The sequence below is a fragment of the Lynx canadensis genome, chromosome D2 (assembly GCF_007474595.2).
Source record: "Lynx canadensis isolate LIC74 chromosome D2, mLynCan4.pri.v2, whole genome shotgun sequence".
In the NCBI taxonomy this organism is placed as follows: Eukaryota; Metazoa; Chordata; class Mammalia; order Carnivora; family Felidae; genus Lynx; species Lynx canadensis.
The window spans coordinates 30125515-30268461 of record NC_044313.2 but is presented as its reverse complement, the minus strand read 5'-3'; the positions used below and the strand labels follow the sequence as shown (position 1 = coordinate 30268461).

Below are 142947 nucleotides of genomic sequence, written 5' to 3'. Positions count from 1 at the left end.
TCTGCAGGAAATGCAGAAACACTCTTCAGATGGTGGTTTATTATACTGACCCTGGATAAAAGCTGAGGTCTTAGTGATGAGCCCTTCTAGATTTCATGTAGCCCCTGCTAATGGCTTACAGATTGTTATAGAGGCAGGCCCAGAAGGCCAGGGTCAAGGCCAGAGGTCAAGGGCTTGAGGGAGATGTGTGGCTTTCCCCCTGGGAGTGGGCTAAGAAAGTGCTCCCCCATTGACGCTCTCTTGCCCTTGTACCCCTGAAAGCGTGAGAGACAAGCAAGGCCGTGTCCTGAGTGGCGTGAGGTAGGGAAAGCCCTTGGTAAAGGACAAAATATGACAACAGACCACAACACGGAATAAAACCAGTATTATTTCATTTACGCGGGTAAAACATACACGCAAAGGCAAACGACTGAAAGGAAATCTGCTGGAATGTTCTTGGTGCTAACCTTTGGGTGGTGGAAACTTGGAGGATTCTTTTGTGAATAATTTGCTTTACTCCCCAAATCTTTAGGATTGAGCTTGTGTAACTTTTGTAAACAGAAAAGGGAGGGAGGGGCGGGGGAGAAGGAGAAAGCTTGGTTTGTAAATCCTGATTCTGGAGGTCCTAGTGGTGGATGGGAACCACCAGCCACAGCCCACGTTTGCTTCAACAGTGCTCTTTCAAGCAGGCGGGCGTCCGCACTTTTAGGAAAAGCATGCTCTCCATCCCTGCTTCTACTTCTCTCACGAGCTACTAAACCTAACCCCGCTTTTCCAAGTTGTGTAAGCAAATCACATGCAGTAATTCTGCAATGAGGTAAAGAAAGCGATGGAAGACACTGGCAGCTTCAATGTTCTGCAAGTAAGAATGTGTTATTTCACTGGTACAACTTTTCGGGCAGGAAAACTGGCAGTACGTCGCAAAAGTTTTTAAAACGTGCATACTAGGGGTGCCCGGGTGGCTCAGTTGGTTAAGCGTCTGACTGGATTTTGGTTCAGGTCATGATCTCATGGTTCATGAGATTGAGCCCTGTGTTGGGCTGTGGGTGCAGAGTCTGCTTGGGATTCTCTCTGCCCCTCCCCCACTTGCTCTCTCTCTCTCTCTCTCAAAATAAATAGACATTTAAAAAATAAAATGTGCTTACTATTGCTATGCTAATTTTGTCTGTGGGAACTTATTCTAGTGAAATAATCATGGCTGCACGTGAAGACTGAGCTGTAAAAGTATTGCTTACAGCATTATCTATATAGTAAAATGTGGAAACAACCTAAATATTCACCATTAGAGATTTAGTTAAATACACTGCGTCCCTAAGGAACGTAGAACAACTACCACAAAGAAGCTTGGAAAGCTTGGAAAGGCTTTTAATGGCAGGGGATAATGCTTTGCAGGTTCTTGTTCAATGAAAAATGGAGGTTGTAAAAGATCAGGCACAGGACCATTCATTTTGGGGGAAAAAAGAAAAATGTTGATATCAGTAAGATTGTGGATTATTTTGCTTTCTTTTCCCTCCCCCTATTTTGGGCTTATCTATATTTACTAAAATTTCATGTATGTCTTTGGTAATGAGAACAAAGGGGGAGAAGAACTTTTAAAGAGCAGTCCTGTTTCATAGTTCTATACTCTGGAGGAAAACTAGAAGAATCTCCTTAGTGTCGGGATGCTCTTTAAGAAGCATATTTGGAAGAATTTCGCCACTTCAGGAGAGTAAGTGGGCTCTGAACAGAATCAGAGCATCTCTAGGCCATTTGTCTACACGGTCCTTTCCTCTCTGTCCCCCACTCGGTTTGAAGCAATTCGTGTGAGAGCCTGAAACCCCAGCGGGTCCATCCTTCTCTCCTGCCTCTCTCACCCCAACCGATGTGATGGTAAGGGATCGGCCACGAGATGGTTATGAGGCCCTGTCCCCACCCAGCAGCTTCTGAGCCATCCCCCTACGGTGCGTGAAAAACGATGAGAGGACAGACCAAGAGCAATTGCTGGGCCTGACATCAGGCTGGCTTTTAAAAGATGACACATTCTTTCCCAGATAAACCAGCCTCTAAGAGACAAGGACCCAAAGCACTGCCCTGGGTCTTGTGTATCCACTCCTTGAGATTTATTTGGCTTTTTGCTATTAAGTTCGGCCCTTTGAAGATTCATCTCAGTCCAATTTCTTATGGTGCTGCTCCTCTCTGCAGACAGGCTGCGATGGACAAACATTTTTCCTCTTGGTCTCCGTAGCTTATAAGCCATGAGGAGTGAAGGGAAATGTCTTCAAGGGAAAAGAATAAATTTGGGCATGTCAGAAGTGTTGCCTGGACTTTGTGCTGTGAGATGAAGGGATGTCTGGTTGAAATAAAGACAGGCAGAAAAAAATGTCATTCGGGTGAAGGCAAGCGATCACAGCCTACAGGAGTCCTGGCTGTGTGAGATGCAAATGAAGCTGACAGAGTGCCTCCTCTCTGTGGACGTGGTTCTCAAAGCATGGCCGAGGGATGCAGGTGGGCCTTGAAGTTTTTCTGTGTTTCACAGAAAGTGAGGAGACAGGCATTTAGTGAGGGTCTTTCAAATGCAGAATGCTTGGAATATGATGTCTCCTCAAGCCTCACCGTGACCGTAGGAAGCTGCTATTTTTATCCACACCCTACAGTCAGTTGAAGAGACCAAGGTACAGAAGGGTTGAGCAACCTGCCTGAAGACATACAGCTGAGAAGTGGAGTCTGAATTCGAGCCCAGCCACGTCTGACTCCCAAGCGTGAGGTTCTTATGTTCCGCCACGCTGTCTCCTTCGGTGTCAATGTTTGTAACAGGACGGAAGTAGATGAAAATATTAAGGACAATGACTTTGCTCGGCACTGATCAGCTCCAACTGTTGCAAGAGGCACTTTTTTTTTAATTTTTACATTTTAATTTTTTTAATATGAAATTTATTGTCAAATTGGTTTCCATACAACACCCAGTGCTCATCCCAAAAGGGAGGCACTTTTGTTTTTAATGTTGATCTATATTTGAGAGAGAGAGAAACAGACAGAGCACAAGCAGCAGAGGGACAGAGAGAGAAAGGGAGACACAGAATCCGAAGCAGGCTCCAGAGCCCGACGCGGGGCTTGAACTCACGAACCTGGGAGATCATAACCTGAGCCAAAGTCGGACACTTAACCAACGGAGTCACCTAGGCGCACCACAAGAGGCACTTGTAAAATTTTAAATGCTTTCTATTTTTGGCGTGCATCAGTTGTTTGCTTTTGAGTATGTAAACAAAGGGTTACTTCATACTGTCTTACCAAAGCCGGACCAGTTTCTCACTTATTCTCAGGAGAGATTTAAAAATTTATTTCAGTTTGCTTTTTGTTGTTGTTGTTGTTATTGTTGTCATTTTTTGCAGTGGTCAGCAGAAGAGGGGGATGTAGTCGCTTCACTGACGTGGATAATGGCTAGCACTTTTTAAGAGACTCTGCTCAGCTCAGTGAAGACGCATTCCCTTCCTTTTGTGAAGAGTCTTGGGGCAAGGATAGAAATTTTAGGCGCGGGTGCTTTTTTTTAAATTTTTTTTTTCAACGTTTATTTATTTTTGGGACAGAGAGAGACAGAGCATGAACGGGGGAGGGGCAGAGAGAGAGGGAGACACAGAATCGGAAACAGGCTCCAGGCTCTGAGCCATCAGCCCAGAGCCCGACGCGGGGCTCGAACTCACGGATCGCGAGATCGTGACCTAGCTGAAGTCGGACGCTTAACCGACTGCGCCACCCAGGCGCCCCCCGCGGTTGCTTTTTAAACACATTTTTATAATTTGCAGTACTTTCGAACTTCTAGGAACATTGCAAGAAGAGTACCAGGAATTCCCTTTAGATGCCTTCTCTGTATACTTTATATACCTGTAAATACATACTTCCTTTATTATGCCTTTACCCAGATTCCCCATCTGTTAGCGTGTTACCCCATTGCTCCACTACCGTCTCTGTCTCCATGTATCTACTCATTATCATCATTCTTTTCCTGAACTATTTGTGGACAAGTTGCAGACATGATCCCTCATACCCCTGAGTACTTCAGCGTGTACTTCCCTAAATCAAGGACACTCTCCTCGGTAACAGTCACAAATCCTCCAAATCGGGAGCTAACTGCTGCCACAGGCCCATCGGACTCATAGGTCTCATCCCGAATTTGCCACTGTTCCAGCAATGGTTCCTTTTCTTGTCTGGCTTAAGACCAATCCAAGATCACACGCTGCCTCTGTTTATCACATTTATTTCCTTTCAATATGCAACAGTTCTTCAGTCTTTTCCTCTCGTTCTTGACCTTGACTGTTTATAAAGAGTTTGGATTTCTCATTGGGGTTTTCCAATGTTTCCTCGTGCCCAGACTCAAGCCATGTGTTTTAACAGGGAAAGCACAGAAATGAAGGTGGGGGCGCATCTCATCAGGGGGCTTGTGGTCAATTCTTCACATCGCTGGGATGAATCCTCAGTCCTCTATCTGGTCAAGGTGGTGCCTGCCAGATTTCTCTACTGTCAACTCACCACTTCCCCCTCTGCGGTTGACAAGTAGTTTTCAATCACAAAATATGGTTGGGGAAATAGTCTAAGGTTATGCCAATATCTTATTCCTCAGGAAACCTCTACCCAGCCTTAGCATTTGTTCATGACTTTGCCAGGAACCCCTACAATCACTGCCAAACAGTGATAATTGCCATTGTCCCCTCTACTTTTGTCTGTTTGACATCTTAAGGTAAAGAAGAGCCACCCCTTCTGATTTACTTGCTTGCTTACCTATCTCTGTCCATCATCTCTTTCTCTCTGTCTCTGTCTCTCTCTTTCTCCCACCACAAGTTTACATCGACACTTCCAACCACAGCCCAGGATTCTTTCTGTCTTTCTCTGTTCCCTATTTGTAAATCCCTTCTCCAACAGTGAAAATCTGAGCTCTAATCAGCCTCAATATATTAACTTTTCCACTCACTGCCCCTTATGTCTCCCATCTCCCAACGAGGCCAGCAGCCTCTGAGTTTCCAGCCTTGCCTCCACCATCTCAGCCCATAGCAGCCTCCTTGCCCTTCGGCCATGCTCCACCCCCTTGGTCCTGCTGCCTCGCAGCCCCTGCTATACTGCCACCTCCAAGGGAAGACAAAGGAAAGAAAGAGAAAGAAGAGGAAGAAGACGAACTTGAAACTTTGATTATTTTCTTCAGGGTCTTTCGCTATAGGTTGCTTCTCACTGTGGTTAACACAATCTGGGGCTGTCTTCTCTGGGAATCCGCCTCACTCAAGGGCTATGCTAAAAGAACAGTTGGATTTTTATACCAGTGGATTCCCCTCCCCTACACTCTTCCAAGTGATTGGATGGGGGAGAGTCAAGGCATTGGTTGGCCAATAACTGGTGAGATCCTTTCTACCCAGGACTGAGCTAAAGGTAGCAGTAACTCCAGAAGAGGTACCCAGGCCTTGTACTGAATGGCACACAGAGTCTGGCCCCAGGCAGCCACCTCAGACACCACACACAGGTAGGTAGGCCAGAAGAGGAGGCCATTCTGCAGAGAACCAAAGCATGGAGCACAGGAACAGTCTGGCTTTTGTGGGGCCCGAAGCGTATGCAACTCTAAGAATATATTCTTTAAGAAAAAGAACATGGCTATTAGTATATAACACTGTGACCTTTAGATTCCCCTCACTCTTTCCATAACTATTTTATTTAAATTAGCCCAAGTGGCTTTCTGGGTTTTTTTTGTTTTTTTGTTTTTTTGTTTTTTTGTTTGTTTGTTTGTTTTTGTACCAGGAAGCCAACACTCTGAGTAGTAAGGCACTGACAATGAGCACACACTAGCTGTTTTTCCCTCTTTCAATTTTGAAGGCAAACTCAGTTCAACATTTTTGTCCCTGAGAAATGTTCCTCTTAACCAGACCACTGAACTGACAGATAAGGTTTGGGATTTTGCAGTAGTAAATAAAGAAGATTCAGAAGTTATAGCTTTGGCATTGCTATCCCAGATTTTTAGTCTGGTTCACAAAGATGCTTCTAAATCAAGTGTCTGAGTGTCCTTCAGGATTGCTGTTGATTCAAGATTACTGGGGATGCTTTACATCCGGTTCCAAATAGCTTCAGAGTTCAAATCAGAAGAAAGTTTTCAGACTCACTCACTGAAGATACTTTTGCAAGTGGAAAATTAACCTCTTTTGCTGGAGGCGGTGGACTGCACGTGAGCAGAAGGAAAGTGTTAACTAGGGAAGCTCCTGAGGTTTAGCTGACTTGCCAACAGGGGCGTTGGGGGTCCCTGCTGCCACTCTCACCTCCGCTTCCTGGCCAACAGGAGGTGATGTCCTACAGTGGGGATCCTTTTGCCCACTCTCTCTTCACCCCCCATGACAATCCAAGAGTTGTAAGTGGGATTTGGGAGACCCTGTAGGAAGGATATCACAGAACTAACATTGCTGGTGTCAAAAAGAAGAAGAATCACCTAATGCTAGAGTCGGTGGGGGGGTGGTGGTGGCCAATTCCAGGCTCAAGTTCTAGTTTTCATTCACTAACTAAGCAAGGTACTTAACTTTCTTGGATACTGGGTCCCTCCTCTGTAAACATGGGTACAAAATTAACACCTAAAGCTCTTTGTAATTGGCAGAGTAATGAATGTCATTACTACAATTCAGTCACAGCTTAACAGGTGTGTATTATGTATCGGGTTCTGTTCTGAGCACTTTACTTACAGTATTTCATTTAATGCTTATATAAGTCAAATGACTCTATGACACGAGACAACTATGTGTAGTCCCATTTCACAGATGAGAAAAATGAGGCACAGAGAGGTTAGATGATTTGCCTGATGTCTTTGAGTAATGAATTGTTATTTTTCTTGTAGCTGAAGGAACTGGTGCAGGGAAGAATGAAGTGACTTTCTCAAGGTCATGGCATTGTCTGATGAAGTGCTACTATTTTAGTTTTAGGGGGAAGTTAGCAGCGGGTTCTTTTCCTACTAACAGGGGAAAGCTGAGACTTGGGTATTTGCAGGCTTATGAGGTGTGGGCACAACAAGCCCAAGACCCAGTGAAGAGAAGGAAAAGCTTCTTACCTCCTCCAGGCAGGATGGAGCACCGGGATATGGAGAAGAGCTGAGAGCTCTAAGATTCTGTACTTTCTCCTCTGGTATGGACAAGGAGCAGCTCTTCCCTGTGTTTAGCATCAGCAGCACTGACCATGTGGGCAGCCCGTTACCTCAGCTGCCCTGACAGGTGGCTGTGAGAGACTGTCGCTCAGGGGCCCCAGTAACCCACCCATTTTTTTAAAAGTACGAAGTGGAAAGTCAAATGCATTTTTACATTTCAAAATAGTGACTCTTACATTCACATTGGCACTTATAGTTAAACGGCATCGGCTAGCTTTTTAAGACTTACAGGCAGGCTTTAACTAATTTTGGAAACAGTTTGGTGAATCCTCCCCCTCAAAGGGAAATATCTCTTATTATAAAGAGATTATAAAGAGATATGCTTAAGGGGTGTTCAGGCCCTCAAAAGGATATTTGCTTGGGGACCTTCCCAACTCAGTTATTTGGCTGTTTAGCGGCAAAGCCAGGACTAAATACTTCTTTGGACTTAAGAGATTAGGCTGTGGAGTCATTTTGACATGAGCCCAACTCCAGATCTATCGCTTATGCACTGAAGGAATTTGAGCAAACTACTCATTGTCTCTACATCTGCTTTTCCTCCTAAGGCTGTTATGAGGATTAAATGAGATAATGCATGTAAAGGCTTGGCACTGGTTATGCATGGTGCTGAAGATGAGCTATGCCTGTAGTCTGATGTTCTTCCTAAGGCTCAGGAGTAAAGAACAGCATAGCCTATCTAATTCTTTTGGAGAAGTCTTACTTTTTTCCATCTTTTTTGAAGTACGACTAATGTACAATAAACTGCACATACTTCAAGGGTACAATCTGATGAACTCTGACATATGTATCTACTCATGAAATCATCACCACAATGAAGATAATGAAAATATCCATCACCCCAAGAAGTTTCCTTGTGCCCTTTTCTAATCCCTACCCTCCTCCCTCCTTGTCCCCCAACAAATGAAGATCTGCTTTCTGTAACAATAGATTAGTTTTCACTTTCTAGGATTTTTGTAAATGGAATCCTACTATATACACTTATTTATTTATTTATTTATTTATTTATTTATTTATTTTTTGGTCTGGCTTCTCTTACTCAGCATAATTATTTTGAGATTCATCCATCTTATCTGTTACTGATTTGTTTTGGGGGGATGTCCTTTTCTTCCACACATAGTGGACAAAGTATTTCCCAGTGAGAGACGCAGGTCCATGGAGTGCTTCTTTAAGGTCTCTGTTAGGATTTCTAGGCACAGACTTGCCGTGGCCTGGGGTTTCTACCACTTGCATTTTGATTACTCAGATGTTCCCGGTGTCCCAGTAGCATGCAAGTGCAGATGGTTCCAAAGCAGTAGGACTGAAAAGGCTCAAACCAGGCCACCTTTTCACATTACACTTGCCCAGGCCCCATCCCCAGGGATTCCTAAGTCTGAGGTGTGGTGTGGTTGAAAACTACTGTTCTGAAAGCAATGCCACTAATTTCCAAAAGTCACATGCACGGTGAACACGAAAGCGAAAGGAATTCAGGTAGCACCTAGTGGTAAGAATCACGTTTGTAAAAGAAAATGGGATGTTCTGTGGTGTCTGAAGTACAGTGTAAGACATCCATGGGGCCATGATGAACGTCGCACCTACAGGTTTTCTGACCACGCGTGAAAATAAATCTGGTCCCTGGGTTTATTTCAACATCCCAAATGTAAGTGACCAGAGGGCCAACGTGTGTTGTGTGGACCAGGAAATAAACAAGGGTGGTGCCAGGACCTGCCTCCACCTGCGATTCCAGAAATCCACACTCGAGAGGGCACTGAAATCAATACCGAAAATGAGACACTCAAGTTTACCGCAAAGATCTATTTTCGCTCATTCCAAATTGCTCTGTTTCTCTAAGCGGTTATTTTTGTGGCAAAGCCAGCCTCTTCCCTGACTATGTATAGGGACAACTCAGCAACTTAAAAACAAGTGGGAAGAGAAAAGAAATCTGCAAATAGGCTCACACCCCTCGGATAAATCTGGGGCAATTCAAAAGGTGGTAGGAGTTGGTGATTTTCCCAAATATCCGGCCTCTTCAAACTCTGGCCTTGGGTTGGAAACCATCAAGAACTAAATATACGTACACGCTGGAAGGTCACTTTCTAGTAAGAGCTCAGTGTTTAAAAATAGGGATTTGAAAGGAAAAGTTTCCTCTGCGATGAGCAGTGGCCATTCCCCGCGCTATCGTTTGCTCTGCTGTCCAGGGACAGTGTTTAGATGGCAGGTGAGGGGAAGCTTGGATGTATTTTTAACGCTCTCTGGTTTTCTGACCGTTGCCAGGGAGAAGGTGGACAAAAGTGGAGCACCGCAAAAGGAAGGTCACCTCAAACATTGGTTCAGTGAGTCACTGAACAATTATTTACTGGTTCTACCTCCCCAAAATACACTGCATCTGCCCACTTGGCTCCACCCCCCTTGCTGCCCTATTTGCCGAGACAGCCATTATTTTCCACCTCGTCTTAGTGGGCTTCCTGTTTTTGCTCCTGGCTCCTCCAGGAGTCCATTCTCCACCCTGCAGCCAGAGAGAGCTTTTTAAAAGTGGAAAGCACACCCTTGATCAATGGAAATGCATAACAAGAGGTCTGGAAGCATACCTACCAAACTATTCATAGCAGCTATCCTAAGGGAAGGGGTGAAGGGAGAGTCTGTGGTTCGAATTTTATAGAGGGAGCTGTCTTTCTTTCATAATCGTACAAGGATCTCAAATGTTTAATTTGGTCCCTACAGTCTAGGAGCTCTTAATCTTACGTTAGATTCCCAGGCCCTGAAAAATGGAGGCGCTATGCTTGTTCTTTATGGCCCCGAGGGCCAGACACTATGATCACAGAGTGGAAGTCAGTTTGGAAATGAGCATTGAGAGACAGTGTGCAAATGGGCGCAGTAGCCCAACCACCTGCTGGTCGGCCAGCATGGGGAACGATGACCAGTGCTAAGTTTTGAGCTCAGTGCCCTCTTCTGGAAATGGTGTCGGGGACTTCAGTGTCCCATGTCCCTACAGTCCTATGACTTCGTGTGATGCCCTGAAGGCACATTTTTGTAGCCTGACTGCTAAGGGGGGTATTCTTCAGGGGCCTAGTCACCATCTGCTTTCTTTCATCTTTGTCTCCAATTTCGGTCAGTCAAGTACTACCCTAGGAGCTTTGAGTTAATCTCTGAGTTCTCGGTGCCAAGGTCTGGACAATGGTCCTTCCGTAAGGAAACAAACACATAAGATACACATGGAGCCAAATTGAGTACTAAAAGTGGAAAGGGGAAGGGACTCCTGGAAACTTGGCCAAGGAGAAGCAAACAGCGCAAGTGTTCCCAACTAAGCTTTGCCTTCAACCCTGGAAGCCACTTCACTGGGAGCTGCCCTCAGCCATGTGCCTGCCCGCGGCCACCTCCCTGGGCTGCCTTCTGATCACCTGGCTCGTTCCCCCAGGCACAGTGCCACTTTTTGATGTAGCTCGTTGTTTGGTTTCTGGAACAGAAGTCATACCGCTGTCCAAAGGGATGACATATCCTTCGAGATGTCATTATTCTTATTTTGGAATAAATAGAGATAGTCTGATTGGACAAGCACTTTACGGAGCCTACCTTGTTCCCTGTAGTCTCTCAGACATTTACAAATTGGTTGAACCATGTTTTTATTTTCTCCACCACCTCAAGGCTGTACCATTTTTCTTTTTAATATACAGACCATGCCTTGCACAGAGTAAGTGCTCAATAAATATTTGTTGAATTGATTTTCCTGTTCGGAGATGTGGCAGAAAGACCCTCTTGCTGTGTGTGCATAATTCTTTTGTGCGGTATCTTTGAATTCCTTTCTCATGGATACCAGTCACACCATTGCACACCAGGTCTGAGCTGAGTATTGCCCTGATCAACAAAAACAAACACAATCCGAGGCTAACTATGGATTGTGGTGACGAAGGGAGCCCAGAAGTGATAAAAAGAGAACAAGCCCAGTCCCACGTGGACAGAGGATGAATATGACCCACAGGTTGGGGTCAAGGTCGAACGTTGAGAGAGTGGGAGATGAGGAACAGATAAAGTGAACAAAGAGGGATGATGTGGCAGGTTCAAGCCCAGACAAGGAACAACAAGGGCGTCCAGGTCAGACAGCCTGGGTTTCCGTGCTGGTTCTTGGATGCACGTCACCTTGGTCAACTCAGTTAATTCCACGCACGGAGCCGTATCATCGTCGGTGGAGGGAGGCTGCGCGCAGCCTTCATGAGGACTTAACGAGGGAAACTGGGAAGTGCGATTATGAGAGCAGGCGAAATTAGCAAGACTTGAAAACCTCGAGCGTTTTTGAAGAATTCTTTGCAAGCATTCCTCAGCTTTCTCATTTCTCTTGCAGCTTCATCAGGGGAACACGGTATGTCTGAGCTCGGGGAGATCTCAGGGATCATTTGACCCCCTCCCGTCATGTTGCAGACGAGGAAATGGCCTCACAGGGATTCAGTCACGCGTGTCTAATTAAAGAACACATCAAATGCCATGAAACTAATCAAAGGTTGTCTGAATTGGACTCCTTGGATTTACATTTTTACTTTGTTCTTTACCCCCCTGGTTTACATTTTACTGTCATCCCACATGTCATTTTAAGGACAAATCAAGCTGCTCACGATAGAAAAAAGAGGTCTAACCGCGGAGAGTGTGGCTCAAGAGCTCACTCAGGGGCGAGCAGACGCTGTTGTCTTCCTAAGAGTACTAATTACCTTTGAGTCTCTGCCGTGGGGCGGGCAGGGGTGGGGGATGGGGGGCAAGCTGTTTCAGAAAGGATGACCTTCTACAGAGTCAGCAGCCCACTGCCAAGCCTGGGGGGGGGGGTGGGGAAGAAGATGAGGGGCTTCTGCTCCCTGGAGTCCAGCACCTGCATTCCCTCCTGCGCAAGTCAGGGTTTCCTTCGATTTTCTCTGGTTTCTTGTGCAGAGCCCCCTCCCCGCCACCCCTGTTTTATCCTATGTCTTTGATGGAGCCGTGCACCGTCTCTGTGGCAAGAGCTTCCCTGTCTGGGCCCTGGTCTAGCCGACTCCACGCAAGCACGAGGGGTTGGTGATATATATATCCATACTCGTGTGCATCTCAGAGAAGTTACACAGCAGAATGATTAAAGAAACAATCAGAGAATGAATAAAACATGTCCTGTGTAGGATTGTTGTTGTTGTTTGTTTGTTTGTTTTTAAGCCTAAAAGACTAACAATGAGAAATCTGAAGAAAGATGGGTGCACTGTGCTCGGAGTTGTCCGTGGTTAGTGGGTGCAAGGAGGAAGGAAGGGCTGAGAGTACCCGCTAAGGCGAAGGCGGAGACTCAGCCAAGGGAGCCAGAAGCACTTTTTGTCACCTCATTTAGCAAACTGCCAAATGCAGCCGCCTCCTCAATTGTTAGGAGACGTTTCATTCTGCTCCTCCCACAGCCCCTGTGGCTCAGCCTGACCCCCCCCCCCCGGGGCTCCCGCTGGCCCCAAAGTCCTGGCTGTCCAACAGTGGCCGCATGACCTCCCCAGATGTCTCACTCTGCACTTCCTGACCCTGCTCTGTGATGATGTCCCCCGATCCAGGCAAGCCTCTTCCTGGCTCCCCACATCAGTGTCCTTCCTACAAAGGCTGATTATGATGGCGCGATGCAAGAGACATCTTCTAAACCACGAAAGGCATCAAATAAATATATGAATGCATGCATTTGTCAAAAACTGACATCCAGTGCTGCTAATGCCCTAAGAAGAGCTAGCTTGGGAAGCCCTTGCCAGCTGCCAGGTTGCTGCTAAAACAAGCCTCAGTTTTCTCCTTTGCAAAATGGGCTTAATCCTCAAAATAGTGCACATCCTTGTTTACTTTACCAGGTTCTTGTGAGGCTCCAAAAGCATAAAGCTAGGGGAGCCTGGGTGGCTCAGTTGGTTAAGTGTCCCGCTTCAGCTCAGGTCATGATCTCACGGTTCAAGAGCTCGAGTCCTGCGAAGAGCTCTGTGCTGGGGCCTGCTTCAGATTCTGTGTCTCTATGTCTCCCCCTCTCTCTACCCCTCCCTGACTCGTGCTCTGTCTCTCTCTCTCTCTCTCTCTCAAAAATAAACAAACATTAAAACATTTTTAAAGAAAAATCATAAAGCTGTATGAAACCTATACCAAAAAAAAAAAAAAAAAGCCCTGTACTTGCACACAAGGTTACTTGTTTCATAATCAGCAAAGTGCCTTGCTCAAGATACGTGTTCACTAGACTGGAAAACTATAGTTTGACCATGAAGGAAAATGTTATTATTTTGTGGCATTTCCTACCTCACGTTCTTAGTTGTTGATCTGTCTCCTCTATTAGACACAAAGCTCTGGGAGAGCAGGAATTCTGACCATGTCACTCAGCTGTAGTCCTGATGTCTTGGGAAGTCTGGGCACATAGATGATGCTCATGAGGTAGTTTTCGAGTGTACGAACAGCAGCTCCCTGGTCCAGAAGGAAGCGATGGAAGGAGTAGTTAAAATGGGCTTAATTCCGGTGAACGTGTGCTTGTTTAATTAGAACTGGCTGCTGGTGTAGAAATAAAATATATTTTAGAAACTGGCTAGTTCATCTTAGGGGTGGAGATATGGGTAGAAACACTGGGCATGAAGAACACGTAGAGGAACCATGAATTTTGAGTAGAGAGATTTGTTCTGAATGTCGTCTAATGGGCTGACACCGTTTGTGTTGCCCCAGCAGGTAGAACCTGGGCCTGCAGGGAGATGGAGTTTGATTCAGTTACAAATATTTGAAAATGGGCTGGCTCAGGAGATGGTGAGTTTCTTGTCAGGGGAGGTACTCAAGAAGAGGTTGAATGAACTTGTGGCATTAATGTTATAGGTGAATGAGCTGCTATGATAGTAGACGAGGTAGAAGATGGTCTCCGTGGCCCCAATTAATCCCACATGTCAGACTCTGGAGGCAAAGACCAAAATAAATAAATCATATAAAATAATAGGGAAAAGGGAAAGAAAGGGAAAGGGGGAAGGGGAAGAAGGGAAAGAAAGAGGGACCTCTGCCATTTGCTTCTTTGAGAATCTCTTCCATGTCCAATCCCAAGTCCCCCCTGGGGAACCTCAGACCACCCACACCATCTCAGAGGGACCCACGGCTCACACGCTCCTTCTCCAGCCAGACTTATGCATCTCACTGGGATGCGTGGCCTGGGTCTAGCCTTCTACTCCAGTAACCCCAGTTCTCAGCCACCCCTCTCAGCAGACCCTCCCAGGTACAGTTCTCCACCTGTTCCCCTTAGAACAGGTATAAGCAAGACAGCTGGATATGGGGGCTTTTCATGCATGACCTCAACATACTCCCATCAAGCAGGGATTGATAGCCCTCTGTTATGAATTCACATGTTGAAGTCCTAACCCACAGTGTGGCTGTATTTGGAGATGGGGCCTATAAGGAAGTGACTGATGTTAAATGAGGTCATGGGGTGGGACCTTGATCCAACAGGATTAGTGTCCTTATAAGAAGAGACACCAGAGCATGTGCACACTCTTTCTCTCTCTCTCTTCCCCTCTTGCTCCTTCTCTCTCCCTTTCTCTCTCTCTCTCCCTCTTTCTCTTTCTCTCTCTCTATCTCTGTGGTATGAGGACACAGCAGGGAGGACAGAGCAGGGAGTCCTCTTTGCCAGCAAGAGGGGCTCCACCAGTAAATGAATTGGCTAGAACCTTGATATTGCACTGCCCATCTTCCAGAACTATGAGGAAATAAATCTCTGTTGTTTAAGCCATCTAGTCTATGATATTTTGTTATAGCAGACCAAGCAGATTAATGCATCCTTTTAGAGGTAAAGTAACTTCAAGAAGGATGGATGAATTGAAACTCTATTCTGCCACTTACTAGCTGAGGGGTCTTGGGCATAATCTTTTGTTTTCTACGAGCTTCACTGTAGCCATTGGTTATTTTTTTAAAAAATTTTTAACACTGTTATTCAATTTTTGAGACACCGAGAGAAACAGAGCATGAGCAGGGGAGGGGCAGAGAGAGAGAGGGAGACACAGAATCCAAAGCAGGCTCCAGTCTCTGAGCTGTCATGCTCCAGGCTCTGAGCTATCAGCACAGAGCCTGATGTGGGATTCGAACCCACGAACCACGAGATCATGACCTGAGCTAAAGTTGTCTGCTTAACCGACTGAGCCATCCAGACGCCCCTGTAGCCATTGGGAAACATGGATCACAACACCTGTGACAGAGGGCTATTATGAGGATTAAGTGAGAAGTCTTATGTAGGGTATCTGGGACACAGCAGAACTTTATCCTAGATGATGTTAGATTTAAAAGAAGATGCTCTTATCTTGAGACAAGAACATCTATGGTGTGATCACTCGGAAGCAAAAAACAACAGCCATAACAGAAACCACCTGTCCCCACCAGGGCCGCCTCCTCTGGACATTGAACTTGAGGTTCCCACTGTTTTATCAGTTGCCTTTTGGATTGGTGGAAGAGTGGTCCTCACCCATCAACACCAGCCTCTCCTAGGTCTCTTGACATTCACGTCCAAGAACTTCGCATGTTCTTCTCCATAGAATTTCTGGATCACAGCTAAACGAATCAACCCATCTGCTGGAACATTTAAGTTCTTCTGCCCTTCTGGGCCCCGCATAGGTAACAATTCCATGTGCAGAATTTCCAAGTAATGATCATGGCCCCGGGGCCATAATTCATTCCCTGAGGCCACCCTCTTGAAGGACGGCTGGGGGTACCCCACGGAGGGGCCAACCTACCTGCTTGTCCCATGAGTGTGGGTAGTTTGCGAGATCCAATCAGAGGCAGGGAGAGATTTATAGCCTATCTCAAAACACCCTGACCAACAATATCAATTCCAGACAAACGGCAGGAGAGGGTGTGTGGTGCCGAATTACAGGCCTTGCTTCTGAACAGCAGCTGCCCTGAGTGTTCACCTTGAACACTGCTCAGCGTGCTGTCTCTTCAGAGTGTGCACATCTGGACTCGCAACTAAGCAAGAACTATACATTTTTCTTGCTGTTGAAGTATGGCTCCCCGGGGACCCAGCAGGTCTGGCCAACACAGATACTTCCCGCATCCTGACCTCAAACAAGCCCACATTCTCCAGGATAACAGAGGGAAAGCTTCCAAGTCTGCAAGCTGCTGTCAGCTAAGAATTCAGGCATCCTTGCTTCGTGCTGAGAGGAGGCTCTTAAACATATCGCTGCCTGGGCTGAGCTTAGTGGAGAAGGGAGTAGAAAATGCGATTACCATGTAACTATAAAATGTTGGAGCCATAAAAAAAGAAGGGAAAGAGGTTACGTGTAAGTAATGGCTGCGTGGATGGCCACAACAAGCCACTTCCAAAAGCACCATCTCACTAAACAGCAGTGATCTGGCTTGCCAAGTGGAAACCACCTTAAGGCATTTCAAAATTAGTGACATTCTGCCAGCAGCCACACTGACTACACAGAGAATCTGACCACAGTTAACTTCCTAGAGTCTCAGACATCCTTGCATCTGACTTTAAAAAATGTGACGCATCCTGCAGGAAAAATGGTGGGGGTTGATTCATGCTCAACCACGTTGTCATGATCAGGCATGATATGTTACAACTCATTTCTTTCAGATGTAAAGAAACCACGCTGGGGGGAAGAAAGAAAGAAACCGTATTTGAGATTTCTCTGTAATACAAATCATCATCCCCCTTATATTCTGAAGTGATTGCCTGAGCAGGAGGGAAATACATTGTTAAAGGAGAAACAGAGGCCACAACAGTGACCAACTAAATGAGAGATAATCCGCTTGCTCTGTGAGGGAACTCACACAAGGGGAGAGATTCACAGAGTGGCTCCAGGGTGGAAAATGGTCTGGGGAGCTGATGTCCTAGAAAAGGGAGTTTCATTGTAGATATGCTAATGGAAGAATAAAGCTTACAGCCTGGATAGGGTGGAGTAAATCTACCCCGTAAGTCCATATGTGATAAACCCATGAATCCATACTATCAAATATATGATGATGAATCCATTAGTCTGTGCAAGATGAGTTAAAAGGAATCACTTTTCACGGTTGAGGAGGGTCTTCCTTTGCGCACAGCACACTGGGATTGCTCACAGTTCACAGTCCTTTTTCGGTTTTGTCTGGTTGGAACCAGTGGGGGTGAAACACAGCATCCAGTTTCAATATCTCCATGGCAAATGAAGCTGCAGGTGGAAAGTTCTTTTACAGGATGGAGTAGGAATGAGGCAGGAACTGAGGCAAGTACCCTGGAGTCTGCTCTGAACAGCATCACAGCTGCGGTGGTGGGGAAAAGAGGGAGATTTGCGGGACTGTGTATCTGTAGCCCCTGCCTGAGCACACCTTCCAGATGCTTCAGCTCTCCTACCCCTCTCCCAAGGAGTTTTGGCCGTGCCCTTCCAACCCGATGCTACATGACTCACCCTTCTTCTGTTTCGGCCTCCGGCTCCCACCTCTGCTTGCCCTTCCTGGCTAACCCGGAGAAGACATTCTTCTTACTTAATCCTGTCCTCTTACAAATCCATTCTTCCATTTAGGGTAGACTTCTCCTTAAATTATGTTGTCTCTCTATTTTCTGCCACAAACCATCTTCCCCACTAAATGTTTGCTGATGTGAACCAGAAGAGTGTCAAGTTCTGGCGATGAGATCAGACGAGGCAGATGCAAGGATGATATTCTCCTCAGTCCCTATGTTCAAAGTGTCCAGGCTAGCCTGGTACTCAACGGGTGTAGGCTAAAGGGCCTCCAGACCCATGCCCTGAGGTGGTACTGAATGGTTAGCTGCGCGATGGAGACGTGAAGACCCCGACTTGAGTCCGTTCTCCCTGCTACTTACTAGCGGTGAGACCCTCAGTAAGAAACGTGTTCATGTTGTGCTTCAGCTTTCTTTATCATAATTAATAATTCAGGAGACAGTTATAGGCTCTCTCTGGGTGTATAGGGTGTTAGAGGAAGTAGAGGAGATTCTGCTTAGCATAGCACCTGCAACATGTTTAGAACCCCATTAGAAGGGAAGCTCTATTTTTCATACAGATGGGATAGCTCTGTATCTTGATTGTGATGGTGTTTACACAAACCCACACATGAGAAATGGCATCAAACCATAGACACACACTGGCTCCGTGTCAGTTTCCTGGTTTGGAGATTGTGCAATAATTACGTAAGAATTTGGGGAAACTAGGTAAAGTTTTGTGCTTTCTTTTGAAATAAAGATCTGCAAAATGAAGTTTTGTACATCCTTGTACTATTTTGCAACTTCCCTGGGAATCTATAGTTATTTCAAGATAAAAAAAAAATACCAAACCAGAAAGGTAAAGAAGAGGTGGGGTGGGAATAGCTATGAATAGAGTTTTATTAGTTATTTGTCTGTCTGTTTTATTTTTTTCCCAGCTTTATTGAGGTAAAATTGGCAAATACAATTGTAAGATAACTGAAGTGTATGAAGTGATGATTTGATAGATGTATGCATTATGAAAAGATCCCCCCATGAAGTTAATTAACACATCCATCACCTCACATAGTTTCCTTTTTTTTTTTTTTTCCTGAGGCGAATCAGTTTTGCAATTTAATTTCCTGAACTACCTTACTCTGTGATTCCATAGCTCTGTCTTCTGACCCTGCTTTCCTTTTCTCCTTTGGCGGTCATCACCATGACCCTTGGTTGAGGGCACGTGACTGTCTCCCAGAGAGTTTTGCCTTCATCCTATCTCTGCGGGAGCTGTCTCCGAGCAATGCATCCACGGGCAGACCCCACCCCCGCCCCATGCCCACAAGACAGACACTCCATGTGTTCTGGCTTCTCAGGGAGGCCCCAGGACTGGGGGGAAGGTGATACAGAGAGAACCCTGTGCCAGGAAGGACTGTCTCGCTGTGTGAGCTGGGCGCTCCCCAGTCCCACAGAGGGTGGCACAGAGGGCCCCAGAGGGTAGCAAGGGTAGATTGCAGGTATTGCCAAGACTCAATGTCTGTGTGCCCCCCACATTCATATGTTGAGACCTAATCCCCAACGTGATGGTATTTGGACATGGAGTCTTTGGGAGGTGGTTAGGTCAGGGGGAGCCTTCATGACTGGAATTAGTGGCCTTATAAAAGAGACCCCCAGAGAGCTCCCTCTCCCCTTCTATCATGTGATGATATACAGTGAAAAGATGGCCTCTTATGAACCAGGAAGTGGGCCCTCACCTGACACCAAATCTTGATCTTGAACTTCCCAGGCTCCAAGACCGTGAGAGATAAATGTTTGTGTAAGCCTCCCGCTCTATGGTAATTTCTTACAGCAGCCAGAGCAGACTAAGACGGGTGCTGTTGTTGGCTGCCACAGGCTCTGGATTGTGGGGATGGACCAAGCTCATGACCTCAGCCCGGATGGAAATCCTGTCTCTGAAAGATGTGGTAGCTCAAGCCATGGAGTTCAGCTACAGCGAGGATGAGAAAATGTCCCGCGTCTGTTGCAGTCAAGAAGGAAAGCGTCAGTTAAGAAGAACCTAAAACCTGGGGCACCTGGGTGGCTCAGTTGGTTAAGCGTCCGACTTCAGCTCAGGACATGATCTTGCAGTTCGTGAGTTCAAGCCCCGTGTCGGGCTCTGTGCTGACAGCTCAGAGCCTGGAGCCCGCTTCGGATTCTATGTCTCCCTCTCTCTCTGCCCCTCCCCTGCTCTCTCTCTCAGCAATAAGTAAACATTAAAAGGAAAAAAAAGAAGAACTTAAAACATTGGTAAGTTCTACAGGTGTTAAGAGCTAGGGCTAAAGTCCGGAAATTACAGGCAATCAGGAAAGATGTAGAGGCTCAGGAGGGGAGGGGAGGTAGACAGGCAGGGGCAAGGGTATCGAGGATGTTCAGGTGCAAGTCACACGTGGTATAAAGTGTTTTAAAATGTTGGGGCGCCTGGGTGGCGCAGTCGGTTAAGCGTCCGACTTCAGCCAGGTCACGATCTCGCGGTCCGGGAGTTCGAGCCCCGCGTCAGGCTCTGGGCTGATGGCTCGGAGCCTGGAGCCTGTTTCCGATTCTGTGTCTCCCTCTCTCTCTGCCCCTCCCCCGTTCATGCTCTGTCCCTCTCTGTCCCAAAAATAAATAAACGTTGAAAAAAAAATAAATAAAATGTTCAGAAAGGAACACATAGACTCTATCTGTGGTAACCATAAAATGCAGAGGCTGATGCACTCTGCAGGGAAGACACCTCTAGATTTTGAGAAGGTGGGAAGGATGTGGGAGCGCTGCTGGACGAGGCCCCACTGGCGGTGGGGGGGGGGGGGGGAGGAAGGTTGGTGGCAGACAAGCATACGGAGGGGCTCTCACCTCCATTTTTTCCTCTCATTTGTCTCCCACAAAGCAGAAGAGACCTGAAGCCTAGAGACTTAAGACAAAGAAGGGCAGATAGCACCCAGGCTTTGCAGGAGTAACAAGCAGGCGACCCCAATTCTTCCCTTTCATGGTTGCTGAGCATATACAGAAACACTCACACGGTGCTTGGGTGGGCACGGAACAATGCTTTTGGACTTCAATCTGAGAAATCCACACATGTCCACAACTAGGTCTTTCCAGAGTAACAATGTATCTTACATTCCTGGGCTCTTGCTGGTCACAACTGATGAGGCAAAAGGAGCAGGCACTTCCAAAATGCAGGCACCACAGTGGCTCACATGGGGGCCAAGCAACCTTGGACAGTCTCTGAACCTGTTTCCCGGCTGTGAAATAGGCTTGGGGTTGCTGGGAGGGTCACCTGGGGCAGGGAGCGGGCTTTGAACGCTGGACACCTCCCACATTTTAGTTCAAATTGCTATCACAACAGATGGAGAAACACAGGTCCGCAGCCTGGGGGCATTTTCCTGGGGGAGAAGAAAGGAGCGATGCTCCAGATGCCTGGAATTGCTGGAGAGGAGTTAAAATCGCAACAGAGGGAATAACTGAAACCCACACAGGATGAGCTCTGGACAGAACAGCTTCAGGAGGCTCAGGAAGAGCCCAGGAAAGTCTTCAAAGAGCCAAGCGGAAACATGGCAAGTATGTGCATGGGGCCACGGAGGTCTGTGATTAAAGCAGAAAGGAGAGAACAAATAGTAAGAATTAACGACTTGCAGACAAGAAAGGAGGGGGAGGAAAGGCCTCTGCTCTCCCTGCAGCACTTCCTGCCTCAGGTCCCGGAGGAGGGAGGAGGCGAATGAGGCGAGGAGCTTTGAAGGAAGAAACGGGGCAAGTCACAACCACATCCTAATGACATAATGAGAAGGTAAGAAGAGCAATTTCCAGATCTGTCAGAGAATGTGGGCAGGACTGCGGCTGCAACACAATTTGGGGGTCCCCTCTAAGATGCTACTGACAGAAGGGGAAAGAAGGGATTTTCATATCAGAAACCTTGCCCAGGGACACAGGAGCCCTGGGCACAGAGGAAGGACTCTGGAACTTTATCCAGGCAACTGGTGTCTCAGCATCCAGAGGGGAGGGGAGCTGGAGAGAGAGCAAAGGCTGGCCAAGCCCACACTCACCTCCTGGGGTGAGCCTGGTAGTCACTTCCCTGCTCCATACCATGTCACATCTTCAAGAGCCTGTATTCGATGCCGGGACTGGTGTTCGAGCAGCACTACCATCAGTGGTGACGGCTGATAGAGGAAACTGAGGCACAAGCATGTTCCCTGAAGCAGACGGAGCCTCTAAGAGGATGGTCGTGACAGACCCTGGGCTTGTAAGCACATCAGACCTGGCTTCTGATCCCTACTAACCACGTTTCCTCCGAAACAGACTTGACCCCTCCGTTGCCTTGCCGAGTCTCAGTTTTCCCAACTATCAAATGGGAATGACATTACCTCCCTCAGAGGGTGACGGGGGAAAAGAGCCTGAGACAACAGGTGCGGTGCCCGGGATTATTCCCCAGTACTTCACTCAAGAAGGCCCTTCCTTTCCAGAGCAGGAAGGGCAACCAAGGTCCCTGGAAAGGCAGATAGAGTCTTAGTTCGCAGCTGCCCACAGACATCGATGCAGGCTCAGAAAAGTCACACGATTCCCTTTTGGCCCTCTCCTATCTTTCCAAGCCCGGGGTGCCTTTTAGAAAGTGGGAGAGGCTAAACCTCTTAAAAGAAATACCAAGAGCCGGTAAATGGTGGGCAGTGGGGGCTTAGCCCCTGGGGTCTACCTTTTGGCTTTGTCGTTGGCCCTGTCTGCTCCTGACCGAGCCCCTGGTTTGCTCCTCTGGGGCCTGGTGGCTTCTTTCCTACTTTTAACTAGTGAAACTAGTTTCACTAGTTTCTTAGAGTCTGCCCTAGACTTAACATTTGCCCACCTCTCCTGGTTGGGCCCTTCCCCTTCTGAGCTCTTTCTTCCATAGCGTCTGGCTTTCGCAGTTCCTGAAGCCTCGGGTCTCAGACTGTCTCTCAAATGTGCAAAGTTCCCCATCTCACTTCAGCAGAGTAGACTGCACTTATTTACCCTGAAGGGTGAATGAGGCTTAACTCGGGAATGTATTTGCAGCCGAGAAGTACAGGAGGGATGAGACCTGGAGGGTGGCAGGTGGTGTGAATGCACAGGCACCAGGCTTCTAGGCCAGCACACACCTTCCGTAGCAGCGTGATTGCCCCTTGTCCAGGAGGACCCCTTCCTCACCCCACAGACACATTCTTTCCAGGTTGTCCAGGGATAGAATGAAGTGCTAGCTATGGGACTCGGGCCCCCAGGCTTTGGCAGGCTTCACCTTTTAGCTGAGATCAAGAGTGGATTCCCTGTGGGCTGAGGCCTTGCTGGGTGCTGGACTGGGCCAAGTCCCCCTTCCACCCCTGCCACCCTGGGGCACAGACTTCTCACCTGACAAATGTGACCAAGACCTGCCGGCAATGAGCTCAGCGTTTTATTCATTCGCCTGCTTTGACACGTAGTATTGGAGCTAGTGAGATCCCATTAGCTCTCCCCTGACCCTGGGGCTTTAAATTTTCCATTGAATTCATTTTAACCAACATTTATTGGCTGTGTGCAAAGCTCTGGGCTTTCAGCATAGAAAAGAAAACGGTGAATTGGCCCCGGGGGAACTCGCCCTCACGGTATAACAGGAACAAACCTGTAAGTCCAGGCTTCTAGTACAGGGCTGGACATGGGGCTGGTGAGTGAGCTGCCCACTGGAGAGGGCAGGGGCCAGGGCAGTGGGTGTGCTGCTGGTCCAGAGAACTCCAGGGGAGGGGAGATTTGATGTGGGCCTTCTTAGGAAAGGGTCTTCTGCAGACAGAGGGGACCTCAGGAGTAGAGGCCTGGAGGAGCGAGTGTGGGCAATGCCTGGGGCAGGTGGTGGAGAGAAGCTGGAAAGGCAGTTGGAGCCAAGCTGAAGAGGTAGTTGGGGCCAGACCACAAAGGGCATTGGTTAATATACTTGATCCTGAAGTCCAGAAGTGTAAGCGGCATCACAGGGGTCTGTGGTCTCCCAAACTGTATGGACATATCTGAGTGTGCATGCATTTTTTTGAGTGGGAACTATACATTTCATCAGAGTCTCAATGAGATGCATCACTGCTGATATAGACCCTGGGAACCCATCAGAACATTGCTCCCATTTAAAAATATTATTTATTACAGGGGCGCCTGGGTGGCTCCGTCGGTTAAGCATTCGACTTCGGCTCAGGTCATGATCTCACAGTTTGTGAGTTCGAGTCCTGCGTCGGGCTCTGTGCTGACAGCTCTGAGCCTGGAGCCTACTTTGGATTCTGTGTCTCCCTTTCTCTCTGCTCCTCCCCTGCTCACACTCTGTCTCTCTCTCCTTCAGAAATAAACATTAAATTTTTTTAATTAAAAAATAAAAATATTATTTATTACAGAGGTTTTCCAAACCTACCAAAAGTAGAGGGAACAATATAAAGGACTCAATATCCTACCTTTAACAAGGTCCAGCTCGTGGTCAGTCTAGTTTCCACTGTACCTCCCTTTTCCCCCTCCTGAATTAATTTGATGCTAATTTCAGACATCACATTGTTTTGATTATAAATATTTAGTATGTGTCTCTAAAAGATAAACACTCTTTTTTTAAGTTTATTTATTTTGAGAGAGAGAGAGAGAATCCCAAGCAGGCTCTGCACTGTGAGTATGGAGCTGATGTGGGACTTGAACCCCACAAACCGTGAGATCATGACCTGAGCTGAAGTCAAGAGTCAGATCCTTAACTGACTGAGCCACCCAGACACCCCAAGACTCTTAAAAAAACCAAACACAACCACAATACTCTTAAGTCATCTAAAATGTTTAACAATATTTCTTTAATATCATCAAATATCCAGTCAGGTGTTCACATTTCTCCTCCCTTCCCTTTTTAAAATAGTTTACTTAATTCATATAAAATTTGTAGATAGCTTTTTAAAGTCCCTTTAATTCAAAGTTTCCCCTTTCATCTCTTTTTATTTCCCCTTGCAATTTTCTGTTGACGAAACCTGGTCATTTGTCCTGTAGAGTCTTCCATAATCTGGATTTTGTGGGCTGCAGGCCAATGGTGTCATGAAACATGTGCCTTTATCCGCATGCTTCCTGTAAATTGGGAGTTAGAGCTAGAGATGTTATCAGAGGTAAGTTTGATTCTTTGGTTTTTTTTCCAAGACTACTTCAGGAGGTTCAGAAAGCCTGGTTGTCTCCCTTCCTGCCATCAGTGAGGTTTTAAACCGGGAAAAGAAGAGCTAGGCATTTCAGAAAGGTCTCTCTGTGGAGTGCAGCCTGGGCAGAGGTAGGGAGATTGGAGGCAGGAAGGCCAGTTAGGAGCTTCCTAAACCAGTTGCTGCTTTCCAGCCTCACAGATTATCTCCTGCAAACAAGGGGGCCTTTGTGTTTGCATTTATAAGGCCTGCTGGAGCTGCAGGCATCCCTCTAAAGCTACAGACTTGTTTTTGTGACCTGGAGGGACTTGGGAGCCACCTGAGGGCTACGAAGCAACTAAATACAGCAAAATAAATGAGCCACTTTTATGGCGATGTTTGCTTTCTCTATGTCTGCCTGAAGTTTGCTAGGTGAATTAGATTTCCAATGTGTTGCCTGTCTCAGAAACATAAAATCCCCAGGGGTTAGGAGGTGGGATGGAAATGACTGGAGCACAGGGAGAACCCCCTGCCTGTGAGGTTTGGTGTGTGTGTTTTAAAGGAGAAAAACAGCAGCTGTTTTTTAACGGCAAATGCTTAAACAGTGAAAAAGCCCCAGATTGCAATATCTCATCTTCCCAAAAAGGTACAAGGAACTTAATGTTTGAGAGTGGTTTTAAATTTCTTCAGGGGCCAAAAATATTCTGTTGTCTCTATGCCCATCAGTTACGCTCAGACTCTCTTTGAAATGCAGGGGCAGGAGGTGGGGGTGGGGGGGGGAGGAAAGGAGGGAGGGAGGGAGAGAGGGAGAGAATCTTGTCCCACCTCCTTTTGGAATGGGAACACATAAAAGAATTCAGTAATGTAATTTTTGAATGTAACTAGGCTTATTTTCTGATAGTCTTGAGTCATAAAACCAGACATTAATTTTAGAAAACATTTGGATTCCAAGATGCAATAAAATCATATTGGATGCTGTGAAACATTTTAAAGTGTGCTTTTAAAGGAAAATACACTTTGGATAACTATTAAGGAGTTCAGCTATTCAGAATAAATTATAAAAGGCAAATAAAAATGTACTTCGATTATATTTTGAATTTTGGCACCACACCTTAGAGTTCTGCTGTTGCAACAAGAACTGCGGCTAAACAGAGCAGACCCCACAGGGCCCATCACCCCCCATTGCCCCCACTCCCCAAGTTCTGCAGCTCGATCTAGTACAAACTAATGTTGATGGCTCCTCAGTGTTCATTTCTGAGTGTTTCAAGGAGACCGATATTAAGAATGAACAGGTTATTGTGGAATGACCGTGTTGTGCATGGAGGGAGCAGAGAAATAGGGGAGGCCCGGCCCTGATGTGCATACCCAGGTGCTTTTTGGACAATGGTTGAGGAGGGGAAAGGAAGGACTCTGAAGTCTGATGAACCAAGGTTTTAGAACTCGACTACCACTTCCTGAGTGACCTGGGACATGTCACTTAACTCCTCTCTCTCCTTAGGTTTTTTTAAATCAATAAATATGTAAAATCAGCAAAAAAATCCTGTTTCTAATACCCAGCAATAAGTGGGGACTAGAAATAATGGCTAGGAAAATTGGCTGTGTGCAAGGGACCAAGTAATTTGTTCAAGAAATGATACATTTTATTACCAGGACATACAAGAAAGTAAATCAATAACAGAGGAATAAATAGCTATCAATTGTAGCTGAGGGACTATTTTGTAATCTTGTTCTGTTATTCAGTAAAGGTAATATAAGGGATTTCTCTGATTTATAAACATTAAAAGTCTGTAGTGTGGTAACTAGCTTCCAAGACGGTGCCCAATGATTCTCTTGGTCTTCATGACCAGAGGAGGAAATATAGCCTCTTTCTACATTGTAAACAGAACTGGCCTTTATGGCCAACAGAATATGGCAGAAAAAAAATGATAAGTCACTTCTGACATTGTCATAAAATACAATGTGTTTACATGCAAATGAATGAAGTTGGATCCTTACCTCACACCATATGCAAAAATTTACTCAAAATGAATCAAAGACCAAATGGAAGAGCTAGAACTATAAAACTCTTAAAACATACAGAAAATCTGTCTGATCTTGGATTAGGCAATGGTTTCTTAAATATGACACCAAAGCACAAAGAACAAAAGAAAAAATAGATAAATTGGATACCATCAAAATGAAAACTTTTTGTGCTTCAAGATCAAAGTCTGATCTGTTGAGATTAAGAAAATGAACACAAAACACACAGAATGGGAGAAGTTTTTATAAATTATATTTGAAAAGGATCTTGTAGGGGTGCCTGGGTGGCTCAATTGGTTAAGCGTCCAACTTCAGCTCAGGTCATAATCTCACAGTTCATGAGTTCGAGCACCACGTTGGGCTCTGTGCTGACAGCTCAGAGCCTGGAGCCTACTTCGGATTCTGTATCTCCACCTCTCTCTGCCCACCCCCCCCCCCCCACTCATGCTCTGTCTGTCTGTCTCTCTCTCTCAAAATAAATAAACTTAAAAAAAAGGATCTTGTACCTAGACTATATAAAGAGTTCTTAACAATTCAATAATAAAAAGTCAAACAACCCAACTAAAAAATGAACAAAGGATATGAGTAGACATTTCTCCAAAGAAAATATACATGCAGTCAATAAACTCATGAAGAGATGCTCAACACTAGTCATGAGGAAAATGCAAACGGAGAGTTACCATATGACCAAGGAATTCCACACTTAGACATATATCTAAGAGAAATGTAAATATATGTTGACATAAAAACTTGTACATGAATGTTCATAGCAGCATTATTCATTATAGTGAAAAAGTGGAAACAACCCAAATGTCTACCAATTGATAAATGGACACATAAAATGTGGTATATCCATACAATGAAATGTTATTCAGCAATAAAAAGGAACAAACTACTGATGCGCTGCCACAAGGATGACCTCTGAAATGTTATGCTGAGTGAAAGAAGCCAATCACAAAAGAACACATACTGCATGATTGCACTTAACGTGAAATGTCCAGAATAGGCAAATCCACATGATAGAAAGTAGATTACTGGTTGTCTAGAGCTGTGGGGCTTAGGGAGAAATGGGCTTTCTTTCGGAGGTGATGAAAATGTCCTAAAATTGTTTATGGTGATAGTTGCAAACTCAGTGAATATACAAAAAATATCCGCATACCATTCACTCAAGTACTTACAAGCCAGCTTTAAAAATAAAATATTACGAAGAATATTACTCTTGTATGCATTCCCCAATGGAATTCCCCTCTCTCCTCTTGACAGTAATTCTGAATTTTATGTTAATCATGCCCTCACTTTTCTTTCCATCCATTTTTTTCTGAGATTTCTGGCTGTTTGTTTGTCTGTTTATAGTGACCAGCATGTTTGCCATGGGGAAGATTCTAGACTAGACTAACCAATTTCTCAGATTTCTGGGTGAGAAATCTAGACAAGAAAAGTATAATCCCTGTCTCTGCCCTCCCATGACCACCCTAAGTATCAGGAATTCTCGGTGCCATGGCTGTATCTTAAAACACATGCCATTAGTCACGGACCATCAAAGATCAAAGGGGACTTTAAATATCATCTAGGTCAGAGATGGTAAATAGATGCCATTCCTGTGCTCATTCAGACTTCACTCATCAATCATGGCATTCTTTCACACTGTCCTGTCTTGATGGGAAGCCAAAAAGTTTATTTGTTGTTAAATTATAGCCATTCCTTACAGTCTAAATTAATCCTTTCTCCTTCAGAAATCAGTACAGAACAATTCAACTCCCACTTATTCCTGCACTCACTGTTCTAAATATACTTTTCTGGATCTGGTTGGCATGGCTTCCAAGGGACCTTGCAAAGCCATTTGAGGGCAGGGGCCTTAGCCTGCTCTTACATTCCTCAGAGTGCCTAGCCCAACCATGACATATGGTTGGTGCTTCATTAGTACCCACCCATTCACTAATCTGCTAAGATCATATTCAGCCAAGCCTTGAGGGGGGCCTCTGATAATTCAAAAACCAAAAGTCAACTGCTCCAAGATGATGAAATTGGGGAAGCCTCCAAATCATTCACAGTAAACATGGTTCTTATCCTAAAAACCATTTAATATGATCCTCTTGGCTCTTTACTTCCCAGGTATTTTGAATATTCCCAGACTGTGACCTTATGGCCCAACTGTCTGCTTCTGGCCTCCTTGCCCCATCAGCACTAGCAGAACCACTGTGACTGGGATGTGTGCCCTGAACCTACCTCTGGCCAGGGCTGCCCTGTCTGCCCTGTCTGCCCTGGGCAATGGCCTTGCTTGGCCCAGTCTAACTCTCCTGGGTTAGACCCTTACTGAGTTTGCCTGGCCAAATGGACATCAGGGCATTTTCCTCTCCATGGTCTATGGATTTGTCTGGATAGTGAATTTAGCTTAATTTTCAGAAAGTTTCTTTTCCAAAACTTTAATTTTTGCCATTTTTTTTTAGGCATCTGAGAAGCAAATCTACAAGATGCAAGACAGCTGAACAAAAATCCAAATATTAAGTCAATCATCTTGTCCAAAGAATTCCAACATGAGCTAAAGCTGTGGGACCAATAAGAGACTAACCCTAAAATACCACACATTTGGAGGATCAATGGTAGTTTGAAGTAAATTATCTAAAGACTTCTGTCTGTGCAAGCTAAAGCTGATAGCAAGTGGTGGGGCCACCTCAATCCCCTCCCTGTGGTCACTCCCCCTCCACTGGGCCAGCACAGCGTCGGTCACAGAGTTGTGGCAGAGGGCTTCCAGGAGCAGCAAGAAGGCAAGCCCCCCTATGCAAGCACCCTTCAAGTTTCTGTGTTCCATCTGCTACTGTCGCACTGGCTAAAGACAGTCACATGGCCAAGCCCAGACTGAGAAGGGGAGGGCACTTCCATGGGGACTGAAGTCAGGGAACAAAGTAGCTATTTCTACCATCAACCAACCACAGGAAGGGGATTAACATTTATTAAGCACCTACTGTATGTCATGGACTGTGCCAGATGCTTTACCTGTTGTCTTATTTAATCATCGTCGCTCTCTGAAGCACTGGCTCCCTCATTTAGGGAGGAGCAAGCTCACTCGGAGACACTGAATCACTTGCCCATGCAGTTAGCAAATGTGGGAGCAGAGATGTAAACATGTGTAGCCGGGGAGCTAGGTGGAACCTACCCCTCAGAGAGAAACATAAGTTAATCACAGTAAGAACATGCTTGAGACAACACTGAGGTCCACTCAAATCAAATATCTCAATGGAGCTACCAAGTAGATCCTGCTCCTTACCTAAGAGGGCACAGTCAGTCTCTGGGCAGACATTAGTCACTAGCAATGACATCCACTGGTGCCCGTGGTTCTTTATCCCTCACAATGGTAGATGAAGAGAAAAAGGAGGGATAAGGGAAGCAATGTGTTCTTTGGGACCAGTGTTCAGAGCTGATGGCCTCAGCAATGGGGGCATCAGAAGAATACCTCTTCTTTCTTGCCCTGTTCAACGTCAGGCTTTGCTCTCTGAGGACTCACTGGTCAGCACCAAAACCTCCGCGTTTTCACACACAGAATTTTAACAATTTTGAAAGTGCTAGGGTAAAAACGCGACTCGAGATGGGCCACACTCATGGCCAAATTCAGATAGTTCTCATCTGATCTAAAATCTCAGAAAGCCTATCGATGTAGGCCAATCTGTAGTGCTCACCTAGGCACACGCATCTAACCAGTAACAGATCAGAGGACAAAAGACCAGCAGGTCAGAACAAACCAGTGGAACTTCTGTCATTCCCACCTAAGAAGCTCCAGCCTTGAAGGCTGTCAGAAGCTGTGTGGGGCCAAGTCAATAGTTCATTACCATCTAAGACCAAAAAAAATTTTTAAATGCCGCTTTCAAGTTCAGTGGAAAGGAACTCAGATGGAAGAAGGCAGAGAAGAGCACAGAGCATGATGGTGGCCAGTGACCCAAACAGGCAGGGTCAAGTCCAGTATGTCCTGGGGCTTTGCCTGCACATTTCAAAAGTCTGAGTCAGGTCCTCCCTGATCTTTCAGCAGCCTGCTGACTCCCTGAAGGCTAATTACCACCCAGGGACCAATGCTTCCCTCTAGGTAACACAGGAGGCCTGCACACAGCCCCAGTGACCCCTCTTTCTACACACAGTGTGAGGCAGGAGACAAATGCACAACAGGAAAGGGTTGTTCGGTCCCAAACACAGCACCCGACTCGGAGCCAGCCCGACCTAGCTGGAGTTTCCGACTTCACCTGAACCCACCCTCAGTATGTTCACAAACTCAGTGCCCTCTATTATCCCCGGGAGAAAAGGGGTGGTTGTCTGGTTGGTGCCCAGGGTGCCAGCTTGTTTACTCTTCTTCATAGAGAATTATTTCTGGACCTGCCTTCTTTTTCTTGCAAAATGTCTAGGACAAAGATCCTCTTACAGATCAAGGCAGGACTGTGGATCCTGCTCTAGTTCCGTCTTCTTCCCTCAGGATAAACAGTTTTACCCTCAGCTTTTATGAATTCCTTCCTTATTCTTCCTTATTTTATGAATTCCTTCCTTATTCTTTTATGAATTCTTCCTTATCTTAGGAGCTATTTTTAATGGACCCGATGTTTCACGATCTATTGACAAAGACACCATTGATAGTGCCCTGTGCTCCTGTAACTCCCTTTTAACTTGCTGGTAAGTCAAAGTCTTGGCAGAGACTAGATTTGAACTCAGTTCTTGACTTTGATTCTAAGGCCCTTTCCTTTATATGATTCTACTTCCCCCAAGAGAGAGCTAGAGGAGAAAGAGGGCATGGGGAGTAGAAGGAAGATGGAGGCCATCAATTCTTCTCTGGTTGCAAGACACAGAGACTTAGGTGGGAAAGGTTTTTCTTGGAGGGCCACCGGATGGCTCAGAATCCTGTAGGATGTAGGAGAGCAGGGCTTCAAAAAGGACAAGAACCAGAGTGATCTAAGGTCTGGGCAGGAGAAACTAATTAATAGCTTCCTTGGGGCCCTGCCCCTGGAATAAATTTGCTCTAATTATTTCCCTTTTGCTCTGCAATTGTCAAAATCCCAGGAGAGAGCCTGATTGGTTGTCCTGGGACCTCATGTGTACCTGTAAGCCAGGAAGACAAGAGACCTGAGATGACACACATGAGGGAGAGACATCTAACTCCAAATGCAATTAGCAAATGAAAAAGAAAGATGCTGAGTGCCCAAACAGTGGATGACCACTACACTAGAATGTTCCAGGTATGGGGAGCTAAGATTCTAGCCACCCCAAACCGAGTTGGGGCTGGGGCAGGCTCTGCAGGTTGACTCTAAGTCATGCCATTGGGATGGCTACCATCTCCTTCTCTCTAGCAGAGATGGGCTGGGCCCCACATACTCCACACCTGGCTGCTGGGAGGGAGCATATCTCCTTCTCTCCAAAAAAAACTTACAAGATTCAACCACAAGGTTGAAGACCAATCAACAGCTTCTCATTGGTTGTGTAGATACACTGTCTCATAAAGACCACTCATACTGCAGGGGTCTTTATAGTCAAGCGACTCGGGCTGGAAGTCTTAGCACCATTCACCAGCTGTCAGGTGCTGAGAAAATACCCACCTATTCTCTGAGCCTCAATTTGTTCTGCTCTAAAATGGGGGAATAATATTGTGTACTCTGCGTTGTTCTCTCAAATGAGCCAAAAATTGTCAGAAGTTTGTAAGCTGTGAGCTATATCCAGATACAAGGAGGCATTGTTACAATTTTCATTGTTGTCAAGTGAGGCCAGGCTGCTTGGGATAAGCCCCCGGAAAAGCGGCTGCAAGCCATAGGACCTGAGTGGAGGTTTGAGGGTGGGGGATGGGAGTCTGGAGGATGCAATCTTTTGGACTTTCTGATCGCTCTCAACCTCGAACATTGGGAATAGCTGAGGCTCTGCTAGCCTCTGTCACACACCCCAAGGCCAAATGGCCTGAGGGTGGGGTTCTAGATTCCACCAGCAATTTTGCAGCTGATTAAGCTCCGTCTCCTTCACTGAGAATCCAACTGCTAAACCCTTTCTGGCAATTAGGATCCTGAGGCTGAGCATTAACAAAGGTGGGGTCCCTCCGGGCAGCCGTCTTTGCCTTCGCAGGTTGGGATGGCACAAGGATGGGACCCGATGGAGCGCTCCCTGCCTGCCTGCGTCTTGTTGGCTGTCCTTCTTGCAGTTGCGCTCCGAGATGGGCACTTCAATCGTGGCTGCTAATAAGCTCCACCTCCCCTGCCCGGGAGGATGCAAATTCCTGTCTTCACTCACATGCCCACTTCAAGCCATCTGCGCGCACTACAAGGGCTTGCCATCTGATGTCTTGATGTTCGAAACCATCCAAATCCTCCGGAACCTCACTATTTATGCTATTTATGCTCCCGGACCATGAAACAAAAAGAAATCCTTCTCATCTCTTTATTCTAAGTGTTAATACAGGTTCCAGGGATCTAGTCTGTCCCAGTATGGGCCTGGTCTTACATTAGGCCTTCTACTAATTTCTCACTGTCTTCCTCATCCGTGTCCCTTAGTGATTATTCCAGACCTTCTCTTCTTAAAACCCTATTCCCTCTCATCTCTTTATTGCTTATGCACTTCCAGGAGGCTTTTTGAGGTTATGGACTCTTTTATTTTGTGCTGTATTGCTGAAACCTAGTACAGCGCGTGCCCCATTGCAAGAGTCAGTAACTGCTTGTGAAATGAAAGAATGCCTACACACATGTGCTCTCCAAAGCTGCACCATGTAGCACCCCCAGCCAGAACTAAGCTTTATCAAAAGCAGCATTCGGGGGGGCACCTGGGTGGTTCAGTCAGTTGAGTGTCTGACTGTTGATTTTGGCTCAGGTCATGATCTCACAGCCATGAGATCGAGCCCCACGTCAGGCTCCATGCTGGGCACCTGCTTAAGATTCTGTCTCTCCCTCTCGCCCTGCCTCTCCCCTGCTTGTGTGCACCTGCATGCAAGCTCTCTCTCTCTCTCTCTCTCCTCTCTCAAATAAATAAATGAATCGATCGATCAAGCAAGCAAGCAATAAGAAGAGCAAAAGCAGCATTCTGGAAAGGGGTTTGTTAACCTGGTCCCCTCACTTTGGGAATTGGAATCTTGTTTGCCAGAGTCACTTAGGCCAACTTCCAGTAGAGATTTATAATTATAATGATATCCACTAAGGTTTTTATTGTAGAATTTCTAAAGACAACAAAAGAATTGTTTGTGACTGTCTGAACCTACACTATGGAATGAGTATTATAGACAGCTTACTGTTAAGTAAACTTAAGTATAATTACATACTGTGAACTACGGGTACACAGCGGGCTTCTGATATTAATTTCCAGTCACTCCTCACCAAGGATTGGTGAAAATCCTCAGCCAAGCGCGGTTAAGGAAGTGTTTCCATTTTCACCTGGTTTGGATTTATCATCTAGGCGCTGCTGATCCTCTTACTCGAGCTTCTAGGCTGTTCCTGACCCACACTGGTCAGTCCTGGGGGACTCCCTTCCTTGTACCAAGATTCCTCGCGTCAGGATCTGTACCTTCCGTTTGCAATTCTACACATTTCAGATTTTAAATTAAAAAGGTGAAAGTGGAGAGATTTGGGTCGGGTTCACAGAATATCAGCGCTAGAAGAGGCCCTAAACATTATTGGGTCCTGGCACGACATAGTTTTGTATCTCAGGCACCATGCCAATCAGTGCCATGGCCAGGCTTTGCTGGAAAGAATGTGGTGACCATTTGGTGATTTGGCCACAGGAGAGGAATGAGGAGTGATGTGACATGCCCTATATTTGCCTCCTTGCAGAAAGACAGGGATGCCACGTGAGTGAAGGGAGGGAAGGATTCAAGCTGAAAATATCACCAGTAGATTAGGAAAGTGGAGACCTGGTAGCAAAAATAATGTTTGTGACTCAGTATCAACTGATATCAAAAATCGCTTTCAGTCCCACAAGGTTAGTAGCAAAGTGAAAAATAGCAGGAGTGTCTGGTCACAACCTGGAGGGCACAAGGCAAAACAGACCTAAATCCAAAAATTGGCCAAACCTCAACCCAGTTCGGCTGATCTCCAACTCACGAGTGTTGGCAGGAGCACAGGAGGCAGGCGGTGGACAAGACCCCTCCTCCCTTGGGCCAGCGGTATGGGCCAGACATTTAGGAGAATCTTGGCTCTCAACCGATTTCTGCAAACTATCTCATCTTTAGCAGAAGGGAAGTTGCCATTCCATCATGGCAAATCAGACTGGATGAAGGTTCACACATACACAAGGAAACCCCAGGTAAATGAAGGTTTGTATATCTGATGCGACTATATGCACCTATTAGATATTATGATTATTGTGGATGGAAGGGTTTAGAACAACATGGGAAAATGCTTGTTATGACTTTAAGTGAAACCACAGTTTTGTAAACACAGGATGATCCCAACTAGGGAAAAAAGTGCTTCGCTGGAAAAAAAGCTCTCTTTATATCTTGCTGGAGGAAGAAAAGATTCGTGTTATATATCATATGCAGCTATGTTATTATAACTCTTGGAGTTTTCCTCTATCAGGCACCAGAATATTCATAGTATTTGTGCTCAAGAGCTGTAATCACGGATGAATTTTTCTTTGGCTAGTTTTCTTACATCATTCCTTGTTGTTTAATGTAGCAATATGAGAAAAGAAATAAAAGTCAAATAAAATAAAAACATTCATAATTCTATCCTGGATAGATAACATTTTGGTGTTTTCTTTCCAGATACTTTCATATGCAGATAGACATTTAAGTACATTTATTTTATAAAATTAGGATCATACTCTGCATCTGGTGACTATAGCTATCAGCCTCACTGGCTGGTGCCACCCCCACCCTGGGGAAGCTTACTCTCTTCTCTGGGTGGAAGTTTATGGGCACAGTAATTTGTAAACCAACCAAGTCTGCGTGTTGCATCTAAAAAAGATGTTAGGCAAAAAAGCGAGATAATGTGCAAACTTCTCAGTTTCCGAGGTGGCAGCCCTCCCCCCGTAATCTGATGAGCTCTTTGCTTTTGTCCTAGGAAAAACAGCGAAGGGCAGGATGGCTCATCAAATTTCTTGCCCTTGTCAAATGGCGTGTGAACAGGAAAATGTCAAGTGGTCACGCTGGAAGCACGTGGCCAGAACAGTGCCTTCATGGAGAAGGGAGGGGGTGCCCACCAGGGTTTCCTCACCCTCCTGGTGCCCAGATACAGGCACTGACATTATGCCACCCTCTCCGTGATTGAGATGTGTGCCCACTCAGTGGGTAGGGAGGCCCCAAGCTCTCTGATGCTGCTGTGGCAGGCAGGAAGGACACAATAAAGAGGCTGATGAGGACGGCCTCTTCTCTTTTGTTCCCAACCAGCTGCCAGGAGAGGTGCGAGAAGGGAGATACCCAGTCCCTGGGAGCTGGGAGCCACTTCGGGGTCCTGTAATGGTTTCCTGGGCTGCTGTCACAAAATTTCACAAATTAGACAGCTTAAAACAACAGAGATTTATTCTCTCATGGAATGGAGGCTCAAAGTCTGAAATCAAGGTGCCAGCAGGGCCATGAGTGCTCAGAGGCCGCTAGGGGAGGATCCTTCCAGGCCTCTTCTGGGGTCTGGTAGCCCCAGGTGCTCCTCGGTTTGTGGCTGCCTGACTCAGAGCTCCACCTCCCTCTTGCGTCCGCATCTTCTCATAGCACGGTCCCGTGTACGTGTGCGCGTGAGCGTGTGCATGTGTGTGTGAATTTCCCTCTTCTTATAAGGACGCCACTCATATTGGATTAGGGCCCAACCTAGTGACCTCATCTTCACCTGATGTGTCTGCAAAGACCCTCTATTCCAGGGAGGTTGCATTTACTGATACTGGGAGTGAGAGCTTCAACACATCCTTGTGGAGGCCAACTGAATTTATCTTTTCACTATTTCTGATACATCTGGAGAGATGACCATATATGACAGACTAAGTATCTAAAAATCCTACAATTCTGCCTTCCTTACACAGCTCAATAACATGCAGAAAATCTTTTTTGTGTGCCTTCATGACAATTATAGCTTTGGAAAAGTCATTTAACTTGTCTGGGCCTTGGTTTTCTCATTTATTAAGCAAGCTAAAGCAGTGACTTTCTTTTTCTTATTTTTTTTATGTTTATTCATTTTTTTGAGAGAGAGCACAAGCAGGGGAGGGGCAGAGAGAGAGAGAGGGAGACACAGAATCCGAAACAGGCTCCAGGCTCTGAGCTGTCAGCACAGAGCCCTATGTGGCACCCAAACTCATGAACCATGAGATCATGACCTGAGTCAGACGCTTAACCGGCTGAGCCACCCAGGCGCCTGAAGCAGCGACTTCCAAGGTGTTGGCCAAAATATCCTGGTAGAAATTACGTGTCATTCTGATAACTTTGAACTGATCCAAGAATGCAAATCTGTTCTGTTGTTCCTACAGGTGACTCACAGACATGTTTCGTGGACTTTCCTCCTCACATAGAACTAAAGGCTATTTGCCAGTAACCCACAAAAATTTGGTATTCGTAAACTAAAATTAGTGTTTGTACAGTTTACTAAGGACTCAAATTTGTTTTTCCTCCTCTACTTTGCATAGGAATTTCTCCAATTTTTGGGAGGATTCTTCTCAGTTGGTTTTTCAGCAGTTGTTATGAGCTGTTGTGGCTTTCAGTTGCTATTATTCATACTTTTTATTTATAAATTACTATTGATTTTGTGCCTTCATTATCCATTTTAGTCAGATGACAGGTTTTTGTTTGTCCTGAGTGGATATTTTTGGCCTATAAAATTGCCCACTATCTAGACATTGTATATAAATGAATTGCAAATCAGCAAGCCATGGCTCATATATCCGTATTGCTAACGGAGATATGTACATAATCCCTTACAGTTGGCTGGTGTGGTAGAGTGACCAGTCATCCCAATTTGCTCAGGACAGAGGGTTTTTCTGGGATGCAGATCTTTCAGTGCTAAAACCAGGAAAATCTAGGCAGGCTGGCATGATTGTTCCCCTATTATTTAGGGACACTTCATTGGTGTCTAGCTTGTCTGTGGATTTATGCTATTCTAACAATTTTTATCTTACACTCCAGGTTAGTAGAGTAAAATTAGTAGGGTTATTTTTGAGGCCAGAGGGCATTCATTTATAATCAAGTAGAAAATGTCAGGTTCTTCTCACATAAATAGGAAATGAGTCACAAATGTTGCATGTTCACCAAGTTCAGTACCACTGATTCATCTGGTTCCTCTGCAATTCTCATCTCCTTCCCCTGAACCCCATCCCCATAATTTACCAAATTCAGAAGAGACATGGAATAGGTGGGGTGTTGGTGATCTTTGGCTCCGTCCAAGTGGGTATAGTCAAAAAAGTTTACGAAGCTGTGTAAAGGACTCATGATAATGCCCCTCCCTGCTGCAGCCAACACTGGGAGTCCACTTTGACTTGGTTCAAGGTCCTAAACAAATGCAGAGAAAGAATCACAGCTTCATGAAACATTCCTAGAGGTCCTTACTGAGAATTACCTAAAGCATTGTTAATTCTCCCCTACCTTAGGAAGATTTCATCATTGATACAGTCTCCTTTGGATGGTGTCCAATATGGACTTTCTTATTTGGCTCTACTGTATCATGGGGAAAAAGAGGAAGGAGAGCTGCCACTTATTTACTCTTCCTCTTCAGCATGTCAGAACTAGGATTAGAGGCCTTTTGCTTTTGACTTAATGTAATTTAGACATCACAACAGCTCCATGAAGTATGACTGACCCTACCTTGTATATCAGGAGGCTGTGTTGAAATTCCAGCCCACCTGCCTTCGTCTGAATGAGCTCAAACCCTGGTGTCCACACCACAGCCCACAGACTCTGCGGTCCCCCAAACCCTGGCACTCCACTCACCTGAACAGAGGTCACTGTCAAATTATGAGAGGGCCAAGGCTTTAAAAAGCCCAAGCAAGCCATCGGGAGGTTGACAACTTAAAAATAAAACCAACAAGTTCTCAGCCTAGAACGGAAGCTCCTCATGGGTCCATCCGTAGACCTCATTGCCCCCAATTTACCCCAAATCCTGGGTGATCCCTCCCCCACTGCTCAGGTTGCATTTAGGTCTCTGATGACTCATGGGGCACCGGGGCCACCATGAGCGGTAGCTGAACCATCAATGGAGGCAGGTCACATCTCATCTTTTTTTAACTTGGAATGCTGTTCTAACACAAACATTTTTCTGCCTTACATTCCTAGAGGAGTTGTCCTTAAAAGTGGGTAGCGACCATGTTGTGACCTAATTCCTACTCAGCCATAAGGTTTCTGCCCCCTGGCAGAGGACAGACACTCAGCATTCCAGACGGGGTTAGTGGTGGGGCTGCTATTTATTTAACTGCTAATCCCACTTATGTGAAATTAATTTACTCTACTATTATAACTCACCCTGCTTCCTGCCCTGGCGGGCTCCTATAATTTACACCTGACTGCGCCATTATGCTCCTGCTTCCTGGACGAAGAGTTGGGTCTTGGGGTGACTCACATTAGGGGGTCGTTTATACAGCAGGGAGGTTTTCTCATTATAGACTGAGAAGAGTTACTATAAAAGCAGTGGTGTTGGTTTTTTTTTTTTTTCCCTCTTAATAACTAGTTCCCCTTTAGGCCATCCCTTCAAGGAAGTTTGTTTACTATTATTAACCTTCTTCCCAACTCCGAATATGGGCTGCTCCAGTTCATGCAGGGTGCAGATGAGTCTCTTCCCCTGCTCCAGGGGAAAGTCAGCCGTTGGGATTTCACCTGCCCCGAACCTTGACGAAATGCAGGTCAGCTGGGGGTCATTACTTACAAGATGTTACAAACACCTCTAACAAAAAATCAGGGGCTGCCAACTGAAGCTCCCCAAATCCGGGTCGCATAGACAGGATCTCACAGATTTCTTGTGGCAGGGGGTGAACAAGGAGGCTTTGGCACTGAGGCTGCTGGTGACAGGGCTTTCTACAGAGACCAGAAGAATCTCTGCTGGCTTCCTGCTGACACCCCCTATGCCAAGCTCCTGGCTGGGGCACACAGCCTGGTGTGATGGTCTGAAAAACTGGTTCTAGCCTCCTGGGATCAATGTTCCATTCCTGGTTCACTTCCATTTCTGAACAGGTCACGTGAGTGCTTCAGGAGAGAGCCAAGAGAAGGGGTGAGGGAAGCCCAAAACTTGCCTTGGATGGTCTTTGCCAACACTGTGAATGTGGCCACTTAAACAAGTTAAGGGACTGGCCATTCTCCAACTTGTGTAAAATCCCCAACATCTTCTCAAACTCCATGTTGTCTGTAGAACGAAGCCTGCCCTCAGCCAGACGTGAAGGTTCCCAATATCTTGAGCCTTCAGCCCCGCCTACTTTCCATCATTGCTCTTCACAGATCCTCTTCCCAGCCAACTGTGTGTTCCCCAGCTTGTTTACGTGGCTTCTCCAGTGGAAACACAGCCACTGTATCTGCCCATTCTCACCCCCCTGCCTTTGCCACACAGCACCCTGGAGGAAGCAGAATGCCCTCCTCATCCTTTTGGCTTAACCCTCCTCGCCCACCAAGTGTAGGGCAATCTCACTTCAGCTCAAGCCCCTCTGCTGGAGGAAACACTCCCTGAGCCTACCTGCTCACAGGCAGCTGTCTCTCTGTCACATTTCATTGGTGTGCTCTGTGCAGAATCACATCACTCTGGAGATGTTCATGATACTTTATATGTGTGTTCTTCGTCTCCCCCAACTAGAGTGTAAATGCTTTGAGACTAGGGATCATTGCTTCACATTCATGTACAGTCCTATACATAAATCAGTCAACAATTAGTGGGACTTGATTACAATATAACCAGTTGTCTACTAGTTGGATCCAGAGTGTAGTTTCTTGCTTAGAACATGACTTTTGGTGTGAGAAAGACCTCAGTTCAAATCATGACTGTGTCAACTCCCAGCTTTGTGACCTGAGGTAAGCATGTTAATGTCATTGGCTTGTGTCCTCAGTTATGAACGCAGACAGCTAGTGTAACTGACTCCTGGGTTTGTTGTGGCTTTAAGTGAAGTAATGCATGTGAGATGCATGGTTGGTGCAGTGCCTGACACATTCAGGACTCAATAAACAGCACCAGTTAGTATTTTCTGTTTTTGGGGGGACCGGTGCCCAGATGCTTCTGCTACAGCAAGATTCAACAAATTGCAAATTAATGGAGATGTTGGTTTTAGCGGAGGCATCCTAGACAGAATGTTGAAGTGAGTTTAGAAATAAAACAAGGAGAGAAATTGGAGGCTAACTCAATTCTATTTCTACCAAGTTTTCAACAGCTCACAGATGGACTCATTTTTAACTGATACTCCAGATAGAGCAGAGCTCTTCCCAGAGGCAGGTGAAGATTGACTGTGCCTGACTCTGAAAACCTGTACTTGTCACCTGACCTTGAACGTAACAAACAGCCCCTGAGGAAGGTAGTTCCAATTACAGTCATGGAGTCGGAGGAACTCTTTCAAGGCAGATTGATTTATTGGACCAGAAATACAGCTCAACAGCCCACACACCGATTCTGTCTTTGGCAATCTGCCCTGCCTGCTTCCTTCTCTCTTGCCCTGACATATTGATCTGTGTGTGTGAGTTGGTGTAGTTTATTGTAGAGGGGTGTGTGTGTGTGTGTGTGTGTGTGTGTGCTGTCTCAGAATGGAAGCTCTTAACTTGGGGGCCTTCTTTCTGAGGGATCTCCAAACCTGAAACCGAAGGAAATCTCGTTGCAATTCTCCATGTGGTAGCTTTAATTTCAGTCCTTTGCTTCAGGTGGGCCCAGGATGCTCCAGAATGCCTCTCATCCTGTCTGAACACTCTGCTTCTGAGTGAGGCAACATGTCATTTTGTAAGGAAGAAGGAAAACTAGTCATTGTTGTGTGCCTGTGCCATGCAAAATATCACAATCTGCATTCATCAAAAGAAACAGAGACTCAGAGGAGTAAAGAAACTTTCCCAAGTTCAAATGTCAGTAGAGTCAGGATCCAAACCCAGATGTGTCTGACTGTTGACCTCAGTGATGGCTGAGTCCAGGCTTAGCCCCATTGAGAGACTTCCATATCACAGGATCATTTTAAATGGAAATATTTTGAAAAAAATTTTTTTTTTCAACGTTTATTTTATTTTTGGGACAGAGAGAGACAGAGCATGAACGGGGGAGGGGCAGAGAGAGAGGGAGACACAGAATCGGAAACAGGCTCCAGGCTCTGAGCCATCAGCCCAGAGCCCGATGCGGGGCTTGAACTCACGGACCGCGAGATCGTGACCTGGCTGAAGTCGGACGCCTAACCGACTGCGCCACCCAGGCGCCCCTAAATGGAAATATTTTGAAATCGAGGTCCACAACTTAAGTTTGTATCATCACTTACATTTTGTACCCAGATCTGGCTGTTTGACCTCTCTTATATTATATGCTGCTGTGTAACGAACTACCACAAACTTAAAACAACACCCATTTATTATCTCACAATTTTTATAGGTCAGAACTCCAGGCAGGTTTAGTTGGATCCTCTGCTTATGGTCTCACAGGGCTGCCATCCAGGCATTGGCCAGGGCTGCACTGTCATCTGGAGACTCAACTGGGGAAGGATCCATTTCCCTGCTCACATGGCTGTTGGCAGCATTAAGTTCCTTCAGACTATAGGACTGAGAGCTTAAGGAGTTTGTTGTTGTTGTTGTTAGCTGTTGGCTGGAGGCTGCTCTCAGATCCTAGAGATCACCTCAGTTACTTGCCATGTAGGGATTCCCAATGTGGTCCCTGCTTCCCCACAGCCACCAAGGGAGAGAGAGCTTCCTGCAAGATGGGCATCATTATCTTTTGGTTAGGAGCAAGTCACAGGTCCTGCCCACACTTGGAGGGGTCGCACAAGGGCATGAACACCAGGAAGTAGGGAACGTGGGTGGAGGCAACTTGAGGATCTGTCCACCACATCATTCTTGTTCTTTCCCCTCTTTTTTTCCTTTCTTACCTTCTCATCCTAGTCTAGACTCAGAGCTAGGGCTTTGCCAGTTAGTAAGAGCTTTACAGTAATGATGCCAATAAGTAATATCATTTTGTTCCAGGAAAAAAAAAAGCTAGTTTCCTTTTTTTTAACTTTCTATTCAAGTATAACATACATACAGAAAACTGTAACATCCTAAGTGTAGAGCTCCATGAATTTTTTGGAGACAACATATGCATGTAACCATCACTCAAACCAAACAGCAGACTATTACCAGCACCCCAGAGCCCTCCTCAGTCTCCCTTCCAGTCCCTAACACTCCCAAAGGTGGATCTCTAACAGCACAGATTACTTTTTTTCCTTGTTTTTATACATTTAATAAACAGTATCCCACAGCCTGTATCATTTTGTGTCTGGTTTTCTTGACTCAACACAGTATTGTGGCATGTGGTTCTAGGTTGTTCATTTCTCATTGTTGAATAGGCTCCCATTGTGTGGATATAGCACAGTTTACTTATTCAATCTACTGTTGATGGGCATGTAGGTAGTTTCCAGTTTGGAGGTGTTACAAATAGTGCCACTGTGAGTGGCTTAGTGTGGGTCTTTAATGAACACACATACGCAGCACTTCTGTTGGATATATACCAGGACTGGATTGCTGGATTGGAGGGCACACATATTTTGGTGAGCTATGTTTATATATATAATCCTTCCCTCCCCTCCCCTCTATGAAGAAGGCATCTCTAGCCCCTTTACGCACAGCAGCATGTGACCAGACCTACACTTCCTGCAGAGGTGCTGGAAGATCAAAGAGGAGGAAAGGCCAACTGGCACTGTGGAGAAAGTGGAGGTCTGGCTCCGGCACTTTTTCACTATTGACAATGCTCTTTATTACTTTTTCTTAAGAGACCCATTGTTTTGGAAGATTTCTGCCTACCAAGCTACTAAGCAAATGTTGTTGGCTCAGTATCATTCAATTCATCTTCCAGTTCTCTAATTAGTCAAGGACATATCTAACCAGCTACTAAGCTGCTGATCTGACAACCTGCCTAACAGAGCTGATGTAATTTCAGATAAGGCCAAAGATAGTCCAGGTTTGGGTTCACCTCTGTAGTCTCCTTACAAGAACGCAGGGTTTCTGTTGGACTATTGAAACACTGACAACACGCTGCCCTTCCCCTTTGTGATGTTAATGGCACTTTAGGGGAGGGAGATCCCCACCCTCCCACTAAGAAAATCTCAGACCCTGACCATGTCTGAAATCCTGATTTATGATCAATAAATATACATCAATGTACAAGTAATTCACAAGGCATTGAGATCCGGCCTGGTTCATCATTTTAAACAAAATGTCAAAGCCCCATCCATTTATTCTGGGCTTGTTCTTAAGCTGAGATAGGTTGTATGAAGCTAATAAGAAACATTTTCCAAACTGCCACCAAGTGGCCAGAAAGACTTCAGGCTATTGCTAACATTTGGGTGTACTTGGTTCTTTCTCATCTGTCTCTCTGTTTTCTGTTCTTCTCCATCTTTCTTTTTTTCTTTTTAATTGTTTTTAAAAATTTTTAAATGTTTATTTTTGAGAGAGAGAGAGAGAGTCAGAGCGTGAGTGGGGGAGAGGCAGCGAGAGAGGGAGACACAGAATCTGAAGCAGGTTCCAGGCTCTGAGCTGTCAGCACAGAGCCCGACGTGGGGCCCCAACCCATGAACTGGGAGATCATGACCTGCGCTGAAGTCACTTAACCAACTGAGCCACTCAGGTGCCCCCCCACCCCCATCTCTGTCTTTCTATCTGCCAGTCTCTCTGTATCTCTGTCGGTATATGTATGATGTATATGTTATACATACATCTCTTATACATATACGTAGATGTTTACATACACATACATATGTATTAGGGATACCATCACATGCAATTATTATGACTCTTTTAACTAATTCTCTATTTTGGGACATATAAGCTGTTTCTGATATTTTGCCATTGCAAGTAACACTGCGTGAATGTGCTTACGCCTAAACCCTTATGGGCATCTCTGATACCTTCCTTAAGGTAGGTGACAAGAGGTTGAATAACCCACCAAATGGGTTGACTTCCAGATGCTCGGTTTTGAATCCAATTATCAAATACAAATTTATGCTGCTGCCAACAATTTATGAGAGTGTCTTCTCTGCCCACACTAGTAATTTTCTATTACAATAATTTTTCTCAATTTTATAGGTAAAACATGATAGTTTAGTTTTAATTGCATTTCATTGATTCCTGGTGAGGTTAAATATTTTTCAGATTTGCTGTCCATTTGAGTTTCTTCTCATTTGCATTTCATGTTCCTTTTTATTTCACATTACCCCACCGCCCACAGAATGCTGCCCTATGCTCCGACAAGTCTCATCTCTGCTTTTACCATGGAGGTAAGTAATATCTGCGTCCCACAGAAAACCCAGCATCGTCCAATGCTTTGCAGACAGAACATGTGTGAGAAAAATGCACATTCACTAGGCCCGCAGGTGGCTTGGCCAGCCACATCTGTCATCTCTCCGACGAGGACGCCTGAATTCCTCCCAGAGCTATAAACCTCACTTCTCACCCGGACTCCGGACACCATCACCCAGGGGCCATGAGAGCAGGAGGGGCTGGCATGTTACCTAATGACTTAACCAGGTGAGGTTCACATGCACTTTGGGTTTTTACACGATTGTGCCTCAGAGGAAGTGCTCCCTACTGCTCTGGGGAAACGGGCAACTGTAAATCAGGTAACGATATGGCACTGACTTATTTATCCTTGTAAGAGTTTTACGTTCTGAAGTCAACAAGGGGCCCATCGCCAGATCCACGGCCAATTTGCAGTCATCACTTAGGGGAAGCTTGATCCCCCTTGCTCAGCCGGAGGGCATGCTGGGGGCTTGTAGGAGCCAAGGTTACCTGTAGTGCTGAGCCAGATCAATCGATCCTGTATCTTGGTCTGGGCCAAATGTTATCTTCCACAGACACAAGGCAGAGATGGGAAGTCACTAAACGGTGGGGAACTTTCCCTCTTTGTGCTAAGATGCTCTTTCTCTCCTTTCCATTTGTCCCCTGAGTTCCTTCTCCTTGAGGGAATGTTTGCCTGGACAGCAGCTACACCCTGAGAGACGTGATGGTGACTCATTCATGTAGAAGTAGACATGGTAAAAGAGTATGTGCTAAAAGACATGAATAGACACTCTCCAAAGAAGACATCCAGATGGCCAACTGACACATGAAAAAATGCTCAACGTCATTCATCATCAGGGAAATACAAATCAAAACCACCATGAGATACCCCCTTACACCTGTCAGAATGGCTAATATTAACAACTCAGGCAACAACAGATGTCGGCGAGGATGTGGAGAGAGAGGAACCCTTTTGCACTGCTGGTGGGAATGCAAACTGGTGCAGCCACTCTGGAAAACAGTATGCAGGTTCCTCAAAAAAACTAAAAATAGAACTACCCTATGACCCAGCAATTGCATTACTAGGTACTTATCCAACGGATACAGGTGTGCTGTTTCGAAGGGACACATGCACCCCAATGTTTATAGCACACTATCAACAATAGCCAAAGTATGGAAAGAGCCCAAGTGTCCATCGACGGATAAATGGATAAAGAAGATGTGGTTTATATATACAATGGAGTATTACTCGGCAATCAAAAAGAATGAAATCTTGCCATTTGCAACTACGTGGATGGAGCTGGAGGGTATTAAGCTAAGTGAAATTTGTCAGAGAAAGACAAATATCATATGACTTCACTCATATGAGGACTTTAAGAGACAAAACAGATGAACATAGAGAAGGGAAGCAAAAAGAATATAAAAGCAGGGAGGGGGATGAAACATAAGAGACTCTTAAATATGGAGAATAAACAGAGGCTTACTGGAGGGGTTGTGGGGGGATGGGCTAAATGGGTAAGGGGCATTGAGGAATCTACTCCTGAAATCATTGTTGCACTATATGCTAACTAATTTGGATGCAAATTAAAAAAAGAAAAAAAAAGAGTATGTGCTAGCTAGCAATCAAGGCCAAAGCTGAACCCAATGTTCCATAATAAATCATGGTATATCTTTAAACGAGAATATTAGGCAGCTATTAAAAATAAAGTTTTCAGATAATTTTTATGGCTGAAAAGTGCTCATGATGTGAATTAAAAGGAAATAAAAATGGGGCACCTGGGTGGCTCAGTCAGTTAAGCGTCTAACTCTTGATTTCAGCTCAGGGCATGATCTTGTGGTTTGTGGGTTTGAGCCCCGCATCAGGCTCTGCACTGACAGCATACAGCCTGCTTGGGATTCTGTTTCCCTCTCTGTGCCCCTCCCCTGCTTGCTCTCTATCTCTCTATCTCAAAAATAAATAAACATCAAAAAACATTTTAAGAAAATAAAGATGTAAAACCCACATATTGAATACAGAATATGATCCCTATTTATCTAAAACACTATGTGGAAATACCGTAAATTTTTTTTTTACATTTATTTACTTTTGAGAGACTGAGAGAGACAGAGCACAAGTGGGGGAGGGGCAGAGAGAGAATGAGACACAGAATCTGAAGCAGGTTCCAGACCCTGAGCTGTCAGTGCAGAGCCCCATGTGGGGCCCGAACTCACAAACCATGAGATCATGACCTGAGCCCATGTCTGACACTTAACCGACTGAGCCACCCAGGCACCCCAAGAAAATACTGTAAATGGTAATGGCGATTTTCTCTGCAGGTAAGATTATTTTTGAGTTTTATGTTCTTACTGTATTTTTGAAATTTCCTACATTCCTACAAGCTTTTGTGACTTCTGTTCACCAAAAAATAAAAAACAAAACAATACCCCAATCATTGGTATTTTGAAACACCAAGCTAGATGTGATGTGCCCCAGGCCTCTGGGGATTTGGCAGGTTCCTATTTGTTATTCAGTTCTGCTCTCCTCATGCCTGCAGTTGGGAAGGGGCCAGTGTGCTGAGACTAGGTGAGAGGTAAACAAGGCAGCTGACTTTGCAGAAAATGAAGACGTGGTCTCACCAGAGATTTCAGCCAGCACTTGCCCTCAGCCCCACACGTTCCTTCTTCCTCACTTCCTTCCTTTTCTACCTCCCTCCCTTTCTTCCAAATGTTTTCCCCTGGGAAAAACATTTTTTGGGCCCTGGGATGAAGCACGTGGGGTTGAGGGCAAGTAAGAAACGGAAATTTCAGAACCCAGACCAGAATCAAATTTTCAACAAGCTCAGAAGTTCAGTTTGTCAACGCCGAACAGGGTGCTGTACTTAGTTTGGCGGCCGTTCTTGTGTGAAAAGCCCAGTGGACCCAAAGATCACTCTGCTCTGTCCTGGTCACACTGCTTCCAGCAGGCTGTTTTCAGTTCTAGGTGCTAGGTTAAACAAAGAACATTGAAGAGACGCCCTTCCTCAGAACACAAAGATGACAATAGGACCTTCATGGATAATATTAGCAGCTGGACCATCACCGTGCCCTGAATGTGTATGGTGTGTGCCAGATACTGGACTAAAGTATGACCTATTGTCCTACCTGATCTTTAGAGCCAATCCTTTACAGATGAAAAATCTGAGTTGAGCGAGATTAAGTAATGAGGTGGTTATATCTATATCTATCTATATTTGTGTCTATATCTCTGCATCTACTAAAACATACAAAATATATAGTAATGTATAGAAAAGACGCAAACCACTTATCTAAAACATTGTTTTTAATAACACAAACCTGGTTCACTCATGAAGACATGGGTACCAGGTTAACAAGTATCAAATATAACCTGTATGTTTCTCCTAAAATAGTGCCTTGAGCATGAGAGCTTGTCTGCCATATCCTGGGAAACTGACCCAATGGGGACTTAAAATCTCAAGGGTGGATTCTTTGTCCTGGGTCAGAGTCGGTTCAGGGTCACATGCTCTTGAGGTCTCTGAAGACGACATGGGCTGCATTGCGTCCCGCGGCTCCCATGACGCCTCCTCCTGGAAGGGAGTCTCCCGTGAACCTAAGCGGTGCTCACGACCGTCCCCAGGGAGCAGGCGGGGCCAGAGCTTGTGGGGAAGCCAGCAAGGAAGCAGAGCATGGGCACCTGCAGGGCGGTGCTGGGGACGTGAGCATCAGAACTGGGACGACTATTAAGACAGATTCTGGGCTCGCCTCCAGGCTTCCTGCTCAGAGCTCTGGGCAGGGGGCCCAGTGCACAGCCCAAGCACCTGCCCCCTCAGTCTGGAAAGCCAACGCGCTGGATGGAGACCCTCCGGGCGTGAAACTAAAGCGTCAGACTAAAGGTTCAAGGGGCAAGGGGTGGAAGCTCAGACCTCTCTGGGGCGTGTCCACAGGGGATGGGAGCCCTGGCAAGGTCAGCGAGGCTTGGAATGGACGCAGGCAAGAATTTTTAAATTAAGAAACGTAATGTTACCAATTCCCACTGGTCTGACATCTGGAGGGGGAATTCAGGGACACAGGTCTTCCACAACCAAAGTTGGCATTTGGAGAGCCGCCTCTGGGGCAAATTTTTAAACCTCGTTTGGAGGAGGTGGGAGCTACCCCGAGGGTGTGGCCAGCTGGCAGAGTCTCCTCCTCCCACCTGTTTCCTGTGCACTGAGAATCCCCAATATGGGGGATGGCCTGTTCTCATGGGAGTTCCTTGCTCCCCTCCATCTCTCCTTGCCCCCCTTCTCCCCCGTCAGTAAGCTTCTGCCGTCCAGCCAGCCCCCACAGCCCGCACAAGGGAAGAGGGCCCACGTCACTCACCAGGGTGGGCACCGCTGCCACAGAGATACAGGCCCCGGAGAGGACAGCGGTAGCTGGAGTGCAGGGGCACGGGGCGGGCGAAGTAGAGCTGGTCCAGGGTCATGGCACAGTGGAATATGTTCTGCGGGAGGCAGGGCCACAGTCGTTGACATAGGAGTGTTATGGTCTTTCCGGCCTTTGCAGGTTTCTTCCCCTCCCCTTCTCCAAGGAAGGTTCTTTTCCTTCCGGCATGTTTTCTTGGAAAGGGGAGGGGAGAGAGAGGACAGTTGCATGTCCTTGGGCTGGGGATGGAGTTTTCCAGAGGCATTTTTCAGGAGGAAAGAAAGGTGAGGAGCACCTTCAGAGTGTGAGAGGGAAAAGAAGAGGGAGATGTTAAGTGTTTGCCGAGGACTACAAATCCTCCTCAGTCTGTTTGAAAAATGGAGGATTTGACCTATTTTGGCAGCCGGCTCATGTTTCCTTGGCCGAGACACCCACCTGAGCCTGGGTCCCAGGGGTCCAAGCCCCAGCAGAGTCACAATGGATGGCAGACAGGGACAGGGTACTCAGGCTTGGTCCTGCTCCCCTGGCTGGGGTCCGAGCAGCTGGGAAGGTATGGGGGCAGGAGGAGCAAGGGGAAGGGGAAGGTCAGACTTGCAGGGCGGGTCTGGACAAGAAGATCACACCTGCTGGACGTCCCTCCAGCTAACCACGTCAGCATGTCCCAAGCTGGGCTCCTCCTCCCCTACCTCTTCCACCTTCCCCACCTCGGTGGGCGACATCACCTTCCCCGCCTGGGCCTCCAGGTGGACCCTTCACGTCACCTCCACCCTGACCACATTATACTGAGACTTCTCAGTTCAGCCTGCCCTATGCCTCCCATATCCATCCACTCTGTTCCCTTCCCACCGTCTGGCCTCCTGCACTCTTGATCTGGACCAGCGCTGTCCAATAAAAACATAACATGAGCCACATATGCAATTTTTATTTTCTAGGAGCCACATTAAAGTTTAAAAAGAAAATGGTGAAATGAATGTCAATAATATATTTTATTTGACCTAACAGAGCCAAAACATTATCACTTCAACATGTGACCAATACAAATATTATTAATGAGATGTGTTCCATTTTTTTTTGTCCTAAGCCTTTGCAGGCTGGTGGGTGTTTTATGTCTACAGCCCGCCTCAGTTTGGCCTCACCCACTGAAACCACGAAGAGCCACGTGAAGCTGGTGGCTGCAATATGGACCTGGCCTCCTAACTGGTCCCTTTGCCTCCAGTCTCAACAAGGCTTTGATAAATCAGAGAGGAAAGTCCAAGGACCTGCTACCTTAAGAGGGGAGCTCCCTCTGAAGAAAGCCAGATGGGAGAGGTGGCCATGGATGCCCAGACAGGGGACATCCTGGTGACCTTCTCAGCAGGCACTGCCTCTCCTGTCTGATCTTACTCCTCCCCACTCCCTAGGTCTGACCACTTCTCTGTCCCCTCTCCATCGTGGTCTCTGCACTGTCCTCCCTTCTCGATACGGGCTGGGTGTGGAGAGACAAGATAAAACCAAGTGGGCAGGCCAGGGAGTGGGGGTGTAGGGAGAAGAATGTGATGAGGGATGCCTTATACTCACCCCTCCAGGAAGCCCAAAAATTCTCTCCAGATCAGGCGGTGTGAGGATGTCCCTGCCCACCACGGAGCCCTTGAAGCCAGGGGCGTAGGCCTCGATGCAGTCAAACACTGATTACAGAACAGCAGAGAAATGAGATGGTGTGAGCAGGAAGAAGAGGAGAAGAGCCGGCTCATGTTTCCATGATTGTACAACTTGGCAAATGTATGAAAATTCATTAAACTACACACTTAAAATGGGTCTATTTTTATCATATGCAAATTATATCTCAATAAGCAAAAAATACATAAACAGTCCATGGGCAAGTAAATAATTCATTACAAAGGCCTCTGGGTCCACCCCACTTTCCCACCTGCTCATCCCACCCCTAAACACAAAGTTACTTGTCTCCCGTGTATATGCAAAGCTTTCTTCACCTCCTTGCTCTGCTCAAGTTGTTTCTTCGCTTGGAATGCCCATTGCTGCCTGGCCAACTCCCATTCTTCCTTTAAAACCCAGCTCAAATGTCTCTTCCTTATCTCTCTGGCACATACCTTCCTTCTTCGACTCACAGAGTAAGTTGTATTGTAAGACTGGTTTCTCTATTCATCCCCCCAAATCCCAACTGGACTGTGAGTAATGTTAAGGACAGGAATCGTGTCTTTCAGGCTTTCTTAGCCCAGTGCCAGACCCTAGCAGGCACTCCTTGTGTTGACTTGGGTTCCCTTGGATTCTTCTCTCCCTTTGGGGCAGGACCTGGCATTATTAATCCTGAATGCACAGATAGGAGGAGAGGGGTCCATTGGGGCTGCACGGCCACCGGTCACTCTGGAGACAGGACAGTCTGGCCCTCTTTACCTTTGTCTGCATAAGCGTTTCTCTCCTGCTCATCCCACACCTTGCCTCCAGCCAGTGTGTAGGGAGTGTACTGTGTGAAGAGCGAGACAACATGGCAGCCGGGGGGAGCCAGGGTAGGGTCCAGCGAGGAAGGGATGCAGAGCTCAATCATAGGCCTGCCACATGGGGGAGGAGAGAGGGTCAGGGGCAAAGAACAGCAGCTGCCCTGAAGGAAGGGCTGGGAGCTTCTCTGAGGTGCCAGGGACATAACGAAGGAAGGCCTGGGGTAACCTGGTGCCAAGGTCGCTGTCTCTTCGAGGCTGTGGTGGTTGCTTGCCTGCACAGGCTCCGTGTCCCTCAGGACAGTCCAGAATGCTCCAGAGGAGCTCCCAGTCCCTCACCAGCCTCCCCACCCCCCACCCCAGGGCCTCTGGTCCCCTTTAGCCTCCCTCCCCAATGGGTGCCTGTCCCCACCTTCCTCCACTACAGCCTGGGCTCTGCCAGGCCTCTCAGGTCTCCAGGGCCGAGCGGGCAGCACAAACAAATGAGGGAAGGGGCCAGGCCTAGGGCAGCAGGTGCTCAGGTAGCCAGACTTCATCCCCGGTCACCTTTCCCTGAGCAGGCTGGGGAAATCAGAGCGTCCGGGGCTGCGGCCAGCAGACAGAACCCTGAGCGGTTTCCCACCCCCTCCCCTGCTAACAATGCCCCGTCTCCTTGGGGCACGTTTTCCCTCTAATCTCCACATCTGACCACCTTCAGGCCACGTGAAATGGCCTTTTCCCTGCATCCCTCATTTACAATGTGTCTTCTGAACCTGGGTGTCCAGTAGGCAGCTCCAGAGTAACCTGTCCAAACCCGAATGCCTAAAGCCTGCTCCTCCCCAGCCAGACACACCAGATTCCCCTTCTTCGTAAAGACAAACACCATCTTTTAGTGGCTCCTCTTTCTTGCTCACACCTGACTTTTGTCCAACAGCAGATGCTGCCAGCTTCACCTTCAAATACCCAGTATCTGGCTACTTCTTTTGCTGTTGTTGTTTTTAAATTTTTTTTTAATGTTTTATTAATTTTTGAGAGAGAGACAGAGCATGAGTGGGGGAGGGGCAGAGAAAGAGGGAGACACAGAATCCGAACCAGGCTCCAGGCTCTGAGCTGTCAGCACAGAGCCCGATGCAGGGCTCAAACTCACGAACCATGAGATCATGACCTGAGCCAAAGTTGGACACTTAACTGACTGAGCCACCCAGGTACCCCTATCTGGCTACTTCTTGTCACTTCCACCACCCCTACCCTGGTCTGGGCCATAGTCCTCTGTCTCTTGGATTCTGCAATAGTAACCAATTGCAACAGATGCCTTTTTTTCTCCAAACAGTGGCCAGAGGGGTCTTTCCAAAATGTAAGTCAGGCTCTGCACAAACTTTCCTGGAGTAAAAGCCAGGAGTAGCTTCCAGGGCCCAGCAGGATACAGCAGCCGTAGCTCTGGGACCACCCCCCCCCCCCTTCACTCCCAGGTTCTCTTCCTCTGGCCTCTCTGGTCACATCCCTGTGCCTGCAACACACCACTCCATTCCTGCCCCAGGGCCTTTGCACCTGACTTGCCCTCTACCTGGGTGTTTTCCCTCAGATATTGATAAGATTTTTATTCTCAATTCTTTGGGTCTCTGGTGCCATGCTATCAGAGATGCCTTTCTTTCCTGACCTTCTTATAAAGGGTAGCAAATCCTCCCTTCCTCTGACCTATTTTTCTCCATATTATCAGTGCATGTTTGTTGATTGTCTTGTCTTCCACAACAGAAGGTCAGTGACCTGAGGGCAGAGGCCATGTTGACTTTGCTTGCTGCTTTGTGCCCAGGTTCCTGGACTAAGCCTGTTACAGAGTAGGGGCTCCAAAATATTTATGAGTGAATAAATGGGCATTGCCTTTTACCCTTCTCTCAGGGCACTTGTCCTCTTTACCTCATGCTATAAATATTTATGTGCCTGCCTTACGATAAGCTCTGTGTCCATTTCATGCCCCTGCCTGACCTCCAATTCCCCCAACCTGTACTCAATAGAGTCCCGCCCAGAAAAGGTTTTCAACAGGCTTTGGTGGAAGTTGACACTATGGAGAGATACTTGCTCCTATAAGGTCTCTGCCTGTTCCCAGAAGGATGGAGAGACAGCTGAGATGGGAGGTAGGAAATGCTTTTTAGAAGTTTTCTATGAAAGCATCTTATCAGAGACAAGAGAATATGGAGCAGGGGAATCGGGTGAGTGTGTGCCCATTGATGGGGCTGCCAAATCAGAGAAACCCCTTCTCTCCCAGAAAGCATTTTCTGCAATTCTTCTCCAAGGCCAGTGCCGTTTTCTCTGCAGTCCTTTGCTCTCCTGCTAATACGTGACACTTGGCTGAACCATGTCCTACTCTTTACTCCTTACCTGCCCTGGCCCACAGGCTTCTTGTCTAGATGTACTTCCTATCCTTGGACTTAAGTATGGGTTTAGGCAGATTCTGAGACACTGTGAATGTTTAACACCAGGAGGAAGAGGCAATCCTTGCCATGTCTAGACAGACCCCTCACCCACCCCTCACCTGGCCCATGCGTGTAAGATTGTAACAGGGGACACCGAAGCCCAGCGGCCACCCACCTGTGGGAAGGCAGGCCATCCATGGCATCTTCAAAGGCCCGGTGGAGGAGGAGGGTGTCTTCACAGTTCAGGTGGATGGAGCACTGGTGATGGGGCAGTGGCTGGCCCCCGGGAGCATTGGGGGCCGCCAGGAAGTCAGGCAGCCTGTCGACAGCCACTGATGGACCAAAGAGGAGGATGAGGGCCCAAAGGCCCATGTCCTCAGACCCCAGGATCCTCCTTTTCTACCCATCACCCTGCTCACCCAAGTGATGGACTGGAAAGAAAAAGTATGAAAGAGAGTTTCACCTTCAAACTAGGGGGCAGACTGGAGGGCAGAGAATAGAGGTGATGATGTAGGCCAGTTCTTCCCAGACTTGGAAATTTCTCACTCAGGTAATGTCAGAAGAGACAGCTCTGCAGTCTGGTGTGCCTCTTACCATTGATCTTGGTAACAGGTGACTGGGTGTCTAGTCGGGAGATCCTGTCCACGAACTCCTCAGGAAGCCATTCCTGGAAGAAGGTTCCATGAAAACGCCTGAGGATGGCTGAGGCCCCAAGGGGCTGCCTTCTTCCTTTGCTCAGGATGGTCCCTCAACCTCTACTGCCAGAAATCCTCTCCATCCTTCAGAGCTCAGCCAAAGCACCTCCTCTGTGAAGTCAGCCTGGATCCCCTCCAGCTTAACACTAACCACTTCTTCCTTTGAGCTCTGCCAGAGCAATGAATATGGCCCACACCAGCTCCTGCTTTGGATACGGCCAGTGGGCTACAGGCCCCTTTTCTCCTCTGGTCTCCAAGCTCTTGTAAATCTTGGTTATTTCAGAATTGTCTTGACAAGATGCTTTTGAACAGATGTTTGTTGAATTTTCTTAGTGGAATTACTCAGAAAAAGTGGTATCTTGTCCACCCCCCCCCCCAGGTAGTCCCAAGAATGGTTGGGACCTCCATACTCATATACATATTATCATATCTTCTGGTGACAGGTAAGGTGTGATCAATTGCAAAAATTTCCCCCAATCCTCACCCCTCCCTAGATGCACACACCTCTGTAACATCCTCCCACTGTGATTCTGCGCTTGTGACAAGTTCATGTTAGGAAGTAGGATGCAAACAGAAGCCTGAAAAGCACCTGCATGAATGAGTTTGCTCACTTTTGTCCTCTGCCAGACCCTGAGAACATGCCTGGACTTACATTGGAGGATGAAGTACACATGGAGCAGAGCTAGTCAACCTGGTCATTCCAGCGGAAATCGTCCTGGATTAGCCCCAGCCAGCCAACCTGGGCACATGAGCGAAGCCAGCCAAGGTGAACAGGACCCACTAGTTGACCCACAGCTGATGGAAGGTGCATGAGCAAGCCCAGATCGGCTAAACTCAGCCAAGTTCAACTGAATTCTCTAGTTCTGTGTGCTAAATCAGTATTCTTAATATATGCCCACAAGCTGAGCATCCATATGGCCATAGATAATTGACACAGATGCTGGAATTAGCATTGGCTAGAGGGGGAATCAGGGTAGTAGGGTAACTCTGGATTAAAAGTCAGACCCGGGTTCTAGCTCCGGTTCTGCCAATCGCCAGCTGCATGGCCTAGGTCATCTCATTCCTTCGGACCTTCCTTCCCACCCGTGAGGCTTCTTCCCTGTTTGCTACCTGCCTGTTGGGTAAGGAAGAGATGGCTTCCCCCAGTGCAGATACCTGGCACTTACATCTCCCGTCCTCATGCAGTCCTGGCTCCCTTGACCAACACCCCCCATGTTGGCAGACAGCTTGCCTCCACCCTCAGGCCTTACCTGTGGTGTCATCTTCAGGAAGGTGACCTGTGGAGATGCGTTGGACAGCACCACCTTACTCCTCACCTCTGAGCCGTCTTGCAGCACCACTCCTTGGACGCGCCCTTCGCTGCTCACCTGCACTTTGGCCACTGCCTGGAGCCCACCAGAGTGAGGCCCCAGAAACCCCCCAGGAAGAAAAATACAGTTGGATCTTGGAGGATTTCCATTGTCTGTGCTGCTCTGGGGCAATGCCAGCTTCCTCAGCCTGAAGCCACCCTGCTGGGCTCGGCAGCAAAGTGGTGAAGACTTAGCCCACTCACTCTAATGGAAAGGCTCAGCCCAAACGGGGTTAGGGGCCAGAAAATTCAAAGGAGGTGGTCCGAAGAACGGGGGCCTGGTTGACAGCTGCCCAGCCATTAACAGGCTACATAAATTCAGCCCCTTGATTCCAAGCCCCACGTTGTGCCTCAGTTAAAGGAGGGACCTTCTGAATTTGACATTTGGTTCTATACTGAGATCCTTGCAAATAATCAGGGTAAGGGGTAGGGGGACATTCACCTTTTCAGTGAAGACACTTGCTCCATGTGCAGTGGCTGAGCTGGTGATGGCATCAGAGAGGGCACCCATGCCACCCTGGACATAGCCCCAGGCCCCTTGCATCCCCTCGAGGCCCCCCATCACGTGATGTAGCAGCACATACCTGAGGACAGACCACTGGGATCAGTGGTTGGAGGTGGGATTTAATCCCAGAGCTTAGATGCAAATAGACCTTTCTTTCTGGTGCCATTAGCCTCTCCCTCCCCCTGTGCTGCCTTTCCCAACAACCTTTGAATGGGCACTGCCTCCATGCCATCAGGTGCCATCAACCCTGCCTCCCAAAGAACTTTCCAGTTCTTGCTCCCTGAGTCCTCTTCCCTGATCCAGGCCTCTCCTCTCATCCCTAAAGTGCTGCACTGATATTCTTCTAGTTGGACCACTTTCTCCCACCCTTTCTTTCCTGCAGGCTTGGAGCCCAATCTCAAAACCTAGCTGAGTCCTGTCACTTCTCTCTTTGATGCCTTCACTGGCTTGGTGTTGCTCTCAGGGTCATTGCCAGTCTCTGAAAATGACCTCCAGGGCTCCAGGCTCCTCCCTCACCATGCTCCCTGTTGCGGTCCGCACTCCTGCCAAAGCAAACCCCCGCATCATCTGTGCTCAGCCCCCAGCGTCTGCACATGCTGTTCTGGCAGCTTCAAGGCCCCTTCCTCCCTCGTGTTTGTTTACCTAATTCCTCCTGTCCTGAGAGTCTCAGATTAAACATGCCTTCCTCCTGGAGACCTTCTCTGACCCCGGACAGCATTGTTTCCCTGCTTTACCCCCATCCTAACCCTCACAGAACTCCGGTATCATCATCTGCTCTGTGTCTACCTCTCCTATTAGGATTTCAGCTCCATTCACTACCTGGCCCCAGGTCCTGGCAAAGGGAAGTGCTCCATCAATATTGACTGAAAGAATTAATGAAGAAACAAATTACTTAAAGGCACACTTCATAAACTGGGCAGTAGCTAGGCCTCCTGGAGACCTACAGAGAAAAGGACAGAAGGCACCAGCTGGAACATCCAAATTTGCTGGTGGATCACAGAGTTGGCCAAAGTATGGCAACCGCTGCCAACCGCCTTCTTCCATGGCCCTGGGGAATTCAGAGCTGGCTTAATGTGTGTTGAAAAACCACTTCCAAGGGTGGTTCTCATCTTTTGAGAGAAAAGCCACGTTGACAGCTTCTAGCTGCATCTTGTGATACACCAGAAATGGCCCAACACTTGGCAGTATCCTCTATCCCAAGACACATACATGCACACGCACACGCACACATACAAACGCACACACACACACACCCCACACACCCTCCGTTCCTGCTCCTACAAGTGGCCATTAACTCATCCCATAGGTACAGACTTCACTGTGTCTGCCTGCCCCCTCTTGGATCAGGCTGTCAACACAGCCCCCACCTATAGCGTTCCACCCTCACCAAGGGGTGTGTGTGTGTGTGTGTGTGTGTGTGTGTGCGCGCGCGTGTGTGTCTTGGAACCCAGGGAAAGGAACTTTGTGTGTGTGGGGGAGGGCTAATGGGACTTTGTGGGAGGAGAAGAGATAAAAAGAGGAGAGACAGAGAAGAAGGAGTGAAAGGGAGAGAGAGAGAAAAGAAGGAGGAAGTGGGGGAGGAGGAGGAGAGTGGGAAGTTGTTCATGTTGAGATATAACAGTGGGAGAGAGGCTTTTCTCGCTGAAACAGTAAGGAGTAGTGGCTAAGAAGGAGGATTTTGGAGGGTCAGACAACGTGGGCTGGAAATCAGTTCTGCAACCACTAGCTGTGTGACTTCAGGCAAGACCTGCCCCTTCTCTGAGCCACGGCTCTCAGATGTTGCTCTGAGGGTTAGATGGGAGCTTGGCTTCGTGCCCGGCTCACCCAGAGAGCTCGGTGAGCGGTAATAGCAGCTGTTAGCACTTGTGGGGGATTCACTCTGCTCTCGCTGCACCCCTCACCACCACACCCCACACTCACCCACTCCCCGGAGTGTGGGGACTTGTCATGGCTCCGATCACAGCATCCGTTGCCAGAGTGGCTTTTAGAGGCTCGGACTCAAACCACTGATCCAGCACCTAGGACAGCAAAATGTCAGGGAGAAGGCATAGGGACCTGGGGAGGACAGTCCCCCTCAATGTGGGGTCCAGCCTGAGGCTGGGGAGCCCCTCACCTTTGTAATTGGAGCTGTGAGGACCTGGTAATACTGGGGCAGCTGGGCTCCCAGCACGCGACCTAAAAGAGAAGACCCATAACACATAGGCTGAGATAGGCAAGAAAGAGTCAGTCCAATCTGTGATATCTCTGCTCCTACCTCTTTATCTGTAAAATGGGAGTAATATTTCATATCCCAGGAGCTACTGTGAGGACTGAGTGACATATGTAAAGCATTTGCAAGTTCATAGGCACTTAATACATTTTAGCTGTTAGAATTATTTTTGGAAAAATGTTAACTTGTACCTTATTCCCTTACTTCGAACTCTGTAAGGCCCATACCCTGGGAGGCAGCCAGCTTGGCCAGGCCATTGCTCTCAGGCTGATTCACACTCCGCCGGAGGCTCACGGAGCAGGAGGGCTCTGAGGACACGGATCGTGATCTTGAGCTGTTGTAGCCCCAGTGCCTAGCTTAGTGTCTGGCACACAGCACTTGCTTAATACATTTCGTCCCATGAAGCTTCTTGGACTGGTCGTCTGAGAGGCAGTGTCTACTTCTGGCATTTGTGATAGATTCTACTGGCTCTGATCGGTCCTTCACTCCTCCCCGAATCCACACACTTTGTCCATGCAACTCTGCAGCGTCTCCCGCTGGAAATCTTTCCAGTTGCACTCCGCCTTTCCTTGGGGTCACCCTTCAAAATGAACTATTTGCATATAAGCCTTTTCTCAGGCTCTGTTTCTAGGGCGGGCTGGGCGAAAACCTTCTCCCCAGAGTACTCGGACAGCCCCTATTAATTGGTGGCAGGTGGCAGGCTGAAGAAGGTTCAGGCTTTGGTCCAATCATCAGGAAAATGGGCTCGAGTCCCCAAAGGTCACTCATCATACCCAGATGCCTGCACTTTGGACTTACCTGCCTGCAGCAGGGGTTTGAGGGTGGAGAGCGACTTGAGCCTTTGCAGCAGGGAACCCCTCTGGAAGGCCTCCGCGTCCACTGGCGCTGCATCCAGCAGAGGGTCTATGGCTAATGCCAACCGATTCATGAATGCCTCATATTTGGGGAAGGCCTGGAACAGAGAGCCCTGAGTCAAGGCCCCATTGCTTAGAATCCCACAAGGACATTGCCCCACTGCTCTGCCCTCCATGCCGCCCCCATGTGGCCTGCTGCTCCTAGCCAGGCCTCCGTGACTCCTCAGGCAAATTACTCCCAGTTCTGGGTCTGTGAGCTAATGTCAGCACTAGGGGAGGTCGGAGAAATCCTGAGCAGTACATGAGCCAGTAGGGTGGTGGCAGGGACAAGGAGTTATGCTGGCCAAGACCAGTTGTCAGCCACAGAAAACTGGCAAGTATCCTAGGATGTGGTTTCTGTGATAAACCGTGAAACCACTTTAAAGTTTCTCTTCTCAGTCCTGTCTTCCCGTGTATTACTGGTAAAAGATCCCTTCCCCCGTATTCCAGCATGACGACTATTGTTTCCTGGCCTGCAAATCCCCTCCATCCTCTTGTCCTATGCAGAAACAGAAGCCTACTCCCCATCGCCCCACAAGCCCCCCGAGCCAAGTCCATTTCTCTCTTTCTCTTTTTCTTTTCAGAATCCATTTCAGCAGAGTGGTTAGGACACCCACACTTCCTTCACTGGGTGGGTGACAGGAGCTGGGATGGAGGCCTCTGCCACCAGGGCCCTGTCTCAATCCTCAGCTCTCACCTTTTAATTTTTTGGTTCATCTATACTCATGAATATATCCATGGAATTTTAATAAGGTTACAGAAGGAAAAGTTCTGTGTGGAAGTACATTTGAGAAGTCTTGATAAAAATGACCTTAGCAGCCTTCTCTACAGTAGGCCTTTAATGTGACAACATGAAAAGATAAAACCGGAATTCGGTTTCCTTACTTTCCACCCCGGGATGTGGCCTCTGCCTCCTGTTCCTGTGGTCACTAGCACGCAAGGCCTCAGCCACTGTCCTATAGGCCTGGGGACGTGGCCTTGTCCTGAATCCTCTCTGGTGCATCTGAGATGGTCAGGGTTTAGAGGAGAGGGTGGAGGCAGGCGTCCCCAACCCGCTGCACAAAAGAGAAGCACTTTGAAAAAGCAAGCTCCCCAGGTGATTCTGCTCATCGGCCAGGCTTAGAAACCACTGGCTGAAGAGAGATTCTGTGTGTCTGCAGTTCTCTTGGTTTTACTCAACAATAGAGTACAAAAAGCAACACACATGGATTGTATTGACCTAGGTTCTCCTTACTGTCCTCAATGAGATATGAGTTAATACTATGCCTCAGCTTGTGTCTACGCTTGGTACAAAAATATGTCCATTTAAGAATCTATATCAGCAACACCATTCACACCAGGCCCATAAGATTATTCAATGACTCAAGGGGCACCTGGGTGGCTTAGTCAGTTATAAGCATCTGACCTCAGCTCAGGTCATGATCTCACCGTTTGTGAGTTCGAGCCCTGCATTGGGATCTGTGTTCACAGCTCAGAGCCTGGAGCCTGCTTCGGATTCTGTCTCTCCCTCTCTCTCTGCCCCTCCCCTCCTCTCTCTCTCAACAATAAATAAACATTAAAAAAAAAAGATTATTCAATGACTCATATACATGAAGGTACCCAACAAATTCCTTATAATGCAATCCCAAGGGAAAGCTATGCATTCTCCATCAGACCTATGTCCTTCCTTCCAGCAGACCGGCATGCCATCCTGGACAATTTCTTGCCTTGGGCTGCCTGGGGATTAATGCCATATCGAATGAATATTACAAATCTCTTGTCCTAAATTCCTGATCCAATTCATTCTATCCATAATTGTCTCTGATCTTCCCTTCATTCCTCTTTTTTGGCTTTCATGGACTTTAATACTGATAACCACCTGGAGTTCTAGTTGTAAGCAGGAAAGATGGAAAGCACCGTAGTAGAAGTACATACCGGTGGATTCCCTTTTGAAATTCAGCCAGCAGAGACCACCTGAACAGTGGCCTCATAGTTTGAGGGTCTCCGGTCTCCACCAGCCTTAATCACTGTCTTCCATTCCCTTCTCTCTGAAGTGCTCGGATCAGAGGCTACCACAGACCGGAGCCCTCCTAGGGCAGGTGGGGTGGCCTGTCCAAGCCCTCGTGGCCTTTGGACAACATGCTCTAGGATGACTCCGACCAGGCCCAATTCCTTTCAGGAGCCACCTCCAGGCTGGCAAGGGAGGAGGAGACCCGTTGCCAGTCCCTTTCCCTACCTGCGCATCTGTCCGCGAGAACTGGGCAATCTGCTTCTGGTTTTCCGCCATGTCTGTGCCCAGAAGAAGGGACCTGGGGACCTTGTTCCCTGTGCCCTCTTCCAGCATTGGGGTGAAGGAGTAGGGGTTCCGAAGATGAAGCCTCAGCCCGTGTTTCTGCAGGACACACATAGCAAAGCAACATTTTAAGGGATCTGTGGCCTCTGCCCTTGACCCTTCTCTGATTGGGTTTGCAACAATTTAGGTCTCTGCAAACAGTTCCCCGAGGCACGTGGCACTGGTTCTTACATTTTCTAATGTAAGTGCATAAAAAGCGTGCTTGCCCAGGCACTCTTTGGCAGGCCACGCCATACCACAACATGTCATACCACACCATGCCACACTACACCAAAGCTACCCTGTGCCAAGGACTGTACTAAGGTTTACAATGGTCACCTCACAACAACTCTAAGTACATTGTCCTCATTTTACGAATACAACAACAGAGGCACAGGGCAGTGACATAACTTGTCCAAGGTCACCTTGGGAGGTGGATCTGGGTTTCAAAACCACATCTCTGTGACTCCAAAGCTCTGACTCTCAGCACTAGTCTATAACTGTCCCCACTTCAGAAACAAATAATTAAAATTTAGAAAGACACAATAAAGCAATGGTTATGTGAAAATCCATACTTACGAGGTAGATAAATTATTCACATCAAAAAATTTTATTTACTTTGCAGACTCATTTACTCCAGGGTCACTTTAAATGGAAGTTCCCTTGATGCATTTAAAATATGATTTGACTTACAAATATTTGACTGGCAAACAGAACTTTCTAAGAGCACATCTACTTCTTCAATGGAGGTACAGATAAAACACAAGGGGCCTGAGCTGGCCCCACAAATAAGACTTACTATTCCAACTAAAGACTTCTTTTTTTCTGAAACCACTTTATTGAGGTATGAGTGACATACCAAAAGCTGTATGTATTTAATGTGTTTAACCTGATGAATTCGGCACCTAGAGACTTCTTTCCCAGATCCTTGGCCAGCTCCCTCTCCATTCTGACTGCTCTGTTCACATGTCACCTGAGCAGCAAGGCCTCCCTTACCAGCCCAGCACTTTCTGCCCCCTCGTCTTGCTTTATTTGTCTTTGAAGCACTTACTGCCCCCTGGCTAACTGCATACTTAGTTACCCAGTCTCCCCCAAGTGGAATGTCAGCTCTATGAGCTCAAGGGCATAGTTTCTTTTCTCAGTGCTATATCCTTAGCACCTAGATATAGTGCAATCAATACGTATTCTGTTGACTGAATAAATTGAATGCCATGTTGCAGACCAGGTACATGTCCAGAGACAGAAACAAGATCTGAGTAGAAGTTCTGGAAAACACAAGGAAACCAAAAAAGCCCTCTCCAACAATTACAGCTGACATTTCCCTAAGCCAGAGATATTCCAGATGGTGGGACCGCCATGGGGAGAGCATTCTGTGGAGGTGAGTCCAAAGGTTTGGTAGGGGTTTGGGCTGGAAGACCTCCAGAGTCCTTTCTAACACCAACATGGGGAAATGTATTTGATCCAAGCTGGAGAAAATTTCAGGTTGGTTTCTCTCAGGTTAGTAAACTCTTTCTCACCCAGGAAGTATCCTTAGTTTCTCCTTTTCCTTTCCCCTCATCCCAACAGTCACCAAGTCTCACTGGCCGAGTCTCCAGAAGTTGTCCACTTCTCTCCATCTCCACTGCCCCTCAGCCCAAGCCACCGTCTTGTGAACTACCGCAGCCACCGCCTCACCCATCTCCTTGAGACCACAGCCGCTTCTACCACATTCCACACCACCCAGCAGGCGGACTGACCTTTCATGAAGTCATAAACTCCATCCCTCCACTACTTCTGCCCATGGCACTCAGAATAAAATGCAGTCCCTCCTTCACAGCCTACAAGGCCCTATGTCACCTGATCCGGACCCCCTCTCCCACACCCTCAGCTGCCCCTCTGCCATCACAGTCTACTTTCTTCTGCCTTGGGCCTGTCCACCTTTACTTCCCTCTGACTGGAACATTCTCTGCTCAGGTGACCACAAGGCTGGTGACTTCTTAGCATCCGCATGTCAGTTCAAATGTCACCTCCTCAGGGAAGTTTTCCTGGTTGCCAGTCCAGGCTGGACTTCTGGTCCTTCACTACCATATTGTCTTGTTTTCCTTTCTTTAGGCAACACCTACCTCTACTTGAAGTTCCCTTCCTAAGGCAGAAGCCTTGCTGCCCCCATTCACCACAGTGTCCCCAAGGGCTTCTCCCAGTGCAGGACACAGGGAAGGGGCTCAGAAACGTTTACTGAATGAATGAATCAATAACCCACCCCAGATAAGGGACCCAAGAGTTATTTCAAGTAGAACTAATTGAATATGATTTTTTTTTTTTTGTCTGACTCAGGACTTTCTCATCAATTGAACCTTTGCCATTCTTGATGGCTTTAATTATGTGGTGTCAGAATCAGAAGAGGGATGTTGAATCACCATTAGATTGGTTCAGACTGTGCAGTTCTCTTATAAAAACAAAGCCCTTCTTCTGATCTCCCCACAAGTGTTCTCAGCATGCATAGCATCCTGGGTGGAAATCACTAGGAAGGGACAAGGTGTATATGAGGGACCAGAGGTAAGGGAGATTCAAAGGGTGTGGTTCCGGGCCCCAGCATAGTCCTGCAGAATCAGCCCTCAAATCAAGGTCCCCCAGGGTCCCATCAGTTTCCCACATTGTTCTGACAGACCTGAAAGTTTGAGAGCCTTGCATCAGGTTTCCAGGGAGCAAAGTGGGAGCACACTGATCTGGTTAAGGCCCAGAAGAACAGAGAGGAAGGGGAGGGAGGACAAGGGGTTGCCACTTGAATGAGGTCAAGGCTGGCCCAGGAAGAGCAGGATAAGGCAGCCCCTGGCTGATGCGGGAGAAAAGACCCCCAGGGTAGAACTCTGCCCTCCCAGCCTGGATTCCACTGCTTAATGTGGGGTGGCTATCAAAGCAAACCAGGATAGTGGATAGACCCGGGAGGTGATGCAATCTGATGTTCTTGTTGACAGCTGGGGAAACTAAGATCCAGAACGCAGGCCCCATTGAGGCCCCGAGTGGGTGGGGTAAACCACCCTCTGGCTCAAGGATGGAAGAGACACAGTGGCACGAAAGGCTAGCCTCACACTTTAGGTGAGGGCTTAGACTAACCGGGGACAGGCCTGTAGTGGCCAGGTCTGATAGGCAGTGGCCGGCCCGGGTCCCCGGGTCGGCTGCCTTATCTTCCTGCGGCCTCAGTTTTCTCAGCTGCTACACGGGAGTTATAGTGCTAGCTGACAATTATTGAGTACTAACCATGGCCCAGGCACTGCACTAATGATGAGCGAACCTATTAAAACCACCACAATAGCCTCACCATGTAGGTACTATCACCATCCCCACCTTACAGATGAGAAAGACGGGGCGCTGGGAGGCAGCTGATAAAACCACCAAGCAGGGATTCGAAACTGTTAGGTCCCAGGGTGTGTAAGCTCAGCCCTGTCCTCTGCCCAGGCCCCACCTGGAGAGCTCCTGCCTATGACCTTGTCCATTGCAAACTGTAACGTGCAGGATCGCTATCAGGATGCCTGTGGCAGCACATTGGACCTCAAGAACAGGGAGCAGGAGGCAGGTAGACCTGATGCAAATTCTGTTATTTCCCAGTGTGTGAACTTAACCTCCCAGCACCTCGGTTCCCTCGTCATAAAACGGGAACACTAAAACAATTCTTGTCTCACAGGTGCAGCCCAACTGATAGAGCATTAGAGCTTGTAGCCCAGGTTGTGACACTGGTAATTAAACTGTTCTTTATTGTTGTCTGGAAAGAGGACATTCCTAGAACGACTTCAGTTGCCCTGTTGTAGACGCCTTCCAGGTTGCCAGTGTCCTGTTCAATAAGGTGCTCCAGGCTCCGCCCGGGATTAATTCTGTGCATCACGAAGCAGGACTGTTCTGTCCCATGATTTGGGCACCACGCTCCTATTAATGCAGCCTAAGGTTAGGGGTCAAGTCATACACTCAATTCGCTTGGGAGTTTCTAATCAAAGGAACCCTATGACAGAAAACATTTTCAAATGAGTAACTTCTATAAAGAGAACACTTGTGGAAATTTCCATTCTGTCATCCTGGGTTTTCAGAAGTTACATTTTTCAAAAGGAGGGTCTACTCACAGCCCCCATCCGCAGCCACATCTGCCACTATGTATAGTGCGTGCGTTTGCAGGTTGCCTTCAGCTCTAATCTGGTGTGGACTGCGGAGCAGAGACCCTTTCCCAGGCCTTGGCTAGATTTCATCCGGTCCTGCCTGGTTGGCCGTGATTTCTCTCTCTAAGTAGGCAATAGTGGTTGAAGATCTTATTAATTTCAAACTTTCAATTTAGAGCAAAGTTGATGCTAAAGTGCTCACAGCTTCTTGTATGGATGATACACAGGATCCTTTTCCCTGAGTAGTGGTGACCCAGGCACAAGCAGGGAGAAGCTAAGTGGGCTCCAGAAATGCGGGGACCGAGTTTACAAAAGAGGCAGTGATCTGCAAGGACAGGGGCAGAGCTGGGTCAGCCTGTGGCCCAAGGTTAAGCTGACTAAGAGGAGTCATGTAGGGGCCAGTCAGCGTTCTGAGGACCCCTCAAAGCAGCCCAGGAGCCAGAGGAACTGAAAATCCCTGGGGTCCAACTTCCTGCTCAAGAGACTGAATCAGGATCAAGAGAATGGTAACAGGATCTAAAGATTAATGAGGGAAGAAACCGGGCTCTTGTCAGAGGCCCAGGGGTTCAGGCAGGTACCCAGCGAGGGCCAGGTGACATGCCAGGAGGTGATGGGGCCGGGCAGAGCTGGAACCCCAGTCCCGTGCAAGGCACCAGCCAGTGTTGCATGCAGGTACATGGGCCTGGTGTTGACAAGGCTTGTTCTTTAAAAGATGTCCATGTTTTATGTGAAATTTCCCATTTTTAAGGCACTGGGTAGGCTTCACAAAACCCATCTGCAGGAATGCACCAAAGAGAGCATGTGGGTAGACAAAACCCTTGGATAGAAGAGAGAACCCAGGTGCAGGGAACCACGTGGGTACAAAATAGGGAGGCTTCACCCCAGGTGGGGAAGCTGGAACCGCCCCTCCCCCACCATCAGGCCATGGGTAGAACTGGGGGGGGGGCGCGCAGGGGGGGGGGGGGCAGTTCTACCTTCAGCTCCAGGTCGGTGTAAATCTGTGGCCTCAGCAGGCTGAGGAGGTAGGATGCTCGGGAGAACTTAAACCCTGAAATGGAATCCGATAAAGACAGTCACCGGTGGCCACCACTGGTCACCCTCTGCCACCCCCACACCACCTCTCAGGGCTCACCTGGGATGATCTCCTCAGTGACAGCTGCACCTCCAATCACTGGGCGTCTCTCGAAGACTGCCGTGTTCACCCCCAGTCTCTGCAGGTACGCCGCCTGGGGGGTACACAGGGTCTTCCCTTCATCGCTGGGGCCCACCTGCCAGCTCAGGGTCCTCGCTACAGGGCCAGCGTGCTAACCCTAGGCTCATGCTGTTCCCGCCTCTGGGGATGCCATTCCCCTTGCTTCCTCCGTAAATTCGCACTTTCCCAGATGTCTTGCAAGATGCAACATGACTGGTCCTGCCCCTCCATGTCCCAGCTGAAGGTGACCTTCCCTCCTGCATGGCCTGGGTGGCTCTGAGAAGTCACATTGCACCCTGCCCAGGCCCGCTCAGGGTGCCCATCTCCTCTAGGTGAGGGCAAGCCTCGTGCCTCCTCAGAAGCACAGAGGCAGCGCGTGAGCTTGCCCAGTGAGCACCAAGCTAGACCGCCAAGCTCTACTTCCTCTTTCTGCTGGATCGGCCTTAGCACCTAACCCATCTGGCCGGTTTCCTCCAGTGCAAACACAGGCCTGATGATGGTAACACCCCCTTGGCCTGCTTCACGCACTGATCCCTGACACACAGCACGTGCCCAAGAGAGGAAGCTACAGTTATAGCACAGCTTTATTTGGGGGGCGAGGGGACAAATATTGCAGGGATTTTATTAATTTTTCCTAGCACTTAGTGGGAAATCAATAAGTATCTGTTAAACCGAACTGGACCTGAGTCTACAGACCTGCAGTGCTGGTCCTCCCACTACCATCCCTGCCAAGGTAACAACAGAAACGGTGTAACTCAGAAAGCTTGTTTTTAAAAGTTTACTTGGCAATGACTCTGTGCCAGACCCTGTGAGTGCATCACCCCATTTAATCCACCTCACAACCCTAGGGGCAGGCGCTAGGATTCTCCCCATTTCACAGATGAGGAAACTGAGGCCCAAGGAGGTAGCTTGCCTCAGGCTCACAGAGTAGAGGTGTTGGGAATTGAACCCAGATGGTCTGGACTCAGGATCTATACTCCTGACACATCTCAGTGTGGAAGAAAAAAAGCCACTCTGGCATTGGGAAGCTGCCTGGCCTTTGGCTATAAACCATACTCTCCCATCACACTTGAGCAGCCTCACAGAATGACAACCTCAGACTGAGACCATGATAAATGGGACAGAACAAGCCCACCTCACAATTTTGTCTGAGTACAAACATAAAACAAGGGCTCTGGGTCACCCACAAGATACCCAACACCGCCTCCTCTCTTGGCCAAAATTAGTGGTTGCTGCTTCCTTACCAGTTATCCTCTCCTCCTACTGGTCCCTCTCCCCATAGATAAGATTTATTGAGATGCTAGTTGCAGGGGCATTCCTGCTCTGACAGTATCCAGTCTAGAGCAAACCCCTCTTTTGCCCCCCCCCCAGATCATCCAACCAGAGTTCATATCCTAGAATAGGCTCTTTTTAACCCCCTTCTCCTGAGCTGCACCCCCCCCCCCCCCCAAGCCAGTCATCACCCAACTCCCTGAATGGCAGGGCTGCGTCTGGGTGGGTCTTCGGCTGGAGGGCACTGACACCAACCTCCCTTGGGCTGGGAACCTCCAATAACAAGAGTCCCCATCTGTGAGGCTTTGTGTGGCTGGTCCTTAAGGCACGTCACTTGCTGGCTTTATGGCAACTCTGAGACTGGGCATTTTTATTCTTATACCGTGGTTGAGAGAGCCTAAATGACTTGCCTTGACCTTCACAGATAGAAAGTGGCAGAGCTGGGGGATGAGCCTGTGTTCATATTAACATAAAATCAATGTTTTAAATTACTGATCAGTTGAGTTACATAGCACTCCCTGTAAAATGTTCAAGTAAAACTAGTATGTCAGGGAAAAAGATTAAGATTTCACGCAAGTCTCACGGCCCCCTCTCCCCAGCATTGCGAAGTCCTCCTGTATGGATATTCTAGAGCAGCCTCTGCTTCAGGAGGATGTACCGTGCTTGTCTTGTGAACACCTCTAGCACACACTTTAGCTTTCTAGGGGTACAGGGACCAGAGTTTGACAAGCACAGCCTCAGGATAGCCCTGACCTGGCTCAGCTTTGGACCTAGAAGCCAGTGGTGTTGTAGCAGGGCCCTGCCTCCTCTGCTGGCCTGGCTTCCTCGCTGTCTCCAGGATATACCTGGGGCTGTGTGGCTGCTGGGTACTTCAGGGTGACACATGGCGGAGACCCAGCTGTGCAGCACAGGGACTATATACACAAGGACCGCCCCCTCATCTGTAGTCAGAGGGCCCCACCCACCAGGCCTCAGCTCCCCAGGCTCTGACATGTCTCCCAGCCTATGTCAGTTACATATGCTCCCACCTCTTCATCATCTTGTTTCTGAAAGCTCCCTGACTCTCCCAAAGTCATGGGGGAAATGCACATATGTTATGGAGAGGAGAGGAAAGAGAGCCTCTGATACTCTCCTTAACTACCAAAGAAATCCATTCGACAGCCACCGATCAGTGCCCTGGAGAGGAGGCTAGCCTGCCTCCCCATGTCTCCTGTGGCCCACACCCTGCCTGCTTCCTCACATTCCGGCAACAACCTCATGTCCAGGGGTCATGAAGTGGGGCAGAGGGGGAGGTACTCACAGCCACCAGCCCATTGTGTCCTGCAATGAGACAAGGGAAAGAGGAGGAGAGCAGCAGTGGTCAGCAAGCAGACAGACATATACCTGAGGAACGTGGTCACCCATCCCTGTCCCCATGCTCATGAAGATCCTGGGGAGGTAGCAGAGAGTTGGATGTTGGAACAGCATCTAGCTTGATGCCATAAAACACCTGGTCTGTGGGGAGTCAGAAAACCCTGGTTCTTGTCCTGGCTCGAAAAATGTCCCGTCACCCTGGCCTGGCCAGTGGCTCTACGCTGGAGTGATGGGTGAGGAGAAATCCACAGTCATCAGACAAAAGCTATCTCACGAAGCCTCGCACTGCTGGGCTTCCCAGCACCTGGGGATGAGCAAGTGACTGGTGAGGGAGAGTCACGGTTTCCGTGGCAGGGACAGAAGGGGAGCATGGCTGGTATGCTGCTAGGCAGACAAGCCCTCCTTGTCAGGTGTGGAATCACCAGCCGTCCAGGTGCGTGCTGGGCATGTGGACGGCTGCTGTCCAATGTGGCTTGTTCTCCCCAAGCGTGGTTCACTGTAGTGCCCCGGAAGGCTTTAGTCACATGACTTTGTCTTTGTCAACCACCAACATTCCTGGGGTAAGATGGGAACAGTTCAAAATGAAGTAACTGAACACAGACAGCTTAAGGAGTGCCAGCTGATTGGGTGAACTTTGCTATTTTACATGTTTAAGTTTCTTTCCAAAGACCTTAGGAGGGCGCCCCTGGGTTAGGAGCCCTAAACTTGACTTGGGATCCCATGTTGCACACCAGGCCCCCCTGGTAGCAAGTGCTTCTCCTGTTGCAAGAAGCTTCAGGACCACCCGAGAACCCCTCCCCAGAGTCAGCTCAGCAGGGTGAAGGCGGGGCCCTGGGACGGATTTCTCACAAGCCCCCAGGTCATTCTGATGTGGCCATCAGAGCCAAGCACAGCCAGTGGGGTGGGAGGGCCTCTTCTTCCCTCACTCTCAGGATAACTCGGAGCTGCTGATGAAGAATCCCTTGTCGGGCAGAGAACAGGCCCTGGTTGTTTTCAAGTAGTGGGGACAGGCCTTGTCTGGAACACTTGGCACACATTCCTCCTTGGTGACAGAAGGTCACTCTGAGTCTTCAGGGATGTCAGTAGAAGACTATGTTCTCTGAGCACCAACCTGAACCCGGCGTTCACTCAAATAAAACGTTCAGCCATTAATTTGACAAACATCCATAAATAGGAGGCAGCAATGACCCACATGATGGATTTCTTCATGGCTGAGCTGATTTTGTTTTACATTTTCCACACAGAGACTCCCAGAATTTGAGAAGTCACTGAGCCAACTTCTCTTCCATTAAAGGAATCTCTAAAACAGAGCTTTTCAACTCCCTTTGACCATGAGCCACAGGAGGAAGTGCGTTTTACACCGTGACTTGGTACACAACCCACCTAGAAATGTATTTAACAGACAAAAGCTTCATGAACAATATCAACTCATCCACGTGATAAGCATGTGAAGATCCATTTGATTATATTTCATTTGGAAAGATGAGTTAACCTACTGTTTTTATATATTTTGAAAAGTTTCTTAATAAGGTTTAAAAAATATGCTGGATGGGATTCATGAATGGGTTGCAACCTGCAGTTTGAAAAGTCCTGCTCTCTAATATATACATCAAATTAAAGGCAGACTGTCCTGGGCTCAACCTGGTTTCTGCTATTTACAGAACATGGCCCTCGGAGAGTCACTCTGACCTGCCATGAGCTTTGGGCTTCTTGCAGTGTTGGAGGGAGAAAAACCAATAATATATGTAAAGCACCTGACCCTGGGCAGGCCCACAATAAATGGTAGCTATTTGTCTCTTGAGTAGTGCTGATCATAAATCTCAGAAACTGAATAAAAGCTTCCAGGCAACTCGGTCCAGTTCAGTCATCACGCGTTAGCCCATAGGTGCACAAACAGACCTCAAATGACAAAGGTCAAGATTCCATCAGCCCAGGACCCTCTTTCCTCCACTAGTCCATCCCCAGTCCCGCCTGGGCCCTCCTGTGGCTTCTGGTGACCTCTCCTTCCCCTGTGAGGGGGTCTTAAGCTACAGGCTCTGATAACCTCCAGCCTGACTCCAGGGATCCATAGACAGCCAGGCACATGGGGCTCGTGAGGGAAGCTGCTCTGGACTCGGACTTTCAAATGTGGCCTGCAGCCGCCCGCGTCAGGCCCACTCCAAATTCTGGTCAGATGTGCTGACTTCCACTGAATCCTAATCACCAGGGGCAAGGCCCAGGAACTGCATTTTAACAAGCTCCTTGGGTCACTCTTAGGCATATTTAGTCAAGTGACTAATCAGGGTCATCTTCAAGGTGGCTCCCAGGTAGTAGTGTGACCTCAGGGAGCAGAGATAACCCTCTCTCGGAAGATGGCCACTCTGTTCCTTACTTGGTCCCCAAATGCCCTTAAACGGGGCTTCCCTTTATGTGTAGCAATTAAACAATGTCAAGCAAAAACTCACACCTGAGACTCACACACATGTGGGCTATTCACCCTGGCATCTGGTGACCTGGAGTCAACTGTCCCTGCCAGAAGGCAGCAGGGGTGTGCCGTCAACAAGGGCAGAAAGGGAGTTGGGGGGGGGGGTGCAGTGCCATTTACTGCACCCAGTTAGGTCTAGAGCTGGTTTCCCCCCAGCCAGGAGGTTTGTGACAGTTGTCAAACACAGCCATTGCTACAATTTAAATTATATAAACTTATGGTGAAATAAATTATAAACAAAGGTCATACATACTCAAAACTTGTCAACTTCCCACATCATATTACTATGTGTCACAATTACCTATGCTCTTGTGGTTTTTTACCTCTGAGCAGCCGTCAGCAGGCTGCACTGTGTCACAGTGGGCTGCTGCGACTCTTTTCCAAATTCACATGCAACTGCGTCACCGTGGTAACTTGAAGGCGGCCATGGTGGGAGTATTTGCACCATGAAAGTCAGTGAACATTACATATCGTGGCTCCATATATTGCTTTGTTGATGGTTAGAGTTATGAAAGCAATGGAGAAAACGCTAACAATGCAGATGAAACCCAACCGTGTGCTGTGTCCCTGGCTGTTCCATCGTGAAAAAGCACAAAGAATTAAGAAAGTATTCTCCCAGAACGGGAAAAACATGATCTGTTTGAGCGAAGTCTCTCCCGTCACAGAACAAGTGAAGTTCAGATGTACCTTTGTTGCTTTGCTTCACTTCTACTCTTTGAAGTCAATCAAAAGGTCAAACATTCCCTTGGGCACTAGCCTTGTCAGTAGGAACCAGAAGGTTGCTAAGTATAGCAAAAATCCCAGAAATTTGGGGAGAGCCAGTTGGCCACCTGGAATTTAGAGTATTGCGTATCTTATTTGTAAAATCGTGTGCTATGCTTCTTTCATTTCAGTATTTATACTAAACTTATGTATATATATTTGCACACATTTTTCCCTGGAGAGGCGACCGTTAAAAACATTAACTGGCCATGACTGCTCTTAGAACATACAAAAATGAAGAGATGTCAGAACAGGATGCAGCTTTAAAACTGTGTAACCAACGTCTTCTTTCAATCCTGCCATGGTCTGTCTAAGCCCAGTGGGAGAGAATGCCAGAAGAGGCCCCTAGGGAGTGTGAATGGAAGGATCTGAGCAAACGTAACCTTCTCCCAGCCCCACGCCCTCACACAGTCACGTGTCAGAATCAGACACTCTGTAGCCTGGGGGTCAGCGAAGTGCAGCAGATGTGCAAGAAAGACAGCAGGGGCTGTTAGCCTCTGCAGACATGCGACTCATTTCTATTTTTCCCTAACCCCCCTTTATAGAACCGTCCAGTTTCCTTGCCGGATACATGGTCTTACTGGCGAAGTGGTGGCGACCAGAAGTCAGGGCACTTGGTATGACTGGATTTCATGGGTCTGTTATCCCAAGGCTCTTTCTTTCCAATCCTTGTGTACCATACGCTTTCTAAGAATGTGGTGCCAAGGGGCTAATTTTGCAGGAGATACATGGAAACCCCTGCGCTCACCTATTCTTCTCTGGTCATTCTAGAAGGGAACACCAAAGCCCAGAGAGGGCAAGGGTCTGCCCCAGACCACACAGCAAGTTGATGGCAGAGCCAGCCCCACAACCTTGGTGCCTGCTGGCAGACTAAGTGGGCTCCACCCCCGCCCCGCCCCCCGACTCTGTTCTGGCCCAAACCCTGGCCATCCTGTGGACAGAGGAGAGGGAGGGGTGGGGCTTGGGAGTGTGCCCCCAACTCCACTCCCCCACCCCCCGGGCTCTGAGCAGGGCCGCCTTCCTGCCCCTCAGCTCCAGCACATCCTGGTTACCTGCTCCTATCACCACGGCATCGTACTCAGGCTTTAGGCGTCCTCTGGCTTCCCAATGAGCTCCTCTCCAAGCAGGGCAAGAAGAGGCACCTATGCCCCGGCTGAGTCCTCGGCCACTTGCAGCCATTTCTGCCCAGTACTAGGCCAGGAATTTGCTTACAATCAGCTTTCTGTGCTGCCTGGGCAGGGGGAGGGGCGGGGAGAGAACAGGAAGAGAGGAGGAGCTGCAGTCCAGCTGCCGTACTTGGCTCTGGGCCAGGACTACTCAGAGGACATGCAGCCTGCAGAGTCCACGTAGGGCAGAGTCTCGGGAGGTCACCCGTTCACCGGGCAGAAGTGCCACCTCCAAAACGTAGAACAGGCACTGTGCGGTTAACTCTAGGGCTCCCATGTGCGGGGGGCTGTGCCGACCACAGTCCCCAGCCTCTCACGGAAACCCTAGAAACCCCATTTTATGGACCAGGGCCACTGAGGCTCAGAGAAGGGACCGGGGAGGTCATGCAGGCAGAGAGTGTGCTGGCAGGGCCCCCTCCCCAGCACTGTCCTGCTTCTCATTAAGGGGTTTAATGTCTGGGATTTGCTGGGGAACAAGTCCAGAGGACATGCTGTGAGACTGCTCTAGGGCCACAGCCTTCCGCCTGCAGGATGGTGAGGGGCTCGACACCCACTGCAGGCCCAGGCAACCCCACAGGGTCTCCGTGACCAGAGCCTCAGTACAATGAGGGCCACATCTGTCGCTGGGGTCCCCCCGAGAGCTGCGTGTTCTCTCCCAGACACTTGAGCACCCTGCACTCAATAGGCTGCCTCAGAAACTTGCAAGGGATGGGGGTTCACCTTTTTCTTTTGAAGGCCTGGTCATCTGTCTTCTGTCTTTTGGCACCTTTCCCATTTCCCCAAATCCTCAAGGATTAAAGATCACATCTGCAAAGATCTTCAGCTAACACCCTTCCTTGGTACCCTCTGGCCTGCCTTGTATCAGGTGCTCCTTTGTTCTCTGCCCATTGGCTAGCAGGCCACTTCTCTACGGTAGGAAAAAAGCACCGTAGGAGTTGAGTGTCTGTACTGCTATAACATCTGTCAGTATTCTAGAAACCCACTATTAGAAATGCATCTTAAAATTGGGAGAATTTGTGGAGAAGGTGCATCTGAGTAGGAGAGCTTTCTGTGGAACCTTCTACTTGTGACTGAGACACCCTGACACTCCAGGTTTACACCATGTGTAAATCTCTGCTGAAATCTGATGCAGGATGTCCACCCCAGTGTTACAATATCAAAACATTCAGGGGACTGGTTAAACCAGATGTGTCACATCATGTAGCTGCTCAAAATTAAGGAAAACTATCAGGGGACAAAAGTGGATACCCTACAGAGCAGTGGGCTTCTACACTTAGTTTTCCCCTTCGTGCTCTTCTGGGTCTTACACAATTGAGGTTTGAAATCTCCATTCATTAAGTCAAGATATCATGAAGGAATGCAGACCCAGTCACCTCAGCTGACAATGTCCCTCACTGCCACCTTCTGAGGACGTTAGTGTGAGATGTCCTTCTAGCTCTTTCAGTACCTCTGTCCTCCCCCCCACACCTCCACCTCCACCAGCTATTCCCTTAACAGAAAAGAACAGTCTTCTCTGCATGAGTTTCGGCTCAAGACTAGAGACCCGAAGGCCTGGCTGCTGTCAGCATGTCATACAGGGGGCCTGGGTGCCTACTTCTGCCATGGCGCTTCTCTCATCCCTGCGGCGGATGCTTCCCAGTCCCAGGGCTCTGGTGGTCTCTTGTTCTTGTGTGTCTCCTGGGGTGGGAGCTTCTAGGTTAGAGGAGAGGGACTGCACCACCCGGGGCTGGGGTTCTCAACCCAGGGCACACAGGGGTCGGCTGGCATGTTTTCAAAAACCTATACCTGGGATCTACAGGCCCAAGTGACACAAACCTCTGAGTGGGAGCCGGGAAGGAGTCGAGACAGAGCAGGGTGCAAAGGGGCCAGACTGCTGGGCACCAAGGACAGCCCAGGAGCCCAGGCACGTTTGGCTTGAACCACCACCACCAGCATTTATTGAGCACCTGCCACGTGTCTGGCAGCCCTCACGGCCACCCTGAGAGGTAGGGGCTATCGGTGGAGGAAACCTGCCCAGGGTCATAGGGAGGAAGAGGCACAACGTGAATCGCAGCCCGGCTAGGGCGGCACCTTTCATCTGGAGAAGGAAATGGCTTCCTGAGGGAGCTCTTTCTCCACTCCAACAACATGAGGAGGCATCTTCAGACACCTGCAGGCACTGGGGACTTCCTGTCTCCTGGGCATAGATGGAGAGGCAGCTCTGAAAGCAGCCGACCCAGTTCTAACCTCGCAGCCACTACTGTTTTAAGGAGACCAAGGGACCCTCTCTGGCCTCCCTCCTCCTCCAGAGACAAGGATTTGGGGGTTTGTTACTTGGAGGGGAGACTAGTCTAAGGGGTTTAAGAGACCCCGGGGACTGTGCTATCCCTAGGTGAGTGCTATACGAGGGGACCAGGATACACACAGACCGCGCCGGAGCACTGTGCCCTGGCCTAGAGCAAGGGGACGCGGGAGGTTTCCCACAGGCGCCGGGCCAGCTCGCCAGCCTGCTGCACCAGCACGTCTGTGGGGATGACCGACAGGTGGAGGGCCAGCAGCTCGTGGCACTTGACAGCCTCAGCGGGATGGCCCTTGCTATAGTAGCGCAGGAGCTTCCTGGAAGAAGACGGGGGACAGGATTCAGGTACGAGGCCGCGGCAGCCCTCCCAGAACCAGGGGTCTCTCCCAGCACGGCACAGGCACTGCCACCTCGCGAGGCCCCAGCACCTGGCTGGCAAAGCCTTCCCGCCCCTTGCTGACCTAACCACAGGAGGATCAGCCCCAGACTGCACGGGCCACCCCCTGGGGTTCTCCGTGTGGGTCTGGTGATGGCAGTGTCCAAGCTAAGGGATGCCACAGAGCCAGCGGGGAAGCCCTAGGGCCCCAGCGCGGATGCCGGCAGATGCTGCCGAGAGTGTGGGAACCAGGAGACGGGCAGAAACCTGGGTGTGCTCCGCGCCCACCCCTCTCTCACTGAACACGGGGCTGGGCAGGAAGGAGCTTCTAGGGGGGCATTCCTGAAGGAGGAGCTGCTCCTCTATGGGGGAGTGGCACTTATCTGGGCACCCACTCTTCCCAACAGTCTTGTAAACTGGGGTCACCTGTAGTAGTCTCCTCCCAGCACGCCGATGGAGGCCGAGTCATCCGAGAGGACGGGCACTTCTATTATCTGGAGTTTGTACCCCTGAGGAGGAGAAACGTCTTGAATGGGAGGTGGAGGTACGGTGGAAAGAACATGGGCACGAGTCAGACACCATGTTCAAGGATTGGCTCAGCCCTGCTTGGTGAGTGCTTGCTGTTTGGACCTCTTTTTGCATCATTTTCTCATCTGTGCAGTAGGAATAACAGTAACCGCCCAGTGAACACTGGAGGTGACGTATATAAAGTTTCGAGTGTCCTGCCTGGTCCACGTGTGGTAGCCCTCACTTCCATCAATGGGAGCACCTGGGTCAGTGGCCAGCATGGGTTCAGGAAGGCTGCCAGGAAGGCGACCCAAGGAGGTGTCATGCAGGGTCTAGAAGGACAACACATTATCAAAAGGCCCAACTCCCTGTTTTGGAAGTGACAGAAATCTCCAGGGTAGGATGAGGAGGAGAAGGAAATTAAGACCTGCTGGGCAGCTTGTGTCCCAGTCCTGGTCACGGGGTTCCTTCCAATGCCCACGTGGGCACTGTGGGGCCCATCGTGTGGGTGAGGTGCCCTTGGCGTATTAAGTGGCTGCCCAAGACGGCACAGGTGCAGGCAGCCCCCACAGCCAGCTCTGTCCCCCACACTTCTGCTTCAGTCTGTCACTCTGTCATGCCAGCCACACACACGAAGCCCTGTCTCCCCCTAGAAACCCAGGTAAAGGTTGTACACACATCCTGGGCACCGAGTGCAAAGAGGAGCCTGCAGGTCAGGAGAGCCGAGTCTGGGCTCTGGCTTCATCATCTATGATCCTGGTGGCTCTGGCCACGGAGTTTAATCTCCAGGCATCAGTGTCTCGATCTGTAAAATGGGGCCAGTGATACTCGCCCCCAACCATGGCCCATGGGAGGATGTGAGGTTGCCAGAAGAGTGGTGAGGGACCCAGTAAGCACCCTACATTCCGGAAAGCACTGGCCATCGCTCTCAGGCCAGAAGGAATGGCCCGTACAGAGCTGGAACACAAAACAAAGAGAAACAGGAAAGAGAAGAGAGAGCAAGAGAGAGACACCAAGCTCCCATGACCTGTGCTTACACTGTTGAAACAGTGAGTCTAGAGAGAGAAATACGGGAATAGGAGGCCACACTGTCATCTTCACCTCGGGCAGGTTGCTTCACTGCTTTGAACCTCAGTTTATCCGCCTTTACCCTGGGAATGACAGTGTGCCATGCTTCGTTAAGAGCGGCTGTCAGCTGATCACCAGACCCCGAGCAGCCTTCTCAAAGGGCACACACCCATTCGTCCACGTGTTACCTGGACGCTGCCTTGCCTGATGGCCTGAGCTTTTCAGACGGCTGGTGGAGGGGTCACAAGGCGCACATGAAAGTGGGACCTCTGATATCTGGGTCCCAAAGGCTGTGCTTACCTGTCAGTCCCACTAGGGACAAGAATTGATGAAGAGACAGAGGGACTGAACAGAGAGCAAAAGAAGAGTATCAGAGTCAGCAGAGAGAAGAGCATTTCAGGATGGCTGGCCCCAGGCCTGGCCACACCCACCATCTCGTTCTCAAACCACAGGAAGTAGGAGCAGCAGAAGTCCCCCTCTCGGAAGAGCAGCGTGGTGTAGCCCTTCTGCAGGTATCTGCGGGCCAGCCGGATCAGAGACCAGACCTGGGGAAACAGGGAAAGTGCTCGAAGCTGCCCTGCCCACCATGGCCTGCGGGGCCAGCCCCCTCCCCACAGTGGGGCTAGGGCTCACTCAGGCTCTTGCCTCTGGAAGAAAAGCACTCAGAGAAGGAGCTCTCGGTAGGCCAGCGGCTGCTCCTTCTCCCCCTTTTCCTTAGTGTCAGGGCGTGACCTGGGTCAGAGCAGGAGCTCAGAAATAAATTATTGGATGGATGGACTAGGACGGATTACCCCTCCAAACACTGTGACAATAAAATATACATAAAAACACGTGAAGTAACTTTACACCGAAGCCATCCGTTAGTAAACTGATCACCAGACCCCGAAAATCGCCCAAGGGCATTGTTAAGTTAGTAGAACAGGAAATGAAGGTGTGGCCACCCATTCCCCCCCCCTCCCCATCCCCTCCAGGGCCTGCAACTCTGGCATAGGTTCTGTGCCAGGAAGGTGCTGGTGAACTGCTGGAACACACTGAGTACCCTGAGTCAGGCATGTCCTCTGCTTCAGGGGTGAAGTCCCAACTAGGGTTCACCAAGGAGTTCGACAGAAACACAGTAACCAGGTGCTCATATAGGTTACATCCCCCGGGCGATATTCTCTTGCCTCATTCAAGGACTTCCTAATGTTGCCTGTGAACTGCCCACGGGAGGGCAGCCTGGACAGCCTGGGTCCCCCATTTCCCAGGGCTGCAAAAGGCCTGATGAGCTCTCTCACCAAAAAGCTTAGCGGAAGGTGTACATGATTCACTGCAAGCCAGACCACAATGTCATGTCTAATTACATCTGCAAACAAATACATGGATTTGCTATATTTTTCAGGAAAGCAATTTGACAACAGGTATCAATAACCTTAAAAACATTCCTCCCATTTGCCTTAATAATTCCATTTCTGGGAATCCATATTGAGAAAAGAATCAGAGATGAGGACAAAGATGGACGCACAAAGGTGTGCACTGCAGAATTATTTATGACCACGAAAGCCTGGAAACAATCTAAATGCTCAACGTTGGGGAAATGGCTAAGGAAATTATGTTACGTTCACATGATGGACTACTGTGGACTTGTTAAAAATCATGTTTATAAAGAATTAATGACATGAGGAAATGCATCAGATGGAAAGTGAAGTGAAAATGTGGGTAAACACACTGCATACACAGAATATGCAATTATAACCAAGGACAAGGAGCTGCACAGAAAAACAGTGAAAAGAAATGCGGCGAGAGAACTCCAACAACTTCCAGAAAGATGGGTGAAGAGGATGGTACCAGCAAATGCTCAATGAATTGTATCATTTGTGCCACGTACTGTGCTAAACAGTCAACATGCAGCATCTCACGCATCTGTAATCTCTGCAACTCCAGGACGTCAATAGTATCACTAGCCTTTTACAGATGAGGACACAGAACCTCAGACTAAGTAATACCTCAGCCCCACAGCCAGGGAAAGGCAGAGCCGGCACAGGCCTTCCGATGCCCTCTTTACTTTAACCATTGGCATATACTTTCTTTAGACAACTCTAATATATGTTTATATACTATGCTACATGCTATATACATAGTATATAAATATACCTATACTAGTTTGCTATGAAATAGTCAGTTAAGGAGAATGAATACAGGACCCCCCAGGGAATGGTTCTTCAGTACAAACCACCTCCTGTTAAATCCTGTATCCAAACTGACTGACCTTGTGTCTCGTCCTCCCACGTGAGTTAATTCAGCAAATACTTACTGGAATTTATTTAAGCCAAGCACAATGTTAAGTCCTGGTCATTTCCCCCTTTGAACCCTCTGCCCAGATGTGCTTATGCAGCATATAAGAAGACACCCAGGAAGGTGCCCACGTGGCCCCGAGGGCCAGGGGCCCTAGAGTGACAAAGACCGGCTGCTAGCCTTAGGAAGCCACGGGCAGCTGGGGGCAGATGCTGACAGAAGAGTACGGTACCGGTTAAGGGGGGCGGGGTGCGCTTGGGGCCTCATGGGAGCCCCAAGGGTGGGGCATCAGTCCTTCCTGAGCAGGGAGCAGGCCGCACATCATGTCCAACAGGGGTGAAGAGTACCCGGGCCGGGCAATGCTTACCTTGGTTCTGATGAAGGCGGCCAGCGGTCCCCTGCCCAGTTCTGATGAAGTCCTTTTACTACTGCTGAGGGAAGGGGCCACCATCTGGCCGGTCGTGCGGTCCACATAGATGAAATGCACCAAGCCTGGGAAGTCTTCTAGGTAGGTGAAGGTCAGAGTTAAGGTGCTCATAAAGCCAGGGACCAGGGAAGGTGCTACTCTGTCCTCCACCTAGGATTCTAGCAAGGCTAAGCAGTGGAGTCAGGAGACCAGGCCCGCCAAGCCCTCCTCTCCCCACAGGTTGCCCTGTCAGTCAACCCCTGGTGTCCCTGTTTTCCTGGATCTCTTTACCTCTGAACTCCCCAGCGCTGAGAAATTCTAAGATGCAAATAAAATGGATCCCTTGATACTAGCACACTTAACACAGGGAATTCTGGACCTAAGAGCAATAGGGTATTGTTTGTATTTTATCATTTTCATGAGGGATGAGTTTAAATCTTACATATGGTGAGGCTGGTGTGAGAGCAGAGTTACCTAGCTAATGAATGAGCCTAGCTGACTACCCAACCCAAACACCTCGGCGTGGTTTTGTTCATCTCTCCACACATCACCTGTGAAGCTGGAAGGTTCCCACTGGAGAGGGGAACAGCCAACATGGCAGGGTGGTGGCTGCTGGCTAACGAGGGCCTCAGTCATCCCTTTCACCCGCATACCACAGGCAAGAGTCTTGGGAGATTGAAGGCCTGACACTTTAGAGATCTTAATACAGGAAAGACTCCTTATATAAAGTTCCAGGGAAAATTAGTATTTGATAAAACTAGTGTTCCAGAATAAAAGGGTCAAACAGGTCTTGCAGATGGTTTTTTAAACAGGGATAAACATATTCGGTGCAGGCCTCCTCAGAGCCTTCATGTCCCACTGTGTACTGCGACTTCTAAGGAAGACGTGGCCTCTCAAACCTCCCTGACCCCAGGACCCCTGCCCGCCTGCAACACCTGTTACCACTCCGCTGGCTGGACGTCAACATAAACGCTCTCTGAAGCTAAGAAGCAACTGTGGGACAGCAGAGGTTTGTGAAGTTTCAGCCTTGGAGTGTTCCTACGGACAAGACACCCATGACAACATCTCCTATCATTTTTCTTTGAAGAAGCTGAGGCGGTGGAACGTATACACTCCTTCCAGAAAGCCAGCAGTCCTTCAGAGTGGCAGGTGGTGGGGACAGGCAGACGTGAGGGGCTTCTTGGGGCTCAGGCATCAGGATATGACACCATGGTGATGTTCCTCCTGCTCTTCACCAACAAAAAGTCCTTCCAGTCCGTCAGCTTTTCTCTGCCGAGGAAGCAGGGGAGGCAGGGTGTGGTGCGGGGCCCCAGCTCCCACTCTGGTGACCCAGGCGCCACACCCACACTTACTGCATGAGTGTCTGCACCTGGTCCTGCAGCTGCTGGGGCAGACGCGGGCCTCCCCGGCCCGGGGCCGCGGACAGGAAGCTGAGACGGTAGACGGCGCAAAGCTGCCGCTTTACCTTCCCACACGCCTGAAGCAGCCTGGACACCGAGAGAGGAGAGCATGACAGCACGAAGGGCCCTGGAGGGTGGGCCGTTGCAGGTGTGCCGAGGACACACACCTAGGACCGCCCTTCATCCCAGGAGTCGCCCCTGCTCCTGATGGGCAACAGATAGCTGCTGAAGCACACCCTTGCCTTCAGAGGGACAGGGCAGCTCCCCGGTTTTCCGCCAATGTGGTGCCTGTGTACTTGGGTTGAAGCTTCTAGAATCTCCCCCCCCCCCCCCGCCTCTATGGTTTTTTTTTTTCTATCGAGAAATGAGGGAAGTGCGCCCTTCAGTGCTGGAGCTGGGCACGATGCTGAGCCTCTGTCCCACGTTAAGTTCTCCAGGCTCTCGCCTCCACCTGTAACTCCTCTGCTTCCCAGCCTCCCTCCAGCGTCTAGGACCGGACTCCACTGTCCTGAAGCCCCCTCGGCCCTCATAAGCACCTTCCTGAGCATTCTCTGCCTCTTGGCCTGGAGGAAACCGTCCCTCTGTCCACACGACTCCCCCCATCCTCAGAGGCCCCCACTCACTCCCAGGACGATCCGGGTTCGCTCCTGGAGAAGGCCTTGCTCTTGAACTCCAGCCAGGTGCTCTGTAGGAGGACAGAAGACAGATCAGCTTCCTGATGATGTCCCCACAGTGCGGTCCAGGGGAGACTCTTGCGATGTTGAGCTCTGAGAGGGACCCACGCTCCCTGACTGCTCTGTATTTAGGCTCAGAGCACATCTGCCTTCACACAGTCAAAGCTGGCTCTCCACCAGGTCCCCCCCAGCTCTCTGCACCCCTAACACACCATTCTATTCACTCAGCAGGCACTTCTTTAAAGAGCAGTATCTGTGTGGCAGGCACCGGGCTCACTGCTTAGCTGGTACAGACATGTAAAGTAATACTCTCAGAGTGACAGGTGAGTGCACCAAAGAGGAGTGGACACAGGGCAGACGCTGGGGTGCTGAGGTGGGTGAGCTCCTCAAAGGGGGACTCTGCATTCTAACCCAGTGCTGTGATGGCCCGCAGCATGGCGAGATGCTGGGCAGACTCCTCAGAGGTACCTGGGTCTGCCTGGGTCTCGGCTCCACTCACTTGCTCGGCCTCCTCTGATCCTTCTTCTCATTTCAGACCCACGTGCACTGCAGCCACAGCGCATCTCAGGTCCTCAGACGGACCCAAGCACCACCAGCTGTGTCCCCTGGGTGGTCTATCCCTCCTGAACTTCCTCTAGGCTCCCGGCATAGCCTGTGCTGTTGCTGCTGCTTACTTAGCATTGTTAGACCTCATCTCTGACCTGGGCTCTAAGCCTCCTCCCCCGCCCCGCCTAGGGTGGTAGGCTGTGTCCTGCATTTCCATGTGACCTGACACAATGGGAGGAGTGCCACGGGCAGGCGGCCAGCCCTCACGCAGTCCTAAGGCCAGGCTCTGGTCCCACCAGCTGAGTAATCTCGGCCAAACCATCATCTAGGTGAGCTCCATTCTCCTCTATACCATGGGAATTACAATTCGTGTTGTGCCAAACTCACCTGAAAATGCTCTGAAAATGCTGCTGTTAAGTTTCTGCTATCATTTCGTACTGGGGGAAACAAGGGTTACACACCTACGGTGGGGCAGGGCCAAGGCCTAGAGGCTCCTGAAGGCCCTGCCTCCTCTCCCGGAGGCCGGCATGTCTGGGAATCAGGTCTCACCTGAATCTCTTGCCCCCCACGATTCTTGACAAACTTGTCCATCCTCTGGCGCAGGTCCCCCATGAGGGGGTGGGACCGCAGGGTGCTCCCGGCCTCCTGCCCCTCCTTCAGCTTCTTCTCCAGGAGGGAAAACCCGTCCAGCAGCTGGTACAGGACCAGGGCCAGGGGGGTGTTGGGGCACTAAGGGAAGGAGCACAGGGCAGGATGAACGGGGCAGCCTGTGGGGAAGGCGCCCAGGCTGGGGCATTGCCGAAGCATGTGGGGGTTGCTCATGCCTTGGTCAGGAGCACCATGTTGATGCCAGGCCACAGGGGCAGGCAGTACATGGTGTGGGGCACCATAGGGCAATAGCTCTCTTTCACGCTGGCATCCAGGAAAATCCTTCTGGGGCTGGAAGGGACCGGGGAGTGAGGGACCAGGGTCTGGAGGGTGTCTTCAGCGATCTGTGGAGAAAAGAGCCATCGGTGGGGGAGCCGCCTGGCCTCTGCTTCACATACCTACCCATGGTTGCCCATTCTCTGTGCTCCCTGTGAACCATGGGGATAAATATATCAGCTCCAAGAAATCCAGTTCTTAAAAGTCCCCGAGCTCTGTCACAGCAGCCCCAGCGGCTCCAGGGCTGCTACTATTTGTCTCCCTGTTTCTTCTGAGCCTTGCTGCCCAGAGTCAGGTCTGGAGGGCAGGCAGGGGCCATGGGCAACAGGATCTGGGGAAGGTGGTAGAAGAGACACTGAAAAGGCAGGAAACATGGGGGTGGGGGGAGCTCCCTCCCAAGCCTTCACTTGGACAAAAGCATTTCAATAACGCTGTTATTCTACCCACCCTCAGAGCATCGGTCGGCCAGTACCATGGAGGAAAATTGAGGCATAGATGGGCTAAATGAGCCGGACCCCAGCCTTACTGAGTAAGAAAGCCTCTGGTGGGGAAAAAGCAGAACATTGAGATCAGCAGAGATGCCACAAGTCGTTGTCTATCAGGATGGCACAGCAGTCCTAGCTAGAACAGCAAAATAACTGGAGACAGCACACCAGCTGTGCCGCCGCTCTGCTAAATAAGGAGCACGGGCACGTGACCGACTTCTTGTTTTTAAGTTTATTTATCTTGAGAGAGAGAGAGAGAGAATGGGGGAGGGGCAGAGAAAGAGAGGTGGGAGAAAGAGAATCCCAAGTAGGCTCCGCACTGTCAGCGCAGAGCCTGACATGGGGCTCGAGCTCACAAACCGTGAGATCACGACCTGAGCCGAAGTCGGATGCTTAACCGACTGAGCCATCCAGGCACCCTGGCATATGATGGACTCTTAAACAATCCTTAAAAACCAGTGCTAAGTAAATGGAAAAACGTTTAAGGAAAAAAGTGTAATGAAGTACATTAGGATTCAGATTTGGTAAATGAAAAAAAAATATGCAGTGTGTAAGTACACATACATATGTGATTGCACGTATATAAAATCATAGGGAAGATTAGAAGGGAAACACCCCCAAATCATAATAGTACTTAACATCTGGGAGAGGATTCAGAGTGCTTTTTTACTCTTTCCATACTTTTGTATTTCCCAATTTTTCTACAGTAAGTATATTTACTATCTAATTTTAAAAAAGTATTAAAACTTAAGCTGGACTTTCACTCCCAACAAGTGTGAGGAAGGTGGAATTTCTCAGGAGCTGAGGTCACCCTTCACCCAGCACCTGCCTGGCCCCTGCCTCTGGGATGAGCTCTGTCCACCCGCCCCCACCCCTGCCCCAGGAAAAACTCACCTGGACCTGGGGAGCACCGGTGGGTGGGGTGCCCCCATCCAGCCAGACAGTGCTGCCTACAGGACATAGGTAATAACATAACATGAATAACAGGAAAATGTGAATAATGGCCCAGCAGCATGTCAGGAGGGGAGGATGGGGCGGAGTACCTGGCAGGGACAAGAGCACTTAGTATGGGCCGGAGCAGCATGGCCCTGCTCAAGGGACCCCAAACCGGAAATGCAGGGTGAATTCTGCAGTCTCAGGGCTAAAGCAGCCTGGGGAAGAGAAAGCTCATCCCAGGGCCGGCTGCTGGGTCCAAGCTCCTGAGGATGGACCTGGCAATGGCGCCAGGTGTGTTCCTCAGCAACCCCCCTCCCAACGTGGGCCCCTTAATCCCCTCCTCCACTCCACCCTCCAGCCTCCTTCAGGTCTCTATCACAGCACCTCTTCACCAGGAGGCGGCAGTCACATTTCCCCAGTTACTCAGTTGGCAAACTCAGAGCACCTACTATGTGTAGGGAAATGAGCTGGATTTCCTTTGCCAGCCTAGCTCACAGAAACTTACTGAACCCACTACCTATCTGAAATATTACATGTTGGTAATAACATCCTTCTCCCTTATACTTCATTGCAAATAACGGTCATCTATAATCATGTTTCTCTAGGGAAGCCTGTTTGCATGTTTTCAAACACCTGATTTACAAATGAATGAGTACAACTCAAGCCATTTGTAAGCGGTGAGTTCCAAGCACTTTGAAATGGCATTATTTACAGCTCTGAGGCATAAAGTCTAACCACTGAGAAAGAGGCCAGGAGGAGGATTGTGATGAATGAGGGAAGGGAGCAGCAAGAAGAAAGGAGCTTCCATGATCACCCCAAAGCAGTGTTTCTCAATGTGCTCTGGGCTCATGGAGAGCTCAGAGAGCTGAGGGTAGCTAAGGACCCTCAGAAATGTGCAAGCCTATAGGAGGTGGTGCATGACCTCAGGGGTCCCAGGCTCCCTGGAGCCCATCCAAGGACTTAAAGTTAAGAACATCTAACCCACTGGTTTTCAACTGTGGCTGCACATGAGACCTTTTAAAAGTCTTGATGCCCAGGCCACATTCCAGACCAATTAAGTCAGAATCTCTGGCACAGGCAGGCCCAGCTTCAGCAGTTTTTAAAGATCCCTAGGTGAGCAAGCCCCCTGTGCAGCAGGGCTGAAAACCACTGTTCTAACTTAAATCTGTGCATAGTACTGGTTCCCACTCTGATGCTCACTGGCTTCTTGGGGGAAATTTCTAGAAGTATTCACACCTGGGGCCCAGTCTGTGGACTATATAGCTTAACTGGCCTGGCTGAAGCTGCCTGCATGATTCTAATGTGCAGCCAATGTTGAAAACTGGTGGCTTAAGGGTACCACACAGTAAATTCCGTTCAAAACTCAGTCCCTGAGAAGTTTCTTCTCCTGAAATCATGGCTTTTTTCTATCAGGTGAAATGAACCATATGATCCTTCCTTTTCCCCTAAGAAATTCACAGATAAATGTGAGCCCATTCAGAGGGACTATAACAGTACAGATTTTGGCTTATCTGTTTTTTCTAAGCAATGTTGTCAATTTTTTTTTTGTTAGCAACATTTTGAATGTATATATTTTTTTATTGTTTACCCACCCAAATCCTCTGGAAAAAACAGCAAAGTACAGAAATGTTTCTATTTATAATTTAAGTCATTATACTTGAAATCAAATGATTGTTAATTTTAGTTACTTATTAATTGATTACAAGAAAATAAAGGCAGAGAATATACCTTATGGTAAATAAATTTTTAAATGAAATCAATTTGTCACAAAAAGCTTTAGGACTCATTTGAAGGGCCATCCTTGAATTCATGCCAGAGCCAGGGGGGCAGGGGTTGGTGGACAGAGCAGGACCCACAGGAAGCATCAGGCTCTAGGAATCTCTGCACCTGCCCCTGTGCCCTCACAAGGTGATGCCAAGGGGCCCCTCCCCCCTCCCCTCCTCCTCCTCCTCCCTGGGCCTCACCTGAGCTCTGTTCTCCAGGGGAAGGAGCTGGTGTGAAGTACTCCTCAGGGAGGGAGAAGCTGTCTGTGTCCTGCGTGGGGGGGCGGGGGGGGTGGGGAGGCAAGAGGGTGTCTTGGGCTGACAGCCAGGAGACCCTCCCACAGGCGGCTCAACCCCAGCCCCTCTCCCCTCCGCAGGGTGGGTCCACCACACACGGTTGCTGCAGAACTCCTCCTGGTGGGGGCTGCAGAACCAGGGCTGCAGGCCTGCTGCATGGGGATGTTCTGGCTGCTCCGGGGCCTCCGTGGACAAGGCTGCCATAGTCAAGGAAGACCTAGTTAGAGCGTGTCTGACCAGCTCCTCCCCACAGAGCCCAACACCTCAGAGCACAGCCTCTAACCCTCTGTGCCTCCCACAACAAGGCAGCCACGGGCGAGCTCACTTTCCACAGAGGTTTCAACTCTAGGTAGCCTGATCTGTCTCCAGACTACAGAAATTACAGAAATTCCAACACACTGACAATCAAACCACCACCACTGAGGATAATGGGGATGGCAGCAAGCGAAGGTGCTGGCTAGCACTTACCAGACGCCCCAGGCACTGCTGGGCTCTAGGTAAACTGTCCCCTTCACTCCTCCAAACCCTGTCCCACTGCACAGATGAGGGACACGAGGCTTAGAGCGGCAAGCACTCCAAAAATCTGCACTTTTCACCGACTAAACTGCATTCTAGAATTCCTGTTACATCTGAAAGCAGCAGAAGTCGAGCCCAACCCCAGGACGAGTACTGTGACCCTGAACTACGGCCTCCCTAGATTGCCTGCCCAGCGTGCTCCAGAGGGGGGGTTTTGGAGCTGCCCAGGGAGCTGGTCTAAGACCTGAGGGTCGTCATCCTCCACTGTGCTCTCACTGGGGTAGAGGTCCTGAACCAGGAGAACGAGGGCGAGGAGGTCGGCTGGCCGCAGGGAGCTGGCACTGTGGCTGCAGAGAGAACAGGAAGCTGTCAGCACGTGCCTGGGGCACGGGGCAGTGGTGCATGGGGCAGGGCATCGTAGCGTGGTTCCTGACCTCAAGGAGTTTGGGAACATGTCAGCTGACCGCATCCTTCTTGGAGAAAGGCAAGGTGCAGATAAAACTAACCAATTCATTAATTCTAAAAATAAAACTTGGTTGTGTTAAAGAAGAAAAACTACCAACGAGAAATCACCAGGGACCAGTAACAGCATGTCAGGAAGTTCTAAAATTCAGATTTGGAGACAGTGTTCCAGAAAGACATAATTCAGAGAAGGGAATGAGCTGAGAGGGGTCACAAAGTGAAGAGTCTGGGGAGGCTTCATGGAAGAGATGGGTCTTGAAGGTCTTCTTGGCTGGGGAGGTGGTGCTTTTCAGGTAGAGGAATAAGGGGCAAGGAGGAGGGGCTGGGGGGCCTCTGGGTCACTGCCTGCTGGGACCAGGGCTCACCTGGAGTAGAAAGCCAGCAGCTTGGAGTGCACGAGCAGGAAGGCATGCAGGGCCTCCTCGCCGGCCCTCTCGGGGCTGGAGTTGACAGCGTGGATGACGTGCCGCTCCAGGGCCTCTATGCACAGCTCACAGAGCTGAGGGTGAATCAGCCGCTCCACAGCCTGGCCATGGGTGAGAAGGGAAAGGAAACCATGTCACCGACCACTCTCTCCTGCTCCAGGTCCTGGCTGGTGGGTACATTCGCTCACTCCATGCTGAGTGCGTGCTCTGTGACAGACACTTGGGAACGGGGAGACTCAGACCAGCACAGTCCCTGCCTTCCTGCAGTTTATGGTCTGGTCACTAGACTCCAGTGGATGAGACAGATAATATGCAAGGAAACAGACAAGATTAAAGCCAATTCTAATAAGTGCTGTGTAGGAAACACACGGTAATGAACAGCAGAGACCTACTTGGGTAGGGTATTTAAGGAAAATGTCCCTGCAGAAGGGACCTTTAAATTGCTATCTAAAGAACAAGAAATCCTATCAGAGAGAGTGGAGGGGGAGAATGCTGCAAGCTGAGAACAGAGCATATGCAAAGGCCCTGAGGTGGGGAGACAGTTTGGAACAGTGCTGTCCAACCAATATATAAGGCAAGCCCTATGCATAATTTAATATTTCCTAGTAATCTACATTAAAAAAGTAAAAAGAAACCGGTGAAATTAATATTAGTAATTTATCGTGCCATTTCAACATATAAAAGCATTATTAATGGGGCATTTGATGCTCTTTTTTTGTACTAAGTCGTCAAAATCCAGTCTGTATTCTACATGTATAGCAGAACTCAATTTGGACTACCTACCTTTCAAATGTTCAATAACCAAATGTAGCTAATGACTACTAGACAGAATTAAATGTCAAGCACTCTTGAAATGGAAAGAAGTCCCAGGGGGTCAGTCCCCAGTGAGCAAGGCCAGAGAGGCACGAGATGAGGCTGGGGTGAGATCCACGGAGGCAGATCACACAGGGCCTGGTAGGTTCAGGAAGGAGTTTGGATTTTATCTTAACTGCATTAGGCCAGCTCCTACAAGAAGCTCTTCTGGATGTCTCCGAAAGAGGTGACCATGTCATCCTTCGTGCCACCTTGGATTTTGACAGGAAACCCAATATGGCACAACCAGAATGCTTTGTTGGATGTTCAGGTATATATGTCTGGCTCATCTCCTCTCAAGGGCAGGGACTGTGTCTTTATTCATCTCTATTCCCAGGGCCTGGCACACCTCTTAGAATACAGTGGGTACTATACATTTATCAGAAGAGTGAGTAAGCGGGGCGTGAAAATGAATCCTTCAGATCTATTTTCCAGTTCACTAATTCTCTTCCTAGTTACGTCTCATCTACTATTTAACCCATCCCTTGAGATTTTTATTTTAATAATTATGTTTTCATTTCTAAAATATCTATATGGGTTCTCTTCCGGCCTTTATGTCTTTAAATATTTCACAGTTATTTTATATTCTGTACCTGATAATTCCAGGATATCAAGCTCCTTGGGATCTAAATCTACCGGTGATTGATTTTCCTCTCACTCGTGGTGGCTCATTTCCCTGTGCATCTGACTGTTAATTGTGAGCTCATATTCGTTTGCTCTTAACCTGTCCTCTAAAGCAGTGGCTTTCAAAGGGCAGTTCCTGGACCAGCATAATCGGCGTCACTGGTGAACTTGTCAGGAATGCAAATTCTAGAACCCCCCCCCAACTATGAGAAAAGGGAGGCCCAACAACCCCTATCTTGCAAGCCTTCTAGATGATTCGGATGAACACTGGAGTGTGAGAACCGCCACTCTGGAGAGAATTTGTGCTTGTCTCTACGGGGAGCCCGGGAGTCTACCGGCAGTGACCACTTGAACTCCTCAGGTCCGGGCTTGACCAGGGAGTCTTGGGCTCAGTCCCCAGTGCTGCTGGCCTAAGTTAGTCTTCTGGTGGTGGTGTTATCACCATCTACACTCAGACAATCTTGCCTTTAGTGCTGCTTATTTATCACTGCTTTCCACTCTAGTTTCAGCTCAGTATAACTTTTTTGTGGGGAGGGGATGGTCAGAGTTGAGGGGACCTTTAAAATTTCCACAATTTACTGTGAGCTCAGAATGACATGAAAAAGTCTGTTGTATCTAGGATCTGTTTTATTTCAGGAAACCCCATCAGGGTGTCCAACCCACCACGTGGCCACAACAAGGCGCAACCTTCTAAATGCACGAGGTTGAGGGTCTGCCTATGACCTCACTCATGATGGGAATGTGTGTGTCAAAACATGGCCTGAAAGCTACACAGCCCTCTGACCTGACACTCCTCTGGCCTGAGGACTCCCACGCCCAGTAGTCACCTCCACGGCGAAGCACTGTTCCTGCTCACGCAGGCGGCCATAGGTCCGCAGCAGGCTCTGGAAATGCTCCCATACTTGCATGCGCCGCTCCAGGTCTGGGGGCCGCAGCCTGGGGGCAGAGCAGGAAAGACCCATGAGAAAGCTGCTTGTCCCAACCTTCAACCAAAGGGGCATAGTCCTAGAAGACAGTCAGGGCCAGGCGAGCTCACGCAACATGAACAAATGAGTGGGAGGGCCCTCTAGGTACAGAAGGGCCGAGTCCGGGCTGTGGCCGGGGCCATAGAGTGGGATGGGCACGGAATCAGGAGTTGGGCACCCAAGCAAATCACTTCACTTCTCAGTTTCCTTCACACACAGACATATGACACGAAGCCAGCCTGAGAGATCCGGGAAGGTACCAGGAAGGAGCCAGGGGGAGAGCGTGACTGGCCAGTTTCACACAGGCTGGACACACCCTGCACAGCCTTGAGAGGGTGCTTAGCAAAGGATCTAGAGGGGACCGCCACGAGGACTCACTCCTTCCGGATGAGCTGGCCATCCACCGTGACCAGACCAAAGTGCACTTCGAACAGGTACTTGAGCACACACAGCTTCTGCCGCAGGTCGCCCTCACCTTCCGTATGGTCTCCGTTGATAGCAATGAACAGGCATTCTCCAAACTGTAGGCAGAGGGGGCTGATGTCAGCCAGCCCCAGGGGACCCCTCCCCTGTCCTGATACCTGAGGACAGTGAGGGGAGGCTTAGGTCCCAGGGGACTTTGAGAGGGTGCAATTTCTGCCTTATGAAGGAGTCTAAAGTTCAAGATCAGGGAGAGGCATGTGGACAGCCCACACAACTGAGGGAAGAGGAACATGGGCCCCAGAGCTACACGCTCACCAGGTGAAGGACATACAGGTAGTTGCCATTTTCTGTTGAGAAGCAGGTGTATGTATCTGAGAGCTTCTCCAGCATGGTCATGGAGGAGATGATCACTGGGGCTAGCAGGGTGCTGAGCTGGTCCTCCACGGCGGGAAGCTGCATGAGGGGAAGGAAGTCACACTGCTCAGAGTGCCAGACCATGGGGACAAAGGCACGGAAAAGACCCAAGCCTTGTAGCAAGGACTCTGCTGTTCAGGCTCTGAATCTAGAAGGAAACACTAAGGAATTAGGCCACATCTCCACAGTGGAATGTCTGGGGCATTTAATGGGAGAACTGAATGACTTTAAGGAAGTTCTCTACATAACCCAAAGTCCATGCTTTTTGTTGGCAGTAGGTCTACGTTGGGGAACATATCCTAAGGAAAGTGATCTGGGATGGGGCAAAGACACACACATACAGACGTTCACTATGGAATCATTTACAGCAGCGAACAACTGTAAAAAGTGTAAATGCCCAGTGCCTGGGAAACAGATAAATAACAGTCCATTTAACGGTGGAAGAATATATAGCTATGTAAAATACTGGAGTGTTTCAATGACATGGAAAATTCCTCTGCTATGATGCCATGTTAAAACAAAGAAGTGAATGGTCTGTATTTTAAAATGCATAGAAAAAACAAAGTATTGAGAAAATATTAAGAAAGGCAACACTATTAAAGTTATTCCTCCTGGCAGAGAGAATATGAGTGATTTGCCCCCTTTTTATGCTTCCATACTTTCCCTATTTCCATCACAAGCCAACCTTTACTTCTACAAGATCTTCCTTCAACCATTCTCTCTGCCTTGCAAAGAAGGAACAAAATAAATAAACAAAACCAAAGAGAAACTGGACAAATTTGGTGACAATCTGCAACTACAACTGGCATGAAGCCAGTAGAATGGTCACCACTCAAACCCTCCATACTGGAATGACAAGAAAGAAGAGGTGACCTTCCCTACAGTGATCTCCGGAGACCTGAATCATGGAGAAAGCCAAGTCCCAACTCTGAGCCTGAGAAATCTGAAAGGAGAGGAGTAAGACCTTGTCTTGAAAAGAAAAATAGGCAACCGGCCAGGGGCAAAGTACAGCATTTACAACAGGGCCAAGACGCAGTACCGTGGCGGGTATTTTCTCCCAACTTCCTCAGCGCTCGGGAACCAAGCTGTGTCCAGCTGCTGCGGGAGTCTGTCAGTCAGGATTTAGCAGTGGTTTCTGCCCATCACTCAGGCCCCAGCTCAGATGGCTCCTGACCACCAGGCCACCCTGCCCCCACTGCTCCCCACCTCTCTCTCTGTTTAACTTCTTCAGCCCATTTATCATTACCTGCACGCATGAGTTTATTTGCCACTGGGTTCACTGTCTGCCCTCCCTCTTTGGCCTGAAGTTCCACGACAGCAGGATCATGCTATGTTCATAGCTTCACCCCCAGAGGCTGGAGCATAGTAGGTTCTCAATGAATATTTGTTGAATGAATATCCCTCCACATAGGCAAATGTTTGTTAAATTATTCACATGCCACAATTTTCTTGGACTGTCATCAACAAATTACGTTAATAGAAAGTCACTTAAAAATCTAGATTGTGTGTACAGCAACTCATTTTTAGAGTAGCAGCTTTTTCTGCAGGTGTAGCAAAGCAAGAATTTTTTTTTTTTTTTTTTTTTGGTTGGGGAAGATGAAAATATTTGGTGTAGGCAGAGTGTAAAGGAATTACTATTACTTGGAATTATAAAGTGGTACATTATCTGTGAATGGCTTCTGAATCAACGTTTCTATTTATAGGAAATTATCCTAAGGAAATAATGAGATGTGGGATCAAATTCAAGCATAAATGTTCCCTACAGCCATAGTTTTAGCAAAGTAGAAGCAATATACATGCCCAGGATGGGAAAAATGGTTAAATAAATGATACATTTATTTATACACTGGAATATAATGCTTCCATTAAGATTTATGCTTTTGAGACTATTTAACACAAAAGAATAATGCTTTTGATATAATGGCAAATGGAAAAAAACAGGAAATAAAACTGTAAATGTGGTATGATCCCAACTACATATAAAAGATAAAGACCCAAAGGAAATACATAGAAAAGCTAATAGGTCTGGTGCTAGAATTATGGGTCATTTAAAAACGATTTCTCTGTATTTCCAAATTTCCTACAATTAATTCATGTTATTTATAGAATCAGAAAAAAAATATGTGTCGTATACATAAAAAATAAAACTTTAAAGACAATTTTTTCTTTACATTAGTCATTTAGGAACTGAAAAATCAGGATTTTGCTCCTTTCCAAGGTTTTTGATAAAGAGGAAGATAAACACCAGCAGATAATTTGCTTCTTTTATTTTATTTATTCATTCATCTCTATACTGTGTGCCTTTATGTCAATATTATGGCAGGTTCCAGAGATATAGAGGTCTACTGATGGTTTGCTTCTTACATTTACCTGACTGAAATAGCAAAGAACTAAAATATATAAAAATTCTTAAAAAAAACTATATGTATTGACTGCTAAAAATAAAAGAGCCTAACAAATAGACTTGTTTTTTAGCTTAAATAAAACCACTAAAATGTCATGATCTCTGATATCTTTATTCCTAAAGACTGTGACAAGAATATCGGTGATGTTGAAGTGGATTAACTCGCTGAGGTGGAACTGGCTCAACCGGTAGTTAAGCTCAGCCGAGCGAGGAGGGGGCTGGCAGGCCACCAGTCTGTGCTGCTGCAGAAATGCAAGAACGCTCTCTACTGCTTCCCCTGCAAAGATTTTTAATACGAAATTCACCTGGAAAAAATGTCCAAGATAAATTACCCCTTTAAAACATAGAGTAGAAATTATTAGTGGAAAATGACAACTATCTCCAAGCTGTAATATTTCAGTGTTGCCCTGGATATTCATATGCAAAAAATAAACTTTAATCCATAATTGCCATCATATCCAAAAATTCAAAATGGATCATCAGACCTAACATAAAGCCTAAAATGACAAAACTTCCGGAAGAAAATACAGGGAAAACTCTGAGATCTTGGGTTGCGCAAAGATTTCTTATATATGACACCAAAAACATGATCCCTAAAAGCAAAAAAATGGATACGCTGGAGTTGTCAAATGAAAACTTCTGGGGGCGCCTGGGTGGCGCAGTCGGTTAAGCGTCCGACTTCAGCCAGGTCACGATCTCGTGGTCCGTGAGTTCGAGCCCCGCGTCAGACTCTGGGCTGATGGCTCAGAGCCTGGAGCCTGTTTCCGATTCTGTGTCTCCCTCTCTCTCTGCCCCTCCCCTGTTCATGCTCTGTCTCTCTCTGTCCCAAAAATAAATAAACGTTGAAAAAAAAAATTAAAAAAAAAAAAAGAAAACTTCTGCTTTTTGCAAAATACTGGTTAGCGGATGCAAAGGTAACACAGAGTGGAAGAAAATACTTGCAAAACACCTGTACCTAATACAGGACTTGCATCCAAAATATGTAATACTCTCAAAACTCATTAAGAATAATAAGAAATAACCTACCCAAGACATAGATGGGCAAAATTTGGACCGATTTCAATTTAAGAAGATACAGATGGCAAATAAACACATGAAATGATGTCAGAATCATCAATCATTAGGACATGAAAATTAACAGACAATGAGATTTCAATCGATACCTAGTAGAATGGTGAAAATGAAAAAGACTGACTATTGCCAAGGGTTAGCAAGGATACGGAGGAAGTGGAGCTCTCTCATACATGAGGAATGGACTATGAAATGATACAACCCCTGTGGAAAAGTTTGCTAGTTTCTTAAAAAGTTAACATATACCTACACGATCTAGCCATTGTGCCCTAGGTATTTTACCCCTGAAAAGTGAAAGGCGATGTCCATACAAAGACCTGAACGTGAATGTTCACAGCTGCTTTATTTTTAAGAGTCAAAAACTGGACACAGTCACCATCAACAGGTACACGGATATACAAACTGTGGTGTGCTGATACAATAGACTACCTCCCGCTCAGCAACGACAAGGAATAAACTATTGATAGATACTGCAACATGGATGAATCTCAAAATCATGCTGAAAGAAGCCAGACCAAAACCAAACCAACCCTGAGAATATACCGCATGCCTATAAAATACAAACTCATCTACTGTGACAGAAAGCACATTGGTGGTTGCCCAGTTTGGGGGAGGTGAGGGAGGGGTCACACACTTTTGAGATGGTGAGTATGTTTATTTTATTGATTGTGATAGAATCACAAGTGTGTGTGTATCTCAAACTGTACACTTTGTATAGTAGGCCAATTATACCTTAGTATAGTTATTTAAGAAATTAATGTGTTAAACTTATGCTAAACTTTTTAAGTAGAGAAGGTGAGGGCACCAAATTTCTCTGTTGTGTGATTAAAATTCTACCTCCTCCTCCTGTTCTCATGTAGCCTAGGGGGCCCTGGTGGAGTAGGCGTGAGGTCACTAACTCGAGAGCATCAAGAGGCCAACCTCTGAGGATGAGCAGCTGGGTGTTTAGGATGCTGGGCCACATGCACCACCCTGTTAGTTCCTCAGGCTGGGCCAGGAGTGGGTGGACAGGTTCACCCACCTCCTGGTAGTTCTGTGCTGTTCTCTCCCATCCTCCCCCTGCCCTGCACTCACCTCTTCTCCCTCATTCTCCGGCTGCCCAAACTTCAGCCGCAGACTCTCTTCAAATTCCTCATCCGTCCAGTAGAAGAGGACCTCTGCACCTTCTGTGGCCACCAAAACACACTTCATCTGACAGGGAGAAGCAAGCTCAAGGTCACCTCCTGGCCCCTTCATCCACAAGCTCGGCCTGAGTAATGAAAACGATCACAATCCCAGCAGATACCTACTGAGCCGGCACAACTACAGGGGCCTTCCTGGTGTTATTTCGTCAGACCCTCACCACAACCTGATGAGGTAGGAATCTTTGGTTATTCTCATTTTTTAGAGCAGGACCTAGCACAGCTTGGCGTGGCAGAGCCACTGGGATTTAAACCCAGGCCTAAGGCTGGGGCTCTTGCTTCTGTGTTTTCCAGCCTCTCACCAAAGTGTCAGACTTACCATGGGCCTACCTGCACCAAGCGTAAGGAAGGACCCAGCTCTCGATCTGGACATAGAAGAGGCAGGCAGTATCATGGCTCACGGCAGACGGTCAGTGCCTGGCCTAGAATGCAGGGAGGCTAGTGCACCTCCCTTCAGGCAGTTCAGAGATATCCCCAAGGCAAACACATCTCCAGAAGACAAGCTTCAAAGCCCATGAAGAGTGGATTCAGGATTACATAATTTTATTAACAAGCTGCTTGTGCTCTGGGTAGAAACAGAGGCTGCCTAACCTTGTCCACCGTGCATTCTCACACCTGCTTGGCTGCAGCTTTCTCAGCCTCATCCCCCAGCGTCTCTGGCTCTTCCAAAGCACCTTCCCCACCCCCACCCCCCACACACCCTCTGTGGGGCACATTTTAATGCCTGATTATATAAAATGTGTTTCATTATTCATCAGTGGGGAGATTCTTAACCCAGAGCTTCCCACACTATGCCTTTCATTCCTGGGACACAGCAAGACACTGACCTCTCAACCCTTGGGACAGCCTGACCACGCCTGGTGAGGCCAGAGCTCTCAGGCCAGCTGCCTACAACTGAGAAAACCCCAGGCAGGGGCTTCACATCTTCTGTGCCTCAGTGAGCCACACGGGCATGATCATGCTATCTGTGTGCTAAGACGTGACAATGACTAGGGGACTCTGCTCTGACTGCCCCACGGGTGGATGTCCAATTTCCACAGGATCATAGTATCCTGAGGTCTGGGACTCCGTCACACTCTTCAGGATCCCCTATGTGCCCAGCTTAGTGGCACTTACTGAATTCCTCCCACATCTCCGGCTGCTTTATCAACTCTAACTCAGAGCACCTGGCCTCAAGGTGGTTCCACCCCAGTGAAAGAGTGCAGCCTATTCCCATGGAACCACAAAACACAAGGCAGAGACACGGAGGGCAACTGAATATGAAGTAAAGGTTGCTGGCTAAGGGCAGGTGGGCCTGGAAGAGACTGTTCTGGGACACCCAGGTGAGGGGGACAAAGACAGGGGTTCAAGGGGCCAGCCTGATGGGAAGGGAGTGTGTGTGCTGGGCAATGGAGGGCTGCAGAATGTGTGGCCAGGAGCAGAGAGCCCCCTGTAGGCTGGGAAGGGTGTAGGGAGTGACACACTGGTCACGGATGGGTGAGGTTAAGGTGATGGAGGCCGGCTGTCCTAGTGTGGGGTAACGAGGGTCCACTCCTTGGCGCAGGCCAGGACAGGAAGGGGCTGACTCAAGAGGTATAGCTGGGAGTCACAGGCCTTGACAGCCCGGATGCAGGGGAGGAAGGAGAAGATAGGCTAAGGTGACATCAGGAGGAAGAGCTGGAGCAGGGCTCTGCGGAGTCAGGAAAAGCTCAGTCTACTGCCTGCCTCATGCTGTGCACCTCCCATGGCCCCAAAGCATCCCTGGGGTGGGTGCCACCTGCCAGGTCGGGCAGGATCATCTACCTTGGCAAGGAGCACAGCAGAGCCTCCAGACAGCCAGGGGTTCAGAAAGGGCTGCAGCAGACACACTCGGTGACTAGCTTATGGAGAGCGGCAGCACAGCATCTCAGGTCCTGTAAATGCTTAAAACAGAGAGGTCATGAGGGCAAGCAGAGCCTTTCATCCGACTGCTGCCCATTTCTGGGAGGACAGGCTGGTGAAGGTCTCTCTTTGGCCCTTTGGCAGTCTGCTTAGGAGGTGCCCAGTGCCTGTATCCCGCTCACCCCTGGCCTCCCACAATGGGGAACAGGAACCAGCCAGCACAGTCCTTTGGACATAGCAGATGCCCACAAACATTAATTCCCACCTACTGTTTCCTTCCAGGCACTCTCATTTCACGTGGGTCACTCAGAGCCATGGTGTGGTCTGCAAACCTGCCCTGAGCAGCCCCAAGGGGCTTGCTATGAGTCACTAGACACACAGCACAGCCGTCCCAGGCCCACAGGGAAGCAGTCCCAGGAGAAGGGGAGTGATATCCCAGGAGGATGAAATAAACCAATAAAAAAGGCGCCAGAGACGGGGTTCTAGTTTTGGCCTGACCAAGGCACTTAACCCTCTCTGAGCCTCAAACTCCTGCTGTGAAACAGAAACCCTTGCTCTGCCTCCCTATACGGTTATAGTGAAAAGACAGAATAACCAGGCAGGAATCCCTTAGCAAACTCTTACATGAACGTGGGCTTATTTACTATTCTTATTTCCCGGCCTCCCTTTGTCAAATAACAGGGTGAACTAAACTTGTTCCAGAATCATTCACATTTTGATAAGAGGCAGGAACAATATAAAGGTGTAACCGAATTAGGAAACCAAACGTTGTAAGCAAATAAGAAGCACAAAAGGGTTTTTAGGGGCTCAGCATCTTTTGCAACATAAGTGAGACTTGCTACATCACCGGCATAACTGGCCTAAATGACATATTCCCAGAAAAAATGGAAATGCTTTTCGGTGGACATTAGGTTCTCCTTTTTTATTCCAAAAAGCTGTTGAAAGAGAACCTTACTGGTGTCATTTTATGATTTCCCTGTTCTCTCTATCTTGCTCTAAAGAGGCAACACAGGACTCACTGAAGGCCCAGATGGCGTCGGGCCAACCTGAGGAAAACCCTCAGCCCCCATTTTCGCCACCTTCCCCAGCACACCGCCCCTAAGGCCTCTGCGCCTGAACCCGCTCCGCTCCGTCTGGGCCCCCCCGCCTTCCCCCTGCCGGGCTGGAGGGCCCAGGAGACGTGGCAGCCTTCCTGTCTGCCCCGCACTCCACACTTTATGCAGCCCCTCCCAAAACCCCGCGAAGCTCACAGCTACCCTGGGAAGAAGGCCCGGCTTGGGGTTCCCTCCCAACTCCGTGGCTGCAGAAACTTAGGAGAAGCAGAGGGCCCAAGGCCAGCGGGGCGGGGCGGGTGCGGCCATGGTGGGGCCCGCCCCCACTTCCGGGAGGGCAGCGCAGGGGGCCTCGGAGGAAGCCCCGCAGCCCGCGGAGGGACCGGGAGGGCGGCGCTCGGGCCACGTACCGGCTAGCCGCCCTTCACCGCCAGACCGCCGGGCTCGCCGGCGCGCTTCCGGGTGCGGCCACGTGACCGCCCGCGTGACACCCCCGTCCGGGAGGGGCTGGACGCGAGGGCGGGCTCCCCGGACTTCGAGCCCGCCCCCGCCCGGCGTCGCCTGTGCCCGCGGGTCAGTTCGGTCCGCCTAGCTTCTGGGCTCCCTCGGCCCGGGCGCCTGCTGTTCGGCGGCCACGTTATTCTTGCGGTCGAGGAGCGCGCCGAGGCCTGCGGAATTGGGGCGGTGTCGCCCACAGCCGTCAGGGACACTGGGCTTGCCCTTCCGCTGGCTTGAGCTCTAGGGATTCCCCACCGAGGCATTAGGGACAGGCGCATTTTAGCCCCGTTTCACACAGGACGAAAGCCAGGCACAAGAAGAACAACTAACTTGCAGAGGGGCTGAGTTAGGATCAGAACCCAGTTCTCCTGGCTCCCGCAAGTTTCCTTCCCACCCTCTGGCTTTAGCTGCCTTCCGTGACTGTTTTCCGTGGCCTGAGAAGACACGGCCTGCAGAAGGGCCTGGTTGTCCCCACAGTGCCAACCCTTGAATTTCTTTATAAAGGTTCTCAATCCGTTTGGGGGTGGGGTGTACATTAGGGGCTTTGTTTAGAACTAGTGTTTTCAAGATTTTCTTAAATTTGTGTAATTAGAAGGGCTGAAGTGTGCGGTTGCTGATGAAGATCATGGAAGGGAGTAAATTACTTCGGAAGTCACCCCTCAGTGCCCTGGTGCTGCCAGGGGGCTGTGGGTGCAGCCCAGCAGGGGATGAGTTGTGCGGACTGGCCGTCTGGCAGATTTGCATACACCTTGGGGAAAGGCGGGGACCAGGAAATAATGCTCCCACCACCTGCAGACAAAGGGAGCCTAGCTTCTCCCCGTCCCCCCCCCCCCCTTTCTCACCTTAGGGCCCAAACCTTCCAACTGCCCGTCTGCAGCACCTACCCGCTACAGACATGGCTCTCCGCAGTCCATGGTTGAGATCCCTCTGGCTGTGCGCTCTTCATCCTGCTACACTCCCCTTGATTCTCTCCTGTGGTAGGTTCTCCCTAAGCAGGAATTTCAGTGGTTGAATAACTTCCATCAAATGGATATGTTATTATTCACTCTAACCGCTAGTAGTTTCCATTTCCCACCAGCAATGTATGAGGGTACCAATTCTCCCCATCTGCCCCAACACTTATTGTCTGTTTTTATTTAGCCATCCTGGGGGAGGTGAAAGTGATATCTCGTGATTTTGATTTGCGTTTTCCTAATGACTAACGATGTTCAGCGTCTGTTCATGTGCTCTTTGGCCATTTGTATATCTTCTTTCAAGAAAAGTCACTAATTCAATTTCTTCTCCCATTTTAAAATTAATTGTCTTTTTATTATCAAGTTGTAAGAGTTCTTTATATATTCTGGATACAAATCCTTTAGTAGATACATGATTTGCAAAAAACTTTACCCCATTACGTGGTTTGGTTTTTTTCTTAATGGTATCACTTCTGGCACAAATGTTTTCAATTCTGTTTAATCCTGTATGCCCATTTGTAATTATGTCCGGGCTTTTGTGTCAACATAAGTTTTTATCTTACTTGGGTGAATATTTAGGAGTAGGGTGGCTGGGCTGTATGGTAAATATCTGTATGGTATGAACTGTATGGTAAAGTGCAGGCACCATTTTACATCCCCCTGGCAATGCTGAGAGTTTTCGCTGCTCTGTAGTCTCCTTAGCACTCGATATTGTCCTTTATAACTTTAGCTATTGTAGTAGGTGTGTTGTGATATCCTACTGGGGTTTGAATTTCCACTTTCCTAATAACAAGTGATGTTGAATTTCTTTTCATGTGTTTATATGCCATGTGTAAAGTGTTCAAATGATTTGCCCATTTTAAATTTTTTTTTTCAACGTTTATTTATTTTTGGGACAGAGAGAGACAGAGCATGAACGGGGGAGGGGCAGAGAGAGAGGGAGACACAGAATCGGAAGCAGGCTCCAGGCTCTGAGCCATCAGCCAGGAGCCTGACGCGGGGCTCGAACTCACGGACTGCGAGATCGTGACCTGGCTGAAGTCGGATGCTTAACCGACTGCGCCACCCAGGCGCCCCTGATTTGCCCATTTTAAAATTGGATTGTGTTTCTTCTTATTACTTATAAGATTTCTTTATATATTTGGATATTCTTTATCAGCTATCTGTTTTGCTTTTTTTTTTTTTTTTTTTGCCAGTCTGTGACTTTGTCTTTCATTTTCTTTACAGTGACTTTTGAAGAACAGAAATCTTTGTGCTTTTTGTGCACTGGCTAAAACATCTTTGCCTAAACCAGAGTCACAAAGATTTCCTCCTGTTTTCTTCCAGAAGTTTCACAGCTTATTTTGCATTTAAGTCTATGACCCATTTCAAGTTGATTTTTGTAGAAAGTATGAGAGAAATGTTCAGGTTCATTTTTTTGCATATGGATATCCAATTTTTCTTGCACCATTTGTTGAAAAAAATATCCTCTCTCCATTAAATTACTTTGACACATTTGTCTCAAATAAATTGACTATAAATGTGTGGATCTATTTCTGGGCTCTCTATTCTGTTCAATAAATTTAGAAGGATTCAGGTCACACTAAGGATTTTATTGATTTTCTCGAAGAAACTGCATTTGGTTTCATCAATTTTCATTGGTTTTTCTGTTTTTTATTTCACCAATTTCTGTGCTATTTACTATATCCTTTCTTCTATTTACTTTGGATTTAATTTTTTTTTTTTTTTTTTTTTTTTTTTTTTTTAGTTTCTTAGAAACTGACCCATTGATTTGAGACCTTTTGTCTTTTTTTCTAACAAAGGAGTTTGCTGCTATAAATTTCCCCCAAGGTACTGTTTTATCAGCTCCCACTTTTTTTTTTATCAGCTCGAACTTTTGATATGTTTTATTTTCATTTTCAATTAGTTCAAAATGCTGTCTAATTTTTCATTTGATTATTTTTTGGCCCATGGATTATTTAGAAGTATGTTATTCATTTCCAACTATTTGATGGTTTTCTGGGTATCTTTCTGTTATTGGTTTCTATTTCAATTCCATTTGGTCAGAGAATATGCTTTGTATGACTTGACTCCTTTTCAATTTATTTATGGCCTAGGATATGGTAAATCTTGGTGAATGTTCCTAGTGTACTAGAAAAGAATATGTAGGTATTTTTCTTTTGTTGGGTTGAGTGATCTATAAATGTCAGGTCAAGTTGGTTGAGAGCAACATTTAAGTCTTCTGTCTTCTTAATGATTTTCTGCGTACTTTATCAAATATTGAGATAATGGTACTGAATTCTCTAAGTGTAATTATGGATTTGTCTCTTTCCCCTCCCAGTCTTGCCAGCTTTTGCCTCATATATGTTGAAGCTCTGTTATTTGATACATAAACATTTATGATTGTTATGTTCTCTTAACGAATTAGCCCCTGTATCATTAGGAAATTACCTTTTAATCTTTGACACTATCCACTGCACTAAATCTACTTTGTTTGAGAATGGTATGGTCACTTCAGCTTTATTCTGATTAGTGCTCACATGGCCTGTGGCAGAGTTCAGGACATGCTCCCCCAAAATACACCGCTTTGGTATATTGATGATTGTGAGCTAAAAGCACGCTGACTTTCCTTTTCTTTCTGCAAGCGAGAGATGAAACTCCCATGGGAAAGAGGCCCTCCCTATCCCAGGAGGAAAGGAGCTTTCTTCTCACCAAAGAGGGAAAGTCTAGGCAAAGAGAAATCTGTGCAAAGAGACCTGGTTAAACTAACTCTTACCTTTCTTTAGTCTCCCCATAGAGTTTAGTTACTTTCCCACAATTGCCAATCTTTCTTCAACGTAGTATATACACACTGAGGCCTAGCCAGTTCTTTGGGTCTTCATTTTTCTTGTGGGGGCTCCCACGTTCATGTTAAAAATCACTAAATAAAATCTCTGTGCTTGTCTCCTATTTCTCTGTTTTATGGCAGCCTCAGCCAGAAACCCTGAGAGGTAGAGCAGACATTCTACCTCCCCTGCATATGTGATCTTCTATCCTTTACTTTTAACCTACTCATGTTTTCATATGTATAGCACAATTTTTTTGCAGGCAGCATATAGTTGGGTCTTATTTTTTACCCAGAATGACAATCTGTGCCAGGCTGAATTGTCAGCTTGTATGTTAAGAACAACTCACATATAATGTGATTATTACTATGGTTTAGTCTATCAGTCATTATCTGGCTATTTGTTTTGTATTTGTCCTATCTTTTCTTTGTTCCTTTTTTCCTCCTTGTATGCCTTTAAGAACATTTATCAAGTATTTTTATGATTCCATTTTTTCTCCTTTATTGGCTTCAGGACCAGGACTGGGGTGAGGAGAACGACATGCTCACCTTGAGTGCAGAATTTAAAGGGATGGGAAAGGTTTGGTAATCAATTTAATACTGTTTCAATTAGTGGTTTTAAAAGTCAAAACTAGGGGCAACTGGGGGGCTCAGTCAGTTAAGCGTCCAACTCTTGGTTTTGGCTCAGGTCATGATCCCGTGATTTGTGAGATGGAGCCCTGTGTCGGGCTCTGTGCTGACTTGGTGTGAAGCCTGCTTGGGATTCTCCCTCTCCCTCTTTCTCTGCCCCTCCCTGTGTGTGCTCTCTCTCTCAAATAGAATAGATTTGTGTTCAAATCTATCATCTTACTGTTTTCTATTTGTCCCCCTGTTCTTTGTTTTCTTTTATTTCTTGCTTTCTTTTAAATCAACTATCTTCAAAATTTTTTTTACTGTTTATTTTTGAGAGAGGAGAGAGAGAGAGGGAGACAGAAAGAGAACAAGAGAACGTGAGCGGGGGAAGGGAAGAGAGAGAGGGGGTGACACGGGATCTGAAGCAGACTCCAGGCTCTCAGCTGTCAGCACAGAGCCCGACATGGGGCTCGAACTCACAAACCATGAGATCGTGGCCTGAGCCCAAATCCGACATTCAACTGACTGAGCCACCCAGGTGCCCATAAATCAACTATTTTTTTATTTTGATTCTACTCTCCCTCCTTCCCTCATTCACTTAGAAATAATACACTCTTTTAATATTCTTTTAGTGGTTACCCTAGAGATTAAAACATGCTTCCTTAACTTATGAAAGTTTAATACAAATTACCTCTTCCTTGAAAATGAAAGGATGCTAGAATACTTTCCCTTTGCCTGCTTTTAAAATGTATGCTATTGTGGGGCGCCTGGGTGGCGCAGTCGGTTAAGCGTCCGACTTCAGCCAGGTCACGATCTCGCGGTCCGGGAGTTCGAGCCCCGCGTCGGGCTCTGGGCTGATGGCTCAGAGCCTGGAGCCTGTTTCCGATTCTGTGTCTCCCTCTCTCTCTTTCCCTCCCCCGTTCATGCTCTGTCTCTCTCTGTCCCAAAAATAAATAAATGTTGAAAAAAAAAAATTTAAAAAAAAAAATGTATGCTATTGTAATGCATTTTTAATTTTCTGTATTTTAAATCTCATGAGACATTATTATTATTATTTTGTATTTACTTAGGTTTTCCCACATGTTTGCCACTAATGTTGTTAGTAGAGGGCAGAGCATCCAGTACTAGATGCATCCTAACTGGATAGCGGTGGAACAACACAGATCGTTTTCTGCTAAAATTCAGCCAAGTACTAGGAGTAGCAAGACTTAAGGGAATGGAAAGAGGCAAAAGAAAGCCTCTTTAGGTCATTCTGAAGTATTAAAAAAAAATACTTTTAATTTAGGTATCCTCACACATGGTCTGTAACACTCACTTGATGACGCTCAATTAGAAGGACCCAACATCATTGATAAATTTTCTGGTTTCCTAGCTGTCCATCAAAGTTTTGTGCTCCTTTTTCATGAATGTCTTAGTCTGTTGAGGCTGTTATAACAAAAATACCATAGACTGCTTGGCTTATAAACAACAGAAATTTATTCCTCACAGTTCTGAAGGCTGGGAAGTCCGAGATCAAGGTTCCAGCTGCTTCAGCGTCTGCTGAGAGCCCACTTTCGATGTGTCCCCAAGTCGTGGAAGAGGCAAAAGAGCCCTCTGGGGTTTCTCTTATAATCCCACTCATGAAGGCTCATCCCTCACAACCTGATCACCTCCCAAAGGCCACACCTCCAAATACCATCACATTGGGAATCTATCACATAGGGTAAGGTTTCAACATACCAATCTTGGGGGGATCAAAGACATTCCATTTATAGCAACAAAATATAATTGTTGTCGAGAAGTGACTGTCCAGTCAGGGACTTTATTTCTGAAACCCCAGCATCTAGATGGGATCGTGTAATTGACTTATGGCTAATGGAATTGAGTGGAAGGAATTTATGCTAATTCTAGGTTAGGTCCCCCAAACTACTCCCATGTGATTCTACACACTCTCCTTGTCTTCCCGCTGCATGTTGACGCCCATAGCAATGTTGGAGGCCAAGTGCTAAAATGGCACACAGCCTGCCAGTCTGGATCCCTGACGGACTATGTGCATGGAACCACTACTTACCTCACTACCACCAGTTGACCTTTACACGATCTGTTAGCAAGAAATAAACGTCGTTTATGTTAAACCACTGAGACTCTGGGGTTTATCTGTTATTGCAGTTAACAGTTACTTCAAACATCATCAATGACATCTAACTTGAAAAATAAAACTTAATTTCCACTTAGAGTACTTGAAGCAGGGCTTGTGGGGAAAAGGGAAGCGGGAGAGAGCAGCACATCATGAAATCAACGATACCCATCATGTGTTAGTTCATTGGGTCAAAATGTAGCGTGGACGACAGTGGGCCCCTCTCCCCACAGAACACCCTGAGAACAGAAAGTTAGAGTATTCACATTTTATTACCTACAGAGTGTTACCTCAAAATAGAAACTACCTCATGGACCCAAATTCTCTGCAATCGCCAAGCTCATATAAACCTTAATATAATCTGTTTTTTGGAAGCAAATATTAACACCTGTTAAAATCCCCTGCAGAGAAGAAATTTTTCCTGGGAGATGTTCCTGCACTTTCTTTGCCAACTTTTAGATGAATAAAACTTAGGTTTCTTTTTGCTTCTTCCAAAAATATAATTTATTATGTAACATTTACAACTTGAAAAAAACCCTAGAATATTTTCATGAATAATAATTAGAAAAGTTCATGATGTGGGCTGTAAAGAAGGGCCTCCTTTTCTCTGCTGGGAGCATAGGACATGGGATTTATTCATGAGCCAGTCATTTGGAACTTGGTCAGCTCCTGGCAAATGCCCCAGGGCTCCCAGGCGGGGGTGGGGCTCTCTGGTGTTTGGAAGGAAGTGGGTATGAAAGCAGTTGGTTTCTTGTATTTTAGCTTTCTTGTTTTAGAGTGGTCTTTGCAAGTTCTACCCCTAAGGCAATAATTAATGGGTTTATTATCTAGTCTGGGAAGAAAAGAAACTTCCAAATCTCTCAGTAGTTGGGGCAGGAGGAGCAATGATCTCAGAGGCAGTGCATGTGTGGGTGCTGACTAGCTCTGCCACTCACCTCCAGGACTTAGAAATATCAGGAATCATTACCTGTGGTGGGTGGTGGTGGTAAGACTGGTCCTTTATTCTACAGAAAAACACATTCCGTTTACAGCACAGGCTGCTCACGGCCCTACTCACTACTCATCAGAACTGCGAGTTGGCTTTCCCATACTTGACACCAGCTGTTCTGGGCGAAGGCCCTGCTGGGGTTCTCTGTAGACACACACAGGCCGGTAAGAAAGCTAGCTGTGGGCAGTTTGGAGGTGAGAAAAAGGTGGCCACCACCAGTCCAATTAGAGAGAGCACAATGCAGTGAGAGCAGGCTTTGGAGTTCAATAGATGTGGGTTCGATATCTGATTCTGACTCTGCTTATCTAGATGGCCTTGGACAAATCACTTCTCTGGTCTTCCCCAGTCACCACCCGGGACTGGGCACGGGAAGGTAGTTACAGAAGCTTCTGTGTCCCTGTTAGTGGAACTCAGAAGCAGTGATTATAAAACTCCAGTTGTTTGGGCTTTATAAAAACTGTTTATCTGTGAGTGCCCCTTACTGTCTTATTTGCAATTCTGGCACATCCCAAGAAAAGATTGCAAACAATTCTACAATCAAGATTTAATTCCCTCTCAGTACAGCAGATTTCCCTGTGCTCCGGGTTGGGCGTCCGTGGCAGAGGGAAGGCCATGGAACTGGAGAGAAGTTAGTGGAAAAGCAATGAGCAGTGTCCAGGCTGGGGCAGGGGCACTGAGGTTGGAGAGAAGGGATAGTGGAGGAGCCTTGCTACATAAATGTTTATGTATTCTTCCCTTGCCTTCTCCAAGCCAGATGTCTATTATTTTTGGCTGTTCTCTTGATGCTTCACATTTTTAAAGTCCTCTTCTGTCCTGGTGTTTTTACTGCCAGCGGTATCCACCTGGTTCACCTTTGCTTCTGCTGGATTTAAGCACTGCCCTCTTGTTTTCCGAAATAAAACTGTTCTCAGTGGATTTCCAAGGGGAATCCAGCAGCCGCATCCCTCTCAGACACAGGGGCCTGGAGTGCAAGGGCAGAGCACACCTGCAGAGGCTGGGCATGGCCTGGAGCACTGGGCAGCTCGGCAGGTCACAACCTGCGGGGCCCTTCCCACTCCCACCTCAGGAGGCCTCAGCAACTCCTAGTGCTAAAGGCCAGCGGGGGCCTTTCAGATGGAATCCACCAATGACCTCTGCCATTCTGGAGGGTACATGGCTTGGACCCATCTGCCCGGGGACTGGACAACTACTGGGGAAGGGCTGGGGCTACAAAGGCGAGTGGGCCATTGGGAATTGTGGTTCTGGGAGTGCTGGGCCTTACTTAGTCTCATTGTAGCCCAGTTCTGGGATTTTCAAGCGTTTCTCCGGCCAAAGATAAGCTAATATCCCACAGTTGCAGCTTTTTCAGGGTAGTAGAAGAATTGAGACTCTTTCTTCAAATAACAATGAGAATTTGTTCTGAGCCTTTGTGATAAGAAAGGAGAAAGAAAATCATTCCTAGAGGCAGGAAGAGCAGAAAATCATTTCAACAAAAGGCACAGACTTCTCATTATACTTTTATTATGCTTTCAAATAAGCATTTCTGCAAGGCCATTCTTCAGTTTAAAGTAAAGTGGTTCTAAAGTCTTAGATGATCTCGGCCATGTCTTGTTTTAGGAGGAAAAGTCTGATCTGGAAGGCTGGTGGCTGAACTCTCTTGTTCCAGGGCCCAGCCTGGCAAGCCTGCTCCCCTAATGTGCACTGTGATGCTGAGTTTTGCCACGGGCTGTTTTTTTTTTTTTTTGTGGGGTGGGGGGAGGGTGATCGGGGAATCCCTTATAAGAAGTGATCCCTACTGATTTAGTAATTATCTTCCACTCCAAAATGAAAAAGCCAGGACAGATGCCCTGTACCGAAATCCTTGCAGAATGTGATGTTATTGTGAGTTTCTCAGTATCCTTTGAATAATGCAAATACTTCTTCCATGAGACAGTTGCAAAGTTAGAATTGCAGGACCCCAAAGATACATTTCAGTGATTCCCTTATCCCTTTATTAACTAAAAAAAAAAAAATAAAAACCAAAACAAAAAAACCAAAAAACCCCAAAAAACCCAAAAAACAAACTTAAACCTCTTGGGAGCATTTAATACACAGAGAAAGATAAAAGAAGCAGAAACTGCCTGTATTCTGCAAGCTTAGAAGCTTAGTGAAGAACCAGCACTATTTACACAGAGTGTGCTTGCACAGAGCTCTGGAGGTTTGCTGCAGTGAATTAGCAGGACCTGTGGAAAGGTAAGGGAGTGAGGCTGTGAGGCGGGCGACCCCGGGGCCTGCTGGTTAAATGAGCAGGCTCTGGATTATTCTGAGCTCAGCAACCCACTCCCCTGGGTGGCCCCTGGTAGGCTATGAACCTTTCTGTGCTCACAGGAAGGTGGGGGTGAAACTGGTGACTCCTTCAGGGGGCTACTATGTTCGTACAGCAAACTAGCCAGGCCGGGCCCAGGCAGAGACAGCCACTTACTCGCGTCATCAGCAGGCGCTTGCAGCTATGCCTGTACGGCACATAGAAGAGGTTTTGATACCTGCACACATTTTTTTAAAGCTTGGAGAAACAACTTATTTGTCTCTTTTCCTCTCTCTTCCTCACTTGGGCTGTCCTCTGACTCTGCTTTCCCTGCTTTCTATCCCGGGTCTTGGCACTTCTCTCTCCTCCCCTCGCAGAGCTGAGCCTTCGGCAGAAGGTGCCTGCTTCCCGAGAAGAGGAGGCCCCCGTTGCTTCCAGGCAGAGCACACCCACTGACCGGGTCCAGCCCAGTCCTTGGCCCCCCTTTGTGCTGGCGGTGGCACCAACCTCCTGTGTTGTCGTCCTCCCACACCTGCTGACAAACACCTCAAAACCGAGTCCACTCTCTGCCTCGTGCCTAATAGAATGCGCCCGTGGGCTTCCCTCTCCCAAACGCCCGCTTCTCCCAGCTGAGTCTCCTGGACTTCCTCCCTTGTGTAATCTTCCTCCCAAGTCTCACCTCAGACCTGGCCCTGTCCTAAGCCCTTTGGGCATCTTAGGCATCCGCCTGGCCCCTGGCCTCAGCAACCCTGCCCCTCCACTCCTCTCCTACCCTCTCTCAACAGCAGAAACCGGACTGCTCTCTTAATTGGAACCCTCTGACGTTGTCAAATATCTCCTCCTTTGAAAAAGCGCCATTCGTGTCCTTTATCCTGAGAAAGAAAATCAAACCCGCAAAAAGACAGTCATTTCAGTGGCAGCTTATTTGAGTCTTACCCCTTGAATCATACAGAAGGTCTTTATCATGAACTTTAAATCAGTCTGCTTCCCCCTCCCCAACCCAGGGGCTTCCCACCCACCACCCCACAGTTCCCCACCAGACCTCCACTTCCAGATTCCCCCTTGCCCCAGGTGGTGAGCTGAAAACTTTGTTCTGTGCTCACACTGGCTGGTCTGGGATAGCACAGACCTGGTCATCTTTCATGACCAGATTAGATTTCTGCCCGGTAAATGCCATTGAGAGGCACACAGCTACTTAGGAAGAGGCAGAAAGGTTAGATCCAATGACTTTTGATTTATACAGTTTTTTATGGTTTTGGTCAAACAAGCCATGAAGGGCTTGCTCTACTAGCTCTTAAGATACTCTCAGATTTGATGCAGGTCTAATTACTTGCTTGTTCAGTTGGGGTGTGCGTGCATGTGTGCATGCGTCTGTGGTGGTTCAGCGTGCTTTCTCTTCGTACTAAAACTCTCTCCCTCCCAGACACATGACGGATGATGATTGCTTTTTGTGGTGCCTAATACATTGTTCTCCACTCCATGAATATTGTTACCTGACTCCCATTCCAACCCAAGGGGAATCTGGATTCACAGAGGAGTAGAACCCTTTTACAAAATCTGGAGTATGATTGCAATTTTACTTTGGAAGCACCCGTTTCCCAGAGGAATAGCGAGTGATGGATGCCACTGTCAGAAGCCCAGATGCGCACACTCATACATCAGCCAGGAAATGACATAAACAGCTCGCCCAGCAGGCCGGCGCTGACCCACCCACTTGTTCCCCTGTGGGAAGAGAGGTGGTAGGAAACCCAGGGCAACAGAAGGGAACAGGCCAAGGAAAGGAGTTGGGAGAGGGCTGGGCTCTTTCAGGCCCACCTGGTTATTTCTTTCCTCATCTTCTGCGGAGGGCAGCCATCACAGGCTCAGAGCCATAGTTCTATTGCTATGTGACCAGGATCATGGAGAGTTGTTTCCTTGGTCCTGGGAGCGTGCCGTCAGCTTGTTTTCATGGTACGTGTACATGGATACATACAGGTCTACACACATACCTTCATCCTTACATAGGTACGGGTGATGTCTACATTTTCCTTCGGGGCGGATGTGGCCTACCTAGGCTAAGCTCATGCTACGGCATCTGTCTCTTTGCAGAGCAAGTCTGTGCTGATTCCAGCAGGATTGGGCAGCAGAGACTGGTTTGTTGCTAAGAAGATGTCTGAAAAATAAGGACACTATTAGGGCAGGAGAGTGGAAAGCAGTTCAGCAGGCCTGCTGGTAGCTTGTGACTGTGAGGGTGGTTTATCGGTAGCGGCAGGCCAAAGCGTTGACATTCTTGACCACATAAAAGCCCATCGTAACTGGAGGGATGACCAATGTCCGGCCGGCCCGCAGGGGGCGGGGCTTCAGTTCTGGGAGGGTCCCATCATCCACCATCACTAAGGGCTGGCCATTCAGCTGCACTGACCTGCAGTGAAGAAAAATAGCACGGGCTTGTCATTCATCATCCCAGCAGAGCCTGTCTGATACTTGCCCAGCCGTCACTTACTGACACTTGCTGTGCCCAAGTGCTCACCTGGGCATTTTACTTCTAAAAACTCATTTAAAAATTCCAGCAATGCCCTGAGAAAGAAATTGCCATTATCCCATTTTACCTCGAGTGGCCAAATGACTTGTCCAAGGTCACACAGCATGTAGTGCTGGGAGCCAGGATTTGAACACAGGAAGTCTAGTTCCAGAGACACAGCATTTAGACAAATGAGAATTCCATGATGCAGAAGCTGCAAAGTGTCTTAGGCCTATTTTTAAAATCATAATAGCAAATCTGTTTGACTTTATACCTAAAGAATTTTTTCCTGTGGAATGATCTGAAGGCTTATGATGGTCTCAGAAATCTGCTATTTAACTGCTATCTTTAATTTATTTGAGAGATTAGAGAATTAACATCATGTTACTTGACTAGGGTTGTTCTGAAGGAGGACAGAGACATTTAGAGACTCCTTTTTCTAGTCTGAGTTTTCTTATCAAATATTTAACGGATGTTTCTGTTTTAGCAGCACAATGGAGTAGGTGATAAAGTACGCATTTTTTAAAATTTGAGTTCACCCATCCCGCTTGCTTTTATTCTTCCTGTGCACCAGCCATCTCCAATCCTGGAAAGAGGGCCACATACGGAGCACACTTAGGAGAAAGGGAAATAACTCATCACCCATCCTTGGCCTGTGGTACAAAATCCAGAGAACTTCCCAGCTGTTCCTGACCCAGAATGACTCGTACGGCTATGTACCCAGATGGAAGCTCAGTTTTCTGGGTCAGAAGAAAAGGCTAGAGCCAGGCCACCAGCTGGAAATAAGGCTGTGAGTCACCCTCAGAAAATCAACATTGCATAGTGATGGCTATTTTGGGGCCTTGCCCAATCTCCGACGTGATAACATTGCAGTGATATAATCTGAGCTGTAAAGAGAATGAAATGTTAGAAACTGATATAAAGGTCTTTGTTTCATGTTCCTTGTGTGCTATGAATGATAGGTTTAGAGAGAGATAAGCAGACCTCTCCCCAACAGAGCAGTGAACTCCCAGAGAGGAGTGTGTTGTGAATTGCTCCCAGCAGAGAGCGAGGCAGGGAGGTAGGTCCAGATCTGTCCCGCATGGGTAAGTTTGGGCCTGGTCCAGATCTGACAGAGGAACAGCCACCCTCCTCTTGTCGGTATGACTGAGGAATGAAAGAGGGAGCAGGGGACCGGAGAGCCAGGCCTGCCTCTGGAAAAGTGTAGAAGTAGGAGAACCGAGATCTGGTAAGTGTTGACCTCATCAAATCTGCAAGGAGCTTTTGATCCAAATGTGAGTGACCCTCTCTGGTGAAGACAGTCTGTCTACTCATCTACTCATTGGAGTGGGATGCAGGATGAGGAGAAGGGGCCCAGTTACAAAAAAAAAAAAAAAAAAAAAAAGCCAGAACAGGTCTTCACAGTGTATTCTCATTATTTTATTTCAGGTGGTGTGAATATCCAACAACCAGACATATGCACCCTCAAATAAAAGTTCAATAATGTAATTAATCTTTCCAATGAATACTCAATTGATATCCCTGCTCTACTTGAAAACCTTCAGTGGTCCCTCTTACATATGGAGTTGGGGGCCAGCCCCTCCCGCTAAGGAATTTAACTTTGTGTGATCCCAGAGCACTGGTATCTCTGGGTTCTGGAAAGTGCAACACAGTGTGCCAGCCTTTGAATTTCTATATTGCTATCCTGGAACAGGCCCCATTCTGATTTCTTACTGGTTATTTCAAAAGCTAACCCGAGTGTGGGTGGAACCAGGGAGCACGGTTGAGATTCTGGACCGATCTCTAATTCCAGGATCCCCATCACTGACTTGCTAGATGGTCTGGCAAATCTCTTCACCTCCCTTCCTGAGGTTTTCTCATTTCTGCAACTGCTATAGGCTGCAGGGCCAGAGACATGAAATACAAAGTATGAAGGTGCTTTGAGAGCATAATGAACCCGTAAGTGGGAGATGGTGTTTTGTTATTAATTCTTTTTGCTGTAGTTACGGGACACTTACTGGTCCTTGTACTTGACTGCTTTTGGGAGTGACAAGTTCATGGCTCCTCTTAAAGCCCTCTTTTCCCTTAGCTCCCATGGGACACCCCTCTCTCTCTCTCTCTCTCTCTCCCTCACGTACTCTCTTGATCCTTCATTTCTGCATGTGGTTGCCTTTTGAGGGGGGACTACTGGCTTCTACCTGTCTCTCGGGTGCTGGTGCTTTGTCCTTGGATCTCTTATTCTCCCACACTGCACACTCCCACTGAGTGCGCTTACCCACACCCAGGACTTTGATTGTTATCCACATCAATGCTTCCAAACCAGACCTAAATCCTTCTAACTAGTGTATCTCCCCTTGGCTGTCCCACAGGAACTTCAAAGTCTCTATGTCCAAAGTCAAAATCTTCTCCTCAAACCCTGTCCTTTTCTCTGCCTTTTTTGTATTGGTAACACCATCTATCCAATTACCTAAGCCAGAAAGCTGGGCATCTGGGACTTTGCCCCCAATTCTCTGTCAGGGGCACTGAGTCCAATCAATTCTACCTTTTAATATTTTTCATATCTGCTTTCTCTCCCCGCACTGCTACTATTCTAGTTCAGAACTTGCCATGTAACCCATCTCTTTGCCCCCTGCCTCGCCTTCCTCCTGCTGCCTGCCACAGTGCTGACAGAGCAATCAATTGCTGTCACTGCTTTAACCTCTCCGGCATCTCCCCATCCCTTCTGCTTTCACATGGACAACGAGGCCTAGCTCTGGCTAGCTCTTCAGTCTCAGATCCTGCCAGCACCCCTTACTCCCCTGTTAACTGTGGCTCACTGACCTCAGGGGGTGGGTATGGGCTGAGTTGGCAGTTATAATCATGAATAAAGATTGTTTCACAATGAAAAGATAGTTAAGTCTTGCACATAAACGAAATAAATATTTCTCAAATGAAAATGTAAGTAGACACATTTGGGAGTGTAAGTTCCCACTTACAATTGGGAATAAAGTACACAACTTCATTTGAAAGTATAGTAAATATTTTGCAAATGTAAATATCAGTACATTTGGGATTAATAAGACACAAGTTCATTTAAAATTGTTATAAAATTCCTAACAGACTTTTTGTTGGGAGGAGGGGGACATGATGTGCTTTTTTCAAGCAAGAGATTTAAAAGGACACTAACTATAATGGGGGAGGGCCATGACATGTGCCGACATCACAGAGGAACCCTAGTCCTTTGCAAGGCCTACGCCCTCACCTGGAGTGACTGAATTCAACACCCTGCAGTCCCACGTATGCGGTGCCCCTTCCTTCTGGAGCACAGCCCACCCTCCCTCCCTGTTAGACTAACCACACTGGGTCCTTGCAGAACTCCTCACGTGCTGTCCCCTCTGGGGAACCTTCTCTGATCCCTGGGCTGGGCAGAAGCCGCAACTCTGGACTCTTGTGTATCCCAAACTTCTCAATAACCATCTCACTGAACCGTAGTGTCTTACTCTCTCCCTCACTGGGCTGTGAGCTTGGTTAGGAAAGGGATCACGTCTTTCACCCCTAAATCCTTGGTGCCTAACAAGGTGGTTGGCATAGAGGGACAAAATATTTTGGGACAAGTGAATGAGCTCTGAGGCTCTTTTGCATTACTTCTGATCTTCTGGGGTGGAGTTTCTCCAGCTTGAGAGAGGCTCCCTGGAGGTTCGTGGAGTGTCTTCACAGATTTCATTAACCTACCAATTACTCTCACTCTCAGTGGTTCTGGAGATGTTAGATAAGACCTGAATTATCGCTGATTCTCAGTCATTCACCAGATAACTTATCCCAACCTGACATGAGGCCATTAATCATGGATAGTATTTTTTATCCTTAAAAAAGATCTATATGACCATCTCTTAGCTAAGCCAACATGAGTTAATTTCCTGAGACCCTGAGTCCCCATACATCCTCATCTATAAAGTCCCTCCATTATAAAGAGAGACCATGTGCTTTACCACCTCCATTCTATTTTTCCTGCTTACATTTTTCTTTTAATAATTATCCTGTTACCCAATGAAGTCACATTATGCTAAATATTACAATAATCTTTCATTTTTGTGAAAAATTTGTAAGTTTAAAAACAATCACGTTGATGATGAAAGTCACTGATTAGTACACAATGTCTATGTAAAAGGCATTTTGTTATGATTTCCTTTGACTATTGCATTTAGTCCTTCCAATGACTGACTAAGGCGGGGGTTAGTATCCCTATATTATCCATGAGGAAATCAACGCTTAGAGGTGCCTCAACTAAGTTACACAGCCAGTAAGTGGTAGGAGTGAGATTTGCAATGCTCCCTCGAGATTGCTAAAGAGCCCTGTGAAGTACATGGGGCAGTTATTATTATTATTATTGTAACTTTATTATTGAGGTGAGGTCAGAGAGGTTAAGTGGTCTGGGCAAGGTCACATAGCTAATAGGTGGCTAAGCTAGGTCTCAAATTCAGTCCTCTGACACCTCTCTCTACTATTTCGTGTGGTGCTCCAATTCCAGATGGCACTCACCAAGATCATGTTTCTTTATTTCAAAACCTTTCCTTATCATATTTCCATCATATTTTGGGACCTCCTTTACTGCTTATGACTTTTCAAACCAAATGCTAAATGATCCAGCCTATGTTGAATTATTTTTCTTAATTCCCTAGCTGCTGAAGGCATTTAAATTATCCAAATATTAGGACAACTGCATTTTATCACCATCTGTTTTTACAAAGTCTGAGTTACTTTTCAATTCCTAAATTTGTTTTCTTTATTTTGCATGTTATTTGAAATGGGATTCAATGTGTCAGTGTGGAGTCAAGCTCTCTGCTCTCCAGGTCTCTATGGGAGCCCCTTGCCCAGGTCACCCTCCTTTCCCTAACCACCTGTCTACAGTTTCTGGTTATCATGTCTTGCCCTGTTTCTCGCTGGCCCTGGATACAGAAGCAAGCTTTCAACTATTCTGAGGTCCCAGAGAAGCAGGTCTAGTGAGCATACCCCTTCCCAGTCTTGAAGATATATGAAGATTGCTAGACTCTGGCCTGGCCCTGGCTGACCTTTTGTGGGGGCAGAGACTGGGGGAGCCTGTGTATTACTGGGAGCAGGCTTGGGAGCTGTGTATGCTTCTGGAAGGTATACTTGGGACCTTGAGTGGGAGGTGAAGGGACTTAGAGATAATCGTTCTGCCTCAGTTACTTTGAGGGAGTGATTTGTCTTCTCTTCTCTCCATGTGTAAGACAGACTAGATGAAACCTAAGGTTCCTCCTGTCTTTTTTTTAGGTGGTTGTCCAGAGCCTAACATCTAGCTTGAGGCAGTGTTTAATGTCAAACTCAGAATGATCCTGCACAAATAGAACTGTGATCATGACATTCACCTACCTAGGGTTCAGTAGCTCCCTGCTGATCTTAAAACACTGTCCAAAGGGGGCGCCTGGGTGGCGCAGTCGGTTAAGCGTCCGACTTCAGCCAGGTCACGATCTCGCGGTCCGTGAGTTCGAGCCCCGCGTCGGGCTCTGGGCTGATGGCTCAGAGCCTGGAGCCTGTTTCCGATTCTGTGTCTCCCTCTCTCTCTGCCCCTCCCCCGTTCATGCTCTGTCTCTTTCTGTCCCAAAAAATAAATAAACGTTGAAAAAAAAAAAAAACAAAACACTGTCCAAAGCCTTTACAAGACCCCGTAAGCAAAGCCTTTTACCCACTTCTCCAGCTCCTTAGAGAGGCTCGCCCTAGTCCCTGCCCATTCCAGCTCCCCACTCCCACCACCTCTTCTCATTCCATGCTGCAATTTCTCCCAACAAATCTCTGATCTCAGAACTTGTGGACATGTTGTTCCTGCTGCCTGGAGCCTTCTACTCCCTCCCACTTCCATCTTCCTTTTTCTGGCTAACTCCTCCCATCTGTCCTTCAGGTCAGGTGCTGCTCCAAAGTGCTACCCCATACTTCTTGGGTCTCTGCCCTCATCACAGGGTACTGGCATTGCTGACTGCTTATCAGTCCACTAGACAGAAGACCATGTGTCTGTCCTGTTCATCCCTGCACTTTTCCTATACCAACTTACATAGCAGGTACTCAATAGAAGGATTGGATATAAATATGCCGGCAGATGAACCCAGAAAGAAAAGATACTGGACTGGAGGGCCAGAGACCGGAGTCTTGCAGACTTGCAGAATGAAAGGTACAAGCCTGAACATGTGAACAGTCCCTTCTGGTCTCAGTTTCTGGATCGTTAAACCATGAGAGAGGGGGAAGGCGGGAAAGAAGGAGTGGCGGCCAGGGGAGAAGGAGGAAGGAGGGAGAGGAAGGAGAATGTGTAAGAATCCGAGTGTGTGCTGGAGAGTGGGCACCAGCTCTGCTTGCTCCTTACTTCCCTCCCACCTCCAAGCCGGACTCTCGTTGCAGAGTACTCCCCTGGGTGCCACTAGAGGGCACTCTTGCTCTACACAACAGTGCCGGAGAGCCGACTCTGCAGTGGCTCCGGGGAAGCCAGAGCCTGAGCGTAGCCGCGACAGCCGGCACTCCGTCCCCGCAGGGCCCGGAGCGTTTGGCCTCCCGGAGGAAGAAACCACAGGGTCAATCACATCCCAACAAAAACTTCGTTGCGGTCCACTTGGCAAGGGGCCCACCCGAATGTGGCCAATATTAAGGAATCATGCGCATCCGGGCTTCGATTCCCGCCGGGGTGCGGGCTTCTCCGCCAGGGTGCAGGGAGGGGGTCCGCGCAGGTGCGGGGCTGGAGGCGCCCGCGCGACCCGGCGCCCCACTCTCCCGGCCGGGTTCCCGGCGCCCCGGCCTCCCCGCCCGCCGCGCACCTGTGTGCGCTTTACAGGCCCCCGAGGCCCAGCTGCCCCCCTCGCGGCCCCCTCGCTGAGTTAGGAAGCTGGTATGCGCAGCTGCCCTGCCCTTCTCCGGGTCAGGGGCAGGTTAGAGCCTTGGAAGTTCGAGGACAGAGGGGCCTTGCTCCTCTCTCCCCTGCTCCAGGCGCGGCTGTGCATCTGGGGTAGCTTAGAAAGGAAGTTCCTTTGAAATGGCCATGAGTGATCGCTACCCCGCTGATGAGGGCTGCTCAGGAGTGCCGCAGGCTGGTGTCACCCCATCTCACTTGCCCGCTGGAGCAAAGGCTGAAGGATGCTCGTTACCCTCTCTGGGGGGGGGGGGTGCTCCTGCCTCAGGGGTTCTAGGGAGGATTACTTTCAAGTGTGCCCTGAAGCTTTCCTCCTGCTTGCTTTTTGCCTTGCCTGGAATGTGGTAGAATCTGTCAAAAAGTCCACTCTTCCCTCCAAGCCCCATTGGATGTGGCCTCCTTCACGGCGCCTTATTTGGTAGTCCCAGCTGGAAGAGAGGCCCATTATCTGCCGCTCCCTCTTTAGCACGCGTCCTTCTCAGCTTTGTTTTATCTGTGTGCTGGAGTCATTTTGCATGCTAGACCCAACTGTTCTCATCCTACTTTTCAGTAGCATGTGGTTTGGTGCCTTCTTGCTTCTGAGAGTCATTCTAATTAATGTTTGTTGAGTTCCACCCAGTCAACCTCTCTAAGGAGTTCTCCTGACTGGACACTCCAATCTCTTTCTCTAGTGTTAGTTACAGGAGACTGTAAGAGAGAGAGCAAATGGAGACGAAAACTTCCTGTTTCCCTCACGCCCCCAAGAGCCCACATCATATAATGAAGTTCCTGGCCACTGAGGCGTTTTGAGGTTGATACAGTGAGGAGTTTTGATCTGGCTTCTGTATCACTGAGCAAACACTGGGACTTCTTTACGCAAGCAGAGCTAGGGGATTTTATAGGTGAGTTGTTAGAGATATAGGCTTTTCCTGTTTGCAGTCAGGTTTGGGGGTCATGATTTGATCTGTGTTCTATCCAAGTCTGTGTAATAATGGTCCAAGCCATCATGGGATTCTACCACGTGCTTCTAATGGCTTAAAATAACTTAGCACATTTGGCAGACAAGATGAGAGACCAGCTAAGGAACCTGGATTTATACTGATATTGTTAATTCCCAACAGATGAGCAAATCATCTGGGGGCACTTTGGGAAGAAAATCTGATTCTGTGACCATCTCAAAGCTCCATGTCATAGGCATATCACACTCAAACCACAGGACACAATAGGAACCAGCTATAAAAACTATGGGGAGACTTTAATATGTGGTTAACTTGGTTCCCTTCCTGTTGTAAAGAATCAGTGCCATGATCTCTGACGTTCATGAGTGGTGTGTAAGGGGCATTATTCATATCCCTACTGTTCTCTGCATTGTACAAATTCAATTGTAGCAGGCATAGTCCTAACCTTACCCGTGAAGACAGAAAGCCCAGAAACATGCAAATGCATGGTCAGACACACCATAATTAATACATTATACAAGGAGAGAGATGAGGAAAATCACAATTCTCGGCCTGGATTTCGAGGTCTTCTGCGTTCTGGCTCTATTATATTTTTGTGGCCCTTCCCCTCACCCTACAAAGTATTCCAGTCATGTAAGATGATTTGCTACCACCCACCCCTTTCAAATAAAATGGGCCTTGAACTTTTATACTTCTGAATCTTTAGTAAGCTCATCCCACTGTCTGGAATCTCTTTCTGTCTAGCGTTTCCTAGATGTATGGCTCATCCTTCCAGCTCCTGCTTAATGGGCCTCAGCCTTGAGGACTTCCCAGATTGCCAGGTCAGAATTCATCTCTCCCTTCCTTACACTCCCCTCTGCTATATTTACCCTCTTGTAGTCTGCCTTATCTTCTTGTCTCAGTCTCCTCTGTGGCAAGAGACCAGGTTCCCCGAGCCCTAGCTGTGTAGAGCTGGAAGAGGCAGTGTGGGGGTGAGAAGTGTACCCTTTACGGGCAGTCTGCAGGTGAGATGAAGAGAGTCAGGAGGGCAGGTGTGTGCATGTGTAGTTGTGTGTGCACGCACATGCACATGTGCACAGATGGGTTTTCCGTATGTAAAAGTATGAGATCAAGTCCATAAGCCACACCCTGAATTAGTTCCATCATTCTAAAGTCACAGCTCCCTGGATACCTATTCAAATATGTTAAATCAAGGGGATAAATATCTCAGTTTTATGGGATTTTGATAAAGTGTTCCCTGTAATATCAGGTGCACTGGTGCACCCTCAAAAGTGAAAAATAGGACATTGCAGGTGTCACAGGCTCTGTTCCAGGGCCCACAGATGTCAAAATGCAAAGTGTGCGGTGACTCTGAATCATTCTTGCAAAGATGAGCAGAGAAGAGGTAGTCTGCCAAGTGACTATTGGTGTTTTCCGCAGCTGGTCCATAGTTCGGTGCTCCAAGCGCCTATTCTGGAACGAGCCACATGTTCCTGATGCTTGGCAGCCAAAGAAATTCTGATTCAGGGCCCAGGCCCTGCCACAGGGATGAGCTAGATTAAGACTTTTCAGTTTCCTATGTCTCGTCTGTCCCCCAAACCACAGCCTCTGGAGGGTGGGGAGAAGGGAGAAGAAAAGGGCCATTTCTTCTCAGTCCAGCAGAACTGCCTTCATATTCTGCTTCCTTGCCCCTCAGTTTAGAATCCACTGCTTGGAAACGTGAGCTTTAGCCTAAGGTGCTCGTTTACCAGCGTTTCATCTGGGTTATCTGGAACAGAATGGAAATCTCTGCCTGCAGCCAGAGTCCCCAAGTGAGCGAAGGTGGGGAGGGGAGACCACAGCCTTGATGGGCAGCTGTGCAGAGATCCCAGCTGCTGGGAGTGGGCTGCAAGAAAATGTATTCTGGAGCCGAGGGCAAATGAAAAACTCTCAGAAAATAACCCTGAGTGCAAAGTGAAAACCCTGAATTCCTAAACATCTTGGTTTAAGATGTCAAGTCACTGTAAAGTATAAAAGCATTTTATAATCCTCTAATCTGCACAGTGATCTGTACATTACTAATCTGGGAGTTAAAACAAAACAAACAATAAAACCTTTGGGGAACCGTACACATCCTTCTACTTAGTCATAGACAACTCCCGGGGGCTCATGGCATGTTCACACCTTTGGCAAAATGGCTTAGTGCCTAAATGAAGAATAGAATCTGGGTGAAATCAAAGATGCAAATCAACTGGGATTTTGCTCCAGTATTTTTCTAGAGGGACAATGGTTCTCGACCTTGGCCACATATTTGAATCACATGGAGAGCTTTAAAAACTACTAGTGCCTGGGTCCCAGGCCAGAGATTTTGGTTTAATTGGTCTGGGGTGTGGCTTGGGCATTGGGGCTTTTAAAGCTCTCAGGTGATTCGAAGTGCAGCCACGGCTGAGCACCAGGGGTAGAAGGAAAAGTGGGGATATGTTTGCAGCTGGGGGTGGAGGGGAATCACACAGCTTTCTAACCATTACGTTCCGAGTTTATTGTGAATAAAAAGAGCTTTTCTCACTGTTTTGGAGTACTGTGTCAACAGGCCCTGGTTTTTTATCCTAAAAGTCAGATGTGAACTTTTCAAAGGCAATTTTTTTTTTAACAGTCTGAAGTGAGCATTTTTGCTATTTCAAAAGAACTGCTTCATCTCATGTTTCCCTCTAGTGTGTGCTAGAGGGGAAACTAGTGTGCACACTAGTGAGATGAACATGTTCCTCAAAACACAGCACAGAAGTGTGCACGTCGCACTTTACGAGAGGAATTAAGAACCGAATCAGATGAAGCATTTGCACAGATAATGAACTCTGCGTTTAACATTGAAAAAGAAAAACATTGTGCTTTTCTTGAAGGGTAAGTTCTCAAAGGCATTTAGTTTTCTTTCAGGTCCTGGGCTGTGGCACGGAGAGTTCCCTACAGACAAAAGGTGGTTCAAGCTCTCTCCAGGCAAGAGGAAAGGGGGGGGATTAAGTATATTATTCAGTTCTTTCACCGTATTTTCCAAATTATGTCTATAATTATTTACTTAGATAATGCTATATACCTTGGTTATGGCTACTATCTCTTTTTGAACCACAGGACACCCTGAAATGAGCACATGGGTTAAAAGAATCCAAATTCTCTAAGTTTCAATGAGTAGTAAGCTTACATTAACTAAATATTTGTAAGGCTCATTTCTCTATATAGTTACTTCTCTTTATTTTTTTCTACAGACTGACTCAGAGACTTACGTGTGATATTTTTATAAATATACATACTCATATATATATTTGTATTTCTACTTGTACAGTGTCCGTTTCAGACTTTCTGAACTGAAACACTAACTTGAACATTGCTGGTTAGACTGGGTACCACCTTCCTGTTCGCTCAAGGCCAGCTCCTAAATCTCTCCAATCCCAGGCACCTTTCTTGCTCCAGCCTCTGCTGCTTATCTCTCCTCCTAAGGGGCTCTGAGTGCCCTTTTAAGCTGAAGATGATATGGTTGTGTCTGCAGAGCAGGGCCTTTTCCTCCAGGTAAAAGAGGGCTCCTTTCTAATGCTTGCATTTAAAAAAGGGATCCTCTTTTTTTCTGACTTTTTAAAACCAGCACCTGTGTGGGTTAATAGCTTTCCTCACACACTTTCAGCTTGAACAGCACTATTGATGGTTCTTACCTCTTATAGAACATCAAAACAAATTCCAAAGGCATTAAAAAAGTACATATAAAAAATGAAACAAAAAAAAGAAACTAGAAGAAAGATACATATTCATCTGATTCTAGGAACATAAATACATAGACATATAAATGGAAAGGAAGAAACCACAAAGCAAAAGATATATAGATTTAACTATATAAAAAGGGAATACTTCTGTATGTCAAGATAATACCCTAAAACTGAAATAGTTGGAAAGACAGCAAATAAAATACTGGGGAAAATATTTAACATATGTGATAGTTAGCAAAGGGAAAACTGCCTTATGTTAGAAAAAACTTACAAATCATTAACAAACAGATAATAACCCAAATGAAAAATAAGCAAAAGACATAGAAAATTAATAAAAGAAAAACTAAGAGACATGAAAAACTTTCAAGCTTACTAATAATACTCAAAGATACAAATGAAGATGAGAATATATTTTTCATTATGAAGTTGGCAACAATTTAAAAATAATACTGTTCTGTGTTGGTGAGGTATATCCGAAATAACAAAATGCTCACATTTCCTACTCCTTCTCAGACCTGCACAACTAAGCTTGTCTGAGGTAAGAACATTGAAGAGCTAATTATAGGAGATAAGGTTCTATAGCTCAGTGGGTTCTAAGGTGAGCAGTCTGGAAACCAGGTCATTTGAGGAATTGTTGAAAGAGTTGAGTGTTTGCTTGGAGGCTAGAACTCTACAGGGAGACCTCGAAAAACCGTTATGAAGAAGGTATAGATTTACTCTGCTTAATTTTTCCAAAGCAAGGGTAGAAATGGGAAGAAAATACCCTCTGGCCACATACAAGGAGGATCTTTCCTACAATCAGAACTGTCTAGTCCCAGAGTGGGCTGACTCATGACATGAGCAGTCTCAATAAACAGAAGCTGACGGGCTTTCTGTCAGGGACGTTATAGAGGAAACTTCTTGATCTCAAAGAGTATTTCCAAATTTTTCCTCTATAAAGTCATCTTTTAATAACTGCAGAACTTTCATAGAGTGGTTTATTTTAAGAAGAAACTAATTTAAATGATCCCAGGCAAGTGGAGATAATGGAAACCTGCAGGGAGTACATCTGGTTGAACAGAGTTCAAAAACTCCAGGTACCAACTAATAGCAACAGTATAGAAATTCAACACTTAGATGTCTTGAGTCCGCTGAGATAAGTGGAATAATGGCCCTTTGGTCCCAGAAAGCAGGTCTTCAGGTTTTGTTTCTGAGTGTGTGGGTGAAGTCTTGGTATAGAATTCTTAGGGTTAAGACTTTTCCCAAAGCTCCTTTTACCAGATCTGTCCATATCCAAAAATAGATGTGGCACTTCTAGTCATCATTAGAGAGAGATTGTGATAGGTCAGGTGGTAGCTAGTTCAACCCTCACACTCGCCAAGCTCTGAATCTGAAGATGAAGTATCGTAATGTGGTCTGTTCCAACAGGGACATGAAGATATTTTTAAAAGTCTCAGCACCTGGGAGTCAACTTGAGTATTTTCAGAACTATTCTGTTTGGCTAACATCAAATGACACCCTTCTAAAGGCAAGCAGTTAGATGCCAATGTTTTTCTTTGATATAGGATTTAATGAGGGTGAAATCAAAGCAAAAGTTATATCCCGAAGAGATGGAAAAAATAAGCAGTATGTAGAAAAAGAAAAAAAAGATGTTAATTTCTTCACAGAATAGGCAATAAGATTCTGGGTTCATAGGAGTGTTAAGTTTCTTTCAGCTAAAATCACGGCAGCTGAAGGAGAGGCTCATGCAGATAGGAAATTTAAACATTTAATATGGAACCTACTAGCCCCAAAGCAGAAATACTCTACACCTCTCTCATGTGCCACCCATGCTTCCTGTTAGTTGTTTGTTTCTAGTAAGAGAGATGAACTCCTTTAGGACAGGGACCTCAAAATCCCCTTCCCCCTCCCCCAAACACCCCATATTAAATAGTTCTTGAAGGCTATTGATGATGTAGGCTGGCATTAGGAAGATCAGGAGATATTCTGAGAGAGAGAATTTGCATTGAACTTTATGTTCAGACTTTTCCCCCTGATTTGTCTACTTGGGATTCCTGAGGCAGGTTAGACTGCTGAAGGGGAACAAGTTATGTCTGGAACAAAGTAGGATCTCAATAAAAGGTGATGAATGGACGAAGATATATGTGAAGGCTCACATGTCAGCATCTTTCCCCCAGAGATGTACTTCTGGGCTTGTGTTCCATTAGGTGAAGTGGAGCTAGCTAGAGGTGCCTATGTGTATGGGGTCAGAATATAATAAGTCAAGACTAATTTTTATGGGCCCCAAATTAAGGCAATTTATAGTTACTGCTGGCATTTAATAATCCTTTTGTTTGATAAGAGCATAGAAGAAACAAGGGAATTCCCCAATTTGGCTGAGAAAAAAAAATAGCTTTATCAAAATTCTGTGACTGGGGGAGGGGCACCTGGGTAGCTCAGTTGGTTAAGAGTTCAATTCCTGATTTCAGCTCAGGTCATGATCTCACAATTCATGGGTTTAAGCCCCAAATTGGGCTCTGTGTCGATGGCACAGAGCCTGCTTGGGATTCTATCCCTCTCTCTCTCTCTCTCTCTCTCTCTCTCTGCCCCTCCCCAGCCCTCTCTCCCTCTCTCTCTCTCTCAAGAAAATCCAATGAAATTTGAATTAAAAAATATTCTATGACTAGGAAAAAGTATCTTAGAAGCAGCTCAGAGAAAAATTTTCAAGAAGGCTCTGAAATTAGGACTTGTGAAGAAAAGTTGACAGAGCTGGGATGAATTAGCCTAGGAGAGAGAATATTGTTGAGTAACCTGATACTCTTCACATCTATTATGTGAAGAGCCTACGATGAAATGAAACCAAACAGTATTGTGACAGGGTTATCTGTACTGAGTATTTGTCAGTATGTCATTACAATTTTATATTGCTGGACTGTTGGGGTAGCACAGAATTGAGGAAGGTGCACTGGATTTGGGGCCAGGAAAATGGGGTGCTAGATACTTTCTAGCTCTATCACTTAATAGTTGTGTGACTCTCTCTCTCTCTTTTTTTTTTAATGTTTATTTAGTTTTGTGAGAGACTGCAAGCAGGCAGGACTCGAACTCAGTAGCCAAGCCATGAGATCATGACCCGAGCCCATGTTGGACACTTAACCAACTGAGTCACCCAGGTGCCCCAATAGTTGTGTGACTCTTGAATAAGTCACTTAATGCTCTAAGACTTGTTTTCTTCAACTCTAAAGTACGAGGGAGGCAGGAATTGTTCAATTTTCTTCATGGGGCTCTTCAGAATGTCAAATGACATAATGGCTATTAAAACCATTTATTTTTATCTATAAAGTCTAAGCTACAGTAGGCCACAGTGTTCTTATAAAATTAAGTGTTCAGACAGGACTGAAATTGTGGGCACTCCTTCCCCAGAGGTCTTCAAACCTAGAGCATCCTCTAGTCTAGTTGGCTTTGCCACAGACTATCTATCTAAGGGTATGGAGAATGAACCAGATCACTTCAAAATGTCATTCTTCCCAAGATTCTTTACATCTACTGATTCCCTTAGGTTTCTGTGTTAGAATGCAATACTCAATGTGATGAAAGTTGCTTCTTTCTTTTCTAAGGTTTGGATAGTTTCCCCTTCAAATTGGAATTGAACAAGATACATAGGGCAGGGCACTGGGATGTGACCAAACACCTGTTCTTGGTTTGAATTTTCCCTAAAAACATGAGTCCTGCTTTTTGATATAAGTTGACTTCTTTGGCCCAACTTCATGTTGCTTCCCTGTTTGTTGAAAGACATTAGCGATATTTATGTCTTGGGTAGAAATAATTCTCTAGAGGACACTGTTTACTGCTTTGTGTGCACATGGGGCACTGGGCAGATTCTCTCCTTTGTGGGTGACAGAGATGCCCCAAAGGTGCTCTCTGACTTATCCAGAATGGGAACTAATATTGTTTTGGGTGTAAATGGTCAGTCTTTCTCTCAGAAAGGTGAGAAACCAGGGAACAGGACAGAGGATGGACTTGCAGCTGGAGATTTTCTGGAGAAAATATTACTGCCACTCCCTCTTATAGCACAGGCTCTTTGTGTGGCCTTTTAGTGGCCTGAGGAAGCTACTTGGCTGGTGACCATGGAGACAACAGGCTCCAAAAGTGAAGTGGGAGTGGGGGAAGGAGAATGGAAGAGAATAATTGAATTTTAGAGTTCAATGGGAAGCAGAACTCTTTTAGCTCAACCTCCCACTGAGTGAGAATCTTGGAGCACCTCTGAGATGGCCATGGCCGCTCACTCTCTGAGTAATAGGCTACCTCCTAAGAAACCCTGTCCTCAGTCAGACCAGGCAAGCCTTTGGAAAATGAGCTCTTTTTGTGGTGAAATCTTTCTCTTTTAAATTGTACTCCTGGTTTGCTGTCATTTTAGAGGATTCTAGGCTAAATCTATTTTCTTTCACTTAATCCCTGAAATATCTGAAGAAAGTCCTCATGACTTACCTTATTTTTCTTCTCTGAATTAAATCTCCCTATTTCCTTCAGCCATCTTTAAAGCATGTGTATTCTAGGCACAGAATACCCTTCTCTTGTACACACTTCAGTTTTCTAAGTTTCCCTTCTCCTATCCTATGGGGTAGAGGGCACCCACCTTTTGTCTGATTCTAAGAATGAGAACTATCTCTCACCTAAAGACTTTAGACTAACTATCTCTCACTAAAGACTTTGAGTAGCAGGTCCTATGATTGGTTTACTCACTGAAATGAGAAACAGGAACCCTCATTTATGGACTTGGATGCCTAAACTATGCCTGATTGTGGCCCTAAGGGTGCTTCCAGTACCTGACAGTACTTGACCCCCAAGATCATGTGGAAATATCTTTTCAGAGATTTCAAATATACCCAGTCCTGATGGCAGTTCCAAGAGAATGAGAATAACCCCATGTTTTCAACCAATCATAAAAGTTTGCTGGCATTTCTCTACTCCTGAAACCCCAGGCTAAAAAGTCTAACTGGCTTATATGGCACACTGACTTGCTCCGTATCCTCTTTCTGGTTCCTCCAGACAAGAGCAATCACAGGTTCCTCTGCTCCCAGAGCCTTCCATCCTCTTCTGAGTTAATATGGCTCCAGGCTGCAACAAGGAATTAGCAGACACAGAACACAGAATCTGGCCCTAGAGGCTTATAAAACAGAGATGGAGACACCAAAGGCTGAAATCACTTCCTTGCATTTCCTTTCATCCTCTCCTGCAGAGTATGCTTCACCAAAACCACACCCTTCCTGTGAGACCCCTATCTCAGAACCACTGAAGGCTCTTGCACTTATTTGTAGTTATGGAGCAGAGCACTGGGGGCACTGAATGTGCACCTGGTAGCCCCTACTGGCAGCTAACAGTTCAGGATGGCACGGCACAGGGTCAGAGCCACTGAGGTCTAGAATGGGAGAGGTGCCAAATTAGCAGTAGTTTACAGGAGAGAAACAGGCTTAGAGCATTAAGTGAAGGGCTCAAATTTTCACAGGGAAGTAGAGGCAGGATTAGGTCTGGAATCCAGTTCTCTTAACTCCCAGTCCAAAACTCTCTTTAACATGATATATGTAAAATCATATGTGCATGTATTTATGCCTATATACATACGCATGTGCATGGGTGTGTGAAATTCTCATTTGTAGAAGGTTTCATTTCACCCACATGCTCTAATTTGATTCTCACAATAACCCCCATCTGACAGGTAAGGGAGCCGAGGTTTGCCCAGTTCAATGGTAGCAACTGGATTCATATCCAGGCCTTCTGAGTCCAGTTCCCTCTTCTTTCAATTGCATGGCATTGTTATTTGATCTCAGTGGGCGTTACCAAATCCCTCTTCAGGACTCCTGTGGAATGAAATTCTCTTTTTCTCTATTCCTCGGACATTCTCAACAAAGCTGTAACACAACTCATCAAGGTGGTGACAAGGTGGGGTACAAGACGGCATAATTGGAATGTATGTGATATCAGTAGCCAGTGGGAGTTCCTTCAATCACTCTTAAGGATGGGAACAAGCAGAAGGGCCAAGGTGTGGCCAGGTTCATAATCCTGGAGGTAGGGACTTAGGGTGGGGTAAACAGGGTTGGAGGCTTGTGCCCTCGGTTGGTGGGGGAACAAGCTCAGAAATTGATCCTACCCTCTGACTACCATCTCCTCCTGTTTCATGGATTTCCATCTGTACCATTCTTATCATAATCTTAACAAGTGTTTTAGCAACATATTATCTTAAAAAACTGAGAAGACTCTGCTTTGGAAGAGCATCTTAGAGATGTCAGAAAGAGAGCAATTTTTTCCCCTCTTCCTCCCCAACGAACTAGAGTCCTGAGTTGAGGAAAAGGAACACAATGGGCATTTACTGCACACTTATTATGTGTCAGAAACTTTACATAGATTACCTTATTTACTCCTCTCCACATGAGATGAAGAAACTGAGACTTGCAGATTATGTAACTTGTGCAAGGACACACAGCCAGCAAATGGCCTGTTGGCCTAAAGCATTTGGCCAGTTCCTTCCACGCAGTACACATGACTTTCCAACGCTGGGCAGGCTCAGTTCCTAGTCTCACTGGCTCCACTGGACCCTGAATATCACAATCACTGCTGAGGTGTCAGCCCTTCTGCCAGAAATAACTTTGCAGGTCATTAGTGAGTGGCAGTGGGAGACTTGAACATATTCATGGTCCTCAGAAAATCAGACCCAGGGTGAGAATTTGTGAGCTGGAAGGGACCCTACCAAATATACAGCAACACTTGAATTTTGCAGATTAGAACACTGACGCCAAGGGATTAGGATTAGAGGATCTGCCCAGGTCAATAATTATTTAGTGAAGCTGGGACCAGAACTGGTTCTCCTGCCTGAGATGAAGACCAGGAATTCAGCACACTGGTCATGAACTACTGGGAAATAGAAAGAGAGTGGATAAAATACTCAAGAGAATCTCCTAATACAGGTAGGATTGAGAGGAAAGAAAAGTAGATGCAATGTACATGTAGCCAAAGAAAAGAGCCAGTATGTGAACCAAGACTGAAAATACAGATCTAGGGTGGCCTGAAGAGACTCAATAAGTGACTTCCCAGATTGTGTTTTGTTCCCATTGCACATACAGTTGGAAGCCAAATGCAAGCCACCAAGGTTGCAGTGAAACAGCGAACAATTATAGCGCAAATAGTTGTGGGCAGCTGTGGGAGTGCAAGCCACCTGCTCCAAGTTTACAGCTTTGTTAAACTTGGTAAACATTAAAAATGCAATAGGAATGCTCCCAGTCTGTACAGCATCCCATACCCTGCCTGGGAGGCCTTACTCGGGGAGCTGAAGTGGCCTTGCCTGTGACCAGGCTCTTCTCACTGTGGCCTAGAGCTGTTTTCTCTTGGCAGAGGTCGGTGTTGTCAATAGTCTCTGGCAGAGATGGAGGGAGGTAGGGAGTATCACAGAATCATATATTTATAGAGTTTGAAGGGACCACAGAGCCCTCAAAATATAATTTCTCTTCAAACATTCAAATAAGGAAACTGAGATCCAAGAGGTGATGGATCTAAAGTTATACATTTAGGGGCAGAACAGACTCTTGAACTCTGAACTTTCAACCCTTTGTCCAGTGCTCCTCCTTCTAATGCCATGAGGTTTGTAGATGCTGACAAATAAGGAGTTATAGCATTACAGAATGTTACAGATGAAAGGGGCATGGTTTTCAACTACCAGAGTTTTTGGTTGTCACATGACTAGGGGATGCTATTGGCATTTAGTGGGCAGGGACCAAGGATGCTAATAAGTAGCTTGAAATGAGATTATTCTTCATAATGAATTGTCTTGCCCAGATACCAAAAATGCCCTTGTTGAGAAATATTGTGTCTACCATTTGACTCCACGGTTGAGGAATCTAAGCCTAGAGACAGGGAGGGGTTTGAGTCAGCAGTCCCCTGACTCCATTCCACTGAGCCCCCACATGAATTAGCAACACCAAAGGGGCAATTCTAGCTCCTTCCCCTCCCAGCTCCTGCTGCACTTGTTCTGAAGCTATTTCCAGGTTTGCACGTACTTGGACTTCAGGCCCTCCTGTCCATAGGGCTGCAGTAGATACTGGTGCACGAGCTTGTCCCTGAGGGTCCCGGCCAGTTTGATTTTCTTTCTTGATCGGTGCAGGTTGATGATAAAAAGTGTAATGGACCCTCGAACATAGTTGTGGCTGAGAAGGAGAGAGAGAGAGAGGGAGAGAGGGAGAGAGAGAGAGAGAGAGAGAGAGAGAAGGGAAAGATGGAAATAAAGTTGTCAGTTAGTTACTGCTAAATAATTTATAGACTGCACCAAACAGGACTGCCTCAGGAAAGGGCACTTATTTTATAGTTCTTGGTCACCTACACCTTCAAAGACAGGAAGGCCTTGCTATTGTGGCTTCCTGCAAAGAAGATACCTGCTTCCCACCAAACTCTTTTTGTTTTTGTTTAAATGTATTAAAATGATTTTAGAAAACAAAATATCTTTTTTCTGAATATGAAAATAAAACATGCCGATTGCAGAAAAAAAGGGAAAAATACAAAGACATACAAAGAAGAAAAATAAAATTATCCTATAATCCAAATATCTTGAGATATGATAAAATTTTGGTAAACATCCTTCCAGTATTTTTTGTTTTATTAATTCAATATTAATTCAAATATTTACAGAGTACTTTCACACATACATATACATTTCTCAGTTTTCATTTAATTGGGACCATATTGTTTCTTCACTTTGTGAACATCTTAAACATATTCCCATGTTATTATGTTATTGTATTTCCTTCTATACTTATAGAAGAATGCTAAATTCTTCAATCATAGTAATGTAACATAATTTGTTTAGTTAACCCCCTACATTTGGGGACTTACATTGTTTTCAAATTTTTGCCATTTCAAATTACATATTCCATTATATAAACTTTTGCATATCACCATTATTTCAGATACAATCCTGGAAGTTGGGCACGTTAGGTCAAGGGGAATGCACATTGCATGGTTCTTAACCAAATCTCTGCTTCATTTCCAGTGATGCCCCTCCCTGTGGGAAGATTTTTTGTCCCTGCTCTGTTGAACCCTAGAGATTACACAATTGGCTTTGGCCAATAAAATGTGCTGTTAAAATCTTTGGGCATAAGCTTTAAGAGGCAGCCTGTGTTTTTGCTGTGTCACAAGACCATCGATGTTCATGACAGAGGTGACTCTATTGACCTGCATCCTGGAATGAGGAGGATGTGGAGCAGAGCTACAGCTGAGCCATGGCAGACAAGTAGCGTGAATGAGAAATACACTTCCTTATGGAAAGCCGTGGAGATTTGTGGGTCCTCCATTATCATAGCATCACCTCACTCATCCTGATTGATACACACATTTTGCTAATATTGATGTTAATTCTCTAGAAAGCTTATACCAATTTGCTCTGTGCAGCTATCTATAAGTGCACCCATTTCCTCATACCCTTAAGAATAATGGATAGTAACATTTTAAAATACCTTTCTCGGGTGCCTGGGTGGCTCAGTCGGTTAAGTGTCCGACTTCGGCTCAGGTCATGATCTCACAGTTTGTGAGTTTGAGCCCTACATTGGGCTCTGCTGACAGCTCAGAGCCTGGAGTCTGCTTTGGATTCTGTCTCCCTCTCTCTCTCTGCTTCCCCTACCCCCCAAAGTGAATGAACATTAAAAATAAAATAAAATAAAATAAAATAAAATAAAATAAAATAAAATAAAATAAAACACATTTCTCAACCTGAGAGGTGATAGTGGGATTTCAATGTTGTATTAATTTGTATTTTTAAAACATTCGTGCAGAGGTGCAGTATTATTTTCATTTGCCTGCTTGCCATTTCATCTCTCGTGTGAACTGACTATTCATGTCCTTTGCCCATTTTCTATTGATTTATAAAAACTATTTACTAAAGATGGTGATCCTTTGTCTGCATGTATGTTGCAAAATTTTCCCCAGGTTTCTTTGGCCAATTCAGTTTGTTTATATTTTATTTTGATGTATACAAGTTAAAAACTTGGGGCACATGGGTGGCTCAGTCAGTTAAGTATCCTATTCTTGATTTCAGCTCAGGTCATGATCCCAGGGTTGTGGGATGGAGCCCTGCGTCAGGGTCCGCACTGAGCACGGAGCCTGTTTAGGATCATCTCTCTCTCTCTCTCCCTCTGACCCTCCCGCACTTGTATGTGCTAGCTCTCAAAAAAAAAAAAAAAAAAAAAAAAAAAAAAAAAAGTTAAAAACTGTTAGGTAGTCAAATTTATCGATCTTTTTGATTTCTGCTTTTGCTGTTTTACCTAGACCAAGATTATAAAACTACTCACATTTTGGAATCCTTTTAAACCAGCACAGGATGTTCAGAAGCCTGGAAGAACTGTATGCCTACATGCAAGAGCCTTCCAGCATGTATCAACAAAACTATAATGATTTCCTTCTTTCTTGTAGGAAAAAAGACTTTGTTTCTAAGGGGTCCCCTAGGGCCCCATCTGGATGGGTTAATGAGAGGAAACAGAAGAAATGACCCAGTCCTGCCTTCAAAGGAGGATTTCAGAGAAACTCTAAGTCAACTTTGCCCAGAGGAAAATATCATTCCTTGCAGAAACACCATCCCTTAGCCTCTGGGTCACTCACCTCTGCTTCTAAAGGTGCTAATGAAGAGTTGAGTGACTAAGGGCAGGTCAACATGATAACTTGGGTTGCTTTTGCTTTGTTTTGTTTTTTAATAATACAGTTACCAGGGCTCATCCTGGAGATGTTGATTCCATCCATTTGTGATGGGGGCTAGGATATATACATATATATTTAGGATATTTGGCAGATGAGTTGGGTTTGGAAACCACATGCTTAGAGTAATCCATTAAGTTTATTTATGAGAATAATTCCCAAAGTATATTCCACTGACTGTGTGTCAGATGGTTCTTCTTGCGTCTGTAGGAGGGCACATTATTGTGTTCAAGGCTTTCTGGATGCCTGCACTGATATTCTGATAGATTGTTAAATGACTTCTTTCTGGCTCCTCCTCCTCTGGTCCTTCTTCTCAATATTCTGAATCATGTGAAGTAACTTTTAGAGCCCACTGAGTAGGTCAGAAGAGAATGCCCATTTACTGAGCAAACTTGTGTCACTAGAGCTCAGAAGAGAGATGCTGCTAGCCTGTGTCAGCGTTACCATCGTTAAAAGAACACCAACTATATTCCATTGGTGGGTGGGCTTTAGGTTTAGCTTAGCTGAGGAAACTGAGGCAAACACCATTAGTTACAGGCACTCTGGGCTTCAGAGTGTGAGCAAAAGTAGGCATGGATGGGTACCAATTTTGCCAGGCTGTGGTAAGCTCTTTTGCTAACTACCAGCAGATAACTTTCTCAAAGGCTAGCAGTGGAGGAGGGAAAGCTGTGTGCTTGCATTTACAAGTTTCTCCTCTGCAGAGCTGGGGCAGAATGAGCCCTGGGAGACTGTAGAGGAGAAGGGTGGGATGTGGGGAAGTGGTGGGTGGGAGGGAGACCTGAAATCACAGCAGAGCTGCAGGGAAAGCTGTCTTTTCAAGCTGCTTGGCAATGGTCTGATTTCCATTTACATAGTTCCCCTGGGGGAGACAAACCTGTACTGAAAGCCAGCTCACAGACCAATGTGCAGAGGCTCTCACAGAATGCACAGAGCCTCCTCAGGTAGGAACTGGCATTGAAGACTACCTCAGCTGTCCCTTTTTCTGCCTGGTTGATGGGCAAAGGCATTAGGCAGAGGTCTTCTGGCTGCGAAGCCACATTCTTGGGTGGAGACTGCAGCACCAACCTGAGAGTACTGTGTCAAGAATACAGATTCCTGAAGAATATGTATTCTTTGCCCACAGAAAAGTAAGCTTGGAGGAGTATCTGTTCCCTAAGAAGATGGGGTCTGACAGAAAGCATGGCCGACAGGCAGTTGATCATCTTCTGATGTCAAGTCCAGGTGGCTTTTGGTTCTCTTAGCAAATGTCCCTTTCTTTCTGGTGGAACATCTATCTTACTCCAAGTCTCACTGTGGTGAGACTTTTTCACCAGCAGACAATCCATGCATCTGGAGTGCATCTTTTTGGCTGTTCTTTTGCTGCCTGACATCTTCTCTGTGATGCCATGGGGGTAGGAGGAAGTGACTCAGGGAAGGGAGGCTCAAAGTGGAGTATCCTGGATATAAGAGGTAGGGGACATCATATGGAGAGGTGCATCTTGACGTCCAGATAAAAAACAGTCACCGTTCTAGAAATGCCTCCAGTGAAGCTGAGAGACAGAGGAAAGGGAAGAGAAGACGGTGCTTTGGAATCCATGGTCCATTTCCAGTGAAAGTCCATGTGTTTGAAAACTGGGTTGGTCCATTGTCTCCAAATCTAACTCAAAGTTTTTGGGTTCGGTAAAAGTCAGGCCATGTTTTGCCAAACATTTTTTCCCCTAATTTCAAAGCCCCTGTGTATTTTAAGGGAAATTTAATCCACATGTTTCTGATTCATTTACACTTAACTCATCAAAATATTGTTTTGTAAGAGCTATTTGATGTCCAAGAAGCCTCAGGAACCTTTTTTATGAGTCTTTAAAAAAATTCTTCTAAAAAACAGGAAGTCGTGTTTTGCCAATAATAAACAAACTTGAACCCCAAAAGGCTCAATTTTGCTTCAATATCCACCAGGTTCCAATTGGTTCTGAACTTGGCTAAGGACCTCAACTCCTCCCCAGAAACATACATTGTTTCAGCAGAATGGTTTATAAAAACAAGGTTTCCCAGTCAAAACTTATTTGTTCTCTGAACAAGAAGACCTAAGGCGAGAACTGCCACGCTGCCAGGCTCCTCATCTGTTAATTCTAGGAAAGAAGGCAGGAAAGCACCTGCTCGTGTTGGTATGCATACCTAACTTTTTATCCTAAATCCAGCCTAAAACACAACACTCTCCTAGGTCAAAACCAAACCACAATGCAAAAGTCTGCCAGGAAGGGCAAGGAGGTGTTCAATTAGAGGTTGCATAACTGTCCATCAAGGAGGCTGTAAAAGGAATTTCTGTTGTATAGGACACCAGACCAAAAGATCTCTAAGGGTTCTTCCCAAATGTAAAATTGTTTGTATTATTAGTGTTGTTAGTTGTGTATAGTACAAATATCTGGCAAGATGCCTGGCATGTGGCAAGTGTTTAATATACACTGGAGTGTAGGAGTTGTTTGAATAGACACTCTCTTTGGGTCGTTCTGCTGATAAGTTTATACTTTCTCACCCAATCCCTGTTTTGGCCAATGATATATATTTTCAGAGTACTGGTCAAGATTGAATAGTGGGAAGCCAACATGCCCACTCTGTGACCTTGACCTCATTGGCTATGAATAAACTAAGTGAATCAGTAGTGTTTCCTCATGACTGTTGTGGAAGATGAGAGGGCACATACAGGGCACATGGCTTCCCAGGGAGAAGGAGCAGAGACACTTGTCCTATCCCTGTGCTTACCTGTCTGGGGCATTGAACATTCACAGACATGGAAGAGACCTGCAACTTCAGTGAGCTCAGTGCGTCCATTGTGGGCTTACTTTTCTAATAGGAACATAAAGGTCTTCACCCCTATTATTATTGTTAAGGCCATATGTGCAATAGATCAGTCAAGTCTTGTCTTTCTTTTTTAATGGAGAAGAGGGATGATACTGACAGCAGCATAGCAGCACTGTTTCCCCAGCGAGGTTCGAAGTGAGTTCCCATAGAAAGTAGAGGTGCACTGGTGATGTAGGGAGAGTATTAGATCCATATGATTTTAGTAACTTATTTGAGGTCTCGTGCTAGTGAATGGTAGAATAATTAACCACTCTACCACACCACCTCCTTCAGGATGCTGTGCTGATATCAAAGGGGAAGAGAGGCTAGAACTGGAAATCCTCAGTGATGTCTTGATGCCCTATGTCTGCATTCATTCATTCATTCATTCATCAAACATTCACTGAGATTTTCTTCATGCCAGTCACCATATTAGACACTAAGAATAAATAGAACAATGAATGAGACACTGGCCCTGAGTTCACGGTATATTTGGAATATTCGTGATAACTTCCCACAAGAATGTCAAAGAATTGAGCACTGAGATGGGACTACGTGAGGAGCCCTCTGTGAGGACACCCAAATTCTGCTAAGCCCATGACTAGTGACATTTTCCCCCTGGTTCCTCAGACCCATTGTAAACAGGGCACAATTGATGCTCTTCCCAACAGAGACAAAAGGTGCCAAGGGTAATTTTTCTCTCTTGAAGCTGGGGTCCGCCTTTTGAGTGATTTCCTCAGGGCCAGGGTGGAGACACGGAATACAATGTTTCCTTGTGTGGTGATCAGATAACTCCAGCCAAAGCCATAAAGTAGTCACTCTCTGTCAGGTATTGGATTGAGCTTCCTGTTGAGCAAAAGGGACGTTGAAAGCCTCTGGCCTCTGCCCAAACCAGCCTCCTCTCATCCACAATAGGCACTTGTATCTACAGACAAGACAACTGGCCCCTGGCCCTGCTATGTTCAGAGTGATTCTTTGAAAAACCTTATCATGATAAATTAATTGGCTTGGCTCTTCTCTCATCAAGGAAGGGGAAGGAGCGTCTATTGTAATCTGACCACTGGAGCTCTTTGTGCTATCCACTGCCCATGATCAGCGCCTGATAGGCTCACTGGAATGAAGGTCTGGCTGGAGGTGCTTGCTTCCTCCTCCCTCTCCCCCACCCCCAGGGTTTCTCTGCATTAAGAGAAAGAGTTCTCTTTTTCCAACCTGCCTACTCTGCTCCTTACATAGGAAGTGATGTAAGAAAGCCATATTTGGTCAGATGGGTTTGGCCTTAGGCTCAGTTTTCAATTTTTACCTTATGATCTTCATGTTTTAAAATATTTTAGCTGCAAAAATGTATTTATCTAATGATAATTATTTTTTTGTTTGTTTACAGACAACTGTAGTGACAACCAGTGCTTCAGATCAAAAAGAGAAGGATTACCACACTGATTGTTCTGAGTCTAGCCCTGTAAAAAAAGGAAGACTAGATTTTATTAACCTCTTAACATTTAAAGTAGCTGGAAAGATTTCTGAAATTCTGAAAATGGTTCTAAAGATGGCATGACTACCTTTGGGCACTTCCGGCTTGGGACACACTGGTCTAGGGCTAGTTTCCTAGTGGTACAGCTCTCAAGCATGCACCTTAGAAATGTAGACTTATTTCCTCGAGCTCTGCCGGTGGATCAGAGGGAAAAAATTTTATATCTCTAGCCTTGGTTCAGGCATAGGTACACAAAAAACGCCTCATGGGCATTACATCAACTGACACAGAGAAAATGCTCAATAAAAATTTGTTGGATGAAGAAGTAAATGAACAAATGGCATGTATTTTTATGAACTTTTTGTGCATAAATCCTCTGAGAGTGAGAAAATGGTTTATTTGGAAAAAAGCTTTTTATCAGAGATCATATGAAACCCGCAAAAAGCGGGAGTAACGATTCCAGAAGCAGTTTACAGTAAGTCTTACAGGGGTCCCCAAATGTTATGGAATTTTAAGAGGGGCCCAAAGCCTGAAGCCCCTTGTGAGTGGCTTTCTGTGACATCTTCCTGAAGACTTACTTGTGGTGGTTTGTGCAGTGAGCATAAATCCTTAGTTTGTCCCGGATCACTCGGCCTGGCCGTGGCTTCCGTTGGAGCCCAGCCACATGCACAGCCAAGACTTTGGGGCCAATCAGGCGCTTGTAAAGGAGAGAGAGCCAGTAGTCCTGAGAAGAACAGAGAGATGGAGAGTCAGAGAAAGGTACAAGTTGAGTGTCCTGAGTAAACATACCAATACCAGAAACCACTTCTTACCAGGGGTACAGTGAACCACAACTAATGAGACCCTAATCCTGTAAGCATGTCAACCCAATGAAGTGCTCACCTTGGGTTGATAATGAAATGGGCATTGTCTCAAGTGGCCTTTTCAAATGACCAAATGGGGTAAGTGGGGTGGACTCAGACCAGCCTACAAAACAAATGAATCAAAGTTTTTCACATATGAAATAATAACCTGGTATGGCCTTCCATTTTTAACCTTCTTTTCCTATGACTTTACTTTCATAATGGTCTATGACCTGTATTTATCTGTAGAATAGAAGATTTCCAATCTTTAGAATTGTCATCAATATGAGAATCCAAAATGTCATCCTCCAAATATTGTCACTAAAGGCGGTTAGTGTGGTGAGGGGAGATGAAGGTCCTCCAGGCAAAAGACCAGGGTTCTGGATTCCAGTGTCAGAAACACCAACAGAAGAATGTTTGCAAACCATGGTGCTAATCCTTGGTCATTCTCAATAGTTCTAAAATAAAAAGAATAATTCTAAGATAAAAGAATGTGATGCTTTTAACCATTCCAGCATCCATTTGTAACTGATTAATAAATACTCAATCTGTGGCCCACACATATATTTGAACTTACAAATGCCTATTCACTGCTGCCTTAATTTCTATGGCATTTGCTATTATCATATTTTGTTTTTACTCTTGATACAAGATATATTTTGTATTTTGTACTTGTTTTGTATTTGCTCTTATATCCAATTATGGGGCAATGACTTCAGTGTTCATAACTCGTCATGTAAAAAAGGGGTTCCTAATTTGTTTAGGGGCTTCCTCGCCCCTCTCTCCCCCTCCCAATTCTGGAATTCCATAATCATGCCATTCAGTGCATTCACGCTACTCAAGGCCTTAAAGACATCACACGTCTTTTCTCAGCCTTCATCTTTCCAGGCAGAAACCTTTTAATGATCTTCTCTTTCTTTCCCCCTCTAGTGTGGTCATCTATAATGTCAGCTGCCTAAAAATGTCTGTTGAAGTGCATAAATAAGGATAAAGTCTCAAAGCCCCTTTGCCACCAGAATAGCTCTAAATCTGCCCTGAGTAGTGAGCTCTAAGCGTTGTCCAACCATCTACCTTAATTCATACTAAGTGTCCTCAGAATAGCTGTTAATTATGGCATCTTAATATTTAAAATGCCAAGTATTTTATCATTGTCAATCATATAAATGAAAAAAATCGCGGTTCAATCTGCTCCTATTTGACTATAATTTCTGTATTTTTGATTTGAAGTAAACTTCATGAAGTGATAGTCACCCAATTTCCAATGGGATATCCACTTTTTTCACATTGATTTATAATATATCTTTTAATATTATTAGTAAGAATCTTTGGAATGTATATGGAACGAATATTCCACCCAAATTTGTAGTTTACTTTTTATCACTTTTTATGATTTTTTTTGACATGGCCAATTTAAAAAAAAATTATAGGAAAATATATCAATCTTTTGATTTCTTTCACTTCTTTTATTTTTAGAAAGCCCTTCCTCACACAAGGATCAGATCAATCTTCACTGATATTTCTTCTAGTTCTTTTTATAATTATTTAAAAATTTAACCTCTTAATTCATTGAAAATATTTTGCTGTATGGTACTAATTATTTTCTAAATTAGTCTACAACTAGTTTTAGCATCATAAAGTTGATAACCTATTCCTAAACCCATCTTTCTCACATACCAACTTTTATATATATGTAAAAATATATAAATATATAATATATGCATTATAATTTGTAATATAATATATTATCCATTTTATGTCATTTTCATTATTATAGTTTACATTTCAGTATCTAGAGTTTCAAGTTCATTTCATTCATCATTTTTCTTTCTTCATTCAAACTTTTTTTAATTAGTCATATCCACTTATTTTTCCAAATAAACTTTGAAATCATTTTTTGTAGCATTTGTTGTTACAGAGAAATTTGAGGCTAGTGTGAATTTTATTCTATGTTTATCTAGCCAGTTTATTTTCTTTCTTTTATATTCTGCCAGGATGCTTATAGAAGTCATGTTTTATTCTTGATATCTGAACTTTTACCAGGAATATGTCAATATGGATTTCCGCATTAATTTGCTGATATTTGGGGAGTACTTTTGTTCAGGAAGACTAAGGCCTTTTTTTTAACCTGTAAGAATTTTCTTTAAGTATAGCTTTGAATTCTTTTTCTCTCTGTTTGTTCCAATCTTTGGTTTAGGAATCTGTTAGCCTTCCATCCTCAGTCCTGCACTTCTATCATCTCCTTTCTCACTGTTTTTCATTTTTGCTTTCATTCTGCAAGAGGACATCTCAGGTTTGTCTTCTACATTTTCCCCAGGATCATTTCT

At 46.9% G+C, this 142947-nt stretch overlaps 2 protein-coding genes and 1 long non-coding RNA gene across 11 annotated transcripts; 1 reads left to right on the top strand and 2 right to left on the bottom strand.

Annotated features, from left to right (window-relative positions):
* Window positions 1-34472: 34472 nt before the first annotated feature.
* On the top strand, window positions 34473-45715 carry LOC115527655. Of its 2 annotated transcripts, XR_004344255.1 has the most exons (4): window positions 34473-34825; window positions 44848-44896; window positions 44985-45146; window positions 45566-45715. It is a non-coding gene; the product is annotated as an uncharacterized LOC115527655 (long non-coding RNA). The 2 variants fall into 2 exon arrangements; XR_003972983.1 differs by having other exon boundaries at window positions 44985-45715.
* Window positions 45716-48177: 2462 nt separating this feature from the next.
* PYROXD2 (pyridine nucleotide-disulphide oxidoreductase domain 2) lies at window positions 48178-74422 on the bottom strand. Its single transcript, XM_030335640.1, has 16 exons — window positions 74277-74422; window positions 69946-69965; window positions 67314-67407; window positions 67156-67229; window positions 61962-62117; window positions 59652-59805; window positions 58758-58819; window positions 58565-58662; window positions 56582-56723; window positions 56042-56176; window positions 54691-54763; window positions 54272-54428; window positions 51666-51820; window positions 50832-50938; window positions 49233-49353; window positions 48178-48460 (listed from the first exon to the last, which is right to left on the bottom strand). Exons 1-16 carry the CDS (start codon window positions 74401-74403, stop codon window positions 48390-48392), a joined length of 1746 nt encoding a protein of 581 aa, XP_030191500.1. The 5' UTR covers window positions 74404-74422; the 3' UTR covers window positions 48178-48389.
* On the bottom strand, window positions 68167-101033 carry HPS1 (HPS1 biogenesis of lysosomal organelles complex 3 subunit 1). 8 transcript variants are annotated; one of them, XM_030335635.1, is made up of 21 exons: window positions 100981-101033; window positions 99441-99559; window positions 97552-97726; window positions 92904-93041; window positions 92544-92686; window positions 92028-92136; window positions 89665-89825; window positions 89082-89184; window positions 88420-88518; window positions 88226-88295; window positions 86220-86275; window positions 84741-84908; window positions 84466-84645; window positions 83320-83381; window positions 82649-82783; window positions 82500-82565; window positions 81258-81402; window positions 79051-79164; window positions 77471-77553; window positions 76795-76985; window positions 68167-69965 (listed from the first exon to the last, which is right to left on the bottom strand). In XM_030335635.1, the coding sequence occupies exons 3-20, from the start codon at window positions 97711-97713 to the stop codon at window positions 76823-76825; spliced, it is 2157 nt and encodes a 718-aa protein (XP_030191495.1). In that variant the 5' UTR covers window positions 97714-97726; window positions 99441-99559; window positions 100981-101033; the 3' UTR covers window positions 68167-69965; window positions 76795-76822. The 8 variants fall into 8 exon arrangements, with proteins under 8 accessions (XP_030191495.1, XP_030191497.1, XP_030191496.1 ...); XM_030335637.1 differs by lacking the exon at window positions 68167-69965 and adding an exon at window positions 74370-74455; XM_030335636.1 differs by lacking the exon at window positions 68167-69965 and adding an exon at window positions 75218-75297.
* Between the last annotated feature and the right edge of the window lie 41914 nt (window positions 101034-142947).

Bases quoted from the DNA above. Each gene is read 5' to 3' on its own strand.
- HPS1 (XM_030335635.1), bottom strand. From the start codon at position 97,713: ATGAAGGGGCCAGGAGGTGACCTTGAGCTTGCTTCTCCCTGTCAGATG. The intron at 82,566-82,648 runs GTAAGTGTGGGT...CTTCCTCGGCAG, and splicing joins CAGGTGCAGACACTCATGCA to AGAAAAGCTGACGGACTGGA. The intron at 77,554-79,050 runs GTGGGTGTGGCC...TCTCCTCCTCAG, and splicing joins TGTGGTTTGAGAACGAGATG to GGGTACAAACTCCAGATAAT.
- PYROXD2 (XM_030335640.1), bottom strand. From the start codon at position 74,403: ATGGCTGCAAGTGGCCGAGGACTCAGCCGGGGCATAGGTGCCTCTTCT. The intron at 67,230-67,313 runs GTGAGCCCTGAG...ATTCCATTTCAG, and splicing joins CACTGAGGAGATCATCCCAG to GGTTTAAGTTCTCCCGAGCA. The intron at 49,354-50,831 runs GTGAGTATAAGG...TGCCTCCCGCAG, and splicing joins TTTTTGGGCTTCCTGGAGGG to AACATATTCCACTGTGCCAT.